Here is a 144,179-nt window from a genome sequence, read left to right as displayed (position 1 = left end):
CCAGAAAAGTTTTATCTACGCAAGAGAAAGGCTGAGTCTGAGATAGTCCCGTGTACCATTCCATAAGAATCCATGTGTTTCTACTGCCAAAAGAAAGGGGCATTGGTTACGAAGTTGCCCTGACTACCTGAGAGATCTAAGAGATGGGAGAGTCAAGATGTATGACTCTGCTTCAGGTAAAATCCACTATCTAACTCTATTAAGTTCCTATTTGGAGATTCTTAATACATGATGTGATAAGATTACATTTCGATGTTTTGAAGGATCAAAGAAAGGAAAGGAAGCTTAGAGGAAGGAGCAAGCTGAGTCTGATCACGAAGAAATGGATTTCGATCGCATGATTCAAGGATCAAATATTTAAGCTACTTCTTTAGAGTTAGGATAAGTTGCTGAGTAATATTTACATAGTTTTCATTTGTAATCGCATTGTAAGGACAATATTTTTCCGCAATAAAATAAATTTTGATTTATCTTATTTATGTTTCCTTGCGATGGATTTTATGAAAATTGGTGTTTGAATGGTTCTATTGTTAGCAATATTGTGAATGGATTTGATTCTTAGTTATGTTATTTGTGGTAATGTCAGAAATTTACCAAATGAGGAAAGATTCTCATCGCCCAAGTTTCAATTGGACAGAAACTTGGAATCATGCAACTGGTATTGTGTGACGAATGAGAACCTTCGCATTTGGAAAATTGAGACTAATTCCTTGTTCACATAAGTATGTGAGTCAAGTGAAGGATAATGAGATCTGGTACACAATGTTGTGCACTAGTCAAGTCCACCACAAAGAACGATAAAATGTTCATCATGATTTGCTAAAATATTACTAAATATGATTATACTTAAAAGATTAAGTATGATTCTGAATCATTGAAAAGTTTCAATGAATGGCAGAACGAATAAGAAGAATCAATTAGGCAAGAAAGATAAAAGTTTCTCCAATCTAACAAGAAGTGAGAGTACTTTTGTATCATGTTTTATGATTCTCTTAAAGATTATAAGAACCATATTACAATTCATCCTCTAAGGACACCTTAGTGCACTAGTATGGATAAGATGAGGAGTCGAGAATTGTTGAAATGGTTAAGTCAATAAGATGAATCGTACTTCGTTCAAAAAATCAAGTCTTAGAGTCATACTCCAAGATTGTGAATTGAGTGACATAATCTTAAGTAGGAATGTTCTTACACTAGCACATTTTGGTAAGTTCTGATGTCTTGGATAAGACAAAGACCAACTAGTACCAAATTGTGTGTAGGTTTGTCTTGATAAAGACACACACTGACTCTTGAATATTTGTTTTGTCAAGAAATGTTTCTTGATAAGAGAATCTTATATGTCAAGAGGTCAGTGGGTGTCTAAAGATCTTGAAAAGTTTCAAGAACAAATAAAGAAGTAAACCTGTTAAACACTAGCACATGATTTGAGGATTGTAACCTGTCGTGCTGACAAAATTTTTATTTCTGTGCCAATCCAGTTGAGTGATTATGCATATGAGTTCTACGAGTTCTCAATTAAATGCATAAGGGCAAACACCTTGATCAATGAAAGTACATTGACTGGCATAGGTGAGCTGCTAAATAACTTGGAAGCAATGGTGGGACCCTTGATGGCAAGAAATTAAGAATGAATAAGTTCTGTCCATAAGAGGTTGAATTTATCACAAACATTATCTTACGATTATGCTTATGACAAATTTGCATGGATAGGAAGACATGCACCATAAAATCTAAGTGTCATAAGGTTTCTCTCCTTCATGAAAATGATTGTGAGGAAGCACTTTCACTAAGAGAGATTTTAAGGAGATAGTGATTATGTAAATTGCATTCTCAAATTCGACTATGATTACGACATCCCTCTTCATAGTTCGAATTGTGAGATTTGGCAATTAGTCTGAACATTTGGGACTTAGTAATATAAGTTCTGAATTAGTTTAGACACACATGTGAGCTATCTAAGGAAAGGTGTGTCAATTTGAGAAGCTTAGATAAAGGCTTATCGATGCACATCGTATTGGAAATACAAACTTTGGAAAGTCAATAAGTATTGTCTTCTAGAAAGTCTAACTATTTTCTAAATACGTTTTAAAGCTAGTGGGAGTATAAATGTTATGCTGGAATGGATATAATCATCATGTTAGTGGGATCATGATTATTATTGCAAGTTAGCAATATTAATTATAGAAAACAAACAGCTTCACTTTGCAAAGTTGCATAGGTTGAAAAGTTGTTTTGCTATAATTAAGGGAGAGAATATTATACTTCGTTTTATATCTAAAGGTTTAGATCGATAAATTTTGATCAAATTTAGTCAAAAAGATATATGAATGTTATGTTGAAAAGATTCAACGTAAGAGAATTCTATATATGGAAATAATTGTTACGCTCTCACACTCGATTATGATTACGACATCCCTCTTCATAGTTCGAATCGTGAGAGCATGGCAAATAGAAATAGAAATATTATAGCAAAAGACTGGTAAAGTATCATGTCGTTATAATATTCGACCGTCCTAAAATTTTCCAAATGCCTAGGGCATTAAGAGGGAAAGAACACTAGAATCAGATTTGGCTGAATTAGTTAAACAACTGTCAAGGATAATCTATGGTTTGTCAAGGATTAGTCACTTGTGGACAGTTAGAAGTATAGTCATGGATGGACCATATTGACATTTTTATGAATAGATAAGATTCTATTTAAAATGAGTTGTCATATGGGAAATATGGAAATGTTTCCATATTGGGAGTTGGACGTTAAGAATCTGTATGTCTAGATTAGAAACTTTTATGCAAGAGGGATGTTCAAAGGAATGTACTTTGAATGTGAGACTTCGTGTCTATGGAATTGTCTTGCAACAATCTCCAATAGAGGACTTTGTAATTTCATTGGCAATAGTCTTTGTGACTTTGGTGCTACGACATTACGAAAGGATCATTGCATAAAATGTCAGAATCTAACATATTCTATAAGTGGCAAGAATTTGGTATTCTTACACTTTGTGGTAAGGATTGGGAATTATGAAATGAGTGTGATTGAAAATGTTATTCGATTATACTATTTCACAAAGTAAGGACCATAGAAAAACATAGTGTGCATGCTAAGAGCATGGGACAATTGTTGTTATAATTCAAGTAAGAAGTTGATTACCCGAAACAACAAATAATGAGTAATCAATATGGTGATTAAATAAAAGTGTTTTATTTATACTCAAAAGTTTGGGGCCATATAAGATTAGTATTATTCTTGTGTTTCAATTTGCATGTTTTGACTTCCTGAATGATAAGATTATTCGAACGTTCCATAGTCGCTCATACTTTGGGAGTAGGTATGAAAGAAGATTGTTATGAATTGGTTGTAGATTGTCTAAAGTGTATTAGACATAGCAAAAGTTTGCTGCAACGTTCATGAGTGCTTATGAATATGATTTTAGCATTGGATTAGACCCACGCTCACTTGGATCGCTTCATGGATTTTATCACGAGTGATTGGTGAGACGATAATATCTTATATTCTTGAAACCGAGATGTGTAAGTTGTATCTTGCGAGTCGGTTGCACATTGATAATATGTAAACGCACCAGTAACTTGGTGTTATAAAACGTATTATTGTGTGTGATTCGGTGAGTGAGTGCAAGCGAGCATTGAGTCGAAGTTTATCTGTTCCTTTTACCCAATGTAGGATAAAAGCAATATCTATGGGCCCCTCGATGATTTAGTGATGACAAAGGAAAGTGCTCGGCCGGGACAGGACTGATTTGATTTGTTCAATTAGTCAGTCGTAATAATTCAGAAATCGGGAAACAACACATAGACTAAGAGAATGATTTCAATCCATGTCTCAAGTCTATAGGATATCTAGAATGGAGGAATATATGATACCTTATCTAAAGGAATCAGAGTTGACAGCGACTTTTGAAAGCTACGATTGCGGATCAGGATCTGAAGTCATATGCAAAATAGATATTAGACTTATCCAAGTGGGAGACTGTTGGATTAGTGTCTAAGTCCATAACTATTTTGGTATGTACTTGACCCGATGGTGCATGGTCCTTTTGGGTTGCCTTCACCAAAGCAACTTGATAGGATGATTTATGGAGAAAGAGATTAATTATGATTTATTAATATATTATGAGAATAATATATTAAAGGAGAAATCATATTAGTCAATAATTAATTAAGAATTAATTTTGTGGCTAAAAGAGATTAATTAAACTTATTGGACTAGAACTATCAATTGTGTGATAGTTGAATATTGGGCTAATGGACTCCATATTAGAGGAGTGGACGAATTATATGGGGAAACCCATTAGAAATCGTCTAAGGCCACTAAGGAGGGAGTCCATGGGCTGCTTAGTTGCCTAAGCAGTCAAATTAGGGTTTCCTTGTTAGATAACCCTAATAGCCTCACTATTTAAAGACCCCTAGGGCACCAAAAACGTGGCTAAGAGTTTCCTTAGGGGTTCTAGACGTTTTTGAGTGCCTCTCCTCTTCTTCTTCTTCATCCTCTTGCTCTTGGTGTTTGTGAGCCATTAGAGGAGTGACATTTGTGAGTCTAAGTTTTTAGAAGCCAATTACAAGAAGGAATACATTGTTATTGCTACATAACATCAATGTAAGATCTAAACCATTATTCATATGTTATTTGATTATCACATGCTAGATCTAGGGTTTATGGCTTTGGATGATTATTGCATGTTTATTAGTCAAACTAGATCCAAATCTTTAGGATTTTCATGTACACCATAGGAATGATGTAGTGCTCATAACCCATCAAGTTGGACCTTGGGCTTGGAACCAAAATATTAATTGGGTATTGTTTGATGTTGACAGTTTAGGAATCTGTCAACCAGCAGCTGGAGTTTTATCCGCGGGACTTCAGCAGTGCCAGGTGAGTTCTCCTCACTATATCAACAGGGTCTACGGCACCAAAGCCGACCCTTTACGATTTACATCCTGGTTTAGGATGGTTGTTATGTTATTGGTCTATTAGAATTCATCCTATTTTTAGGATGGTTGTTGTGCTAGTAATATGTAAGATTGATATCCTGGTTGTAGGATGGTTGCTATATTAGAGATCGGTTAGATCGGTATCCTGGTTATAGGATGGTTGCCATGATAGTGATCTGTTAGATCTGTATGACTATCTGTTATTGCATGCTAGCGTATGATATTTATGTGCACATGTTTATTGGTTTGGGGAAAGGGTTGAGGCATGTCCTATTGTGTGCAATAGGCCAAGACACCCTGGGTGGACCGGGTAGCCTGCAGGCCCCGGCCGGGAAAATCTAGTCAGACCGAAGGCCCAACGAGCGGTCCGGATAGGCTGAAGGCCCCGAGGAGGGCGGTCCAGACGTGCCGAGGGTTCGGAGAGCGGTCTAGATAGACTGAGGACCAGGATTCGGTCCAGTCAGACTGATGGCTCATTATGCATGTTGTAGTGTTTGCTTATATGTTTATATGATATGGTTATATCTGTATGGCGTTTGTATTTTGGGGGTAACTCACTAAGCCTTCGAGCTTACATTTATCGATTATTGTTTCAGGTGTTTTTGATGATCGCAGGAAGGCGAAGGCGTGATCGTGCACCTCCTTATATTTTCATGATTTGATTCTGGGGATACTATGATGTCTAAACTATTTTGAAAACAAATTGTAATAACTTAATGGTTTTAAATGTATTAAAAAGTTTTAAATTGGATTGAATTTTAAGGGTGTTACAATTCTTATTTGGTTGATAGCCTTTGAATTGGAACAAGAGTGAATCCGCCTATTTCATTACATCGTTGTGTGCGACCATGTTTTCATTTGTTTTCACATTGGTTACAACATGTTCTATGAAAGGAAGGGTGTGTTATATAATGGAATGGCTTATGTTGTGTTGAGAGGGATATTGACCGGGTTCCTGCAACTCGGTAGGTTGAGGGTTGAGTACCTTTAGGCCCTTGTGGTGCTGGTCATGATTCTTTGGGATAATGATGGAATGACGACAAGATCGGTGTGGTACATTGAGCTTATCATTCTAGTCGTCAGAGGGTGTAACGATGTATCGTGAACCGGTGGTTGTATGACTCATATGTGTGGATCCCGGTAGTAGTTTTTTGAGACTCTTAGATCTTGGATCATTAGTATTATTGGCATGTTCGGGTGTTAGTTCATTGATTGGGAGTCGGGTGATTCAGTGACCAACCGATTTGGATCATGTGGACAGTAAAGGTTTGTTTTGGTCGATGTTTTGGTTGTTCATCAAAAGTCGCTTGTTGAATGTTTGCAATTGGGAACCCATTTTCTTGGGGGCTATTTATTAGGAGTTTGGTTACCAATGTTGGGTATTGATTCTGAAATCTCGAGTCATGAAATTCGTTGTAAATGTCTCGAATGATTTTTCAAGTGGATGTATACCTGAGTTGTTGAGGGATTTGAATTCAACTTGAGGTTATTGGATTGACCATCATTATGCTCGATCGTGGGAGCAGCGGGTGGGTGATGACTTGTACGTCAGGAAGTCAAGTGTGTATCTAAGGTTTTCGGGCACAATTTTCAGATTTGGGATTGGGTGACATTCTCGATCAGGATCTTTTGAGTATTCTTTCAGCATGCTTTGGTGGAGTTCCTAGTCAAGGAACGAGGGGTAGGTATGACAAATGGATGAACATCAATCTTAGAGTACAATTTCTGAAGTTTAGACTGATAGGTTCCCGGTTTCGGTGAATATGTTGATAGATTTGGTTTGTGGTTATAGTTTTGAGCGTTACCGGTTTGATTGGTTTTAACTGGAAGATGGGTCTTACATTAGGGAGAGAAAGATAGTTATTGTGGTTGAGTATTTCAAGCTATTGGGTTATTTGTTGGCAATTATGGATTCTCGAGTGGTCTCTCGAGTTATCTTTATAAGATTCCTTGTTTACGAAGTGGTTAGAGGAAGGTTATGGAATATGTTGGTTTGGCATCAATTGTTGAGACTTGTGTTAGGAATCTTCCTCGTATTCGAGTGCGAGGTTGCAGGCATCGAAAATTGGTGGAGGGCGAAGAATTTAAGGTACGATTTTCATCAGGATTTGTGATCTATGATAGGTTTGGGGCATTGATAGCAAAAACAGATGTCGACCATCCACACGAGAGGACTTTTCATTCCATATTAGTATCCAAGAAGTTTTAGCAGAGTTGTCGGGTGTGGCAGAGTAAGTTGTAATGAATAATTTCGAGGAATAAATCTAATTTAAGTGACGGGAGAGATGTAGCACCCGTGTTCCATACAGGTTTAGTTTTTCTTTTTTATGTTCAGGGAGAAAAGATGGAGTTTTTGGAAAAACAATGTGCCACGGCGTAGAGTTAGGATGCCGACGACGTGGTGCCGATGGAAAGTACGTGTTTTTTACTGGACCGCCATGGCGTGACATTAGGTCGCCACGGCATGGCAGCTGTTCTGGCCCAATCCCATGATTCTTTTACGGTTTGCTTCGTATTTAAACCCTTGTAAGTTATTTTTAGGGTTCCTTATCAGCATCTATCACCCTCAAGTTTCAGAAACCCTAACCCTAATTCCTCCTTATGAGTTTTAAGTCCATTTCGGTGACTTTGGTTGCTTTGAAGAAAGAAGAGGTATTGGAAATGGAAGGATTCCATTTCGGTGACTTTGTGTGACCTAGTTGGAATGGAAGGAGTCCATAAAGTTAGCAACTTTATGGAACCTAGAGGTCCCTTTGAGATCATAAGTTGTAGATCTGATGTTTCATGGTTATGTTATCCTATGCGTGAGTTTGAAGCCTCTTTATCATTCTTGTTGACCCAAAACGAAGGAGACATGCATTGAGCAAGCATGTACATAAAGCAACCAACTTTATGACTCTTAGGGTAAAGGAAAACCCTTTTGTAAAGTTCGGGATTGTGTCTTTTGAGATTAATGGATTAATGGTTAAGGTTTTGTTATATCTTATCTTGTTTGGACCTAGGGTTTGAGATTTTAATCTCTTTGGGTGTCTTAATGGATAAAGTTAGAAACATTATCCATTTAGACCATAGAATGGACCAGATCTGAAATTCAGATGTAACGTCCGAATCGCCAGGTAAAACTTTTTCAATATATTTCACTATCCTTGGAATAGACCCACGTATGCTGGGCGTACATAACGTATGCACGAAGTACTCCCATGCATGCGTAAGACAGGGCATCCCCTACGTACGCTCGTCGTACCCATGTGTATACCGGGCGTACGCGAGCCAAGTGAAAACCCTAATTTTTAGGGTTTGCACCCTATTTAACCTCATTAAACCCCTCAAGCCTTTCACCATACCAACCCCCATTGCCTTTTTTCTAATCTCGAAATCCTAGCCATCATGAGAGCATTCCTGAGCTTACAAAGAGTTTTGGGTGTTCTTTTTGTGATCTTGAAGAAGAAGGAGGCTTGAGGAGGAGCAAAGGAGAAGAAGGAGCTTATAGATCCAGAGGTTGTTCATCATTTCTAGCTCATTGGAGGTATAAAGCCTGAAACTTGTTCATTCTAATTCTAGATCTAAATTTAGGGAATAACTTAGCATCTTTTGTTCCCATAACTTGGTCTCTTGGAGTATAGACTACTCCAGACCATTTGAGCTGTCCTTTTGGACTCTTAGGGATGCATGAAGTCATAAAAATCATATCTTGGAGGTTGGAACTCTACCATGCATGAGTTGGTGACCACTTAAGGAAGATAGAAGACTTAATCCATGGTTTGAGTCCCATTAAGTCATGCAAAAACATAAATTTTGCAACTTTATGGCTTAATACACTATAATGACCTTAGATCTGATTCTGGATGTCAAAAGCTTAATGGGTTAAGACAAACTCTTGATGGACGGTTGTCGGACCAGTACGTCAGACGTACTTATGAGTACCCTATGCGTTCTAGGCCAACACCCAAATTTCCTGATTAGCAGCGTATGTGGGGCGTACGTGACAGGCATGTCGCACATCTGTCTATCTGTGGGCTTTTAGAGTTTTGGGCTCAAGATTTGTTGGGATTTTGCCTTGATCGATTTTGGGCCTTAGGGCCATTTGTAGTATCAGATCATTTGTGGGCCTTAGGCCATCATGGATTTCTTGTGCCCGTGTTGGGCCTTAGGGTCCTTTTTAGTTGGACTTGGAATGCATTTTGGGCTAGTTTGGATTTGGGCTTTGATAGGGTAGGCTCAATAAGGCAGGGTTTAAGCAGCCTTTTTAACCTTAAGTCTGAATTTAGGGTTTGGACTCTGGGGTTAGATTATTGACATAATTTCTAATTAGGGTTTTATACTTATGATCTAGTGAGTGGATTTCACGAGTCAGCAACTCGAGTGTGATTTGATATCTTCAGTCTGAGTTGAGTTTCCTTCACTGTATTTGTGGGTCGAAGGCACCAATACCGACCCACTCGTTTATGCTTGTAGTATGATGATTGTCTTCGTGACTTGTCCTTTATGCCTTTATTTTCTTTGTTGTATATGTGACTCTTTTTGTTATGATATTATGTGGTAGGGGTAGGGGTGAAATAGACCCGATACCAGTTGAAAAAGACCAAATGGGTTGAAATATACCCAGTACCGGTTAAAAGAGACCGAAGGGGTTGAAATATACCCAGTACCGGTTGAAAGAGACCGAAGGGGTTGGAATATACCCAATACCGGTTGAAAGAGACCAAAGGGATTGGAATATACCCAGTACCTATTGAAAGAGACCGTAGGGGTTGAAATATACCCAATACCGGTTGAAAGAGACCGAAGGGGTTTCAAGCACCCATATATGATTGACTGTTATGTATGTATGGTATGGGGTATTTTGGGGGAACTCACTAAGCTTTGTGCTTACAGTTTCAATTTATGTTTCAGGTACTTCTAGCTCGAAGGGGAAGGGCCCGACCTAATCGCACTGCATCCACCTATGATTTTTCCACATCTCATGATTTTGGGATTTTTTACTCTGATAAAATGTTGTTATAATACTCTCAACTGTTTTAATATGATTATCATGTGATTGAAATGAATTTAAAAATGAAAATTTTATCAGAATTTTTGGGATGTTACATTGGAGCTCTTGGAAGCGAAGAAAACGACTTAATCCATTAAGTTGTTGGAAATCCATTAAGAAAAAGACTTAATCCATTATGATACACTGCATCCACCTTAGGTCACCATGGCATGGAGAATAGGAAATGCTTGACTGTCTCGATATATGAGGGCCACGGTGTGGCCACGGAGGGCCATGACATGGCAGTTGACTAGATTCAAATTTAAACATTGACTTTTGACATGGGTTGACTTTTAGTCAAATTTCTATTTTTATATGGTGGACTTAGGGTCTACCTTGTGTGGATTGTTAGGTGGTGTTTTGCACCCATCTTTTGGCGGTGAAATTCGTTGGTTGTGGTCGACGCCGCAGTGAGCGGGTTTTTAGTCAGCATTATGATTCAGGTGAGTCTTCTCACCATACTTGTGGTTCAAAAGCACCAATGTCGGCCCACTGATTTATGTATGTAGGATGCATGTCTCTATGTGACTATTACTGGCATGATTGTATGTTGTATGCGTGGAGCCGATCTGGGCACGAAGTTATTATGGACTGGAGGTTGATACGAACCTAGGGTTTGATAAGGACTCAACACAGCTACATGTTGTTACATAGAGTCATTATTGACTTGGGGTTGATAAGGACCCGACACACTTACACGATGCTATATATATATATATATATATATATATATATATATATATATATATATATATATGTTGTATGTGATACTTTGGGAAACTCACTAATATTTATGCTTACGGTTTATGTTTAAAATGTTTTTAGGTACTTCTGGTTTCAAAAGGAAGGGCCCGACTTAATCGCACTGCATCCCCTGGAGAATATTCCGTAATGATTGTTTATGATTTTACTCTTATTGTCTTTTGGAATAATGAATGAATGGTTTGACCTAATTAAAATGAAAATTTTACTCGATATTTTTGGGACATTACATCCCAGTTACAAAAGCTCCATTTGATATTGTTCATGTTGATGTTTGGGGTCCTTACAAAAAATCCAACTCATGATGGTTATAAATATTTCATAACCATAGTAGATGATTTTACAAGTCATACTTGGATACAACTACTGAGTCATCAGAGTTATGCATTTTAATTGATTCAAGATTTTGATAAATTGATCAACTCAATTTCACACTACCATTAAATGCATAAGGATTGATAATGCAAAGGAGCTTGGCTCAAGTTCATATGGCATGTCATTTTTTCAAAAGTATGGGATTCTATATCAAAAATCAACCTCATGCACACCTCAACAAAATGGTCTTTTTGAAAGAACACAAACACATCTTGGAAGTTGGTAGAGCTTTTTTTCATTTAAAGGGTTGTCGTCGCCTATTGGGGTGATAGTGTATAAATTTTGTTCATCTCATCAACAAGATTCCTTCAAAAATTCTTAAAAATAAGTCCCCCTTTGAGCCTTCATATCACAAAATGCCAACATTGGGTTCTTTAAAACCCTTTGGTTGCTTTTGTTTTGTTTCATCCTTATCTGTTGGAAGGGACAAATTTACGCTACATGCACATCCATGTGTTTTCATGGGGTATCCTTAAGGACAAAATGTTTTTAAGCTTTTAAACTTGATCACACATAAAATGCTCATTTCCAGAGATATAAAATTCCTTAAGGATTTATACCATTACATTCTTTTCAAAATAATGGTAATTTATTCTCTTCTCCTTCCTATATTCCCACGACACCTCAGTTTAATCGTTTTACCCATGCCACATAGTTCATAAATGATATTGCTACAAGTTTACACAACTCTTTGAACAATTCTCAATCTGCTCAATTTGACAATTTTCCCCTTTCAAGAGGAATCAAGAAAAACTTCAAGATCAGGGCAACCTCCCATTCTTTTCAACATTATTTTTGCAATATGGCTATATTATCTAATGATCTTAATTTATGCCATCATACTATTGCTAATGTATGTATGACTGACAATTCTACTATCATACATCCCATTCTATATCATTTTTCTTTTAATGTTAAACATAATTACTTGGATCCGACCTTTTATCACCAAGCCAAGGGCATCCCTAAATGGGAAGCAGTTATGAAACAAGAACTCAAAGCTTTGCATGATAATGGTACTTGGGATATAGTGAAACCTCATAAAAAGAAAAGACCAATTGCATGTAGATGGGTCTAAAAAATTAAATACAAAGCAGATGGCTCTATTGAAATATGCCAAACAATATTGGTTTCCAAAGGATTTACATAAAGAGAAGGCATTGACTTTCATGAAACCTTTTCTTCTATGGTCAAGTTCAAACTGTCAGAGGCCTAGTTACTTTTGCTGTTAAAAACAATTGGAATATTTATAAATTTGATGTTAACAATGCCTTCTTACATGGAGATTTGCAAAAGGAAGTTTACATGAAACTTCCACATGGACATGATATTACATTTCCTTCTCTTGTATGTAAACTTAAAGAAAATCCTTATATGAATTAAAGCAAGCTTCTAGACAATGGTATGCTACATTGTCTTCAGCATTAAGAGCACAAAGGTACATTTATTTTTAGAATGATCATTCACTTTTCCTCTAAAGAAGTAACTCTTTTGCAGTACTAGTATCTGTCTATGTTCACGACATCTTAGTCACAAGAAATGATACAAAATTAGTTAGTCATTCAAAAACCTTTCTGGATGCTTAATTTCAAATAAAGGACTTGGGCTTCATTCATTTGGCATTGAGTTTGACAAAATTGAGAAAGGCATGGTTCTTCATAAAACTAAATATATGAAAGAGTTACTTTCTACTTGCAACATCATTGAATCTGCTTGCACTCATCTTCCTTCTCAACTTAAACTACTTCCAGTAATGTCTGATCATTTACCAAATGCAACTCTCTATAGACTAGCAGTGAGTATTTAGACCGAACCGGACCAGACCGACTCTTGGATCGGATCGGTTTAAGATAATTTGGTGTACTAGTTAGACCGATACAAGTTTAGGTGCACATGGTACAACTCGTTAAAGCCTAACGAAAGTTAATTTATCTATTAAGACTGTAGGGTGAGTATTTGGACTGAATCGTACCGGAACCGAAACCACACAGTACTAACTCTTGGACCAGACTTGTTTTGTAGAAATTGGTGGACATTGGACCAAACCTATTGAGGCTAAATTTTTTGGTCCGGTCCTGGCTACAAGTCTAAGTGTTCATCCTTACTCCCAACAACTTGTTGGGAAGCTAAATTTTTTGGTCCACACCATGCCAGATTTGGCTTTTTCAGTTCAACATTTAAGCCAATTTAACAAAACACCTTCTCAATCTCATTACACAATTGCTCTACATGTTTTGAAGTATATTAAAGGCACCTTATCATAGGCTTTATACTTCAAACATGGATCCTCTTTCAAATTAGAAGTGTATTGTGATTCTGGGGGGGCTTCATGCCCAATCACCAAAAAATCAATTAGTGTGTATTTTATAACTTTCGGTGACACTCTTATTTGATGGAAATCAAATAAGCAGGTCACAATTTATTTATCCTCATCGAAGCTGAGTGTAGATCCATGTGATGAGTGTGTGCAAATCTTGCATGGCTAAGCATATTGTTTCATGAATTGGGTATCTCCGATATCATTCCTATTCCTTTACATTGTGATAACATGGAAACAATCTACATAACATCTAATCCAATGTTTCATGAACGTATAAAGCACATTGAACTAGATTGTCATTTTGTAAGAGAGAAATTCATAAGTGGTCTCATTCGATTAGCTCATGTTTCTAGTTTTGATCAAAAAGATGATATATTGACTAAACAACTCGATATAGTTCAACATTCTATGGCAAGATCCAAGCTTGGTGTTGGTAATTGCTCTAAATCTTGAGGTGGGGGGTGGAAGGGGTGCTAGTCAAGCTAAATGAAGGTGTTTATGTCGTCGATTTCCTACGCATATATCTCTATAGCTTCTTCATGTTGAATAGCAGAGAATTCATTTGAATCGTTACATTTCCTCTCTCTTTATTTCTTTCATTATAACAGTATCTCATCATAGAAGACCAAAACATATTTTCTCGGGAATGGTTGAAGATATCATTCATAAGGCTTTGGAACAATGTCATTAACACTGTAGAATTTCAAACTAAATTTTCATTTAAAAATCACATTAGTCTCATTAACATAAGTCACAAAATCTCCAAAATCTCAATTTATCAAAACACATGTCCATAATAATAAAATCCAGGATCCTCAAAACATAACGCAGTCTCGTGTGTACAATCAAGCTGGCGCCTTCCCGTGATCCTGAGAAGTACCTGAAACATGTAACACATAACACAATAAGCACGAAGCTTAGTGAGTTCCTGAAAATACCATACACATCCCATTATCCTCTCATGGCTATATCTCGAATAAGACCCTCTGGTCAATGTGTCTCAGTGGAACCCTCCGGTCCCACACTCAGTAAAACTCAGAATAATACACAACATAAATCGCAAAGACATAATGCAGGATATCATAATACTCGATAAAGCATACAAGATCCTATGCTAACACAAAATTACCACTCTAGGTAAGTATAGTGAGAAGACTCACCTCGTAAGTAAGTAAATAAGCCTCAAACACGAATCACCGGTCTAGCCTCCGCCTAACGCATACGGTAATTAGCTCTAATTAATAAACGACCCTATAAGAATCTAGGCTAAACCCTCCACTAACCCACAGAAGGATAAAATACTATTTTTCCATTCCATGGCCTATAGAGTCCATAAGTTGACTAAACCCTAAAAGTCAACAAAAGTCAACTACAGCGCGTACGTTGGGCGTACTACCTCGCCATGCACGCATCGGGGATTCTCAACCCTAAGCTGCACATACTGGGATTACGCTCGGCGTACGTCCCAGACTTGTTCTTTCCACTCTCTTGGTCTTAATCCGTTAAGACCATAGCTCTATTCTCAGATCTGGACTCCATAGGGGCTCATACTCCATAAAGTTCGTGACTTTAAGCCTTTGCATGGCTGATAAAGTCCCAAACACCAAAACTTTCACTCTCTACTCCCAAAAATGCTCATATCTCATGCATGGGGTGGTTTTAACGTCCAAGACTCCATTTTTATGAACCCACTCCATTAAGGACACTCAAAGGGAAAGATATTAGACTCTAGAGTTCAACAACTCATAAAGCTTCAAGCTATGGGATCAAAAACCATAAAATGGACCATATTATGCACAAATCGAAAAGGATGAGAAAGCTTTGAGCTTTATACCTCCAACTGGTGCTCCAATCACAAAAAAGCTCAGATCTAAAGCCTAGACTCCAACTTTATCCTCTTCAATGCTCCTTCTTCACTCCAAGGATACCACAAGAACACTTAGAAGCTCAGAAATGGACACTCAAGCTCAAGGAACGAAAATTAGGGTTTTGAGAGGGTTGAGGACGGGAAATGGTGGCCAAAAATGAGGCCATCGTGTTCCTTAAATACGGACACATCCCTCAATTAGGGTTTTCACCCTGTGCCTAGTACACCCAGCGTACTAGGTGGCTCCGCGTCCAAATCATGCACATGATTACGCTGAGCGTACACACGCGTATGGCCTGCATGCTCATTTACCACTTTTTCTCAAATGAAGGGCCAAACTTGACAATTACAATAAAACAAGGGTTAATGAGGCATAATTGGTCTTGGGATGTTATAATTCTCCCCCACTAGAATCAGACTTCGCCCTCAAAGTCATCATCTGGAAATAACTCTAGGTACTGCTCGCGCATCTCGGACTCCGACTCCCAAGTCCACTCGGACCCCTTCCGATGTTGCCACTGGACCTGAACCAAGGGCACCTCTTTATTCCTCAATACCTTCACCTTCCAATCTAAGATCGCTATCGGCGTCTCGATGTAATTCAGGCTCGCATCAAACTGAATGTCCTCTAACGGTACCACTACCGTCTCATCGGCTACACAATTCCTCAACTGAGACACATGGAAGGTGTTATGAATCTGGCTCAACTCTGAAGGCATCTCCAGTTGGTAAGCTACCCTTCCCACTCGGGCGATCACTCTAAAAGGGCTGATATATCTAGGACCAAACTTTCCCCGCTTCCTGAATTGGATCACCCCTTTCCATGGGGATACCTTCAGGAGGAAAAAATCTCCAACCTGGAACGCTTGCTCGGATCGTCGCCGGTCTACGTATTCTGGCGACTCTGGGCTGTCAATAACCTCTGTCTGACCTGTTGGATCTGCTTAGTCGTCTTGAGCACTATCTCAGTGCCACCCATCACTCTCTGCCATACCTCACCCCAACATATGGGAGTCAGACACCTCCTCCCATATAAGAGCTCAAAGAGAGGCATACCAATACTGGAATGATGGCTGTTGTTTTAAGAAAACTCAGCCAACGGCGAATAAGTATCCCAACTTCCTCCCAAGTCCATAACTCTGCCCGTCTGTCTGCGGGTGGTATGCGGTACTGAAGGGCAATATGGTACCCAACTCCTCATGAAACTTCTTCCAGAACATGGAAGTAAAAGGCACATCTCGATCTGACACTATCGATGCCGGCACTCCATGTCGTGCCACCACCTCTTGTACGTAGATCTCAGCCAATTTCTCTGCAGAAGAGCTCTCACTGATAGTGAGGAAGTGAGCACTATTCGTCAACCGGTCTACAATCACCCATATTTAGTCGTCCCCAAGTGCAGTCCTCGGTAATTTGATGATAAAATCCATAGAAATCTATTCCAACCTCCACCGAGGAATCTCTAGAGGCTGTAACGGACCATGCGGACGCTAGTGCTCTGCCTTAACCCGACGACAGGTCAAACACCTCTCAACTACCCATGCCACATCCCTCTTCATACAGGGCCACCAGCAATCCTTCGCTCCCAAGCGAAGCTGGTTCAGTGAAAACCAAACTCTCAAGTGATCTGGGCATGAACATGTGTAAAAACATCCCTCTATGTCAGAGATCCATCTCATGGCAGCAATCGGATCCTGTGTCCCATCAAACTCTGGTGGCTTCGTGTTGCTGAACTCCCAGAGCAACAACAAGTCACATCCCTGTGGCCTGGCAGTGGCGATAGCTGCGGTGGCTGCAACAGCAGCATCAGCCTCAGTAACAGCAACATACCGCTCGTCAAATGTCTCAATCAGGGTGGTGAAAATAGATCCAAACATCTCTGGTATCACATCTCAAATGGATGCGGCCACCTCCTCATGAATCATCATGTGGATATCCTCGTCACTGGTCCCACTACTCCCGGGGTTGTGGCGTGTACCCACCATAATGTCTCTGAAACACAACACAAAAATCATCAGAGACTAGCTTGAGTATACTCACACTCGATTACCCATCCCTACTTGCTCCTTAGCATCCTAAGGATAGTTACTTGGGTTGCATACAGATCCGGTGCTTTCAGTAGTACGGGCCCAATACTACCTTCCACATCAACCTGTAGTCACCCCAAGTCCTCCTCCTAGGATTCCAATTCACAAGTACTATATCTCTCACGTATACCAGACTACTCTCTCCGTAAACTCCTCATATACTCATCTAGATATCCCTCCTAGATTATCCCTCGACTCAGAACTCTTTCTAAATGATTCTTGCTAGATACTCCTACTCAGCACCTACTCAAGGCAATCAACAGATAACAACAACTCCTAGGCTAAGGCATCACAAATCAGGAAGCTCTAGTCCTAAAATATGAAATACCTAGCCTATCCTCTAGCATGCATTCCTAACATCTCACAAATAACTCATAATACAAATAAGTAAGGGTATTTTCGAAAATCACCGTTCGGGCTCTAGCTGATTGTACACACTGCTCCAACTCGTTTTTCTCTTAAAAACTTTTACTCATTTTTAGAAAAATCATTTCTTTTGAAAAATTTTCTCAAATCCTCAGTTTGCGTCCAGACACACCCGAAGGTACATCCGAATCCCTCAAACCAAGGCTCTGATACCAACTTGTAACACTGTAGATTTTCAAACAAAATTTTTATATAAAAATGACATTAATCTCATTAAGATAAGTCACAAAATCTCCAAAATCTCAATTCATCAAAACACATGTCCATAATAATAAAATCCAGGATCCTCAAAACATAACACAGTCTCGTGTGTACAATCAAGCCGGCGCCTTCCCGTGATCCTGAGAAGTACCTAAAACACATAACACATAACACGGTAAGCACGAAGCTTAGTGAGTTCCCCAAAATACCACACACATCCCATTAGCCTCTCATGGCTTTATCTCGAATAAGACCCTCCGGTCATAGTGTCTCAGAGGAACCCTCCGGTCCCACACTCGGATGAACCTTCCGGTCCCACACTAAGTAAAAATACGAATAATACACAACATAAATCAAAAAGACATAATGTAGGATATCACAATACTCGATAAAGCATACAAGACCCTCCGGTCACACAAAGTTACCACTCTAGGTAAGTATAGTGAGAAGACTCACCTCGTAAGCAAGCAAATAAGCCTCGAACACGAATCACCGGTCTAGCCTCCGCCTAATACATACGATAATTATCTCTAACTAATAAATGACCCTCTAAGAAGCTAGGTTATACCCTCCACTAACCCACAGAAGGATAAAAGACTATTTTACCCTTCCATGGTCTCTAGTGTCCATAAGTTGACCAAACCCTAAAAGTCAACAAAAGTCAACTACATCGCGTACGCTGGGCGTACAACCCATTTACACTAGGCGTACTGCCTCGCCATGCATGCATCAGGAATTCTCGACCCTACGATGCGCGTATTGGGATTACGCTCGACGTACGTCCCAGACTTGTTCTTTCCATTCTCTTGGCCTTAATCCGTTAAGACCATAACTCTATTCTCAGATCTGGACTCCATAGGGGCTCATGCTCCATAAAGTTCATGACTTTAAGCCTTTGCATGGCTGATAAAGTCCCAAACACCAAAACTTTCACTCTCTACTCCCAAAAATGCTCATATCTCCTGCATGGGGTGGTTTTAACGTCCAAGACTCCATTTTTATGAACCCACTCCATTAAGGACACTCAAAGGGAAAGATATTAGACTCTGGAGTTCAACCCACTCCATTTTTATGAACCCACTCCATTTGGGATAAAAAACCCTAAAATGGACTATATTATGCACAAATCAAAAAGGATGAGAAAGCTTTGAGCTTTATACCTCCAACTGGTGCTCCAATCACAGAAAAGCTCAGATCCAAAGCCTGGTCTCCAACTCTATCCTCTTCAATGCTCCTTCTTCACTCCAAGGATACCACAAGAACACTTAGAAGATCACAAATGGACACTAAAGCTCAAGGAACGAAAATTAGGGTTTTGAGAGGGTTGAGGACTGGAAATGGTGGCCAGAAATGAGGCCATCATGTTTCTTAAATACGAACACATCCCTCAATTAGGGTTTTCACCCTGGGCCTAGTACGCCTAGTGTACCCTCTGGTACGCCCAACTTACTAGGTGGCTCCGTATCCAAATCATACACATGAGTATGCTGAGCGTACACACGTACGCCCTGCGTACTCATTTACCACTTTTTCTCAAATGAAGGGCCAAACTTGACAATTACAACAGAACAAGGGTTAATAAGGCATACTTGGTCTTGGGGTGTTACAATTCTCCCCCGCTAGAATCAGACTTCGCCCTCGAAGTCGTCTTCTGGAAATAACTTTGGGTACTGCTCGTGCATCTCGGACTCCGGCTCCCAAGTCCACTCGGACCCCTTCCGATGTTGCCACTGGACCTGAACCAAGGGCACCTCTTTATTCCTCAATACCTTCACCCTCCTATAAAAGATCGTTATCGGCATCTCGATGTAATTCAGGCTCGCATCAACCTGAATGTCCTCTAACGGTACCACTGCCGTCTCATCGGTTACACACTTCCTCAACTGAGACATGTGGAAGGTGTTATGAATCTGGCTCAACTCTGCTGGTAGCTCCAATCGGTAAGCTGCCCTTCCCACTTGGGCGATCACTCTGAAAGGGTCGATATATTGAGGACCCAACTTTCCCCGCTTCCTGAATTGGATCACACCTTTCCACGGGGATACCTTCAGGAGGACAAAATCTCCAACCTAGAACTCTAGCTCGGATCGTCACCGGTCTGCGTTACTCTTCTGGAGACTACGGGCTGTCAATAACCTCTGTTTGACCTGCTAAATCTGCTCAGTTGTCTTGAGCACTATCTCAGTGCCACCTATCACTCTCTGTCCTACCTCTCCCCAACATATGGATGTTGTTGTAAGAAAACTCATCAAAGGGCAAATAAGTATCAAAACTTCCTCCGAAGTCCATAACACATGCATGCAGCATGTTCTCAAGCGTCTGAATCGTCCGCTCACTCTGCCTGTCTATCTGCGGGTGGTATGCGGTACTGAAGTGCAATTTGGTACCCAACTCCTCATGAAACTTCTTCCAGAACCAGGAAGTAAAACGCACATCCCGATCTGAAACTATCGATGTCGGCACTCCATGCCGCGCCACCACCTCTCGTACATAGATCTCGGCCAACTTCTTTGCAGAAGAGCTCTCACTGATAGCGAGAAAGTGAGCACTCTTCGTCAACCAGTCTACAATCACCCATATCGCGTCAACCCCACGCGTAGTCCTCAGTAATTTGGTGATGAAATCCATAGAAATATGTTCCCACTTCCACTGGGGAATCTCTAGAGGCTGTAACGGACCATGCGGACGCTGGTGCTCCGCCTTAACCCGACGACAGGTCAAGCAGCTCTCAACTACCCATGCCAAATCCCTCTTCATACAGGGCCACCAGTAATCTCTCTTCAGATCCAAGTACATCGTAGTGGCCCCCGGGTGGATCGAGAATCTTGATCTATGTGCCTCCTCCATCAGTATGCACCGCGCTCCACCTATATAGGGCACCCAAATCCGCCCACAGAAAGTCATAAGCCCCCGACTATCCGTCTCAAACTCGGAAACCTGTCCGATCACCCGCTCCCTCTTGCGGTTCTCCGGTCTCACGGCCTCCACCTGGGCCTCTCGGATGGTATCTAAGACTGGAGTCATCACCATCATCCTCATACACACATCTCAGATCGGAGCACTCGTTGCTTTACGACTCAAGGCATCGGCTACCATATTAGCCTTGCCCGGATGATACCAGGTCTCGCAGTCATAGTCTTTCACAAAATCCAACCACCTCCTCTGTCTCATATTCAGGTTGGGCTGATCCATGAGGTACTTTAGGCTCTTTGGATCCGATTCTTCACCCAACGTCGTCGCTTCAATGGTCTCCCATATGCCATATGCATCCATAATGGACTTTACTTTGACTGCCCATACCGGATAATTCGTTGGGGTCAAAACCAGAATCTGATATGACACTGAACCACCATCTTTTACTGCCAACACCCATTTTCCTTCCTTGTGACAGCCGCAACCTTTTCCGATCCAACTTGTTCTAAAATGACTTTTCTACCGGTCAAGAAAACCAAGCTCCTACCTTTACTGTTTTCTTTTACTTGCAAACAAACCAAACCAAAACCACTTATTCTGATTTGTCTAGCTTGCTTTCTATGCGTCTGGTTATGCTCTCTCTAATATGGAACAAATTGATTAAGGATGGAGGCTGCACTTTTTCATCTTATTACAAGAAACGATTTACACCCATTTCAACAAACCTGAGTTCTCTGATACCAAGTGTTAGATATAAAACCCAAAAGAAATAGACTTTGTTTGCTTAGTACTCAAACACGATAGAAAGAAGAAGATAAGAGAAGGACTTTTCTAACTATGGTTTGAAAGTAAAGAAATGAGAAAAAGAAACTCTGATCATGTTATTCATTTGGAAAAGAGGCCTATATATAGCCTTAGTACATCATGTGGAAACAAAGAAAGAAAACAATAAAATACTAGCTAACCTAAAGAGCCGGTAAAGGTATAACTATTCCCAACGTGCCCCTTGCAATTCTCCAACGTACACAATTTTATGAACTAGTCAAACCCCTCTACCCATTCTTATTTATTCAGTCTCTAAAATCTCTAAATTAAGGAAAATTAAATACTTATTAATTCCAGACATGCATGTGACTACCAAACAGATTAAACCAACACAGGTCACATTACCTGAGTTTCCTCGTACACAAAACACACATCTAAACGAAAAAACACGTATAATTGAAACCAGTTGCTTGAAGTTCTAATTAAGGAGTTCAACATAGATCTGACGAAGAGTCTAAACTAGAAATCTAAACACAGATTTGTCCGATTACTAGCTTCTAGACTACATGTTCAACGAAATGCTCCAGAGAAGCAGCACTAACTTGTAACTATAAAGTTACCTGAGACCTGTGTGATCGAAGAAGAAAATGAACAAGCTGAAATGTATGGTAATGTCGAGGAACGGACAGAGGGGTGTTAGGAAGCTGAGGTAACCCAACGGCGGTGGCCGCCGAGGAAGTTGTTGCCACAAAAGCGGTCGCCATTTTTAAAAAATCTTGCTATTCAGCCGACCACAACTTTATCTACTATCCAGATTCCATATTCTTCTTTCTCCTGAGAGAGAGGAATCCGAAATGGTGATTATATTAATGAAGTTTTCTTTCTTGTAAACAAAGAAGACACAACATTTTAAATAAGGCATACATAAACTTTAAAAAATTATATATTTAAAAATGTTTGTTTATGATTGGTTAAAACATGTTCATTTGGATCACTAGTAACAATATAATCCTCACCATTAAAAAAAATCAAAGGTCAACAAATATATATATATATATATATATATATATATATATATATATATATATATGGTTAAGTTCAAATGAGAACACTACTTTATGTTACTATTCTACTATGAATTTTGTATATACAACGATATGACATTATTCATCAACAAATATACGAACAATCACACATTAATATTCACATTAAAATTTTGTATGTACAACTTTATGACATTATTCATCACTGAATATATGAACAATCACATATTTAACATTCACATTAGAATTTACTAAATTACTTCATATACATATATAAATTTTATAGTAGAATAGCAATATAAAATTGAATATATTCATATTATAATTACTACAATACTATACATATTACTATATACTATACATATTAAACTCATTTGAACTTAACCATATATATATATATATATATATATATATATATATATATATATATATATATATATAGTATATATATATATATATATATATATATATATATATATATATATATATATATATGGGAAAAGTGAATATACCCTTAAAGATATATAAACTTAGGTACCCAAATTCACCATACAATGTCATTTTGTACCATATAATACATTCTAATTGTCCAATGTTCCTTTAATTTAACTTCTAACTTGATTTACTTCTATGATTTTTATAAATTACACATTTATCTTCCTCTTATACAATTTTCATTTTCAACTACAATATATATAGCCTAGTAGGTGGTCGGAAAAAAGATGTGATGTAAGAGGATGATAATAGTGAAATTTCAAAAAAATCTTGAAAGTAAATCAATTAGGGGTTGAATTTTAAGAACATTATAATGAATATATCAAACAAAACGACACATTATGGTGTGTTTGGGTACCTAAGCTTATATACCCTTAAGGGTATATTCACTTTTCCCTATATATATATATATATATATATATATATATATATATATATATATATATATATATATATATATATATATATATTGTCATTTAATATTATAACAATTTGTACTTTACTTGTCTCGTATAGAAGAATAGTACATTGTAATGTTTCGAACATTGAAATAGGATAATAAAAGTTTTCTCCCTTCTTGTGTTCTCCTTATTCTTTTGCTAGAATGTGTCTAACTTTTACCGCTTCTGTCTTACATGATACGTGGAGGTTGTCAAAACCTATCATGTATCATTATTCCAGTATGTATTTATCCATGTTTTACTTGATGACCTTTGCCCCTCTTCTCATGCAAGTTTTTTAAAGTTTATCAGCCTCTTTATTCGGGCACATCACTTAATTATCCGTTGCGGGTTAATGTTTTATATGCAGGTAGCTTATGTTGGGACCTTTCAGTGTAGACGTCGTTATAGAAACTTGTATTTTATATATTTATTTATGTTTGTCTTTTTATTTTCTTTTTCATTTTTATCGGAAAGTCATTTATGACAGTAGCGACCCATCGTTCATTACGTATTGCCAACCATCCTATACCTCCCCTGATCCAATTTATATGGAACAGGGTAATTGTTGTCTAAAATTGCATATGGGTTTCTTAAAATGGGTCTTCCAGTGATAAGTCGAAGGTCATATCTAAATATTTCAACTGTAAGGTAGTATGTTATCAAAGAAGACCAAAACAAATTTTCTAGGGATGGTTAAAGATATAATTCATAAGGCTTTGGAACAATCTTATGGGCATACATGGCTATTTACACAAATTTTATAGAATAATTAACAATCATATAGTTTACTTGGTCCTTGCAAACGTCTTCTTAATCTACTCAATACCTATTGCTAACTCTTTTTTGCTAGACTAAAATATATAAAATATAAAATTCCCAAAACATTAGTACGCCTTTTCAAATAAAATGTGGCTAAACCCTACATTCTTTTTATATTCAAGTTGCAAGAAATCTACCTTGAAAAGAAGATACCAATAGACAAACCATCCGGTATATCCAAGTCCTACCAACTCCAAAATATTTGGAAGTTGTGACAATATAATATAAACTATATTAGAAAACAAGATTTCAAGACCACAATATACAAATAACGTATATAAAGCATACCAATAGCATTGAGTTGAAAACACCAACAAGGATTGAACGAGAGAGAAAATTGCAGCCAAAAAGAGTGAAACTCCAAAATAGGTCACATTACCTGAGTTTCATCGTATACAAAACACACATGTAAACGAAACAAAAATCATAATTGAAACCAGTTACTTGAAGTTCTAATTAAGGAGCTCAAGATAGATCTGACGAAGAGTCGAAACTAGAAATCTAAACATAGATTTGGCCGATTACTAGCTTCTAGACTACATGTTCAATGAAATGCTCTAGAGAAGTAGTACTAACTTCTAACTATAAAGTTACCGGACACATGTTTGATCGAAGACGAAAACGAACGAGATGGAAGGTATGGAAACACCGAGCAACGAAAAGAGGGGATGGTAGGAAGCTGCGGCAACCCAACATCGGTGGCCGCCGAGGAAGTTGCTGCCGCAAAAGCCGTCGCCATTTTCAATAAATCTTGTTATTCAGCCGACCACAACTGTATTTTCTATCGAGACTCGTCTTTCTCCTTTTCTTTTTAGCATTTGTTGGTGAAAAAAAATTGATTCTTTATGTGACATGTGGAAAAAAGGCGGGTTTTGATTGGTTAACTTTCTATCTTCGTAATCCACGTTTGATCTGTTCCTCTGTATTGGGCTTGTACTAAATTAGAAATGTCACGTGTACGCCAACATGTATATTTGTACTACTGAATTGTGGTAGGTTGTGTAACTTGTGTTTGATTAAAAAGAACTCCAAATATTTTGATAATCAATCATTGTAAAAAAAATAATTAATATTCTACTATTATAAAAAAAATTAGACTACAAGAAGAACTCCGCACTTGGGGCGAACCGCACTAGTGAACAAGGTGTTGTTTGTTTTTTGAAACAAAAATTTAAGAAGTCTGCGGACCATCTCTGCAACCCTCTGTTGTAGAAGAGGTGGACCAAACGGCTGCAGACTGTAATAAGTAGCGTGTTTGTTTTTTTTAACATCTGCATGTTGCTGCAGATATTAAAAAATTAAAATAAACTGATTTTATAAAACCAAATAGTTTTTTAATACCGAAAAATTAATAATGTATGCCATTTCAGCAAGAATTTATGATATTTCAAAAAAAAATAATGATATTTCAACAAAAAAATAAAGATATTTTAGCAAAAAATAATGATATTTCATCAAGAAATTATCATTATTCAATATAAAAAAAAAGAATTCAATAAGAATAAATAAAAAAACAATAAAAAAGGTAAAATAAGATTTCAGCAACATACAATCAAGAATTCAACAAGAAAAAGAAGAAGAAAAGGTTGGAAGAGGCAATACAAGTGTTGCGCCAAACAGAACACGCGCAGAGGTTTTTTTACGATGAAGACTTCTAAAAAACAAACAACTGCAAGATCAAAAGTGTTGCGTGTGTACTACGCCGCGCATCAATAAGATGTATGAAGAGGTTTTCTACAAAAAACAAACAACACCTAAGTGTATTATTATTTTTTCCTTCATTTTCATTTTCTCTCTTTTCCTTCCTTTCTTGCAATAATTTTTTACCATAAACCATTCCCATTGAATGGAAAGAGTAACCGGACAGTGACGGACGCAAGACAAAATCTTAGTAGTGGCACGTCGGAAAATTTATATTATATCGGAAATTTTCCAAAAAAATAAAATTGTGCTTTAAAATTTGAGAGGTTTCACCGGCCATCCCAAGAACCCCTTATATCTACTAGTGGAGGCGGAGGCGCTTTGCCATGCTATTACTGTGCACCACTTCCTCCGATCTTAGTTTTCTTAAGTATGGGCTTAAGTTCATGGGTTTTTTGGGCTTAGTGCTAAGCTACTACGCAAAGTTCCTAGGAGAAGCTGCAAAGTTGCAGGCTACTAACATCACGGGTTTTCGACGCTTGGCCATGTTTAGTTGTTCAGTTCTACAACTATTGATCTTTTTGGTAATAACCTCAAAATCATATCACAAATACATAACTTCATTAATTCGTTCATTTTCAAGTTTGGGCACTACTTGCACTCATCATCCTTCTAAACTTAAACTACTTCTAGTAATGTCTGATCATTTACCAAATGCAACTCTCTATAGACTAGCAGTGAGCATTTAGACCGAACCTGACCAGACCAACTCTTGGATCAGATCGATTTAAGAGAAATTGGTGTACTCGTTGGACCGATACAACTTTAGGTGCACATGGTACAACTCGTTAAAGCCTACCGAAACTTAGTTTACCTATTAAGACTGTAGGGTGAGTATTTGGACTGAATCGTACCTGAACCGAAACTAGACCAGACTGACTCTTGGACAAGACTTGTTTTGTAGAAATTAGTGGACATTGGACCAAACCTATTGAGGCTAAATTTTTTGGTCCGGTCCTATCTAGAAGTCTAAATGTTCACCCTTACTACCAACAACTTGTTGGGAAGCTAAATTTTTTGGTCCACACCATGCCAGATTTGCCTTTTTCAGTTCAACATTTAAGCCAATTTAACAAAACACCTTCTCAAGCTCATTACACAACTACTCTACATGTTTTGAAGTATCTTAATGGAACCTTATCATAGGCTTTATACTTCAATAATTGATCATCTTTCAAATTAGAGGCGTATTGTTATTCTGACGGGGCTTCATGCCCAATCACCAAAAAATCAATTAGTGGGCATTTTATAACTTTTGGTGACACTTTTATTTGATGGAAATCAATCAGCAGGTCACAATTTCTTTATGATCAGCGAAGCTGAGTATAGATCCATGCAATGAGTGTGTGCAAATCTTGCATGGCTAAGCATATTGTTTCATGAATTGGGTGTCTCCAATATCATTCCTATTCCTTTACATTGTGATAACATGGCAACAATATACATAACATCTAATCCAATGTTTCATGAACTTATAAAGCACATTGAACTAGATTGTCATTTTATAAGAGAGTAAGTCATAAGTGGTCTCATTCGATTAGCTCATGTTTCTACTTTTGATCAAAAAGATGATACATTGACTAAACAACTCAATAGAGTTCAACATTCTATGGCAAGATCCAAGCTTGGTGTTGGTAATTCCTCTAAATCTTGAGGGTGCTAGTCAAGCTAAATGATGAGTTAGTTAGAAGGTGTTATGGTCGTCGATTTCCTATGCATATATCTTTTTAGCTTCTTCATGTTGAATAACAGAAAATTCATTTGAATCGTTACATTTCCTCTCTCTTTCTCTCTTTCATTACAACAATATCTCATCAAAGAAGACCAAAACATATTTTCTCAGGAACGGTTGAATATATCATTCATAAGGCTTTAGAACAATCTTATTGGCATACATGCATGACTACTTACACAAATTTTATATGAAAAATTAACAGTCATATAGTTTCCTCGGTCCCTGCAATCTTCTTCTTTACCCACTCAATATCCGTTACTAACTCTTTTCTGCTAGACTGAAATAAAAAAAATCTCATAATGTCCATTTTACAAATAAAGTTCCAAACTTGGTACACATGCAAGGGGTCTTTGGCCCAAAAAGCCATAAAAGATGGCCTCCAAAGTGCATGGGGTGTTCATGGCAACAAAATGGGCACCTTTGTGCCATAAAACCCCCCAATAGACCTGGATCTAAAGCATACACTGACTTCTAACACTAAATCCCAAATACAACCTCTCTAGGGCTTAGAAAGATGAAGGAAAAGGCCCAAAAATCAAGATCTATAGACAAAGGTTCAGCTTCATACCTCCAATAAGTTGGAAATAAGCTTCAAACTCTGGATCTTCTTGTTTCCTCTTGGTCTCACAAGTTCCTTCCCTCTTCTCAAGCTTCACAACCCACCAAAAAGCACCAAAGTGGCCTTAGAACATACAAAAACGGCCAGAGTTTCGATATGATGTCTTCTGGGAGTACAAGGGACGATGGAGGCTGAGATAAGGTGTTTAAATAGGGTGCAAACCCTCAAATTTAGGGTTTCACTCAAACGGCGCCTACTTGCCGAGTCGGTCTCCCGACTCGTTGAGTAGGTCACTTAAACTCCTGCGGATCACGACTCTACTCGACGAGTTGGGCCACCAACTCGTCGAGTCCCAGAGAAAACACATGAATTTCTTTAATTAAATACATACCAGGAATCGGGTGCTACAAATCTACCCCACTTATTTTAGACTTCGTCCTTGAAGTCTGCTGCTGAATCTGGAAAGAGCTCGGGGTAGTGCTCCCTCATCTCTTCCTCCGGCTCCCAAGTCTATTCCGACCCCTTGTGGTGCTGCCATTGCACCTTTACTAGCTCCACTCTCTTGTTCCTCAGATCCTTCGACTTCCTGTCAAGGATCGTCACTGGCCGCTCGATGTAATACAGGCTGTCATCCACCTGAATATCTTCCAAGGGTACAACTGCTGAGTCGTCCACCAGGCACTTCCGTAACTGGGAGACGTGAAACGTACTGTGAATCTGACTGAGTTCGGCTGGCAGGTCCAGCCTATACGCCACCTTGCCCACTCGGGCGACAACCTTGAAAGGTCCAATATACCGGGGGCCCAACTTGCCCCGCTTCCTGAATCGGATGACGCCTTTCCAAGGAGACACCTTCAGGAGGACCATGTCCCCGACCTGGAATTCCAAGTCCGAATGGCGCTTGTCAGCATAACTTTTTTGCCGACTCTGCGCAGTCTGAAGCCTACTCCTAACCTGTTGAATCCTTTCTGTCATCTTGAGCACCACTTCGGTGCTCCCCATGACCCTCTGTCCGACTTCACCCCAACATATCGGTGTCCTGCACTTCCTCCCGTACAACATCTCAAAGGGAGGGCGATCGATACTCGCGTGATAGCTGTTATTATAGGAAAACTCAGCCAAAGGAAGGTAAGTATCCCAATTACCTCCGAAATCTAAAACACACGCCTGCAACATATCCTCCAGATTCTGGATGGTCCGCTCACTCTGGCCATCCGTCTGCGGGTGGAAAGCAGTGCTGAAGTGCAGACAGGTAACTAACTCGTTGTGAAACTTCTTCCAGAATCTGGAAGTAAACCGCACGTCCCGTTCCGAAATCACCGAAACTGGCACCCCGTGCCGAGCCACCACCTCTCGGATGTAGATATCGGCCAACTTACCGTGCAGTCCTAGGAATTTTGGTGATGAATAATATCTTCCCATTTCCACATGGGAATGTCTAGTGGCTGCATCTTGTCGTGTGGCCTCTGGTGCTCGGCCTTGACCTTCCTGCAGGTCAAGCATCACTCTACGTACCAGGCGACGTCCCGCTTCATGCAGGACCTTCCTGTAGATGGTACAACGGACCCCATAGAGGTAGTGTCTCCAAATATTGAGGGCGAAGACTGTTGGATTAGGTGTCTAAGTTCATAACTATTTCTGGGATGTACTTGACCCGGTTGGCATGATACATTTGGGTTGCATGGCATCATGTATTTGGATAGACTAAAATGAGAGAAATAACACTTAAGGTTTATTAATATATTATAAGTTCTAATATATTAATAATATTATTTAATTAGTATTGATCAAGAATAATTTAGAATTAATTAAGTGATGAAAAGAATACTAATTAAATATATGGGTTGATTGTGTAAATCACCCATTTTTGTAAAGTGGGCTAATGCTCCACGGATTATCAAGTTGGGATAAAACCCATAGGATGCTCCATGGTGTCTTTTAACCCATGGATCATGGAAATGAAGAGCCATGTCAAGTTAGGGTTTACATGGTGTAACCCTAATTATGACACACTATATAAGCAACATGTTGTAAGACCAAAATTGGCACTATAAGAAGAGATGGCAAGTCGATTTCTAAGTGTGACATTTTTCTCTCAAAGTTTATTCCAAAAGCATTTGGTGTTGTGTGAAACATTTGAGGCATCACACGTGGGGTGCTAGGCTCTCAAGGTTTTCAAGGAATCAAATCAACTACAAGGTATGTAATTGTAGCTAATTTTTATGTTCAAAGTTCCCCATGTATGCTAGATAGGATTAAGAACCTTGGAAATCGTATTTTGCATGTATTTTAGACAAACATAGATCCAAGGTTTCTAGGGTTGCATGTACACCTTAGGAGTGTTAGAATGCTCAAAACCCAATAGGGGTATCAGAGCCTAGGCTTGTTTGTTTGATACTTGATGCAAAATTGTGAAAAAAAAACTCAGTTTTTCTGCACTCTGAAGCATGAACTCGCCGAGTCCATGGGGGGACTCGACGAGTCCATGAGTAAACTCATCCTACTCGTCGAGTAGGTGTGATATCCCCTAATTTCTCGGCCAGAAAATACTGATTTAATTTATGCTTTTTAAAACAAAGTCATAGAAATCTTTTTAAAAGATGTTGCGGAATTGGTCCCCAAAACAAACATGATAAAAGTTTATCAAAACATTTCTTTAAGAAAGTATATTGTAACATACACGTTTTGAAATCGTGTTTTAAGTAAATAATATTAAGAAATATTATGTGATATTGAGTATTGAGTTCTAACAGATAGTTTTTACTAGAAATAAGGTAAAACTATGTTTAGAATCACTCATCAATTATTGGAAGTCTTATGAGATTCCAATTAAAAGCTAAATAGTGAAATTTAGCGAAAATGTAAAATATAAAATAAGTAAAATTTTATTATTTGTAGTGGTAGATAATCTCGTTAGAAACATATAGGCGAAAACCTCGTTGAAATCCGAGTTATAACGAAGAAGTTATGACCAATCGAAGATCCGCGATAAAACCGGCACGGTGCCGAATGACGTAAAAAGTGAGTTTTTGATAAACTACTTTTTAGCCTTAGTGATCTAAATGAAAGTCGTAGTATTCGTTAAACCGAGAATTTTGATAAAAAGAACGCCAAAATCTGACTTCGTATGAGGAAGTTATGATTTTTCTAAGTTTCAGCTTAGCAATAGACAGCTAAAAACTCGAATTTTAGATCGAGTGATTTTTAGCCGACACAACCTAAACGAGAATCGAAGGTCTCGTCATTAGCAGTACAACAGTAAAAAGTCTGACGAAAACGGACATCGGATGAAAAAGTTATGAATTTTTAACGGATTTACCAGTCCCGGTCTGTTAAAAATAATAATATAAAAATAAAGTTAAAATTTTCCGACGAAGTCTAAACGAAAGTTGTAGAGCATAATTTTCTCTACGCATGCATATAAAGAACGTCAAAAACGGAGCACGTATGAGAAAGTTATGGATTTTACAAGATTGGGCACAATTTTCGAGAAAAAATCGCATGAATAGTGCCTGCCACGTCACCCTGCTCTGGGCTGGCCACGTGTCCGAAGCTGCTGCGTGGCATGTCTGAGAAGTGACGCGTGTCACACAGGTGTCCGAAGTCACGTGATCTCGCATGCGCCCCTCGTGTCCGACCCACGTGTAGTCTTCTGATTCGACCGAGGCAGCTGACCCGATCCGAAGCAAGAAGCCGCGTCATCCGACCAATCCGAAGCGCGCACCTATCCGTCTGAGCCTCGTCCTGCTGCCACCTGGTCCGAGCCTCGCAGCCACCTGCCCTCTTCCCTTCGCTTCGGATCCGGACCTTCGCACTATAAATAGTGCTTGCGAGACCTCCCGAGTAAATTTTCTTATTTTCTTTGCCTTTTTTCACCCTTTTTCCATATCTTCTTACATTTCGACTTCCCCCGAAGCCCCGGTACTAATTACAAAGCCCAAAACATGCCCCGAAATTTCCGAGAAGCCCGAAAAATTTATCTTTTCGGTTTCGAAGCCCAACCCTCGCAGGACCCGGTTTTCAAGAAAACTCCCGATTTTCAACGAAGAAAGTCATATTTAGAGCCGAAGTGCTGCCCGGATTACTATTTTAACCCCCGGTTATTTCACGGTGGGTTTAATATATAGGAACAATTGTATGTTACGTGTTATATGTGCTATGTGCTTTTTTCCATGTTATCATCTCGAGTTATTATTTCTGCTATTTTTATAGCAAGGCTGTACCTCTGACCACGAAGTGTATGATATAGGCATCACTTGGGTATTGGTATGAACCGTTGACCATGAAGTGTATGACATAGGCATCACTTTGGCTTCGGTAGTATGCTAAGATAAGGCTGAAAGCCTAAATATTCTAGCAAAATGATATTCCTGAGTATTTTCTGTGCCCTTTGTGCTGAAACTTTATTGATTTCATATCAAGTATGGAAATTGTTATGTCTCGTTGATTGATATGGAAAGCTTTTCGCATTATGCCTTTGTTGTTCCTTGTTCCTCTTTGCTTCTGGCATATTGAAGTAAATATATGGCATAACGTTATATTCTATCTATTACTGAACTCACTAAGCGTCACCGCTTACCCCTCTCAATGTTTAACTAATTTGCAGGAGATAAGCATCCAGTATAGTTATATACTGGTAGCAGATTTTTGAATAGTTTGAAACTACTGTATTGATAGAAGATTTTCGAAAAGTTTGAAACTATTGTATTTTGCACTCCCATATGTATAAAACTATAGAATCTTGGGGAGTTATGTAATATATAACACTTTGAAATAGTTGGTTTGTATCCAGTAGTTTGTAACCGATTTATCAATATAAAATATTGTTTTATGAATATGCATGTAGCATGTTTCGAAGTAACAATTGTTATATATGAAAGTGTGGGTCTTTCATATATATTTTCCATATATATCAAAACCTCGGGATGTCATGTTCCGATACAGATCAAAAGCATAAACAAGACATTATAAGCCTTTCAACAGTTATATACAACTACTGGCCTATAATCCAAAAATCTCTCATCATCCTCCGACTATGCTCGGGGTCCACTACCTGTAATCATAAAAAGCTGAGTGGGTCAGGCTTGGGAGCCTGGTGAGCATATAGGGTTCTCAACCCACAATAATAATAAACTTATTAAGTTCATCAATCAACAATAACCCTGATTACCCATTCCCGTTATCCTCACTTTACGTCCCTAAACACTTATCACAAGGGACCTAGCCTAAAGAATATCATCGGGATGGACACTACTGCTAGGGGGACTCCTCAGCCATACATGTCTTAAAGGCAACCATGAGGGGGTGGAGTATAGCAAATGAACGCCCAAGTTCATTAACACCTACAGGTTGCGGGCCTGCCAGCGTTCCACTGGACTGTCTAGAAAAGTCTGTGGTCGTCATCCAAACTCCGCTAGATGACTGGATCACAATCACATTGAGGCCTCTCATCATTTTATTTCATCAAACATCAACTATCTACCCATGTTTTACCCAACATATTTGTAGATAAAAATACATATACAGTTTGAAACTTGTATAAAACATCTATTCAACAGTCACCTCAATTAAACAATTAATATAATTACACGTAGCAAGTATTTTATAGAAAATACTTCATATCTAGGTGTAAGATGAAGGTGACTATACACTCACATGATTTGATGATAATCGGGCAGTAATTCGTTTCCTAAAACGATCGTTTCTAATAAAACCGAGAGTTTTATTGAGAAACCGGGCTCTGCGAAGGTCGGGCTTCGAAACCGAAAAGATAAATTTCTCGGGCTTCTCGAGCACTTCGGGGCATATTCCGGGTGTTATAATTGATACCGGGGCTTTGGGGGAAATGGAAATAGTGAAAATATGAGTTTAGGGGTAAAAAGTGGCAAAAATCCAAATCTAACCGGGAGGGTTCGCACGCGTCCTATTTATAGGTGAGGTCCGAAGTCGGCTTAGAAGGGGGAGTCAGCAGCGACGACACGCGGCAGCAGCAAGGCAAAGGTGCGCAGGTGGCTCGCACGTTGGTTGCGCATGTGAGGGGCTCGGTGGCAGCTTCTTAGTGGACCGGAGTCTAGGTCCGAGGCTTCGGACGTGGCACCATATGCGAAGCTCGGACATGTCACAAGAGGGTACGAGGCAGCTCCTGATTGGCCGAGCCTTCGGTCCGAAAAGAATGCGACACGCGTCGACAGGTGGCCTCAGATGACTCAGCAGATCAGACACGTGGCACGATTTGAGCGAGGGTGACGTGGTCGAAGTCCACGTATGCGAAATTTCCCGGTTTTGACAATTTTTCTCGATTTTCGCGCCAAAACTTCTAAAATCCATAACTTTCGCATACGAGCTCCGTTTTTGACGTTCTTTATATGCATGCATAGGTAAAATCACGCTCTACAACTTTCATTTAGACTTCATCGGCTAATTTTGAGTTTAATTTTTATATTATTATTTTTAACAGACCGGGACAGGAAATCTGTTAAAAATTCATAACTTCCTCATCCGATGTCCGTTTTCGTCTGTCTTTTTACCGTTGTGCTACTATTGACGAGACCTTCGATTCTCGTTTAGGTCGTGTCGGCTAAAAATAACTCGATCTAAAATTCAAGTTTTTAGCTGTCTACTACTAAGCTGAAACTTCGAAAAATCATAACTTCCTCATACGAAGTCAGATTTGGGCGTTCTTTTTATACCTACTCTTGGTTTAACGAACACTACGAGTTTCATTTAGATCACTAAGGCTAAAAAGTAGTTTATCAAAAAGTCACTTTTTACGACATTCGGCACCGTGTCGGTTTTGTCGCGAAACTTCGACAGGTCATAACTTCTTCGTTATAACTCGGATTTTGGTATTCTTTATATATCCGTAATCCTTGTCACGCCCACTACAAGTTTCTTAATAGATACCGACTTTATCTAATATTTATTTTCGATGCTCAATTTTATTCTTAATTAATTAAACCCTAATAATTAAGCATAAAACACATAATTCACATAATATTCACATAATTCCTTTTCATTTCTTCAAAATGAGTTACAAAGGTTAACCTAGACTATCACATAAATATTAATGCCTAGGCTAGAAACACGGGCATTACAATTCTCTCCCCCTTAGGATGATTCCGTCCCCGGAATCACACATCAACAAACAAATGTGGGTAGCGACTCATCATGTCACTCTCTGTTTCCCAGGTGAGATTTGGACCATTCGTATGTTACCAACGCACAAGCACTAAATCGACCATCTTGCGTCGCAACTTCTTAGTCTTACGGTCAACGATTGCCTCAGGTTCTTCGATCAACCTCTTGTTTTCATCCAACCTTAACTCAGAAATCGGAATTATGTCGGGCACATCTCCCGTGAACTTTCTCAAATAGCACACATGAAAGGTATTATGAATACCCTCCAGTTCTTCCGGTAATTCTAGCTTGTAAGCTTCATTCCCGATTCTCTGAAGAACTTTAAATGGTCCAATAAACCTTGGACTCAACTTTCCCCTTTTAACAAATCTTATAAGTCCCTTCCACGGCGAGACTTTAAGTAAAACCGAATCTCCAACTTCGAAGGATATCGGTTGTCTTTTCTTGTCAGCATAACTCTTTTGTCGATCTTGAGCTGCTAACATCCTTTCCCTAATCACTTTCCACTTTTCAGCAGTCTGATGGACTATTTCAGGTCCCACAAACTGCTTTTCCCTAGCTTCCAGCCAACATGACGGCGTTCGACACTTTTCCCCATACAAAGCGTGATAAGGTGCCATCTTGATGCTTGAGTGGAAACTATTATTATAGGAAAATTCTACTAGAGGTAAGTGTTCATCCCAGTTACCTTGGAATTCCAGGGTATATGCTCTCAGCATATCCTCCAACGTTTGAATTGTTCGTTCGCTTTGACCATCAGTTTGTGGATGGTAAGCTGTACTCAAACACAACTTGGTACCCAATTCCTCTTGTAGACTCCTCCAAAACCTTGAGGTAAAACGGCTATCACGATCGGATACAATCGTTAACGGAACACCGTGAAGCCTCACAATTTCCTTCACGTAAGAATTCGCAAGTTTATCCATAGACCATTTCTCGTTGGCTGCTATGAAATGCGCACTCTTAGTGAAGCGATCAACGACCACCCAAATGATGTCGTGATCGTTCCTTGTTATGGGCAGTTTAGTCACAAAATCCATGGTAATGTCCTCCCATTTACCCATGGGTACAGGTAAAGGTTCTAAACTCCCATACGGTTTCTGATTTTGTGCCTTAACCCTAGCACAAGTTACACACTCAGCCACATACTTAGCAACATCGAGCTTCATCGTCGGCCACCAGTAATAGGGTTTTAGATCCCTATACATTTTTGTACTGCCGGGATGAATCGAGTACATGGTTTTGTGAGCTTCTTCCATCAGAAGACCTCTTACTCCTCCCGTCCTAGGTACCCAAATCCTATCTTTGAATACCTTCAATCCTTGACCGTTTGTATCAAACACCAACGTTTTTACCAAACGTTCCTCCTTTCGGTCATTTTTCTCTAAAGCTTCCTCCTGAGCTTTCTTTATACTTTCCACAATTGTCGAGACGACTTCAATTTTCAACGCTCTTGGCCTTTTCTTTTCAAGATTTACCTTCCGACTGAGAGCATCAGAAACAACATTTGCTTTACCACGGTGGTAAAGTATCTCACAGTCGTAGTCCTTGAGTAGTTCTACCCAGCGTCGCTGTCTCATGTTCAATTCCTTCTGATTAAAGAGATATTGAAGACTCTTATGATCAGTGAAAAGTTTACATTTAGTACCATAAAGATAGTGCCTCCATATCTTTAAGGCGAATAGTACTGTTTCCAACTCTAGATCATGAGTGGGGTAGTTCTTTTCATGCTCTTTCAATTGCCTCGATGCATATGCTATCACTTTATCCCTTTGGGTCAGAACACATCCTAACCCAACTCCAGAGGCATCACTATAAACTGCGAAGTCATCAACTCCTTCAGGTAACGAAAGAATCGGTGCTTCACACAATCTCTTCTTTAAATTTTCAAAGGCTTCCTTATGCTTTTCATTCCAAGCATAAGTAGCTCCTTTGTGGGTCAAAGCTGTTAATGGAGTAGAAATCGAAGAAAAGCCTTGGAAAAATCGGTGATAATATTCGGCTAATCCTAAAAAGCTTCGAATCTCCGTAGGACTTTTTGGTTGTTCCCACTTCATCACAGCTTCAATCTTTGCTGGGTCAACCATTATTCCTTCTTGGTTAACCACATGACCTAAAAATTGTACTTCTTGAATCCAAAATTCACATTTAGAGAACTTTGCATACAACTTCTCCTTTTTCAGAACTTCTAGCACTTCACGCAGATGCTTATCATGCTCCTACTTGCTTTTCGAATAAATCAAGATATCATATATGAATACTATCACGGATTTATCAAGGTATGGTTTACAAACCCTGTTCATCAAATCCATGAAAGCAGTTAGGGCATTGGTTAGTCGGAACGACATAACCAAAAATTCATAGTGTCCATATCTTGTTCTGAACGCAGTCTTTTCGATATCCTGCTCTCTCACCTTTAGTTGATGGTATCCTGACCTAAGATCGATCTTCGAGAAATAGCTCGAACCTTGCAACTGATCGAACAGGTCATCGATCCTCGGAAACGGATACTTGTTCTTTATTGTCTCTTTATTCAGCTCTCTGTAATCGATGCATATTCTCATACTCCCGTCTTTCTTCTTTACAAATAACACTGGGGCTCCCCAAGGTGATGAACTAGGTCGAATGAAACCTTTGTCCAATAACTCCTGAAGTTGTGTCATAATTTCTTTCATCTCGGTTGGTGCTAATCGATACGGTGCTTTGGCTATCGGTGTCATTCCTGGTAACAAGTCGATACGAAATTCTACTCGTCGATCAGGGGGTAATCCGGGAAGATCTTCGGGAAAGACTTACGAATATTCACACACTACCGGAATATTCTGCACCTCCTTCTTTTCCTTCTTAGCATCGATCACGAACGCTAGATATGATGTACATCCCTTGGCCAAACACTTTCTGGCTTTCATTAAGGAAATGATTCCAGAATTTACTCTGCGTTTGTCTCCATACACCATAAACGACTCTTTCCCTGGCGGGTTTACCTTTACTATCTTCTGCCTACACAATATTTCGGCATCATTGGCGCTAAGCCAATCCATTCCTAAAACTATGTCGAAACCATTTAACTTGATAGGTAATAATTCCTCGTGGAACTTATTCCCATTCAAGTCAATGAGGATGTTTTTCATACGATGGCTAATAGGTACAAACTTGCCACTAGCAATCTCGACTAATAAAGCGTTAACTAGTCTATCAACAGGTAAAGCTAGTTTTCTACCAAATTCATGCGAAATAAAGGAGTAATTGGCTCCAGAATCAAACAAAATTTGGGCAGGCAATTCATTTACGAGAAAGGTACCTGAAGCGACATCGGCTTCCTCTTTTGCAGCTTCAAGTGTCATCTGAAAGGCTCTCGCCTTCGGCTTTGGTGGAAGATTGGGTTTTGCTGCATCCTTCTTCTTCAGACAGTCTTTCGAAACGTGCCCTTCTTCGTTACATGTAAAGCATACCCTCTTGTCAGATGGAAACTCGTTGGCATAATGTCCAGTCTTTCCACATTTGTAGCAAGTCACCCCCTCACTACATTTCCCAGAGTGCTTTTTCTTGCACTTCTTACACCATTTCACTTCGCCTCCTCCTCCAAACTTCTTAAACTTTGAAAATATTCTTTTCTTGTTGGAACCTGAAGTTCCTTCAATCTTTCTCTTTTCGCCAACTTCTGCCCCTCTCCAGACCCTTCTCTCTGATCTGAATCTCAACATTCTTAGCAGCCCATATGGCGGCTTTCAAAGTGGTTGCTTGCTTGACCATCGGACCAAAGTCCGCTGGTAATCCGAGGGCAAACTTGTTGACCTTAGAGAGTTCAGTTGGAACTAGATGAGGAACAAGCTTCGTCTTTTCCGTAAAACTAGCAGCGTATTTAGTAATGCTCATCTTTCCCTTTTTTCAAATTCTGGAACTCATTGTTAATTTCTAGAAGATCCTGCTCAGAGCAGTATTGCAATTTTAGTTGTACCACAAAGTCTTCCCAAGACATCTTGCTAGCTTCTCCCTTGGGCATGGAATCAACTAGTAACTTCCACCAGCTCAATACACCAGATTTTAACAGAGGAATTGCAAGTGCGGTCTTTTGTTTGTTGCTGCACTCACAGCTTTCAAACATCGTCTCCATTTCGGAGATCCAATTCATGACTTCCACCGGTGTCGAACTTCCAGATAGACACGGTGGTTTAGATGCCATGAAATCTTTGTATTTGCACCCACGTCCATCCAGTCCTCCATCCTGGTTGTTTTGTCTAACTATCGGTGGGCTGGCTTGACCAAGAGTCCCATTGTAGTTCCCTCCTACTGATTGCCCTTCATTCAATCCGGGCTGTTCAACAGGTATCATAGTTTCTTCCCTCTTCTGTTGTAGTAATCGCCTTGTCTCCTCCATTTGGCGATCTAACATCATCTGCATCATTGCTTATACCCCAACCCTCGTCATTGGCTCAGGTGCAGCTCCTACAACAGGTACTGGCTCAACTACTTGAGGTTGAGGTTGTTGATTTCTGTTTCCGTTTGTATTTGCAACTCCACTGCGAGTTCTTGCCATTACAATCTATATACCGAATAAGGCGAATTTAGGTCTTTATCCTCGATAGGTATTTAAACTCCCTTATCACTCCGAAACGTTTACATGTTAGTTCTAATCTCATAATCATACGCTTAGAATCCTACACACATAAGGTTTCCAGATCCGGTCGGCAACAGACCATAGATCCGAACAAATAATGGCATATATGGCAAACATATAACATTTAGCACATAAAAGCATTTTAGGCATCTTTCCTAAAATAAACTAGTGCTCGTGTCTAAAATATGGTAGACACTCATCTCACAATCATCACTTAGCATTCTAAGTTTTAGTCTAGAAATCCTACAATTTCTTAGTTCGCTTAAACTAATGCTCTGATACCAACTGTGACATCTGTTGGATTAATGTCTAAGTCCATAACTATATTTGGTATGTACTTGACCCGACCCGGCATGGTCCATTTGGGTTGCACTTCACCGGCACAATTTATATGGATAGTCTTTTGAGAATAGTATATTTATGATTTATATTAATATATTATAAGTTCTAATATATTAATATGGAATCATATTATTTAATTAGTGTTGATTAAGAATTAATTTAGAATTAATTAAGTGATCAATAAGAACTAATTAAATATGGACTCTTATATATATGGAATGGGCCAAGTTCATTTAGGTTGGGCTAAGCTTTCATGGATGGTTCATGGAGCTTTTAACCCATGGATCCTATGTAAATGAAAGGTCATGGGTATTAGGGTTTACATGGATGTAACCCTAATCCTCCATAATATATAAAGGGGTCCTTGGCTCACAAAATTGGCACAAGTGTGTGAAAATAAGAGTGGGCCGATTTTAGTGTGCATAAATATTCTCTCAAGTTCTTCCAAGGTGTTTTGGTGATTTGTGATTCCATTTGAGGCTTCCACACTTTTGGGGCTAAGCTCTTAAAGCTTGAAGAAATCAAGCACCAACAAAGAGGTATGTAATTCTACTAGATTTTATATTACATGTACTTTATATTATGCTAGTTAGAACAATACCTTGGAAAATTGATATTTGCATGTATAATAGAGAAAACATAGATCCAATATATTTAGGGTTGTATGTACACCATATGTGTGTTAGAATGCTCAAAACCCAACAACATCCCCTAATTTCTCGGCCAGAAAAAGACCGATTTAATTTATTCTTTTAAAACAAAGTCAGAGAAATCTTTTTAAACGATGTTGCGGAATTGGTCCTCAAAACAAAACATGATAAAAGTTTATCAAAACCTTTCTTTAAGAAAGTATATATTTTCCATATATATCAAAACCTCGGGATGTCATGTTCCGATACAGATCAAAAGCATAAACAAGACATTATAAGCCTTTCAACAGTTATATACAACTACTGGCCTATAATCCAAAAATCTCTCATCATCCTCCGAATATGCTCGGGGTCCACTACCTGTAATCATAAAAAGCTGAGTGGGCCAGGCTTGGGAGCCTGGTGAGCATATAGGGTTTTCAACCCACAATAATAATAAACTTATTAAGTTCATCAATCAATAATAACCCTGATTACCCATTCCCGTTCTCCTCACTTTACGTCCCTAAACACTTATCACAAGGGACCTAGCCTAAAGAATATCATACGGATGGACACTACTGCTAGGGGACTCCTCAGCCATACATGTCCTAAAGGCAACCATGAGGGGGTGGAGTACAGCAAATGAACGCCCAAGTTCATTAACACCTACAGGTTGCGGGCCTGCCAGCGTTCCACTGGACTGTCTAGAAAAGTCTGTGGTCGTCATCCAAACTCCGCTAGATGACTGGATCACAATCACATCGAGGCCTCTCATCATTTTATTTCATCACACATCAACTATCTACCCATGTTTTATCCAACATATTTGTAGATAAAAATACATATACAGTTTGAAACTTGTATAAAACATCTATTCAACAGTCACCTCAATTAAACAATTAATGTAATTACACGTAGCACGTATTTTATAGAAAATACTTCATATCTAAGTGTAATATGAAGGTGACTATACACTCACATGATTTGATGATAATCGGACAAAAATTCGATTCCTAAAACGATCGTTTCTAATAAAACCGGGAGTTTTATTGAGAAACCGGGCTCTGCGAAGGTCGGGCTTCGAAACCGAAAAGATAAATTTCTCGGGCACTTCGGGGCGTATTCCGGATGTTATAATCGATATCGGGGCTTTGGGGGAAATGGAAATAGTGAAAATATGAGTTTAGGGGTAAAAAGTGGCAAAAATCCAAATCTAACCGGGAGGGTTCGCATGCCTCCTATTTATAGGCGAGGTCTGAAGTCTGCTTAGAAGAGGGAGTCAGCAGCGAGGACACGCGGCAGCAGCAGGGTGGAGGTGAGCAGGTGGCTCGCACGTGGGTTGCGCATGCGAGGGGCTCGGTCGCAGCTTCTTAGTGGACCGGAGTCTAGGTCCAAGGTTTCGGACGTGGCACCATATGCGAAGCCCGAACATGTCACAAGAGGGTACGAGGCTGCTCCTGATTGGCCCAGCCTTCGGTCCGAAGAGAATGCTGTTGGAATAATTTCTAAGTCCATAACTATATTTGGTATGTACTTGACCCGACCCGGCATGATCCATTTGGGTTGCACTTCACCGGCACAATTTATATGGATAGTCTTTTGAGAATAGTATATTTATGATTTATATTAATATATTATAAGTTCTAATATATTAATATGGAACCATATTATTTAATTAGTATTGATTAAGAATTAATTTAGAATTAATTAAGTGATCAATAAGAACTAATTAAATATGGACTCTTATATATATGGAATGGGCCAAGTTCATTTAGGTTGGGCTAAGCTTTCATGGATAGTTCATGGAGCTTTTAACCCATGGATCCTACGTAAATGAAAGGTCATGGGTATTAGGGTTTACATGGATGTAACCCTAATCCTCCATAATATATAAAGGGGTCATTGGCTCACAAAATTGGCACAAGTGTGTGAAAATAAGAGTGGGCCGATTTTAGTGTGCATACATATTCTCTCAAGTTCTTCCAAGGTGTTTTGGTGATTTGTGATTCCATTTGAGGCTTCCACACTTTTGGGGCTAAGCTCTTAAAGCTTGAAGAAATCAAGCACCAACAAAGAGGTATGTAATTCTACTAGATTTTATATTACATGTACTTTATATTATGCTAGTTAGAACAATACCTTGGAAAATTGATATTTGCATGTATAATAGAGAAAACATAGATCCAATATATTTAGGGTTGTATGTACACCATATGTGTGTTAGAATGCTCAAAACCCAACAACATCCCCTAATTTCTCGGCCAGAAAAAGACCGATTTAATTTATTCTTTTAAAACAAAGTCAGAGAAATCTTTTTAAACGATGTTGCGGAATTGGTCCCCAAAACAAAACATGATAAAAGTTTATCAAAACCTTTCTTTAAGAAAGTATATATTTTCCATATATATCAAAACCTCGGGATGTCATGTTCCGATACAGATCAAAAGCATAAACAAGACATTATAAGCCTTTCAACAGTTATATACAACTACTGGCCTATAATCCAAAAATCTCTCATCATCCTCCGAATATGCTCGGGGTCCACTACCTGTAATCATAAAAAGCTGAGTGGGCCAGGCTTGGGAGCCTGGTGAGCATATAGGGTTTTCAACCCACAATAATAATAAACTTATTAAGTTCATCAATCAATAATAACCCTCATTACCCATTCCCGTTATCCTCACTTTACGTCCCTAAACACTTATCACAAGGGACCTAGCCTAAAGAATATCATCGGGATGGACACTACTGCTAGGGGACTCCTCAGCCATACATGTCCTAAAGGCAACCATGAGGGGGTGGAGTACAGCAAATGAACGCCCAAGTTCATTAACACCTACAGGTTGCGGGCCTGCCAGCGTTCCACTGGACTGTCTAGAAAAGTCTGTGGTCGTCATCCAAACTCCGCTAGATGACTGGATCACAATCACATCGAGGCCTCTCATCATTTTATTTCATCACACATCTACTATCTACCCATGTTTTACCCAACATATTTATAGATAAAAATACATATACAGTTTGAAACTTGTATAAAACATCTATTCAACAGTCACCTCAATTAAACAATTAATATAATTACACGTAGCACGTATTTTATAGAAAATACTTCATCTCTAGGTGTAAGATGAAGGTGACTATACACTCACATGATTTGATGATAATCGGACAACAATTCGTTTCCTAAAACGATCGTTTCTAATAAAACCGGGAGTTTTATTGAGAAACCGGGCTCTGCGAAGGTCGGGCTTCGAAACCGAAAAGATAAATTTCTCGGGCACTTCGGGGCGTATTCCGGGTGTTATAATCGATACCGGGGCTTTGGGGGAAATGGAAATAGTGAAAATATGAGTTTAGGGGTAAAAAGTGGCTAAAATCCAAATCTAACCGGGAGGGTTCGCATGCCTCCTATTTATAGGTGAGGTCCGAAGTCTGCATAGAAGAGGGTGTCAGCAGCGAGGACAAGCGGCAGCAGCAGGGTGGAGGTGCGCAGGTGGCTCGCACGTGGGTTGCATATGCGAGGGGCTCGGTGGCAGCTTCTTAGTGGACCGGAGTCTAGGTCCGAGGCTTCGGACGTGCCACCATATGCGAAGCCCGGACATGTCACAAGAGGGTACGAGGCTGCTCCTGATTGGCCGAGCCTTCGGTCCGAAGAGAATGCTGTTAGATTAATGTCTAAGTCCATAACTATATTTGGTATGTACTTGACCCGACCCGACATGGTCCATTTGGGTTGCACTTCACCGGCACAATTTATACGGATAGTCTTTTGAGAATAGTATATTTATGATTTATATTAATATATTATAAGTTCTAATATATTAATATGGAATCATATTATTTAATTAGTATTGATCAAGAATTAATTTAGAATTAATTAAGTGATCAAAAAGAACTAATTAAATATGGACTCTTATATATATGGAATGGGCCAAGTTCATTGAGGTTGGGCTAAGCTTTCATGGATGGTCCATGGAGCTTTTAACCCATGGATCCTATATAAATGAAAGGTCATGGGTATTAGGGTTTACATGGATGTAACCCTAATCTTCCATAATATATAAAGGGGTCCTTGGCTCACAAAATTGGCACAAGTGTGTGAAAATAAGAGTGGGCCGATTTTAGTGTGCATACATATTCTCTCAAGTTCTTCGAAGGTGTTTTGGTGATTTGTGATTCCATTTGAGGCTTCCACACTATTGGGGCTAAGCTCTTAAAGCTTGAAGACATCAAGCTACATCAAAAGGTATGTCATCAAACTAGAACTTTGTAGTATAGGTGCTTCATAATATGCTAGTTAGGATGAAACCTTGGAATAGTTAATATTTGCATGTATAATAGAGAAAACATAGATCCAAGGTTTATAGGGTTGCATGTACACCATAGGAGTGTTAGAATGCTCAAAACCCAACAGTGGTATCAGAGCCACGTTGTTTTCTGTTATATTGATGCAAATGTTTTATTTTCAAGTTGGAAAAAAAAGAAAAAAAAACATGACGTTTGTCAAATTTTAAGATAATTACTTGTTTTGTGAAAAATGAATTATTTGTAAAATTTGAATCATTTGTTATATGAGATGAATTAGGTCAAATTTAGTAAAAGATAAAATGATATGATTATTTTATTAGTTTTAAAAAGTTTGATCTAAATGTTTTAAGGAGTTACAAATTTTGTCATAAAATTTTGGAGCTCAAAAGTTTTTTTTAAAGTTGTGATCTTAAGGGTTTTTGAAACTTCCATAAGTTATGGATATGAAAGTTTTTTTTAAAAAAAAAAAATTTGATTCAAAGTTTTTATGGAGTTACAAAATTTGGTGTTAATGTTTTAAAGAATTCCATAACTTGTTCTTAAGTTATGGAACATGGAAAGTTTCATCATAAAACACCATTAATTCCATAAGTTATGGAATCCAAAGGTTTTCAAGAATTACAAAACTTGCCCTCAAGTTTTGGAATTTGAGAAAAGTTTTTTATGAAAAAAAAAATTGAATTCTAAAACTCTTGGGTTCATAACATAAACAATTAATTAAATGGTTTTAATTTGGAGTTTAATAATTGGAATTATGATGTTTTGTTGAATAGTTCAAATTAACTCTTATGGACTTTATTAATAGTTAATTAAAGCGTTTAATTAAAAGAGTATTATTAAATCCATAAATATATGGTTTGAGTTTAATTAAATTAAAAGTCTAGTTTAATTAATAGATTAAACCACCAAGTATTTTAAATGTCTAAAATACACCCTTATACTATTATAATATTAAAAGTTTAATATATTATATGTATAAGAGCAAGTCGTCTTACCATTAGTAGGCCTCATTCACGAAGCCGGTCTATAAGGGGGTATAAGGTTACTGCCTATAAAATTGCAGTTTAATGGGTGTCCACTCTCACTCACCGCTTCCTTGACCGGTGGAGGGTCGTTAGCCGAACAGGTAGGACAAGGACTATAATTCTCCCTTCATTATAAGTATAATGATAAATACTACGTAACTAAACACTTATAAATTCCCAATCTTAGTTACTTAGGAAAATGTGAATAAGGTGCTAATCCATGAAATTACACTTTGCACTTTGTTTAAGCTGTTAGTAGAGCGTGTGTGGTTAACCGGCACACTAACCTGGACTTAACAAGGTAGGCAAAGGGTAACTTAATGTTTATCATAGTATCGTTGGAGCGTGTGTGGTTAACCGGCACATCGATTGAGGGGTAAATATTAAGGGTACCAAGTATATTTGCATGGTTACTTCACACCTTGTTTTGTGATCCTCGGCATCCAAGTCACAAAACCTGAAGGGCACACTCGAGATTGAAACATGCCATTGAAAAGTTCAATGAATCTCAAAAGAATCTAGGAGTTTCAAAACCAATTAAAACCTAATAATACATTTCGTTTATCTTGGTGGAAATTGGTGAATCGTCATTCACCTACCTTCAAATATTTTATAGCTTGGATTACGGCATCCCTCTTCCAGTTATAAATAGGTTGTTGGATCCTAGCCTTAATATTTCATATTGGGTGTTATATTAAGGACTTTAGATCAACTATCTTGAATATCTCCCAAAAGATGTCGAGTTCAGACATCTATGATCTTCCCAAATCTCTTGGAACTTTACTTCCTCCACCTCCTCCAATTATTCTCCCTAACCCACAAGTTCAAGGTCACTCAAGCCCTAATGGCAAGCAAGGTCTATTTGTGATCACATCTGAGATGAAGTCACATATTGACAAGCCGGGAGAGTTGGGTGTCAAAGTCTTGAGAAAGTTGGATGTTCAATCACTTTCTAAGTCACATAGTGAGTTCCTTTGGGACTACTATGAAACAGACTATGACATGAACCTTAATGATCATATCTATTTGCTTGGTGCTGCTGAATCAGCAATGATTTGGAACGATAGTAAAGCAAATTTGATTAGAAGATCAACTTCCCAAAAACTTTATGGACAGTGACAATGGTGACACTAGAAATCCAGAAAAAGCATTCTCTTCCCAATGGAAAGGGATTGGCCATAGTCAACCCGGTTTCCCAAATGGTAAAGAGAAAGACTAAGTCTGAGATAGTCCCATTACCAAAGGGTCCATATGTTTATTTTACCAAAGGAAGGGGCGTTGATTGCAAAGCTGCCAAATTTACCTAAGGATGTTAAGGTCAATAAGTTTGACTCTACATCAGGTAGAGCCTATTATCTAACTCTGTTAAGTTCTATTCTGAGATCCTCATTACATGATGTGACCGGGTCACATGTTGATGTTTTAAGAATCAAATAATAGAGAGAAATCTTAAAGGAAGTATATGTTGATTCTGATCGCGAAGGTGGATTTAGATCGCATCAGAATTTTGAGCAGTTGCTTAAGAAGTTATGATATATTGCTAAGGAATAGATAACAACAATTTTCCATGTAGATTGTAAGGATAAGTTTTTCCGCAAAGTTTTAAAATAAAAGAAAATTGTTTAATTTTATTTATTTGAAGTATCCTTACAATGGCATTTTTGGAAAATTGTTGCTTATATGATTCCACTGACAGCAATATTGGAAAATGGATTTGATTCTTTCATTTGTGGTAGTGTCTAAATTTACCAAATCAGGAAAGTTCCTCATCACCCAAGTTTCAATTGGACCGAAACTTGGAATCATGCAAGTTGAATAGTATGATGAATGAGAACTTTCAAGCATTGGAAAATCAAGACTAATTACTTGTTCACATGGATGTGTGAGTCAAGTGAAGGACTAAAGGGATCGAGTACACATTCTTGTGCACTGGTCATGTCCACCACAAAGCTCGTTAAGACTATTTGATTTACTAAAGTTTAGTAAATATGGTTATACTTACAAGTTTAAGTATAATTCTAAAACATTGGAAAAGTCTCAATGTATGGCAGAACGAATGGGAAGAATCAAATTAGGCAGAAAGATAAAAGTTTCTCAAATCTGAAAAGATGGGAGAGTACTTTAGTATCATGTTTGTGATCATCTTAATGATTTAGAAATCATATCACAATTAGTCCTCTAAAGGTCATCTTAGTGCATTCTTATGACTAAGAAGAGGAGTCATGAATTGTTGAAATGGTTAGATCAGGAAGATGAGTCATACTTCATTCCAAAACAATTCTTAGAGTCATACTCCAAGATTGTAACTTGAGTGACATATCTTAAAGAAAGGTTTAAAACACTTGTCAAATGTAAGAGTAAAAGTGTCCTACTCTTGTACATTTGAAATTGGTAAGTTGTGATGTTTTGGATAAAACAAAGACCAACTAAGGCCAATTGTGTGAAGTGTTTGTCTTGATAAAGAATCTGCACTATCTCTTGAATATTTGGCGAGATAGTCTTATATGTCAAGAGGATAGTGGGAGTCTTAAAGATCCTAAAAAGAATTTCAAGAACTAATCAAGAATAAAACCTGAGGTTCTTCACTAGCACACGACTTGAGGTTTATAACCTATCGTGTTGACATATTTTGTGCCCATTCCAGTTAAAGTTGGCTTTGCATAGGAGTTCTGAAAGTTCTCAATTGGTTGCATAACAACTTGGAAGCAATGGCAGGCCCTGTACTGCCAGGTGGCAAGAAGTTAAGATTACATAAGTCCAGTCCATATGAGTTTGGATTTGTCATTATCCTTGTCTTGTGACTATGGTTTTGACGATTCACATGGATAAGAACACATACACCATAAAATCTAAGGGTCATAAGGTTTCTCTCCGATTCATGAAAATGATGGTGAGGAAACACTTCCACCAAGTAGATTTGAAGCAGATGGCAAAAGGTCTAAACAATTGAGACTATGATTACGGCATCCCTTTTCATAGTTCTGAAATTGTTTAGACACACATGCATGCTATCTAAGGAAAGGTGTATGATTTTGATAAAGTTTTATCAAAGCATCTCATATCAGAAATCTGAACTTTGGTAAGAAAGTCAATAAAGTATTGATTTCTAGAAGTCCAGCTGATTTCTGAGTACATGTCAAAGCTAGTGGGAGCATAAGTGTTATTCTAATAATCATCATGTTAGTGGGAGCATGATAATTATTGTTAGTGTTGCAAGTTAGCAATGTTAATTATAGAAAACAAAAGTTTCAATTCGAGAGGCTGCAGGGATTGAAAAAGTTGTTTTGCAATAATTAAGGGAGAGGATATACTTCATTTCAGTTCTAAAGGCTTAGATTGAGACCTTAATCATCTTTAGTCAAGAATATATATATGAATTTCATGTTGGATTGATTCAACTTAAGGAAATTCTATATATTGCGTTCTCAAAATTCGATTATGATTACGGCATCCCTCTTCATAGTCAAATTTTGAAAACATGGCAAATAAAAATATTGTAGCAAAAGACTGGTCTAGAATCATGTCTTTATGTGAGACATCATGAATCGTGTACCATTTGCTTTGGGTATAGGATCGATTGCATGTGCTATAATATTTTTCATTTCTAAATTTTTCTAAATGCCCAAAGGCATTAAGAAGGGAAAAGGTCTAGAAGTGGATATGACTAAAATGATTAAGCAATTGTCGAGGACAATCTGAGGTTTACCAAAGATTGGTTGCTCAGGCACAGTTGGAAGTATAGTGCTAATTTTGGAAGGACCATATTGACATATTCTGAAAAGAGGCATCTCTTATTCAGAAGTGATAGTCAAAATGAGAATATGGAGTTGTCTCCATAGGTGGAAGTTATTTGTGTAAGATTAGAAAAACTTAATGCAAGAAGCATGTTCAAAGCTATGTACTTTGAATATGAGACTTAATTTCCATGAAGTTGATCTTCATTGGAATGCCCTGTAATGACTGTTGACAAGTTTTGTGACTTTGTACACATTCATTACAAGAGGGTCAGTGCATATAAGTTTAAAATCTAAACAGTTGTCCCATGCTCCAAGCATGTACACAAATCTTATCCTTTTTGTCGCTCTTGAGCATCATTGAAATTATGTTCAATCGATCTAGTTCACAAAGTAAGGATCATAGACAAACATAGAGTGCATACTTGGTGTATAGCAAAGCTATTGTTTAAGAAAAACATAGTGTACATGCTTGGAGCATGGGACAACTAGTGTTTTTAATTCAAGTATAAAGTTGATACAACCGAAACAATGAATAATGAGTAATCAGTATGGTGATAAATAAAAGTCTTTATTTATATTCGTAGGGTTTGATACCATATTTGATTCATTTATTCTTGTGTTTCACTTTGCATGTTTTGACTTCCAGAATAACTAAGTCGCTCTTCCTGAATGATTAAGTTATTCAAACCATCCATAGTCGGTCATATGTTGGAAGTAGATATGAATGAAGACTGTCATGGGTTGGCTTGTAGAGGTCTAAGATGTTGGACAAAGTGGTGCTACAACACTCATGAGTGCTCATAAGTTCTGAGTATTGGATTCAACCCGCGCTCATTTGAATCACTTTTCATGGATTTTATCACGAGTGATCATGAGACGATAATATCTTATATTCTTCAAACCTAGAGATATGAGTTGTTACTATGAGTTGGTTATACATTGATTGCACGAAAACGCATTTGGTAACTCGATGTTATAAAACGTGCCTTTGTGTTTGATTCAACAAGTAGTAGAACAAGCCATATGAGTCGAAGTTTATCCATTCCATTTACCTTCGGGATAAAAGCGATATCTGTGGGCCCCTCGATGATTTAGCGATGACACATGTGAGTGCTTGGCCAAGCCAGGACTGATTTGATTTGTTTAATCAGTCAGTCATCATAAATCGAAAATCGGGAAACAACAAATGGACAGAGAGAATGATTATAATCCATGTCTCAGTCCATATGATATCTAGAATGGAGGAATATATGATCCCTTATCTACTGGACAAGTCATTCAGAAGGTCAGAGTTCGACAGCGGCTTTAAGAGCTACGATTGCCAGTTAGGTTTTGAAGTCATACTCAATAATAGTTTTAGACTTATCCAAGTGGGAGACTGTTGGATTAATGTCTAAGTCCATAACTATATTTGGTATGTACTTGACCCGACCCGGCATGGTCCATTTGGGTTGCACTTCACGGCACAATTTATGTGGATAGTCTTTTGAGAATAGTATATTTATGATTTATATTAATATATTATAAGTTCTAATATATTAATATGGAATCATATTATTTAATTAGTATTGATCAAGAATTAATTTAGAATTAATTAAGTGATCAAAAAGAACTAATTAAATATGGACTCTTATATATATGGAATGGACCAAGGTCATTGAGGTTGGGCTAAGCTTTCATGGATGGTCCATGGAGCTTTTAACCCATGGATCCTATGTAAATGAAAGGTCATGGGTATTAGGGTTTACATGGATGTAACCCTAATCCTCCATAATATATAAAGGGGTCCTTGGCTCACGAAATTGGCACAAGTGTGTGAAAATAAGAGTGGGCCGATTTTAGTGTGCATACATATTCTCTCAAGTTCTTCCAAGGTATTTTGGTGATTTGTGATTCCATTTGAAGCTTCCACACTATTGGGGCTAAGCTGTTAAAGCTTGAAGACATCAAGCTACATCAAAAGGTATGTCATCTAACTAGAACTTTGTAGTATAGGTGCTTCATAATATGCTAGTTAGGATGAAACCTTGGAATAGTTAATATTTGCATGTATAATAGAGAAAACATAGATCCAAGGTTTATAGGGTTGCATGTACACCATAGGAGTGTTAGAATTCTCAGAACCGAACAAATGCGACACGCATCGACAGGTGGCGTCGGATGACTCAGCAGATCGGACACGTGGCACGATTTGAGTGAGGGTGACGTGGCCGAAGTCCACGTATGCGAAATTTCCCAGTTTTGACAATTTTTCTCGATTTTCACGCCAAAACTTCTAAAATCCATAACTTTCGCATACGAGCTCCGTTTTTGACATTCTTTATATGCACGCATAGGTAAAATCACGATCTACAACTTTCGTTTAGACTTCATCGGCTAATTTTGATTTTAATTTTTATATTATTATTTTTAACAGACCGGGACAGGAAATCCGTTAAAAGTTCATAACTTCTTCATCCGACGTCCGTTTCCGTCTGTCTTTTTACCGTTGTGCTACTATTGACGAGACCTTCGATTCTCGTTTAGGTCGTGTCGGTTAAAAATAACTCGATCTAAAATTCGAGTTTTTAGTTGTCTATTGCTAAGCTGAAACTTCGAAAAATCATAACTTCCTCATACGAAGTCAGATTTGGGCGTTCTTTTTATACCTACTCTCGGTTTAATGAACACTACGAGTTTCTTTTAGATCACTAAGGGTAAAAAGTAGTTTATCAAAAACTCACTTTTTACGACATTCGACACCGTGCCGGTTTTGTCGCGAAACTTCGACAGGTCATAACTTCTTCGTTATAACTCGGATTTTGGTATTCTTTATATATCTGTAATCCTTGTCACGCCCACTACAAGTTTCTTAATAGATATCGGCTTTATCTAATATTTATTTTCGACGCTCATTTTTATTCTTAATTAATTAAACCCTAATAATTAAGCATAAAACACATAATTCATATAATATTCACATAATTCCTTTTCATTTCTTCAAAATGAGTTACAAAGGTTAACCTAGACTATCACATCAATATTAATGCCTAAGCTAGAAACACGGGCATTACAGTAGGTTCATACACTCGACGAGTAGGAGCCCCTGAGTGCAAATTTTCGAGTTTTGCTGCTGGAAATGGACTAGAAACATTACCCCAAAATATTTTGATGTTATAAAACTTGTTTTAGATGGTATAATGGTTATGCTAATCCATTTTCAATGGCTATTATCAAAATTTCAAGTTTTATATGGTTAATTTTATGATTCTTGAAATTGTTGATATGCATGTTCATGAACTTATGAGTTTAGAAGATCATAGAAATTATTTGTGACTTGCTTGTTAGTTTAATTATTGATCATTAGGTGTTTTAATGGAATCCATAATTTGTCCTCAAGTTATGGATTACCAAAAGTCAACATTTTAAAGTCCATTAAAGAAACACATAGGTTACATAAAATGTAAAGTCACTTTAAAAAAACTTTAGTTCCAACCCTTAGATTTTTAAAAGTTAAAATTCAACCCTTATGCTTTATAATATTATAAGCTTAATAATAATTATATATGTATAAGAACAAGTCATTTTACCGTTAGTAGGCCTCATTGACGAAGCCGGTCTATAAGGAGGGGTATAAGGTTGCTGCCTATAAAATGGCAGCTTAATGGGTGTCCACTCTCACCCACCGCTTCCTTGAACGGTGGAGGGTCGTTAGCCGAACAGGTAAGACAAGGACTTTATATCGTCATTAAAAGTATTAATGATGAATATAAAGTAACTAAATGTTTTATAAATTCCCTATCTTAGTTACTTTAGGAAAAATGTGAATAAGGTGCTAACCCATGAAATTACACTTTGCACTTTGCTTAAGTCGGTTAGTGGAGCGTGTGTGGTTAACCGTCACACTAGCTGGACTTAACAAGGTAGGCAAAGGGTAACTTAATGTTTATCATAGTATCGATGGAGCGCGTGTGGTTAACCGGCACATCGATTGAGGGGTAAACATTAAGGGTACCAAGTAATTTGCATGGTTACTTCACACCTTGTTTTGTGATCCTCGGCATCCCAGTCACAAAACCTGAAGGGCACACTCGAGATTGAAACATGCCATTGAAAGTTCAATGAATCTCAAAAGATCTAGGAGTTTCAAATCCAATTAAAACCTAATAATTTATATTGTTTTTCATGGTGGAAATTGGTGAATCGTCATTCGCCTACCTTCAAATATTCTATAGCTTGGATTACGGCATCCCTCTTCCAAGTTATAAAATATTGTGTTGGGTCCTAGCCTTAATATTTCATATTGGGTGTTATATTAAAGACTTTAAATCAACTAACTTGAATATCTTCCATTGTATATGTCTGGTTTAGACAACTATGATCTTCCCAAATCTCATGGAAATAAAACTTCTCTACCTCCACCTCCTCCATTTATTCTCCCTGACCCATAAGCTCGAAGACTGGAAAATTTCAAGGTCACTCAAGCCCTACTAGCAATGAAACATAAAGATGGAAGACCTGTGTGCACTCATGTCTTAGGAATGAATCCACACTTTGACAGGTTGAGAATGTTGGGTGTCTTTGTCCCAAGGACGTTGGCTATTGATTGGGTTCTTCAATCACTTCCATAGTCATATAGTGAGTTCATTAAGAACTACTATGTGACAGATCACGACATGACCCTAATAGATCTATCTTATTTTCTTGTTGCAGCTGAGCCAGAAATGATGTGGCGCAATGGTCAAGCAAATATGGGTGGAAGTTCTATTTCTCAAACTTCCATGGACATTTGGTAACATTGGAAGTCTATGATAGTCCTGTGTAACATTCCCAAAGAGTTTATATGTTTTCATTGTCAAGAAAAGGGGCATTGGTTGCAAAACTGCCCAAACTACCTGAAAGATCTAAGAGAAAAGGAAAAATCAAAAAGGTTTGACTCTGTTTCAGGTAATTCCACTATCTAACTCTGTTAAGTTCCTTATTGATGATTCTTAATACAAAATGTGACTCGGTTACATTTTGGTGTTTGGCAGGATCAAGCAAAGGGAAGGACACTTAAAGAAAGAGTATGTTGAATCTGATAGCGAAGATGGATTTCAATTGCATGGTTCGAAGATCGGATTCTTGAGCTACTACATAGGAGTTATGATAGATTGCTAGAAGATATGTAATAGCACAGTTTTCATTTAAAGTTGCATTGTAAGGAAAAAGTTTTTTCCGTATTTATAAATAAATAAAACTTTGTTTTATTTTATTATGTCTCCTTGCAATGGCATTTTGTGAAAAAATAATGTTTGTATGGTTCTAGCAATAACTGAAATGTGAATTTGATTCTTTCATTTGTGGTAGTGTCTAAATTTATCAAATAAGGAAAGATTCTCATCACCCAAGGTTTCAATTGGACCGAAACCTGGAATCATACAAGTTGTATAGTATGATGAATGAGAATTTTCCTCTTTGGAAAATTAAGACTAATTCCTTGTTCACATTTATATGTGAGTCAAGTAAAGGACTAAGGGATCGAGTACACATTCTTGTGCACTGGTCAAGTCCACCACAAAAGATTGATAAGACTATTCGTCATGATTTACTAAAGTTTAGTAAATATGGGTATACTTACCAGTTCAAGTATAATTCTGAAACATTGGAAAAGTTTCGATGTTTTGCACGACGAATGAGAAGAATCAAATTAGGCAGAAGGATAAAAGTTTCTCAAATCTGAAAGGATGGGAGAGTACTTTAGTATCATGTTTTTTGATCATCTTAATGATTAAGAAACCATATCACAATTGACCCTCAAAGGACATCTTAGTGCATTCTTATGGCTAAGAAGAGGAATCATGAATTGTTGAAGTGGTTAAATCAAGAAGATGAGTCATACTTCGTTCCAAAACAAATCTTTAAGTCATACTCCAAGATTGTAACTTGAGTGAGATATCTTAAAGAAAGGTTTATAACACTTGTCAAATGTAAGAGTAAAATGTGTCCTACTCTTGTACATTTGAAATTGATAAGTTGTGATGTTTTGGATAAAACAAAGACCAACTAAGGCCAATTGTGTGAAGTGTTTGTCTTGATAAAGAATCCGCACTATCTCTTGAATATTTAGCAAGTGAGTCTTATATGTCAAGAGGACAGTGGGAGTCTTAAAGATCTTGGAAAAGCTTCCAGATCTAATGAAGAATAAAAACATGTAGTTCATCACTAGCACACGACATGAGGTTTATTGTCACACCCCCAGCCATCGGTGGAAACACCGAGTGGTGTAACGTCATTCTTCATATCACAGTTATATAACATACATTGAACAGTACTAAAGAAAATACATACCTTTATTGATAACTGAAAGTTACATAACTGTTTTTCTAGGACCAATTACATAATATCCGACTATGGCATACTTCTTAATGAACAGAAAGGTAATAGTAAAACTTCTTCTGTTAGAATACATACCAACTATTCAAGTTCCTAAAAACACATGCATTTTAAAATACTTCAACATAAAGTTGGTGAGTCCATAGGTTTTGACTCCATAAAGTAATACATTTTCCACGTTCATAAGTATAGTTTTGAAAGTATCATTTTGACTCTCCAACGTTTAGTACATATATCCTAGGTATAATGGTTTACTTACCAAATAAGTATATACCTATAAGTCTCATATATTATAAATATAAATGTTTGTAATTCCATACAAACGAAAGTTGCTACGTATAAATCTTATTTCAATTCTATACGAGTAAAACCGCTACGTATAAATCTTTTTCAATTCTATATGAGTATGTATGTTAGGTATAATTATCTACCTAATATACAAGTAGTACCTAGGGTATAAGTAGGGGGAAACTTATATTTAACATTAATACTTGTATGCGACAAGGTATAATGTTTCTAACAATTTGCTACCATGACCCTGTAACCGCTGCTATGACATAATACCTCTGATAAAACACACTCATGATTTACCATGAGAAACAATACACTCATGATTTACCATGAGAAAAACATCGTACGCTTCATCGACGCCGGAACAATAACAAGTAAAAGGATAGTTCATCACTCGCTTTTGGTTGACTGTAGCTAACAGTCACAAGTGGGGTGGTCAACTCGTATAATAATTATATATGACTTCCTCGTTCACACGGGATTAACGGTTACAGTTCAGAGGATTTCCGCTAAGATCCCTAATCTTAGTTGATGAATAGAATTACTCATGTAGACTTTGACGGCTTCCTATAGCTCTAACAATAAAAGCATTTTCATGTCTAAAACCCTAAGTTACTAGACTATGCTTTTAAACATTTCTCCTAACTTTATAACATTTTGGCAGTATAACAGCTATAGCTTGAAGGAAAACCAGGTTTTATCTTGACATAAAACCAATAACAACAACAACATATAACATACCAAGTTTTATCTTGTCATAAAACTAACAATAACAACATACTTTATAAACTAACATATAGAACTTCCGAATATAACTCCGGAACTATATCGCACACAACATATATATAGAATCCTAAGTATAACTCTAGATCTACATTAGTATACTACTATAACAATAACATGCTAACAATTTTACGATAGTTGTATACTTTCAAATACGAAATAATTATATCCCGGTTATTATAACTATCTATGTTGATACTAATATACTATCATATAGATATAATAATAACGTATATATAATATTTAGCATGCGTTTTCCCCCGAAATATTAGAAAGTGGGGCCGTGAAGCTCACCCTAGTAGCGTGATTTTATGTAATCTAAGCAGAAACGGTCAGCGTACAAGGTCGTCGGGGCTCGGGATGCAAGATGGCTTCAGCAAAGGAGAGAGGAGAAAGAAGTTTAGGTGTAATAATGGTTGAAGTCGGACCTGCTATTTATAGTAAGGATTTTGGACCCTCACGTCGTGAGTTTTATAAGGCTCACGTCGTGAGTTTGGATCTTATCCCCGTAGACTTGCCATTTGCGTCCCTAGCTTCGGAAGGTGGCCATGTGACTCACCACGTCGTGAGATATCCTTGCTCACGTCATGAGTTTGGATCTTATCCCCTCGCAGCCTCGTCACACACCTTCTAGATTCCGAGATGTGGATAAATGACTCCTCACGTCGTGAGTTCTGTGCTCACGTCGTGAAATCAGTCAGATTTAGGGTTTCTGACAGCTGAATCTTCGGAAATTCGTAACTTTCACATACGAACTCTGTTTCTGACGTTCTTTATATGAACGCGTAGGTATTTACAAGTACTACAACTCTCTTTTAGACTCCATTAGCTAATTCTAAGTCTATTTTAAATTCCTCTTATTATAGAGATTTATAGTGTTCGGTTTATCATAACTTCTTCATATGAAGTCAGATTCAGACATTCTCTATATTTTTGGAATCGTATGGACATATACTTTGAGTTGTATTTTAAAGAAAGTTCATATTTGTATTAGAATTTATCATGAACTACATAGCACTCTTATCACATTACTAGTTTAACAAAATCACATTACATAATTAGCATAATCACATGTGATTGTCTATTGACCTATTTTGACTAGTGTTACATTCTCCCCCCGTTAGAATAATTTCGTCCCGAAATTTGTCTTATGGATGGGGTTTTGTCAAACAGTTGGGGGTATTTTTATTTAATATGATCTTCACGTTCCCAAGTAAATTCAGGTCCTCGTAAAGAGTTCTATCGAACTTTCACTATGGGATTACGACTTTGCTTTAATCGTTTGACTTCTCGATCCATGATCTCAATAGGTTCTTGTACAAAGTTGAGTTCCGTATTGAATTGTATCTCTTCGAGAGGTATAACAAGAGTGTCATCGGAAAGACATCTTTTGAGATTTGATACATGAAAAACATCGTGCACATTAATTAGTTCTTGAGGCAACTTGAGTTGGTATGCGACAGAACCAATTCTTGCCATAATTTCAAAAGGTCCTATATACTGTGGGTTTAGTTTTCCTCGTTTCCCGAATCGAATTACGCCTTTCCAAGGAGAGACCTTCAACATTACTTTATCTCCAACTTGGAATTCTAAAGTCTTACGTCTTACGTCAGCATAACTCTTTTGACGATCACGTGCAACCTTTAATCGATCCTTAATTTGCACGATCTTTTCAATTGTCTCGTGGATTATTTCTGCTCCAGTACGTAAGGTATCACTCGTACATTCTCTGGCCATCTGCGTATCTCTAACTTCTACCCAACACACTGGGGAACGACATTTTCGTCTATAAATAGCCTCAAACGGTGCAGTCTTGATGCTGGTGTGATTACTATTGTTGTAGGAAAACTCAATTAATGGTAAATGAGTATCCCACATATTTCCAAAGTCTATTACACAGGCTCGGAGCATATCTTCTAAAGTCTGAATGGTTCTCTCACTCTGACCATCAGTCTGTGGATGGTAAGCTGTACTCATATCTAGACGTGTTCCTAAGGATTTTTGTAGAGATTACCAAAACCACGAAGTGAATCTACTATCTTGGTCATAAATAATAGAATTTGGAACTCCATGCAATCTGACAATTTCCTTAAGATAAACCCTAGTTAGCTTCTCCATCTTGTCGTGTAAGAAATGGGCGGACTTAGTCAATCTATCGACTATTACCCTAATAGTGTCGAACCCATTAGGAGTTTTAGGTAACTTAGTGATGAAGTCCATTGATATCTGCTCCCATTTCCATTCAGGTATTTCCGGTTGTTGAAGTAAACCTGAAGGCTTTTGATGTTCTGCCTTTACTCTAGAACAAGTCAAACATTTTCTCACATAAGTAGCAATTTCTGCCTTCATGTTTGGCCACCAATAATGTACTTTTAAATCCAAGTACATTTTGTCAGAACCTGGATGCATGGAATATCTGGACTTGTGGGCTTCTTCTAAGACCAAGTCCCTGACTCCACCGAACTTAGGCGTCCAAGTTCGGTTCATAAAGTGTCGCATTCTGTCATCTTTTTGTATAAGTTGCTTTTCCATTCCTCGCAAAGCTTCGTTGTTGATGTTTTCTTCTTTTAGAGCCTCAATTTGAGCTTCTCTAATTTGTGTAGTAAAGTTAGAATGGATAGTTATAGTTAATGCTCGTACCAGTCGGGGTTTAATATATTCTTTCCGGCTCAAGGCATCTTCTACCACGTTTGCCTTTCTGGGATGATAACAAATCTCACATTCGTAATCATTTAACAATTCGACCCATCTTCGTTGTCTCATAATAAGATCTTTTTGGTTGAAGATGTGCTGGAGACTCTTGTGGTCGGTAAAAATAGTACACTTAGTACCGTATAAGTAATGTCTCCAAATTTTTAGTGCAAAAACTACAGCTCCCAATTCAAGATCATGGGTAGTGTAATTATTCTCATGCACCTTAAGTTTTCGTGATGCATAGGCGATAACTTTTCCTCTTTGCATCAACACACATCCCAATCCTTGATTTGATGCATCGCAGTATACAACGAAAACTTATGTCCCATCTGGAAGGGATAGGATTGGTACACTACACAACATTTGCTTCAGTTTCTGAAAAGCAGCTTCTTGTTTGTCTTCCGAGTTGAACTTCGTATCCTTTTGGGTTAGTGTTGTAAGCGGCTTGGCTATTTTGGAGAAATTCTCTATGAATCTACGGTAATAGCCAACAAGTCCTAGGAATTGACGCACTTCTGTTGGTGTCTTTGGTGCTTCCCAATTCCTGATTGCTTCAACTTTGGATGGGTCAACATGAATTCCTTCGTTGCTAACTACATGACCTAAAAATTGTACTTCTCTAATCCAAAACTCACATTTGGAGAATTTAGCGTACAACTTTTCTTTTCTTAGTAGTTCCAAGATTATTTGCAGGTGTTGACCATGTTCTTGTTGGATTAGTGTCTAAGTCCATAACAATAATTGGTATGTACTTGACCCGACTCGGCATGGTCCATTTGGGTTGCATGGCATCGGAACATTTGGATAGACCGTTTATGAGGAAAAGACATTTTGTGACATATTAATATATTATAAGTTCTAATATATTAATATGAAATCATGTTATTTAATTAGTATTGATCAAGAATTAATTTGGACTTAATTTAGTGATCAAAAGAGACTAATTAAATACACGGTGATTGATTGTGTAAATCATTCATTCTTATATATGTGGGCTTATGATCCAAGATTCCTTTATGTTGGGTTTAACCCATGTGGTGATCCATGGATAGTCCATGGAGGTTAAAACCCATGGAGCATAAGGAATGGGTAAAGTCATGAGTTACATGGTATAACCCTAATAGCCACACTATATAAGAAACCCTTTAGTTCAAGAAATTGGCACTAGTGATACATATGTAAGAGGGCTAGCCAATTTGAACATGTATGTCTTCTTCTCATGGTTATTCCAAGAGTTCATGATGTTGTGTGAACCATTTGAGGTGTCACACTTGGAGCACTGGGCTCTCAAGCTTCATGGAGTCAAGCAACAACAACAATGTATGTATTCTATCTATTTTATTATCCTAGTATCAATGTTTTGGTATGCTAGTTAGGATAATACCTTGGATAATCATATTTGCATGTATAATAGAAAAAACATAGATCCAAGGTATTTAGGGTTGCATGTACACTTAGGAGTGTTATAATGCTCAAAACCCAACAGTGGTATCAGAGACTAGGCTTGTTTTCAATTATACTTGATGCAAATTGCTGAAAAATGCTGAAAAAGTCAAATTTCGGGCATTCTGGGCACTGTACTCGCCGAGTCCACTGATGAACTCGCCGAGTACATGAAGAAAATCATCCTACTCGGTGAGTAGGTTGATACACTCGACGAGTAGGAGCCCCAGACAACATATTTTCGAGGTTTTTGGCTAGAAATGGACTAGGAACATTACCCTAAGCTGTTTTTGGACTTATAAACTTGTTTTTGATGTGGTAATGTTCATGCTAATCCAATTTCAAAGATAATTGTCAATAGATTCATGTTTTGTATTAGTTTAGTGATTAGGCTAATTACATGAAAAAGTTTGATTTGAATTATCTTGTTCTTATGAGTTGCTTAGATTAATAGAAAAGTTAATTGATTATGTGTTTTCAATCCATTTTAATCTAAGAGTTGATTCTAAAATGTGTTTTTGTAACTTGTCCTCAAGTTATATGAAAAGTCACATTTAAGTTTCATAAAACTCATAAAAGTTGCCAATGGTTACAAAAAATGAAGAGTCTTGTCCTCAAGTTATGGAGGTTCAAGAGACACTTCATTAAGTAATAAAATGTGTAACCTTAATTAATTCCATAAGTTATAAAATAAAGAAAAGTTACATTCTTTTATTAGTTTAAAGTCTTCCATAACTTGTCCTCAAGTTATGGAACTTGAAGAGTTTTTTAATTAAAACTAATTTAAACACATAATTTATGGAATTAATTAGTTTTAAATAGTTTCAAAACTTGCCCTCAAGTTTTGGAATTTGAAAAGTTTCACTTATGAATACTTTAATTCCAAGTTAGCCCTTAGAATTTTAAAAGTTAAAATTCAAACCCTTATACTATTATTATAATTTTAATTATATAGATATGTATAAGATAAAGTCAATCTTACCGTTAGTAGGCCTCATTCACGAAGCCGGTCTATAAGGGGGGTATAAGGTTACTGCCTATAAAATGGCAGTTTAATGGGTGTCCACTCTCACCCACCGCTTCCTTGACTGGTGGAGGGTCGTTAGCCGAACGGGTAGGACAAAGACTATAATTCTCCCTTCATTAAAAGTATTAATGATAAGTACTAAGTAACTAAACATTTATAAATTCATAATCTTAGTTACTTAGGAAAATGTGAATTTGGTGCTAGCCCATAAAATTACACTTTGTACCTTACCAAGTCGTTAGTGGAGCGTGTGTGGTTAACCGGCACACTAACATGGACTAGTAAGAGTGGCAAAGGGTAACTTAACTTTATTATAGATCGGTGGAGCGTGTGTGGTTAACCGGCACATCGATTAGGTAATATTGTTGAGGGTACCAAGTCAATTTGTATGGTTATTCACACCTTGTTTGTGATCCTCGGCATCCCAGTCACAAACTTGAGAGGGCACAATCGAGATTCAAACATGCCATTGAAAGTTCAATGTATCTCAAAAGATCTAGGAGTTTCAAATCCAATTAAAACTTAATTATATTTCGTTTTTCTATGCTGGAAATTGGTAAATCGTCATTTACCTACCTTTAACTATTTTATAACTTGGATTACGGCATCCCTCTTCCAGTTATAAATAGGTTATTGGGTCCTAGCCTTAATATTTCATATTGGGTGTTATATTAAGGACTCTAAATCAACTAACTTGAATATCTCCCTAAAGATGTCTAAGTTCAGACATCTATGATCTTCCCAAATCTCTTGAAACAAGCTTTCCTAAATGAAGATGATGTCCCATGGAAATCATACTTCTTTCACCTCCTCCAATTATTCTCCCTAACCCACAAGTTCCTGAAAAGTTTAAGGTCACTCAAGCCCTATTGGCAAGCAAAGGTCTATGTGTGATCACATCTTAGAGATGTAGTCACATATTGACAAGTCGGGAGAGTTGGGTGTCAAAGTCTAGAGGAAGTTGATGATCAATCAATTTCTAAGTCACATAGTGAGTTCCTTTGGGACTCCTATGAAACAGACTATGACAAGACCCTTAATGATCTTATCTATTTGCTAAGATCAACTTCCTAAAACTTTATGGACATTGACAATGATGACGTTGGATATCCAGTAAAGCTCTCTCTTCCCAATGGAAAGGGATCGCCCATAGTCAACTCGGTGACCAAATGGTAAAGACAGAGGCTAAGTCTGAGATAGTCCCATTATCAATGGTCCATTGCCAAAGAAAGGGGCATTGGTTGTGAAGCTGCCAAATTTACCTAAGGATGTTAAAGTCAATAAGTTTGATTCTACTTCAGGTAAAGTCCACTATCTAACTCTACTAAGTTTCTATTCTGAGATTCTTGATACATGATGTGACTGGGTCACATGTTGATGTTTTAAGAATCAAAGAAAAAGTGAAGAAACTTAAAGAAAGAATATGCTGAATCTGATGACATAGATGGATTTCTATCGCATAGTTTGAAGATCGGATTCTTGAGCTACTTCTTAAGAGTTATGATATATTGCTTAGGAATAAATAACAACAAAGTTTTCATGTGCTTTTGCATTGTAAGGATAGTTTTTCCGCAAGTTTTTTTTTTAAATAAAAGGAAAAATGATGATTTTATTTATTTATTTTAAAATATCCTTACAAATGGCATTTGAGGAAAAAATTGTTGCTTATAAGATTCCATTAAGAGCAAGAGTGGAAATATGAATTTGATTCTTTCATTTGTGGTAGTGTCTAAATTTACCAAATAAGGAAAGATTCTCATCACCTAAGTTTCAATTGGACCGAAACTTGGAATCATGCAAGTTGTATAGCATGATGAATAAGAACTTTCAAGCATTAGAAAAATTAAGACTAACTACTTGTTCACATGGATGTGTGAGTCAAGTAACGGACTAAGGGATCGAGTACACATTCTTGTGCACTGATTAAGTCCACCACAAATAATCGTTAAGACTATTCGTCATTATTTACTAAAGTTTAGTAAATATGGTTATACTTACAGGCTTAAGTATAATTCTGAAGCATTGAAATTTTTTTTTAGTGTATGGCGGAACGAATGAGAAGAATCAAATTAGGCAGAAAGATAAAAGTTTCTCAAATCTGAAAAGATGGGAGAGTACTTTAGTATCAGTTTTTGTGATCATCTTAATGATTAAGAAACCATGGCACAATTAGTTCTCTAAGGAAATCTTAGTGCATTCTTATGACTAAGAAGAGGAATCTTGAATTGTTGAAATGGTTAAATCAAGAATATGAGTCATACTTCGTTCCAAAAACAATTCTTAGAGTTATACTCTAAGATTGTAACTTGAGTGACATGTCTTAAAGAAGGTTTAAAACACTTGTCAAATGTAAGAGTAAAAGTTTTCTACTCTTATACATTTGGAATTAGTAAGTTGTGATGTTTTGGATAAAACAAAGACCAACTAAGGCCAATTGTGTGAAGTGTTTGTCTTGATTAGAATCCACACTATCTCTTGAATATTTGACAAGAGAGTCTTATATGTCAAGAGGACAGTGGGAGTCTTAAAAGGTCTTGAAAGTCTCAAGAACTAATCAAGAATAACACCTGAAGTTCTTCACTAGCACACGACTTGAGGTTTATAACCTATCGTGTCGACATGTCTGTGCCTATTCAAGTTGGCTTTGCATAGGAGTTATGAGAGTTCTCAATTGGTTGCACAGCTACTTGGAAGCAATGGCAGGCCCTTGAGCTGCCAAATGGCAAGGATTTAAGATTGCACAAGTTTAATCCATATAAGTGTGGATTTGTCAGTAACCTTGTCTTGTGATTATGGTTTTGACAAAATTCATATGGATAGGAACTCATACACCATAAAATCTAAGCGTCATAATGTTTCTCTCCGATTCATGAAAATGATGGTGAGGAAACACTTTCACTAATTAGATTTTAGCTAGATAGCAATTGTGATATTTGCAGTTCTCAAAGTCGTTAGTGGGGCGTGCGTGGTTAACCGGCACACTAACATGGACTTGTGAGAAGTGGCAAAGGTCTAAACAATTGAGGCTATGATTACGGCATCCCTTTTCATAGTTCTTAAAATTGTTTAGACACACCTGTGAGCTATCTAAGATAAGGTGTATGATATTGATAAAGTTTTATCAAAGCAATCTAGTATCAGAAATCTGAACTTTGGTAAGAAAGTCAATAAAGTATTGATTTCTAGAAGTCCAACTGATTTCTGATTACATGTCAAAGCTAGTGGGAGCATAAGTGTTATGCTAATAATCATCATGTTAGTGGGAGCATGATAATTATGATAAAGGTTGCAAGTTAGCAATGTTAATTATAGAAAACAAAAGTTTCAATTCGTGAGGCTGCAGGGGTTGAAAAAGTTGTTTTGCTATAATTAAGGGAGAGAAAATTATACTTCATTTCAATTCTAAAAGCTTAGATTGAGGTTTTAAGTCGTATTTAGTCAAGGATATATATATGAATTTCATGTTGGAATGACTCAACATAAGGAAATTCTATATATGGGTCCATTATTTGCGTTCTAAAATTCGATTATGATTACGACATCCCTTTTCATAATCTGAATTATGAGAACTTGGCAAATAGAAATGGAAATATTATAGCAAAAGACTGGTTTAGTCTTTATGTGATACATCATGACTCGTGTCCCATATGCTTCGGATATAGGATCGATTTCATGTGCTATATTCATCCTTTCTAAATTTTCCAAATGCCTGGGGCATTAAGAAGGGAAAAGGTCTAGAACTGGATATGACTAAAAGGATTAAGCAATTGTCGAGGACAATCTAAGGTTTACCAAAGATTGGTTGCTCAAGGACAGTTGGAAGTATAGTGATAATTCTGGAAGGACCATGTTGACATATTCTGAAAAGAGGCAACTCTTGTTCAAAGTGATGGTCAAAATGGGAATATGGAATTGTTTCCATGGGTGGAAGTTATTATTTGAATAAGTGTAAGATTAAAGAACTTAATGCAAGAAGGATGTTCAAAGGAATGTACTTTGAATTTGAGACTTCACTTCCATGGAATTGCTTTCCATTGGAACACCTTGTAATGTCTGTTGCCAAGTCTTTGTGACTTGTGTGCATATTCATTACAAGAGGATCATTGCATATAAGTTTAGAATCTAACAAGATTATGGTAAATGACAAGAATTTGGTGTTCTTACATTTACAAAAAGGATTTGGGACAATGAAAGAGGATCATTGGAGTTATGTTCAATTGATCTAATTCACAAAGTGAAGATCATAGACAAACATAGTATGCATACTTGGTGTATGGCATGACTAGTGTTTAGAAAACATAGTGTGCATGCTTGGAGCATGGCATGACTATTGTTTCAATTCAAGTATTAAGTTGATTAATCGAAACATGAATAATGAGTAATCAATATGGTGCTTAGATAAAAGATGTTTTATTTACACTCAAAGTGTTGGGGCCATATAGGATTAGTATTATATTGTGTTTCACTTTGCATGTTTTGACTTCCAGAATAACTAGGTCGTTCTTCCTGATTGACTAAGTTATTCAAACCATCCACAGTCAGTCATATGTTGGAAGTAGATATGAATCAAGACTGTCATGAATTTGGCTTGTATGATTTGTCTAATGTGCATTAGACATAGCAAGAGTTGCTACAACATTCATGAGTGCTCATAAGTTCTGAGTATTGGATTCAACCCGCGCTCATTGGAATCACTTCATGGATTTTATCACGAGTGATCATGAGACGATAATATCTTATATTCTTCAAACCTAGAGATATGAGTTGTTACTATGAGTTGGTTGTACATTGATTGCACGAAAACGCATTCGGTAACTTGGTGTTATAAAACGTGCCTTTGTGTATGATTCAACAAGTAGTAGAACAAGCCATATGATTCGAAGTTTATCCATTCCTTTTACCTTCGGGATAAAAGTGATATCTGTGGGCCCCTCGATGATTTGGTGATGACAAATGTAAGTGTTCGGCCGGGCCTGGACTGATTTGATTTGTTCAATTAGTCAATCGTCATAAATCGGAAATCGGGAAACAACAAATGGACAGAGAGAATGATTATAATCCATGTCTCAGTCCATATGATATCTAGAATGGAGGAATATATGATCCCTTATCTAATGGACAAGTCATTGACAAAGGTTAGAGTTCATCTACAAGGTCAGAGTTCGACAGCGGCTTTTGAGAGCTACGATTGCCAGTTGGTTCCTGAAGTCATACGCAATAATAGTTTTAGACTTATCCAAATGGGAGACTGTTGGATTAGTGTCTAAGTCCATAACTATAATTGGTATGTACTTGACCCGACTCGGCATGGTCCATTTGGGTTGCATGGCATCGGAACATTTGGATAGACCGTTTATGAGGAAAAGACATTTTGTGACATATTAATATATTATAAGTTCTAATATATTAATATGAAATCATGTTATTTAATTAGTATTGATCAAGAATTAATTTGGACTTAATTTAGTGATCAAAAGAGACTAATTAAATACACGGGGATTGATTGTGTAAATCATTCATTCTTATATATGTGGGCTTATGATCCAAGATTCCTTTATGTTGGGTTTAACCCATGTGGTGATCCATGGATAGTCCATGGAGGTTAAAACCCATGGAGCATAAGGAATGGGTAAAGTCATGAGTTACATGGTGTAACCCTAATAGCCACACTATATAAGAAACCCTTTAGTTCAAGAAATTGGCACTAGTGATACATATGTAAGAGGGCTAGCCAATTTGAACATGTATGTCTTCTTCTCATGGTTATTCCAAGAGTTCATGATGTTTTGTGAACCATTTGAGGTGTCACACTTGGGGCACTAGGCTCTCAAGCTTCATGGAGTCAAGCAACAACAACAAGGTATTTATTCTATCTATTTTATTATCCTAGTATCAATGTTTTGGTATGCTAGTTAGGATAATACCTTGGATAATCATATTTGCATGTATAATAGAGAAAACATAGATCCAAGGTATTTAGGGTTGCATGTACACTTAGGAGTGTTAGAATGCTCAAAACCCAACAGTTCTTCCTTGGTTCGTGAATATATCAATATATCATCGATAAATACGATCACGAATTTATCCAAGTATGGTTTGCAAACACGATTCATGAGATCCATAAACACTTTTGGGGAATTGGTCAATCGAAAAGACATAACTAAGAACTCATAATGACCATAACGAGTTCTAAATGTTGTTTTTGGAATTTCGTCTTCTTGTACTCTGAGTTGATGGTATCCTGATCTGAGATATATCTTTGAGTAGTAGCTGGATCCTTGCAGTTGATCGAATAGATCATCAATTCTTGGAAGCGGATAACGATTCTTGATCGTTAGCTTGTTCAGCTCCCGATAATCAATACACATTCGAAAGGATCCGTCCTTCTTCTTGACAAACAAGATTGGTGCTCCCCAAGGTGAAAAACTCGGTCGGATAAAGCCTTTGTCAAGAACTTCTTGTAGTTGGCTAGACAATTCTTGCATTTCAGATGGAGCCAGCCGATAAGGATATTTCTCTACTGGTGCTGCTCCTGGAATTAAGTCGATTCGAAACTCGACTTGTCGGACGGGAGGTATTCCAGGTAGATCTTCAGGAAACACATCAGGGAAATCACATACTTGAGGTATGTCCTTGATTTCTTTTATCTTTCTCTTCTTATCTACAATGTGGGCGAAGAATGCGCTACATTTCTTATGTAGATATTTCTGGGTCTTAGTACAAGAGATGACTTTGAGGTTCTTCCCAGATTTATCACCATAGATAATCAGGGCTTCGCCGTTTGGTAAGGGTAGTCGTATGGCTTTCTCATGACATAGAATTCCGGCGCGGTGTGAAGATAACCAATCCATGCCAATTATGACATCAAAACTACCGATAGGCATTGGCATAAGGTCGACGTGAAAAAGGTAGTTATTAAGAGTTAACAGACAGTCTAGGATTTCATGTGTTCTCTCGGTTTGACCATTAGCGATTTGTACTTCATAGATTTCTTTTAATTTTCTAGACTTATGACTTAACAATTTTCTAAATGTCAGAGTTATAAAACTTCTATCTGCTCCAGAGTTGAAGAGTATAGTAGCATATAAATTATCTATGAGAAACGTACCAGATACGACCAAAGGGTCCAGGATAGCCTCTCTGCTTCTGATCACAAACGCCCTGCCACGTCCTATGCCTCCTTGACTCCTTAACTTTGGACATTTTTTCTTAATGTGTCCAACCTTCCCATACTCGTAACACTTTCTTCCTTCACCATGGCCTGCTCTAGTATTTGTTCCCTGATTCACTGTTGCAGGTGATGCGCTTCTGTACTAACTAGCAGTATGTCCCTTCTTCTTGCACTTCGTGTAGACAAAACAGTCACCTGGATGATGACGGTTGCACTGATTGCACCATGAAGATTTTGGTTGCGTAGGTACTGCTGTCGTGGCTGCATAATTGGTTGCCACTTCTTGTCTTTTCTCAGATGATTGTTTGGGATTCTTCCTATTAAACTTGCGCTTGTTTGTTCTAGATTTGGGAGACTCAGCCTTTGAGACCACTTATGTTCCTTGGATCTCTGTAAGGATTAGCTGATGAGTTATTCTCTTGGTACTGTCATAGGTTGTAGGTTTTGATGCGATCACCATGCCTTTGATTTGCGATGCTAAACCCTAAATATATCACTCAATCTTCTTATATTCAGGGGTTACAAGTGTTGGACACATTACTGCAAGATCATTAAATCTAGCGGTATAAGCTTTTATCTCTGAACCCTTCATGGTTAGGGTCCATAATTCTTGTTCCAGTTTATGTATCTCCTCCCTAGGACAATACTCCTCCACTAGCCTTATCTTTAGCTCTTCCCATTTCATGGAATTTTCAGTATCAATTCCCATTGTATTCACATGGCTGTTCCACCATGTAAGTGTTGCATCAGCGAAAGTACATGCTGCAAATCGCACTTTACAATCATCTGGACAGACGCTTATTTGAAAGACGGACTCTGTCTTTTCTATCCACCTCGTCAAATTAACTACCCCTTCATTTCCATGAAAGCTTTTTGGCCTACAATTCATAAAATCTTTGTAGGTACACGTTCTAGCGGTCCCTACATGGCCTTCATTTCTAACTCCATCTCTTGTGACATTAGATAGAGTCGTAGCAATTCTTTGAGCTATGATTTCTTCAAGTTGTACTGTACTTATTGGGGGGTTTGGTTCTGGTGGTTGTTGTTGTGGCGCTGATGGTCGGTTAGGGTTTAGCCGAGCACTACTTCTTCTAGGCATTTTGTTTTAGTTCCTATTATAAATAATAAGAATTTTATAAGTTTCATGAAGAATTAGTCATTACTATACAAGTACCTTAATTATTCTTCAAAGTGTAGAACATAATGGACAACACAATGATTACTGTAATATATGCTTCATATTATTGCCAGTGGTTACATCAGTTTATTTAGGCTTATAAAAGAAAAGTTTCTATAAACATTGCAAAATTTGCAAGGTTTTCTACATCCTTTCTATAAACTTTACTCTTCTCGCCTTAACTAGTCTGATTTCTCTATTTACACAACCACTAGTTTTAGCTTATCTACCAGAAACCTAAGTGATGACCTAGCACATCAGTGACATTAACCACTTGCTCCTCAAATGCTTGAGTTCTCTGCTCAAGCCTTCCCGTGCATTCTTCATTTCTTGAGTTTGATTGTAGAGCTCTAACTCTGCAATCCTTGCATCATGAGTAATCATGTCGTTATAAGTGAAAGTTATACGATGATGGACATCCATCACCGATTCCTGATCTCGCATCCTTTGTCCTTCTAGCCTTCGTACTCTTCCGGAGAGATGAGTAACCCTTCCTTCGACAATTTCCATCTTATCTTCAATTTTCACACTTTTCTCAAACAATTGAGATAAAGTGTTAACTTCGGAAGAATGTGGGAGATGTGGTCGAGATGATTGACCAGTCTCATAGATCTTCGCAGCTCTTTCTTCCGCCACCCACCTATCAACGGTTTGTGCGATCCGTGCAGGTTCATCTTGAACTCTGTGACTTCCTGAAGATGTCGCCTTCTGATTTTTCTTAATCTTTTGCCATATCGGTGTGGATTTACGTGCCGTGCGTTTCATTTTTGCTCCTCCTGGAACTTTACGGTAAAGAGTGTTCAGTGGTGGTAAAGATGATGCCACCGATTCTGTCTTCTCCATTGATTCGCTTTCTTCCATTGGTTCACTCTCTTCCCATTCGTTGAAGGGTAAAGGTGCTCCATCGTCAGAAGGTATTAGATGAAAGGTTGTTGGATTTATAGGGTAGTAAGGATCGCCTACCATCATAGGGAATGAAACTTCCTCTTCTTCATCCGTATCCTCGATGATTATCCATTCTCGTGAATGTTCCATGTCAAATTCCTATATATTTTGGATCACTAAGAGTTTAGTCTATCAAATATTACTCCTAAATTATATAGTTCGTATAATCTGATCATAATAAAATGTAGTTGCGCACCTACACCTAATTGTGATAGGATATACGTACATATAAACTTTAGTTGGAATATATGATCTAAATCCTTGAGATCAAAAACATTCCGGGTATTAAGGTGTATTCTAATCGCGGGTCTGAGTCTTTATATATGACTCTATATTCTTATTTATTGTATTCACGCTTTAACTATTGTTTGTTACTTTAGGTCTATCTGATAAGCTCCGGCCAGTCAGGACATTCGAAAGGGCAGGATCATTTTAGCATATAGCCGTTCTGAAATCTAGCAACCCAAATCGACATGTCTATCCTTGTCACCACTCCCATAAGTAGTCCTTCAGTAGAATAATTAATAATACTTTTTATTTGTAGTCTAAGGGATATACCTAAACCTAATAGAGTAAGACCTAAACTATAGACGTGCTTTCCTAAGAAAGTACTAGTTCACTATAGTTAATAGCTCTGATACCAATTTCTGTCACACCCCCAGCCATCGGCGGAAACACCGGGTGGTGTAACGTCATTCTTCGTATCACAGTTATATAACATACATTGAACAGTACTAAAGAAAATACATACATTTATTGATAACTGAAAGTTACATAACTGTTTTTCTAGGACCTATTACATAATATCCGACTATCGCATACTTCTTAATGAACAGAAAGGTAATAGTAAAACTTCTTCTGTTCTAATACATACCAGCTTTTCAAGTTCCTAAAAACACATGCATTTTAAAATACGTCAACATAAAGTTGGTGAGTCCACAGGTTTTGACTCCATAAAATAATACATTTTCCACGTTCAAAAGTATAGTTTTGAAAGTATCATTTTGACTCTCCAACGTTTAGTATATATATCCTAGGTATAATGGTTTACTTACAAAATAATTATATACCTATAAGTCACATATATTATAAATATAAATGTTTGTAATTCCATACAAACGAAAGTTGCTACGTATAAATCTTATTTCAATTATATACGAGTAAAACCGCTACGTATAAATATATTTCAATTCTATACGAGTATGTGTGTTAGGTATAATTATCTACTTAATATACAAGTAGTACCTAGGGTATAAGTAGGGGGAAACTTATACTTAACATTAATACTTCTATGCGACAAAGTATAGTGTTTCTAACAATTTGCTACCATGAGCCTATAACCGCTGCTATGACATAATACCTCTGATAAAACAAACTCATGATTTACCATGAGAAACAATACACTCATGATTTGATTTACCATGAGAAACAATACACTCATGATTTACCATGAGAACAACACCGTACGCTTCATCGACACCTGAACAATAACAACTAAAAGGATAGTTCATCACTAGCTTTTGGTTGACTGTAGCTAACAGTCACAAGTGGGGTGGTCAACCCGTATATTAATTATACACGACTTCCTCGCTCACACGGGATTAACGGTTACAGTTCAGAGGATTTCCGCTAAGATCCCCCATCTTAGTTGATGAATACAATTACTCATGTAGACTTTGACGACTTCCTATAGCTCTAACAACAAAAGCATTTTCATGTCTAAAACCCTAAGTTACTAGACTATGCTTTTTAACATTACTCCTAACTTTATAACATTTAGGCAGTATAACAGCTATATCTTGAAGTAAAACCAAGTTTTATCTTGACATAAAACCAATAACAACAACAACATATAACATACCAAGTTTTATCTTGTCATAAAACTAACAATAACAACATACTTTATAAATTAACATATAGAACTTCCGAATATAACTTCGGAACTATATCGCACACAACATATATATAGAATCCTAAGTATAACTCTAGATCTACATTAGTATACTACTATAACAATAACATGCTAACAATTTTACGATAGTTGTACACTTTCAAATACAAAATAATTATATCCTGGTTATTATAACTCTCTACGTTTATACTAATATACTATCATATAGATATAATAATAATGTATATATAATGTTTAGCATGCGTTTTCCCCCGAAATATTAGAAAGTGGGGCCATGAAACTCACCCTAGTAGCGTGATTTTATGTAATCTAAGCAGAAACGGTCAGCATACAAGGTCGTTGGGGCTCGGGATGCAAGATGGCTTCAGCAAAGGAGAGAGGAGAAAGAAGTTTAGGTGTAATAATGGTTGAAGTCGGACCTGCTATTTATAGTAACGTTTTTGGACCCTCACGTCGTGAGTTTTATAAGGCTCACGTCGTGAGTTTGGATCTTATCCCCGTAGACTTGCCATTTGTGTCCCTAGCTTCGGAAGGTGGCCATGTGACTCATCACGTCGTGAGATATCCTTGCTCACGTCATGAGTTTGGATCTTATCCCCTCGCAGCCTCGTCACACACCTTCTAGATTCCGAGATGTGGATAAATGACTCCTCACGTCGTGAGTTCTGTGCTCACGTCGTGAAATCAGTCAGATTTAGGGTTTCTGACAGCTGAATCTTCGAAAAGTCGTAACTTTCACATACGAACTCCGTTTCTGACGTTATTTATATGAACGCGTAGGTATTTACAAGTACTACAACTCTCTTTTAGACTCCATTAGCTAATTCTAAGTCTATTTTAAATTCCTCTTATTATAGAGATTTATAGTGTTCGGTTTATCATAACTTCTTCATACGAAGTCAGATTCAGACATTCTCTATATTTTTGGAATCGTATGGACATATACTTTGAGTTGTATTTTAAAGAAAGTTCATATTTGTATTAGAATTTATCATGAACTACATAGCACTCTTATCACATTACTAGTTTAACAAAATCACATTACATGATTAGCATAATCACATGTGATTGTCTATTGACCTATTTTGACTAGTGTTACATTTATAACCTATCGTGTTGACATATTCCTATTTTCGTGCCTATTCCAGTTAAAGTTGGCTTTGCATATGAGTTCTGAGAGTTCTCAATTGGTTGCATAACAACTTGGAAGCAATGGCAGGCCCTTGTCCTGCCAGGTGGCAAGAAGTTGAGACTGCACAACTTCAATCCATATGAGTTTGGATTTGTCACTAACCTTGTCTGGTGATTATGGTTTTGACAAATTCACATGGATAGGAAAACATACACCATAAAATCTAAGTTTCATAAGGCTTCTCTCCGATTCATGAAAATGATGGTGTGGAAACGCTTTCACTAAGTAGATTTTAAGTAGACAGCAACTGTGATATTTGCATTCTCAAAGTCGTTAGTGGAGCGTGTGTGGTTAACCGGCACACTAACATGGACTTGTGAGAAATGGCAAAGGTCTAAACAAGTGAGACTATGATTACGGCATCCCTTTTCATAGATCTGAAATTATTTAGACACACGTGTGTGCTATCTAAGGAAAGGTGTATGGTTTTGATAAAGTTTTATCAAAGCATCTCGTATAAGAAATATGAACTTTGGTAAGAAGATCAATAAAGTATTGATTTCTAGAAGTCCAGCAGATTTCTGAGTACATGTCAAAGCTAGTGGGAGCATAAGTGTTATGCTAATAATCATCATGCAAGTGGGAGCATGATAATTATAATAAGTGTTGCAAGTTAGCAATGTTAATTATAGAAAACAAAAGGTTTCAATTGGGAAAAAGTTGTTTTGCTATAATTAAGGGAGAGGAAACTATACTTCCTTTTCAATTCTAAAAGCTTAGATTGAGGTTTTAATCATCTTTAGTCAAGGATATATATATATATATATATATATATATATATATATATATATATATATATATGAATTTTATGTTGGAATGGCTCAACATTAGGAAATTCTGTATATGGGTCCATTATTTGCGTTCTAAAATTCGATTATGATTACGGCATCCCTCTTCATAATCTGTATTATGAGAACTTGGCAAATAGAAATAGAAATATTATAGCAAAAGACTGGTCTAGTATCATGTCTTTATGAATCGTGTCCCATATGCTTCGGATATAGGATCGATTGCATGTTCTATAATATTCATCTGTTCTAAATTTTTCCAAAATGCCTAGAGCATTAAGAGGGGAAAGTAGTAGAACTGGATATGACTAATTTGATTAAGCAATTGTCGAGGACAATTTAAGGTTTACCAAAGATTGGTTGCTCAGGGACAGTTGGAAGTATAGTGTTAATTTTGGAAGGACCATATTGACATATTCTGAAAAGAGGCAACTCTTGTGCATAAGTGATAGTCAAAATGAGAATATATGTAAATATTCCTATAGATGGAAGTTATTCATTAAATCTGTTTAAGATTAGGAAACTTAATGCAAGAAGAATGTTCAAAGCAATGAACTTTGAATATGAGACTTTGTTTCCATGGAGTTGGTCTCTATTGGAGTACTCTGTAATGTCTGTTGACAAGTCTTTGTGACTTTGTGCATAATCATTATAAGAGTCAATGCATATAAGTTTAGAATCTAACAGATTTCAGTAAATGGTAGGAATTTGGAATTCTTACATTTACAATAAGGATTTGGGATTGTGAAATGAGAATCATTGGAATTATGTTCAATCGATCTATTTCATAAAGTAAAGATCATAGACAAACTTAGTGTGAATACTTGGTGTATGGCATAACTAATGTTTGGAAAAACATAGTATGCATACTTGGTGTATGGCATGACTAGTGTTTAGAAAAAAACGATAGTGTACATGCTCAGAGCATGAGACAACTATTGTTTTTAATTCAAGTATAAAGTTGATAGTTTGAAACAGTATACAATGAATAATGTGTAATCAATATGGTGATAAATAAAAGATGTTTTATTTATATTCATAAGTTCTGAGACCATAGTTGATTCGATTATTCTTTTGTTTCACTTTGCATGTTTTGACTTCCAGAATAACTAAGTCGCTCTTCCTGAATGACTAAGTTATTCAAATCATCCACAGTCGGTCATATGTTGGAAGTAGATATGAATCAAGACTGTCATGGGTTGGCTTGTAGAGGTCTAAGATGTTGGACAAAGTGGTGCTACATCACTCATGAGTGCTCATAAGTTCCGAGTATTGGATTCAACCCATGCTCACTGGTATCACTTCATGGAATTTATCTCAAGTGATCTTGAGATGGTAATATCATATAAGTCTTCAAACCTAGAGATATGACTTGTTTCCTATGAGTTGGTTATGCATTGATCGTACAAAAACGCATTGGTAACTCGATGTTATAAAATGTGCTTTTGTGTGTGATTCAACAAGTAGTAGAACAAGCATATGAGTCGAAGTTTATATGTTCCTTCTTGGATTAGAAGCAATATCTGGGCCCCTCGATGATTTTGTGTTGACCCATGTACCGGGCCCGGTCAGAACTAAGTTGATTTGTTCACTTAAGTTCTATGTCAAACAAATCGGAAATCGGGAAACAAACTGTTGGACAACAAGTAATACATTGTTCCATGTATTTGTCCGGCTGACATCTAGAACATAGGATTATATGATCACTTATCTTAAATGGCGTATCATCATCATCTCAGTTCCGAGAGACCTTGAAAGAGCTACGATTGCTGATCGGTTCCTGAAGTTATTCTTGCAGATATAGTTATTAGACTTATCCAAGTGGGAGACTGTTGGATTAGGTGTCTAAGTTCATAACTATTTTTGGGATTTACTTGACTCGGTTGGCATGGTCCATTTGGGTTGCATGGCATCATGTGTTTGGATAGACCAAAATGAGAGAAATAACACTTAAGGTTTATTAATATATTATAAGTTCTAATATATTAATAATATTATTTAATTAGTATTGATCAAGAATTAATTTGGAATTAATTAAGTGATCAAAAGAAGACTAATTAAATATATGGGTTGATTATGTAAATCACCCATACTTGTATAGTGGGATAATGCTCCATGGATTATCAAGTTGGACTAAAACCCATAGGATGCTCCATGGTGTCTTTGAACCCATGGATCATGGAGATGAAGAGCCATGTCAAGTTAGGGTTTACATGGTGTAACCCTAATTATGACACACTATATAAGCAACATGTTGTAGACCAAAATCGGCACTAGAAGAAGAGAGGACAAGCCGATTTCTAAGTGTGACATTTTTCTATCAAAGTTTATTCCAAAAACATTTGTTGTTGTGTGAAATATTTGAGGCATCACACTTGGGGTGCTCGGCTCTCAAGGTTTTCAAGGAATCAAATCAACTACAAGGTATGTAATTCTAGCTAACTTTTATGTTCAAAGTTCCCCATGTATGCTAGATAGGATTAAGAACCTTGGAAATCATATTTTGCATGTATTTTAGACAAACATAGATCCAAGGTTTCTAGGGTTGCATGTACACCTTAGGAGTGTTAGAATGCTCAAAACCCAACAACGACGACTGCTCCCAACTCCAAATCATGCGTCGGGTAGTTCGCCTCGTGAGGCTTCAGCTGTCTCGAAGCGTAAGTGATGACATGCCCTCTCTGCATCAATATTGCGCCCAAACCCGAGATGGACGCATCACGATATACTACAAAATCCTCCATGCCCTCCGGCAGGGCTAAGATTGGCGCCTCGCACAATCTTCGTCTCAACGTCTCAAATGCGGCCTAGTGCTCAGGCCCCCAACAAAAGACCACGGCTTTCCTTGTCAACTGTGACATCCGCCTAAAATGGATTCGGGTCAACCCAACCCAATTGGAAATTTAATAAACCCTACTCAAGATTACTTGACGCTAATAGGATCAAAACCCATGCAATACGATATAACTTGACGTTAATAGCAACATAGTATTGTACAACGTTATAACTATAATCAAAGTAAATTATGATATCATATTAAAATAAAATCAAAGTATAATGCTCTAATTAAATTAAAAGAATCAAACTTGAATTCTCTAATTAAACTTCAAATCAAAGTAGATTGTTATAATCAAATAATAACCTATCTTTTATAAAATTCCATTTTTATAAACTTTACATTAAATTTTATAAAACTATATTTTTTATAAACTTTACTTTAAATTTTATAAAACTCATATATTAATTATGTAAAAGATGCTTGTGTTAGTGGGAAATTATGAAGACCACCAAAAGCAAAAAGATTATTCTCATGGTCTCCCACTCACACCTCCCATCCACTTTCCTTTCCTTTTTCTCCCAACACATTATTCTCTTCACCACTTAAATCTTCTCTATTCTTTCTCTCACTCTCAATCTCGAAATTTCCTCCAAGAATACTCATATTCCATCCAAGAACAATCTATTATACTCAAATCTTCATCCCTCTTGAAGCATTCATCAAGGTATGTTGTTAAAAGTTTCAAATTCATACAAGAAACAAATTAAATCCACCAAAATATCTAAAACTCATTTTTTTCATAAACCTGATTTTTCTCAGAATACCATCAATAAAATAAGAAGTTCTGGAAATTTTCAGAAAATAACTTATTTTTATTGAATTATCATAATTATTTCAATAAAGTAGGGCAATAATTCACATAAAATACTTGTTGCATTCAATAAATTCTGAGAAAATTCTGGGATGACCTGTATACTGATTAAACATGATATATGAAGTTTCATGCATTTATATTACTGTTTACTATTATTTATGATTTTATTGATTAATTAATAATGAAATATATAAAAAATACTTCCCATAGTAACAAATATCTGAAACTTATACACTGGGCTCTACATCATGTTATAAAACTATGGTTAATTTTACAGATTTTTTGAGAATCATTTACTATTTTTCCCGAATTTTGTGTTGTTTAATCATTAAAATATTAAATAAATACTAAAACAGTTCAGAAAAATATACAAATTTTACAGTAATTCATACTGTATGAAATAATGATTTCCTAATAATTTCATAATTTTTCAATACTGTTTACTATTTAAAACTATTTTCCTAAGTATTTAAGCATGTAAAAATGCATTTTAATGATTATTTCATATAAATAATTGTTAAAATCTATAAATAATTATAATTAGGCAAGTTATTATTTTAATAAGAAATTATTAAAATCTAGCCTAAATTGAAAATATAAATTAATTATGCAAAGTAAGTAATTCAATTTAAAATTCATTTAACAAATAAATACCTTAATATTATAATCAAAATGAATTATTGTTAATTCATCTAATATAAGAATACGTGTCTAATTATTTGTATTAATACTTCATTCTTGTTTAGCAGTTCCTAAACCAAAAACTATTAATTATATTAGGTTCTACGCCATTTTGACCTGAATCGTCTATCGTACGACACACGCATTTCGTTTTGGGACTAAAGTGAGTAATCTACCCCATACTTTATAATTTTCAATACTTTTGGGGTGTATCATGTGGTTCTAATATATTTCAACTTCATTTTATTGTTTTATCACAATTGAGACATTGTTGGGACATTTATACGTGAGTCATTAATTGTATAACTATTGTTTGTTTACGCTACATGTACTTGTAGTGCATTACCATTTTTAGTCTAATCTCCATGACTATGCCCGTATTCTTGAGGTACGTCATGGACATTAATAGCGCTATTGGGTTGACCACCCCGCCTTGGGACGCTAAGGTGATTGATCACACGTGGTTGAGTGTGTATGATGATTAGATGCTCCATCCTATATATATTATATATATATATATATATATATATATATATATATATATATATATATATATATATATATATAGGGTGAGGACTTATTGTTGTTGTTATCAATTGTTAATCAATTTTTGATTTATAAACATTTATCTCAAATACAATTGTTTGGCGACTTCAAAAGAAAACAAATTTCAAATTATAAATGTTTCAACTTCACAATTTTCTCTACTAAAATTTGATTACTCACCAACTCTCGTAGTTGACCTGTTTTTACCCATGGTGCAGATTTGAAGAATGAAGAATGATGAAAAATAGGTTGCGCCTTAGAAATCCACAAGACAATTTAAATTTGATGTAATAAATGTTGTTCGTATTTGGATATGTATTTGTATGTTGTGATTCTTGTTTGCATACTTAGTACTTAATTGAATCTAATCATATTATAACATAGTTGTCATGAGACTTTGAACAATATATCACGCCTTGATCGATTCCGACAAGGATCGGGGTGTGACAGATTGGTATCAGAGCCCTTGACTATAGGGAATTAGGTTAATTGCCTTGACCTAGTCTATAGCCTCTAGGGTCCTCTCGTATGCTAGTTTATAAAATGCACACACAACTGTATGCAATTCGCACTTAGAAAATCCTAGGAATACCTTTGTGTGTTAATTGCTCCCTTATGTGCATACGTATTACTCCTGACACTTATATGTGTGCATACACTTGTGAATATTCTCCACTTTCTTTGAAAATCACACATATACTCAAGTTGTTTAACAAAATGTATATACATATATGTATTCCTTAGAGCTCATAGGAAATTCAAAGTCATCCACTCTAGTTGGGTAGGATCATAGTAATGGACGCGTAGTAACTGGAAGGGGGAGGTGCCGGTAGCCCGAAAGTCCTGACTAGGTAAGCATTCGTATACATCCCAATCAACCGAGGGACCAGTTTGCTTATCTGGGGACCAAAGGCGAGAGTTCCCAAACCTATAGGCCAAAGCGCGTCCTTCACATTACTTTTGAGCCATCAAAATACCCGACCTTATCAAACGTATCCGAAAGGATACACTCCAAAATGGCCAACTCATTGGACTATTAAGTTCCCTAATGGGCCTAGAAGTGGGAAAGAAATGTGAAAACTTAGTTTTGTGGGGGCCCACGCAAGTGCTACATGTTTCACATTTAGTAACCATGGAAAGCCCAAAAGGTGCCCAACACTCCTAACCATGGCCCAACAAGTGTTTTACAATTATTTTACCCAACAATGTCTAAAAACTTTATTTCCATAATCAATTTACAAATAACTCACAAGTCCATATGCGTGTTTCTCGTAAATGGCATTACGACCCCCATACGCTGCTCGCAACAACAGAAGGCTAGCTGCCCTGGTCGCCAAGGAGGTAGCAAACGTCATCCCAACAATTGCAACCCAACTTCATTCTCTTCAGCCACAAGCTCCAGCAACAACTCCTCGTTGCTCGTTCAAGCACTTTCGTAACTGCAATCCGCCTTACTTCAAAGGCACCGATGGTACCAACGCACTCCTCACATGGATTGAAGAAATGGAGAGTACTTTCATCCATAGCGAGTGTCCTGAGGACCTGATGGTCCGTCATGCTACAGGGTGCCTCCTAGGTCATGCTCTCACATGGTGGAACCTAGAAAAACGGGCAAAGGGAGAGGTTGTTGCCTTGGGAATGACCTGGTCAAAACTAAAAGAACGCATGATGGAGAAGTTCTGCCCTGACAGCGAATTGCAAACTCTCGAGGATGAATTTTGGAATCTGAAACAGGAGGGAGGCGACAACGCAACCTACACCAATAGATTCCATGATCTCTCGAGACTCCTACCTCACATGGTTCAACCTATGAAAACTGCAATACGCCGCTACATCAAAGGGTTACCACGCCAGATCCGTGATTCGGTGACCAGCAGCAGGCCATCTACCCTAGAATCTGCCATTGAAATAGCAGGTCAACTCAACGAGGACAATGTGAACGATGGTGTCCTCCCACGCAAGGGTTCAAAGGTGTCAACTGAAAAGTCGACCCCTGAGACCCCCCAAATTGTCAAGTCCGAGTCCTCCCACCGACATGACAAAAAGAAGCGGAAAAGTCATCACCACAACCATGCTGTTATTACCCCTGCTACTCCTATCACCCAAGTCACCCCACCAGCCCAACCAAATAAAAAGTCGTATACCGGACCTCACCCCCTCTGTAACCACTGTAACTATCACCATATGACCACTAGCCTATGTCGCCTATGTACGAATTGTGGTCGCTATGGCCACTTGGCGGACACATGTCGTGCACCAAAAACTCAGCGACCACTCTATCTACCCTCAAATCAGCAAACACAAACCCGATATCCAACTGGAACATGCTTCAACTGTGGTGACCCCACCCATTTCAAAAACGCGTGTCCTAGGCTAGTCAATATCATCAACACCCAAGCCCAGGCAAATCCAACAATGCAGGTTCCAGCTCCCAAAGGCCGAGCCTTTGTCATTACCGCAACCCAAGCAAAGACCGATAACAAGGTCGTAAATGGTACGTTTCTCATAAATAACTGCTACGCGTCAGTACTTTTTGATTCAGGTGCCGATAAAAGTTTTGTGTCTTTGGAATTTGAGCCCATACTTCACACACCTCGCACGATTCTTAATGAGTACTTTACCGTAGAAGTCGCCGATGGAAAATACGTTTCACTCAATGCAGTCATCCAAGATTGCACTTTCGATTTTTCCGGTCATAAATTTTCTGTCAATTTAGTTCCTATGGAACTTGGTAGCTTCGACATCATCGTAGGAATGGATTGGCTATCCCAAAACCATGCTGAAATAGTATGTTATGATAAGTTCATTCGTATTCCTCTCGCCGACGGTTATAGTCTTCGTATTTATGGCGAGACTCATTCGAAAAAGCTTAGTCTTATGTCATCTACTCAAGCTCGATCATATCTACGAAAAGAATATATGGCTTTCTTAGCCCATGTGGTGGAAACAAAGGTCAAAGAAAAGAAGATCGAAGATATTCCGATAGTACGAGACTTTCCCGACGTCTTTCCTGATGATGTATCTGGACTCCCTCCAGTACGTGAGCTAGAGTTCCGCATCGAACTTGTTCCTGAGGCTACTCCCATAGCCAAGTCTCCATATCGGTTGGCTCCAACCGAGATGCAAGAATTGGCAAGTCAGCTCCAAGAACTAACCGATAAGGGATTTATCCGCCCTAGTACTTCACCCTGGGGAGCCCCGGTTCTCTTCATCAAAAAGAAAGATGGTTCGTTTCGTATGTGTATCGATTATCGGGAGTTAAATAAATTAACCATCAAGAACCGATATCCGTTACCTCGGATCGACGACCTTTTTGATCAGCTTCAAGGAGCTTCATGCTTCTCAAAAATTGACCTTCGCTCAGGTTATCACCAACTTCGAGTACGGGAAGAAGACATCCCCAAAACCGCTTTCCGAACCCGCTATGGTCATTACGAGTTCACCGTTATGCCTTTCGGCCTAACAAATGCCCCTGCCGTATTCATGGACTTGATGAATCGGGTATTTAAACCTTATCTCGACCATTTTGTTATCGTCTTTATTGATGACATCCTCATTTACTCCAAGACAAGGGCAGAGCATGAAAGACACCTTCGCCTAACTCTCCAAACGTTGCAAGGAAATCGGCTCTACGCCAAATTTTCGAAATGTGAGTTTTGGTTAAATGAGGTACAATTCCTTGGTCATATTGTAAGTGACAAGGGTATTTTAGTCGATCCCGCAAAAGTTGAAGCAGTCCAGAATTGGAAAGCCCCCCGTACCCCCAAGGAAATTCGGTCCTTCCTTGGTTTAGCCGGCTATTACCGGCGTTTCATTTCAAATTTCTCAAAGATTGCTTTACCGCTTACTTCTCTCACTTGCAAGGGTACACCATTTGATTGGGGACCCAAGCAGGAATACGCTTTCCAAACCCTTAAACAAAGTTTGTGTGACGCTCCGATTCTTACACTCCCTGAAGGATCCGAAGATTTCGTGGTATTCTGCGATGCCTCCAATCTCGGTCTAGGTTGTGTTTTGATGCAAAGGGGAAAGGTTATAGCTTATGCATCACGACAACTCAAAATCCACGAAAGGAATTATACGACTCATGATTTGGAGCTCGGTGCCGTGATTTTCGCTCTTAAAATTTGGAGGCATTACCTTTACGGCACTAAATGCGTAATTTTCACCGACCACAAGAGCTTGCAACATATTCTTAATCAAAAGGAACTCAATATGAGGCAAAGACGATGGGTCGAACTCCTAAATGATTACGAGTGTGAAATACGCTATCATCCGGGCAAGGCAAACGTCGTAGCCGACGCGTTAAGCCGAAAAGAACATGCCCATGCATTTCATCTAATATGTTCTCCTATCTTGTCCAATCTCAGCGACCGAATTCGAGGAGCCCAACACTCGGCAATTACCGAAAATGACATGCCCACGGGAATTGATGGGGAGTTGGAAACCAAATCTGATGGTATTTTCTATTATCAAGATCACATCTGGATCCCAGATCGTGACAATCTTCGCATATTCCTGATGGAAGAAATCCATAAAACCCGATATTCCATTCATCCGGGCACTGACAAGATGTATCATGGCCTGAGAACCAATTATTGGTGGTCGGGAATGAAAAAGGATATTGCTTTATTCGTGGGCAAATGTCTTACATGTTCCAGGGTCAAAGTAGAACATCAACGACCCTCTGGACTATTGGTCCAACCAGAAATCCCCAGGTGGAAATGGGAAGCGATCGCCATGGATTTCGTAACCAAACTTCACCGTACCACAAAAGGACACGACAGCATTTGGATAATCATTGACCGTTTGACCAAATCCGCTCATTTCCTTCCCATCCGGGAAAATTTCAAAGTCGAAAAACTTGCTTGGATTTACATCAACGAGATAGTTAGTCGGCATGGCATTCCTCTCAGCATCATTTCAGATCGTGATGGGAGATTTATCTCTCGGTTTTGGCAATCACTTCAAACAGCCATGGGAACCCGCCTCGATCTCAGTACCGCCTATCATCCTCAGACCGATGGTCAATCTGAGAGGACAATTCAAACACTCGAAGATATGTTGAGGGCGTGTGTCTTGGATTTCGGAGGAAACTGGGACTCTCATTTACCGTTGGTGGAATTCTCCTATAATAACAGTTATCATTCTAGCATCAAGATGCCACCATTTGAGGCATTGTATGGCCGTAAATGGCGATCTCCTATTTGCTAGCATGAAATCGGTGAGTCCCACGTGATTCGCGCAACAGTGGATTCTCCAATCGTTGGTCCTGAGCTTATCCAGGAAACAACCGACAAAATCACTCAGATTCGCGATAACCTTCTCGCATCTCGTAGCCGACAAAAGAGTTATGCCGACAAGCGACGCAAACCGCTTGAATTTACCGTAGGTGACATGGTCATGTTAAAAGTGTCCCCATGGAAAGGTGTGGTTCGATTTGGACGCAAGGGTAAATTGGCACCACGCTACGTAGGCCCGTTTAAGATCATAAAAAGGATCGGACCAGTAGCCTACAAGTTGGATCTACCAACAGAGCTTAAGAAAGTTCACCCAGTATTTCATATAGCCAACCTCAAGAAGTGTTTAGCAGACGAGAACCTTCATGTTCCTCTCGAGGATATCCAAATCGACGAGACAATGCATTTTACCGAGAAACCCTTGGAAATTGCCGACCGAAAGGAAAAGCAACTCAAAAGAAGTCGCATTCCCCTGGTTAAGGTCAGGTGGTAGTCGGCACGTGGACCTTAGTACACATGGGAGCGTGAGGATCATATGCGTACCAAATACCCACAACTTTTCTCTTAAGGTACTGTCTTCTTAAATTTCGGGACGAAATTTCCTAAAGTAGGGGAGACTGTGACATCCGCCTAAAATGGATTCGGGTCAACCCAACCCAATTGGAAATTTAATAAACCCTACTCAAGATTACTTGACGCTAATAGGATCAAAACCCATGCAATACGATATAACTTGACGTTAATAGCAACATAGTATTGTACAACGTTATAACTATAATCAAAGTAAATTATGATACCATATTAAAATAAAATCAAAGTATAATGCTCTAATTAAATTAAAAGAATCAAACTTGAATTCTCTAATTAAACTTCAAATCAAAGTAGATTGTTATAATCAAATAATAACCTATCTTTTATAAAACTCGATTTTTATAAACTTTACATTAAATTTTATAAAACTCTATTTTTTATAAACTTTACTTTAAATTTTATAAAACTCATATATTAATTATGTAAAAGATGCTTGTGTTAGTGGGAAATTATGAAGACCACCAAAAGCAAAAAGATTATTCCCATGGTCTCCCACTCACACCTCCCATCCACTTTCCTTTCCTTTTTCTCCCAACACATTATTCTCTTCACCACTTAAATCTTCTCTATTCTTTCTCTCACTCTCAATCTCGAAATTTCCTCCAAGAATACTCATATTCCATCCAAGAACAATCTATTATACTCAAATCTTCATCCCTCTTGAAGCATTCATCAAGGTATGTTGTTAAAAGTTTCAAATTCATACAAGAAACAAATTAAATCCACCAAAATATCTAAAACTCATTTTTTTCATAAACCTGATTTTTCTCAGAATACCATCAATAAAATAAGAAGTTCTGGAAATTTTCAGAAAATAACTTATTTTTATTGAATTATCATAATTATTTCAATAAAGTAGGGCAATAATTCACATAAAATACTTGTTGCATTTAAAAAATTCTGAGAAAATTCAGGGATGACCTGTATACTGATTAAACATGATATATGAAGTTTCATGCATTTATATTACTGTTTACTATTATTTATGATTTTATTGATTAATTAATAATGAAATATATAAAAAATACTTCCCATAGTAACAAATATCTGAAACTTATACACTGGGCTCTACATCATGTTATAAAACTATGGTTAATTTTACAGATTTTTTGAGAATCATTTACTATTTTTCCCGAATTTTGTGTTGTTTAATCATTAAAATATTAAATAAATACTAAAACAGTTCAGAAAAATATACAAATTTTACAGTAATTCATACTGTATGAAATAATGATTTCCTAATAATTTCATAATTTTTCAATACTGTTTACTATTTAAAACTATTTTCCTAAGTATTTAAGCATGTAAAAATGCATTTTAATGATTATTTCATATAAATAATTGTTAAAATCTATAAATAATTATAATTAGGCAAGTTATTATTTTAATAAGAAATTATTAAAATCTAGCCTAAATTGAAAATATAAATTAATTATGCAAAATAAGTAATTCAATTTAAAATTCATTTAACAAATAAATACCTTAATATTATAATCAAAATGAATTATTGTTAATTCATCTAATATAAGAATACGTGTCTAATTATTTGTATTAATACTTCATTCTTGTTTAGCAGTTCCTAAACCAAAAACTATTAATTATATTAGGTTCTACGCCATTTTGACCTGAATCGTCTATCGTACGACACACACATTTCGTTTTGGGACTAAAGTGAGTAATCTACCACATACTTTATAATTTTCAATACTTTTGGGGTGTATCATGTGGTTCTAATATATTTCAACTTCATTTTATTGTTTTATCACAATTGAGACATTGTTGGGACATTTATACGTGAGTCATTATTTGTATAACTATTGTTTGTTTACGCTACATGTACTTGTAGTGCATTACCATTTTTAGTCTAATCTCCATGACTATGCCCGTATTCTTGAGGTACGTCATGGACAATAATAGCGCTATTGGGTTGACCACCCCGCCTTGGGACGCTAAGGTGATTGATCACACGTGGTTGAGTATGTATGATGATTAGATGCTCCATCCTATATATATTTATATATATACATATATATATATATATATATATATATATATATATATATCTATATATATATATATATATATATATATATATATATATATATAGGGTGAGGACTTATTGTTGTTGTTATCAATTGTTAATCAATTTTTGATTTATAAACATTTATCTCAAATACAATTGTTTGGCGACTTCAAAAGAAAACAAATTTCAAATTATAAATGTTTCAACTTCACAATTTTCTCTACTAAAATTTGATTACTCACCAACTCTCGTAGTTGACCTGTTTTTACCCATAGTGCAGATTTGAAGAATGAAGAATGATGAAAAATAGGTTGCGCCTTAGAAATCCACAAGACAATTTAAATTTGATGTAATAAATGTTGTTCGTATTTGGATATGTATTTGTATGTTGTGATTCTTGTTTGCATACTTAGTACTTAATTGAATCTAATCATATTATAACATAGTTGTCATGAGACTTTGAACAATATATCACGCCTTGATCGATTCCGACAAGGATCGGGGTGTGACATCAACCGGGTCAGGGGCACAACTATCTTGGAGAAGTCCTGAATGAATCTCCGATAATAGCCTGCTAGTCCCAAAAAGCTTTGAATCTCAGATGGAGACCTCGGAACCTCCCATCTCATCATGGCCTCCACCTTGGCCAGGTCGACCGAAATCCCATTCTGGTTGACAAGGTGCCCAAGAAACTGCACCTCGCGCAACCAGAACTCACACTTGGGGAACTTAGCATACAAGCTCTCCCTCCTCAAAGTGTCCAGAACCTCTCGTAAGTGCTCCTCATGCTGCTCTCGCGTATTGGAATAAACCAAGATGTCATCAATGAAGACTATCACTGACCGATCCAACATCGGTCTGCACACGCGGTTCATGAGATCCATGAACGTGGCAGGAGCATTGGTGAGCCTGAAGGGCATCACCACAAACTCATTGTGACCATAACGCGTCCAAAAGGCAGTCTTCTGCACATCCTCCTCTATTACCCTCATCTGATGATAACCTGAATGCAAATCAATCTTGAAGAACCAAGATGCTCCCTGTAGCTGGTCAAAAGAGGTCATCAATCCCCGGGAGTGGGTAACGGTTCTTTACCGTTACCTTATTCAGCTCCTGGTAATCTATACACATCCGATGCGACCCATCCTTCTCCTTCACAAACAGAATTGGGGCTCCCCAGGGTGAACTGCTCGGTCTAATGAATCCCTTGTCTAACAGCTCCTTCAGTTGTGTAGACAACTCTTGCATATCAGGAGGAGCCAACTGATACGGTCCATTGGCTATCGGAGCCGCAACAGGGACTAGGTCGATCCTGAACTCCACTTGCCTCTCCGGGGGTATCCCAGGCAGCTCCTCTGGGAATACATCTGCGAACTCTCGTACTACTGGCACATCCCCCACCGTCGCCTTACCCGCCTCCCGGGTGTCCATAAGATAAGCATCATATCCTGCGCAACCCTGCTGAAGGTAGCGCCTAGCCCTCACCGCTGAACATAAAGCTGGCCCTCGATGTGGCCTCTCGCCCTGAATCACCAGCTCTCCCCCATTTGGGGTTCTAATCCGCACCAACTGCTGCGCGCAGTCGATCAACGCCCCATTGGGGCTCAACCAATCCATGCCAATAATCACCTTGTTCCCACGGAACGGAATGGGAACCAAGTCTACCAAATAACGCTCCTCGAACAACCTCAGAACACAGTCCCTGAAAACCTCTGACGCTCGCACTGATCGATCGTCCGCAATCTCGACCTCTAGAGGGCAATCCAACATGCCTGGGGACTTAGAAAACTTCTTGCTAAGCGGAAGAGAGACAATGATCGGGTAGCACCCGAATCAAACAACACCTGAACTGGAATACCGTTCACATGGAACGATCCTAAACAGAGCATAAACATAACATATCAAAATCATAGCAACATAAAATAAGAGCATAAGGAAGAAATTATACCCGTCACCCCATCGGGCGCGGCGCGTGCCTCCTCGGCTGTCAACTGAAATGCTCGGCTCATCACCATTGGAGCCTTTGCCTTGACCTTCTGGCCATCCGCAACTCGTGCTGGAGTCGGCGCCACCACTGGCGCTGCTGCTGACAATCTAGGGAAGTTGGCCTTTTTATGGCCCCTTTGATTGCAATGAAAGCAAATCAGGTCTGATGTCTGAACTGTGGGGGCAGGGGCAGTACAATCCCTGCCAAAGTGTCCCGCCTTGCCGCACTTGTAGCAGCCTGACGATCCTGCTCTACAAGCTCCCTCATGCGGCCTGCCGCATTTCCTATAGTGGCTCTGGCCCGGCTGGCCCTTCGACCTAACGTCGGATCCCTTGGGCTTCTTCCCCTAAGCCCCAGTAACTTGTCCCTCCTCCGCCTTCCTCTTCCTGATGTGCTCCAACTCTATATCTCTCTCCCTTGCCCTGGCAATCATGGAATCCAGGGTCGGACATGCTGAGAAGCTGACATGCTCCCGAATATCAGCTCTCAACATGTCGTGATAGCGGGTCCTCCGCATATCCTCATCTCCCGCATACCGGGGCACCAACAACGCCCTCTCCCAGAACTTGACGGTAATCTCCGCCACCGTCTCTGTCGTCTGCCTCATATCAAGGAAATCCCTGGCCAACTGCTGAAGCTCCACAGCTGGCGCAAACTCGGCCTGGAACCTGGTCACAAAGTCTGACCAAGTCATAGCCACGTGTAATCGCCATACCAAAAATAAATACATAAATGTCAGGATCATACATATCCTCGAGAGGTCTCACACACTCTCCAAGTTTCCGGGTTCTGCCTCAACCTTCCTTGATTCGAGTACGGATCCTCTGCTTCCAGTAGTACGGGCCCATACTACCTTCCACATGTATCCGTACTTTCCTCAAGAACTGCCTTGACTTCATCAAGTCCATTTATACTAATACAACTTCCTAACTAAGCTCATCCTAGGCCTTCCTAGGGCACTCTCCTACCTACTCTCCGCCGTCAGCTGCACTAGGAGTCCCTACCACCTCTCCCTAACTAGCTTGTGAATACTGCTACATATCCGCTCACTAGTTAGTTAGAGTTAGCCAGAACCCCTATAGCACAAAGCAAGCAGCATTCGTGCATCGAGTAACCACAGCAAGCATAACCTAATCAGGATATCCTACTACTGACTAAACAGTCCTAGCATACAGCTCATATAACAGGCATTTCAAGGCATCCTTCTTAGATCCTTAGCCCTATTCTAGCATGCCGTTCTCAGAATCATAAATCATATGACATAACATAACAAGTATGGGAATCTTGGGGAAAACTAACTTGAGCTCGGCCGGTTGCATGCATCACACACCTTGTTCTTTCTCAAAATCTTTTAACTAAAATTTTAGAAAAATGTTTTCTTTGTGAAAAATCTTTTAATCCCTCGGTTTGAGTCCAAACACCCCCCCCCCCCCGAGGGTGTGTCCGAATCCCTCAAACCAAGGCTCTGATACCAACTTGTTGTTGGGTTTTGAGCATACTAACACTCCTATGGTGTACATGCAACCCTAGAAACCTTGGATCTATGTTTTCTCTAAAATACATGCAAATTTGATTTCCAAGGTTTACAACCTAACTAGCATGTTATGGGGAACTTGTAATACAAAACTTTAAGTAGAATAACATACCTTACTTTTGTGGTTGATTGCTTGGAGTTTTTGAGCCTAGCACCAATAGTGTGGATGCCTCAAGTGGTGTCACAAATCACCCAAAACAACTTGGAAATACTTGAGAGAATATGATGCTAGCTAAAATCGGCCCACCCTTGTTTCTCACACACTCTAGTGCCAATTCTAGAACCAATGACCTCTTTATATACTATGGAGGATTAGGGTTACACCCTAATACCCATGACTCTTCATTTACCTAGATGAAGTGCAACCCAAATGGACCATGCCGGGTCGAGTCAAGTCCTACCAAATATAGTTTACGGATTTAGACACCTTATCCAACACTTGTAACATCCCAATTTTCAAGGCCAAAAATTTCATTTTTAAATTAAGTACCTCATGAAATATTATGCCGAAACATTGTCAAGTTACATCAACTTATAAAAAAACATAACGTCATGTTTCAAAATCAAAATATCAAGTGTTATGAAAATCAGAGTACAATCCCAGAAACTCCATGCGGAAATCATGTGTGTGTGATGCGCTGCTACACCGTCGGCTCCTTCCCCTTGGACGAAGAGGTACCTGAAACCAAAAATGAAACTGTAAGCACAAATCTTAGTGAGTTCCCCCATCATACCACATATCAAAACCACATACATATTGCCGGCCAATTCTGGGGTGCCCGACCTACCCATGTCAGGCCATTCTGGGGTGCTGACCTACCCATGTCAAGCCATTCTGGGGTGCTGACCTACCTGTGTCAGGCTATTCTTGGGTGCCGACCTACCCTCTGGTCTATCTCAACCGAATACGGGGACTATTTCACCCCTTACCGCTAACATATAATATCATATCATATTCGTGATGTCATACATATCTGGGGTGTCCGACCTACCCATTGGTCCTAGCGACCGAATCGGGGACTAGTCTCCTCCTACTGATACTATCTCACATAACATAGCATACTAGCATACACATATATAACCCAGATGATTATCACAAAGACAATCACCACAACTAAAGAATTACTAGTGGGTCGGCCTTGGTGCCTTAGACCCACTACAACTGGAAGGTAACTCACCTTGATGTCGTGCAGTGTCTGAAATGTCCTCGGCGTGAAAGTCGACTCCCTTCTATTCCTCAATCCCTACATGGCAACTGACGAGCGGTCGTTGTCGCGTCAAAAATAAACCTTATTTCCACTAATCTAGCGAGTGGTAAGTAAGGGTCGGATCCAGAGGAGCTTATGGTTAATAGTTTAGTTACTATTTTGATTTAACGATAAAGAAATAATGATTAATTTGAGATTTATAAATATGATGACAAACAAAAAATATATGATTTTAATTCAATTAAAAACAATGATCGCTTCCGGTTTCAGAATTAATAATTATAAGAATTAGAAATGAGTGTTATTAATTTTTCATAGTCGATTCAATTAAAGTCTAAGTCCAAAATAGAAAATAAGTGTAACCGCACCCTCCGTCCTACACACCGCTATTGGATGATTTGGCACGGTGGGGAGATCACTTAAAATTATTTTAAACTTGGAATAATTAATTGATAAATGAATAAAATAAGTGTAACGATTTTATAATGTTAAAAACATAAACAAAATCCACAAATAATATTCAACAAATTCAAATGTTCACACCCAAAAATAATACAATAAGTAAGAATTAAAACCTACTCCCGGTTGCGATCACGAGAGGATTTAGCCGCGCATTGTAGACTTATACAAACTCATATTTGTATTCTTGAATTCTTGATGTCTTGATCTTGAATCTTGAAAAGTCTTGAATCTTTGATGGCTTGAATTCTTTGAAAAAGAAAGGAATTTGGAAGACTAAAATGCTTCCAAAAAAATATAGAAATTTCCTAAAGAAGGTGGTGGTATGAAAGTAGATTGGTATAAGAGGTATAAGAGGTATAAGAGGTGTCTTAGAGATAAGAGGTGTGTAAGAATGTAAGAGGGTGTGTTGAAATGGTGATTTTGAGGTGGTATTTATAGTGAATTTTTGGAAAATTAAATACCAAAAAGAATGAAATAAAGCTAGGAATATTAAGCTTTTAGATTGGATCTAAGATCCAATCTAAATCTCATGAAAAAGAATTCAAAAGAATTAAAAAGATGGAATTATTTGGTTTTGTTGGGAAGAATTTGGGTTTAAAATAGGAAAAGTGGTGAAAAAGTGGTTAAAATTGGTTGGAAAGTGTTTAAAAGATAGGAAAACCCGTAGGTTCAGCACATGGCACAAGTACTTGGAGCTGGCATCAAAACGGCGTCGTTTAGGGCCATTTTTCGCGGGTCCAGATCGGGTCGGAATCCGGGTCGACATCGGGTCGAGGCGCGGATCTTCTGTGAGGTGATACGAATCGGAATCGCGGGTCGGAGCGGATCGGATCCGGTGCGGGTCGGATGCGACGACGTCACGGATGACGTCATATGCGGATAAAAGCGCAGATCCAACCCGGGTCGGAGCCGGGTATGGATCGGTAATATCGGATCAGCTTGTGAGGTAAAATGGATCACGGGGCGGGGCGGATCGGGTCTCGGATCTTCGGATCTGGGTCGCGAGTTTTTGGGCTTCTGGGTTTGGGCTCCGGGTTTGGGCTGATTCCGAGATTTAGATTTTATTTTATATTTTTTTTTTCTTTTTTTTTGTGAATTAAATTAAATTAAATTAATTTAATTAATATAAATTATTTTTTTAGAAATTAAATAATTAATTCCCAATAATCTATTTTAATTAAACCTCATTAATTAATTTAAATTCTTTTTATTTATATAAAAAAAAACATGATTTTTATATATTATTTTTATTTTGATTTTATTAAAAATACATTTAATTAAATTAAATTATTTAGAAAATAATAAAATTATTATTTCCTAAATAAATCATTTTAATTAAATTATAATTATTTTAAAAATACAATTTTTCATTTTTTTTATTTTGTTTTCTCGTCTTTCCAAACCCGAACATCTTCAATTCTTTTGTTTTCAATCTTGATTTCTCTTCGTGTAATTCCTTGAACTTCTTTTTGCATCTTTTTGTACCATTTTCATCATATTTACCACCTACAAACATAATTCAAATACATGTCAAAGTAGCACCATTCTTAGATAAAATCGGTTATTTTACATAAATTATAGTATATATTAAGCGTGATGTAAAATATACCGATCAAACCTCCCCAACTTATCTCTTTCGCGTCCCGAGAAAGATCCAAATGTAATTGATTAGTGTGCTAGAAAACTTCTTTGATGTTTTTGAAAACTAAAGATATGAATTATAAACTAGTTTTCACATGGAACCATAACAGAATTAAATAGCACCAATCAATACCACCTGATCAAGATATAGCAACAAATGAGGTCACATTTCTTTCTTTGAAGTGGAGACGTGTTTCAAGGTCGATTTAAAGATATCGTTTTACCATAGGCTTGATCTACCTCTACTTAGTGACTACTTAAATAGCAATCAAAAGGACTTTCATCTTGTAATGTTCGGCTAAGGGTAAGGTAGGGATGTTTTTGGATTGGTGACTTGGGTCTTTTAGACTTTAAGAGCACAACAAAGATAATTATTATAACTCGATAAATACAATACAACTATATACAAACATTAATAACATCTACAACTTATATAAAATGACTCAAAACGTTTAGATAAGACAAAAATCTTTTTGGATTATGTTCAATTTAAAAATCATGACATTATTTGAATATGTCAATTCAAATTAAAATTTTTTTATTATTAACAAAAACACAAAAGTTATTCAAACTAAAATGCTTGGTTCTGGTTTTTTTTTTTTTTTTTTTTTTTAATTTTTTTTTTTTGAACACAACAGATATATATCAAAATATGGAAGCTCAAACTTTAGATTTGTTTCTAAACTTTGAAAAAATAACAAATAACACATAAAAAATCTCACATCATACAACTTTAAACTTAGGCTTAGATTTTCTAAAAATGTCGAAAATTTGTGTAAAATGTTTCGAACAACGTTAATTTCTTGATATCTAACCTTAAGTTTATAAAACTATAAATACTTACACAAACAAAAAGAGAACATTCAAATAAAGGGGTAGCTGTCTTCTTTTTCAATTTATATATATATTAAACCAATTTTTTAGAACCAAGCAAGAGAAATTTTCTGAAATTTCACAATTTATTTGACTCGCTAAAATATGAACAATATATATAACAAATACATACACGGAAATGATAAAACTTTGCTTTATAAAGTCGAAAGACATGGTAGGAAAGTGTTTGGGATATGGCTTAAATCTGCTTAAGAAACGAACAGGCTAAGGCTCAAAGTGGTTAACAACATGGATTTTAAATACAAATGGGTAGGCTTAAGGGTTAATTGGCTAAAAATAAAAATAAATGAATTGCCTTTATCATTTTGATATTCAGTATTCTTAAAATAGAGTTAAAACAAGTTCTAGAAAGCTGATCTACTGCATGAAATGTATCAGTCTGTTACGGTCCACTATTATGCATCCTATTGTTTGTTTCTATATCCATACAAGTAATACTAATTGGTGCTTCAAAATGTTTTTTTTTTTTTTTTTTTTTTTTTTTTTATGTTTCCTGCTATAATTTGGTAAAAGCACACTAACATACTAACACAATTACATTCTTTCCTTTTGGGGATAATTTCTTATTTATATTAAAAAAAATCACACAAAACAAACAAAAAATCGAGATCACCTGATAGTTCTTGGTAGAGGAGGCTTTTATATCTTCAAAAATAGGAGAAAAATGTTGAATTTTTTTTTCTTGTTGAGCTCCATCAAAACCAAAAATTGCAGCATATTTGGTTTGTCGCCTTTTTCTCATTTAAGTATACCTCCCCAACTTTAAACTTTGCATCGTCATCGATGTAAAACACAAAAGAAAACCATAAAACAATAAAATGAAATAAACCACAAACACACCAAATAAAATAAATCCATCATTTTCGCTGAGGATCGCGATTGCACTTGGCATGTGCAACAAGCCTTTTAAACCCCTAGGTTACCCTAGTGGACGAGTGAAGTCTCGTGAGGGTTTGCAGTGAACATACCCACAAAGTTCTCGGGTTGCCTCCCGAAGTAGCTCTAAGTTTAACGTCTTCAGCCAGACGTGTTACCTCGAAGTAAAAACTAGATGACGTAAGTGGGTTGTTCTTGTAAAAAGTCAACCCGTTCTACTTGTACCTCATGTCGTGTGGCGGATGAAATATAGGGCTTGAGACGATGCCCGTTTACTTTGAATGACTCACCGCCTTTTTCATCTTTGATCTCAATCGCTCCGTGAGGTGTGATATCAACTACTTCATATGGTCCTGACCATTTGCTTTTCAATTTCCCGGGAAAAAGCTTTAACCGTGAATTAAATAGCCACACTTTTTGTCCTTTTTCAAAAGTTTTGATCTTTAATTTTGCATCGTGGAATGCTTTCATCTTGGACTTATATGTGACAGCATTATTGTATGCCTCATCCCGGAGTTCTTCCAGTTCACTCAATTGTAGTTTTCGTTCTTTTCCTGCTTGATCATACTCCAAATTTACTTCTTTGATGGCCCACAATGCTCGATGTGCTAACTCAACCGGTAAGTGACATCCTTTTCCATAAACAAGTCTATAAGGGGTTGTGCCAATCGGTGTTTTGAAAGCAGTCCGATAGGCCCAAAGCGCATCGTCTAGTCGAAGTGACCAGTCTTTGCGGTCAGGTCTAACGGTTTTTTGTAAAATTTCTTTGATCTGTCGATTAGACACTTCCACTTGACCACTTGTTTGAGGGTGGTAAGGTGTGGCAATTCTATGATTCACACCATATTGTTTGAGTAGTTTGCCAAATTTAAAGTTTTTAAAATGTGACCCCCCATCACTGATGATCACACGAGGGATACCATGTCTCACAAAAATATTTTTCTTGACAAACTTACAAACAACATGGTGATCATTTGTTTTGGTGGCCTCGACTTCAATCCACTTTGAGACATAATCGACAGCCACCAAAATATAAATATTGCCGAAAGAAGTTGGAAAAGGACCCATAAAGTCAATTCCCCACACATCAAATATTTCAACAACCAAGATGGGGTTTAATGGCATTTGGTCTCTTTTTGAGATCCCCCCAACTTGTTGGCATTTCAAACAGGATTTAACAAATACATGCGCATCACGAAAAATTGTTGGCTAGAAGAAACCCGTGTCTAGAACTCTGTGACCCGTCTTTTGAGCACTGAAATGTCCTCCACATGCGTATGAGTGACAATGAGCCAATAAATCTTGAATTTCATGGTCAGGGACACATCTCCGAATTATTTGATCTGGTCCAATCTTGAATAAGTCTGGATTGTCCCAAATAAACCGTTTTGCTTGTGTCATGAAATGTTTCATCTTTTGCTTTGTCCAATACTCTGGTATTTTTCCTGTAGCCAAATAATTCACAATATTAGCAAACCAAGGTAATCCATTGATGTTCAATAATTGTTCATCGGGAAAGGTATCCCGAATTTCATCCTTGAAAGTGCTTGATACATCAATGGGGAGTCTGGACAAGTGATCAGCTACTACATTATCACTTCCTTTCTTATCCTGAATTTCTAAGTTAAATTCTTGTAGTAGCAATATCCATCTAATAAGCCTCGGTTTTGAATCTTTCTTTTGCATGAGATGACGCAAAGCACTATGGTCCGTAAAAACAACAACTTTTGACCCCCAAACATATGAGCGAAATTTGTCTAAAGCAAAGACAACTGCTAACAACTCTTTTTCCGTTGTTGTGTAATTCAATTGTATATCGGAAAAAGTTTTGCTAGCATAAGAGATTACAACGGGTTTTTTATTCACCCGTTGCCCCAATACAGCACCAACTGCATAATCACTTGCGTCACACATGATTTCAAAAGGTTGTGACCAATCAGGTGATCGCAATATTGGTGCTTGGGAAAGTTGTCCCTTTAGATTTTGAAAGGATTTCATACACGATTCATCAAAAGAAAATGGTGCGTCTTTAGAGAGCAAATTGCATAAAGGTTTTGAAATCGCACTAAAATTTTTGATGAATCGTCTATAAAAACCTGCATGTCCAAGAAAAGATCTCACGCCTTTGACATTTGTGGGAGGTGGTAGTAAGGAAATGAGTTGTACTTTGGCATGGTCAACTTCAAATCCTCTTTCAGAAACAACATGCCCAAGTACAACTCCTTCTTTAACCATGAAATGACTTTTCTCCCAACTTAAAACCAAGTTTGTCTCCGTGCAACGTTTCAAAACTTTTACCAATTGTTGGAGACATGTGTCAAATGTTGATCCAAAAATAGAGAAATCATCCATAAAAATTTCCAAGGACTCCCCGACCATGTCTGAAAAAATACTAGTCATTAATCTTTGAAAAGTGGCAGGGGCATTACATAATCCGAATGGCATTCGTCGGAAAGCGAAAGTACCATAGGGACATGTAAAAGTAGTCTTGGCTTGGTCTTCAGGATGTATAGGTATTTGATTGTATCCAGAATACCCATCCAGAAAACAATAAAACTTTTGACCTGATAATTTCTCTATTATTTGGTCAATGAAAGGTAAAGGAAAATGGTCTTTTAAAGTGGCAGTATTTAATTTGCGATAATCAATACAAACCCGCCACCCGGTTACCGGCCGAGTGGTTATCTTTTCACCACTTGAAGTTTCTACGATCGTGATGCCAGCTTTCTTTGGAACGGTTTGCGTTGGGCTAACCCATACACTGTCAGAGATTGGGTAGATGATTCCGGCATCTAACCACTTTAACACTTCTTTCTTCACGACTTCCCTCATATTAGGGTTCGATCTTCTTTGCGTCTCTCTTGATGGTTTTGTCGACGGTTCGGTAATGATTCTATGCATGCAAACTGCTGGGCTTATTCCCTTAAGATCGGCAATTGTCCATCCAACTGCGGCTTTGTATGTGTTAAGCACCTTCAGTAATGCTTGTTCTTGTTCCTCTGTCAAATCTGATGCAATGATCACCGGAAGCGTTTGATTTTCTCCTAAAAAGGCATATTTCAAATGCTTCGGTAATAACTTCAATTCCAATGCTGGTGGTTCTTCCAATGATGGCTTTATCTTTAAATCAATTGAATCTGGGAGATCATCAAAATTATTTGACCAAGTTGACGTGCGACCATGGATAGCATTCAGAAACTCTTTTTGATCTTCAATTGATTGAGATCTGTCACTGTCACAAAAAACATCCTCCAAATCATTGGTTATGTCCAGGAGCATATTTGTGGTATGCTCGTGAACACAATCCCCGATGGTGTCTATCATAAAGCAATCATTATGATCTGGAGAGTTAGCGTTCGGTTCAAAGGCTTGTAGTCTCAACTTGCGGTTGCCAAAAGTCACGTCAATTGCACCATCTCGACAACTAATTTGAGCATTTATAGTTGCTAAAAAGGGACGACCGAGAATGACATTTTGTTGTTTGTCCTTGAAGTGTTTTTCAGAGTCCATAACTATGAAGTCAACTGGGTAATAAAAATCTTCCACCTTGACTATGACATCAGGCAACATCCCCCGTGGTAATTTAAGTGACAAATCGGTCATGGACACAGTAATGTTAGTTGGTTGCAATGGGCCAAGGTCATATTTATCATATAAACTACCAGGAAGGACATTGATACTTGCTCCAAGATCAAGAAGTGCCTTTTTGATTTTTATGTTTCCAATTTCAATTGTAATTAAAGGTGCTCCAGGATCTTTTAATTTGGGTGGAAGTATTCCTGTCAAAGCGGCACTAACATGTGCTGTACCGTTTGATTTTGTTGGAATTCGGTGACGTCTCTTTTGAGTACATAAATCTTTGAGGAATTTAGCATAAGCCGGAATTTGCTTAATGGCATCGATAAGTGGGATGTTAATTTTGACTTGTCGAAAAGTTTCCCAAATATCATCATTTTTTTTAAAAACTTGTTTTTCTGGGTTTTTCAAAGCTGTTGGGTAAGGGGTGGTATTTGTCTCCACATGTCCTTCCTCAACTTTAGACTGTTCCGACTCATGCAATTTTCCTTTCAATTTATGTTCTCGTTCAATTGGTGTTTTAAGAGTCTTTTCACTTTCATTATCAGAAGATACATAATCCTCCACTAAAACCTCATCAGGATTTTTTAACGAGTTTGGTGTAGGCTTATGCACTTGATTATCATATGATTTACCACTACGCATAATACTTACCTCATTTACATGTGCGTTGTTGTTGGTGTTGGTGGTGGTGGTGTTGCTAGTTGAAGCTCTTGAGTGTTGAGGATTTACTTGCGTGGTGCCCGGAAGGTTGCCAGGTGGTCGCCGATTTATTTGCTCTGCTATTGGTCCCAATTGCTTCTCAAGTATTGAAATTGATTTGGAGTTAATTTCATTTTGCTTGAGACTTTCCTTCATCATGTTCATCAATTGTTCCATTTGCTTATCATGGTATGGTTCACTTGTCTTTCCATGATTTGCTTGAGAAGAAACTGGCCCATGATGTTGATTTTGACTGGATTGGCCCGAATTGTTGTTGCTGACCTTGTTGCCTTGCCAGTTTGGGTTGAAGTTGTTGTTGTTGTTCCGCCAATTTGAACTTGAATTGTTGTTGTTCCTCCATCGGTCATTGTTGCTTTGGTTGTTGAATTGATTGTGTTGTTGTTGTGGTCTATAGAAATTTCGCCTTTCTTCATTCAAGTCAGCCTGATCACCGGAAGAATAAAAGACTTCTTCAACTTTATCATTGTTTTGAGCGAACATGTTCCCTTTTCTGCAGTCTTTAGCCTTGTGTGGTCCTTCACATAAACTGCAAACAGTTTGAACATTAGATTGAGGGTTTTGTTTAAGTTGACTGATTTCAGTTGTCAGTTTCCGCATTTGGGAAAGGACTTCAGTCAGCACTTCATCGGTTTGATGTACACTCTCAAATTTAAGTTGTTTGTTTTTGTTGCCACGATATTGGACCGAATGAGCGGGACTGCCATTCATTGCCATTTCATCTATGAGTTCATAAGTTTCTTCTGGTGTTTTGTTCCTTATGGAACCTCCGACAGCTGCATGGAGTGATTGTTGTGTATGAATGTCCAAACTATTGAAGAATGTTTGAACCTACCTCCACATAGGTAGCTCATGATGTGGGCATCTTTGGAGTAGCTCTCGGTATCTTTCCCATGCTTCGTATAGCGATTCGCCATCTTCAGCTTGAAATGAAAGGATTTCATTGATCATCATGTTTGTCTTTGATGGTGGAAAGTACTTGGTTAGGAATTTGTCAGCCAAGTCTTCCCAAGTGGTGATGGATTCAGCGGGTAATGTTGAGAACCACCTCTTGGCACGGCCTCGTAAAGAGAAAGGAAAGAGGCGTAGTCGGATTGCATCTTCAGTTACTCCATCCATCTTGAACATGTCACAAATGTCCAAGAAACTAGTGATGTGTGTATTGGGGTCACTATCGGGTGAGCCATCGAATTGCGCACTATTTTGCACCATTTGGATCACATGCATCTTGATCTCAAAAGTTGTAGCTCCTACTTCAGGTCATTTAATGCATGATTTGGTCCCGTCAAGTGAGGGTCGTGCAAAATCTCCCATGGTTTTTCGGTCTGTCATCTTGTCGTCGGCTTTGTTGGCTTCTTCAAAAATTAAGGCGCGGTGAGTAACACGATTTCTTTTTTCCGCTCTTTCGATTTCTGAGTTAAAAAACAATGGAGAGGATCGTCTCGAATAACGAGTATGCATGCACAACAAAAAAAAAATACAAACGCGTAAAAGGAATTTAACAATTATAAATAAAGACTATAAGAATCAAATAAATTTTTTTTATATGTATTTTTTATATTTTTTTTTTATATTTTCGAAGTTATAAAAAAATCAAATAAACAAAAAAAGAAAAAAAAATTATATTTTTTTTATATATATTTTCGAAATTATACTTAAAAATCAAAAAAAAAAAAAAAAAAGAATTGTGATTTTTTTTTATATATGTATTAGAAAATTATACTAAAATATATATATATATATATATATATATATATATATATATATATATATATATATATATATATATATATATATATATATATCAAATAAACAACTAGAAAGAAAATGTGAAATTTTTTTATCAAAAATTTTGTTTTTAATTTTTTAAAAAATTTTTTTTTTTTAATTTAAAATAAAAATCAAAATAAATAACTAAATATTAAGCGCAATAGCTCCCCGGCAACGGCGCCAAAATTTGACGAGCGGTCGTTGTCGCGTCAAAAATAAACCTTATTTCCACTAATCTAGCGAGTGGTAAGTAAGGGTCGGATCCAGAGGAGCTTATGGTTAATAGTTTAGTTACTATTTTGATTTAACGATAAAGAAATAATGATTAATTTGAGATTTATAAATATGATGACAAACAAAAAATATATGATTTTAATTCAATTAAAAACAATGATCGCTTCCGGTTTCAGAATTAATAATTATAAGAATTAGAAATGAGTGTTATTAATTTTTCATAGTCGATTCAATTAAAGTCTAAGTCCAAAATAGAAAATAAGTGTAACCGCACCCTCCGTCCTACACACCGCTATTGGATGATTTGGCACGGTGGGGAGATCACTTAAAATTATTTTAAACTTGGAATAATTAATTGATAAATGAATAAAATAAGTGTAACGATTTTATAATGTTAAAAACATAAACAAAATCCACAAATAATATTCAATAAATTCAAATGTTCACACCCAAAAATAATACAATAAGTAAGAATTAAAACCTACTCCCGGTTGCGATCACGAGAGGATTTAGCCGCGCATTGTAGACTTATACAAACTCATATTTGTATTCTTGAATTCTTGATGTCTTGATCTTGAATCTTGAAAAGTCTTGAATCTTTGATGGCTTGAATTCTTTGAAAAAGAAAGGAATTTGGAAGACTAAAATGCTTCCAAAAAAATATAGAAATTTCCTAAAGAAGGTGGTGGTATGAAAGTAGGTTGGTATAAGAGGTATAAGATGTATAAGAGGTGTCTTAGAGATAAGAGGTGTGTAAGAATGTAAGAGGGTGTGTTGAAATGGTGATTTTGAGGTGGTATTTATAGTGAATTTTTGGAAAATTAAATACCAAAAAAAATGAAATAAAGCTAGGAATATTAAGCTTTTAGATTGGATCTAAGATCCAATCTAAATCTCATGAAAAAGAATTCAAAAGAATTAAAAAGATGGAATTATTTGGTTTTGTTGGGAAGAATTTGGGTTTAAAATAGGAAAAGTGGTGAAAAAGTGGTTAAAATTAGTTGGAAAGTGTTTAAAAGATAGGAAAACCCGTAGGTTCAGCACATGGCACAAGTACTTGGAGCTGGCATCAAAACGACGTCGTTTAGGGCCATTTTTCGCGGGTCCAGATCGGGTCGGAATCCGGGTCGAGGCGCGGATCTTCTGTGAGGTGATACGAATCGGAATCGCGGGTCGGAGCGGATCGGATCCGGTGCGGGTCGGATGCGACGACGTCACGGATGACGTCATATGCGGATAAAAGCGCAGATCCAACCCGGGTCGGAGCCGGGTATGGATCGGTAATATCGGATCAGCTTGTGAGGTAAAATGGATCACGGGGCGGGGCGGATCGGGTCTCGGATCTTCGGATCTGGGTCGCGAGTTTTTGGGCTTCTGGGTTTGGGCTCCGGGTTTGGGCTGATTCCGAGATTTAGATTTTATTTTATATTTTTTTTTTCTTTTTTTTTTGTGAATTAAATTAAATTAAATTAATTTAATTAATATAAATTATTTTTTTAGAAATTAAATAATTAATTCCCAATAATCTATTTTAATTAAACCTCATTAATTAATTTAAATTCTTTTTATTTATATAAAAAAAACATGATTTTTATATATTATTTTTATTTTGATTTTATTAAAAATACATTTAATTAAATTAAATTATTTAGAAAATAATAAAATTATTATTTCCTAAATAAATCATTTTAATTAAATTATAATTATTTTAAAAATACAATTTTTCATTTTTTTTATTTTGTTTTCTCGTCTTTCCAAACCCGAACATCTTCAATTCTTTTGTTTTCAATCTTGATTTCTCTTCGTGTAATTCCTTGAACTTCTTTTTGCATCTTTTTGTACCATTTTCATCATATTTACCACCTACAAACATAATTCAAATACATGTCAAAGTAGCACCATTCTTAGATAAAATCGGTTATTTTACATAAATTATAGTATATTAAGCGTGATGTAAAATATACCGATCAGCAACCCTTCTAAATCGTCAATTCGAACATACAACCCAAACCAGGGTCAACTCAATCCAGTCAAAGTCAACATCCAGTTGACTTGACTCGCCGAGTTGGTCAACCAACTCGTCAAGTCCATATCCCTCTAACTCGAACCAATCCCCGACTCAACTCATCGAGTCTAGCAAGAACTCGACAGGTTCTTCTTCAATCATACCATCGGGGCCATCTTCATCCGACTCGCCGAGTTAGACCTTGAACTCGTCGAGTTCATCTCCCTCATAAGAATGTGTCCAGCCTATTACTCGCCGAGTTGTATGAACAACTCGACGAGTCCATCTTCAAATATTGGGAGATTGCCTTGGACTCGCCGAGTCTGTTCATACACTCACCGAGTCCTATGATTCCCAGGTCCCTTTACGCGTCTAAACAACTAGGGGACTTCCTCCCTAACAACTGGTCCATCCACAGAAAGGATTTGGTGGTCAATACACCGCGACTCGCCGAGTTCCAAGAACAACTCGTCGAGTCCATCCTTGGCCAACACTCTACAGTCGATTTAAATGGGTCTTAACACACCAAAACCATAGATTTAGCCTCCTAATGTCCATTTTACACGTAAACTTCCAAACTTGGTACACATGCAAGAGGTCTTTGGCCCAAAAAGCCATAAAATATGGCCTCCAAAGTGTATGGGGTGTTCATGGCAACAAAATGGGCACCTTTGTGCCATAAAACCCCCAATAGACCTGGATCTAAAGCATACACTGACTTCCAACACTAAATCCCAAATACAACCTCTCTAGGGCTTAGAAAGATGAAGGAAAAGGCCCAAAAATCAAGATCAATAGACAAAGGTTCAGCTTCATACCTCCAATAGGCTGAAAATGAGCTTCAAACTCTGGATCTTCTTGTTTCCCCTTGGTCTCACAAGTTCCTTCCCTCTTCTCAAGCTTCACAACCCACCAAAAAGCACCAAAGTGGCCTTAGAACATACAAAAATGGCCAGGGTTTCGATATGATGTCTTCTGGGAGTACAAGGGACGATGGAGGCTGAGATAAGGTGTTTAAATAGGGTGCAAACCCTCAAATTTAGGGTTTCACTCAAACAGCGCCTACTTGCCGAGTCGGTCTCCCGACTCGTCGAGTAGGTCACTTAAATTCCCACGGATCACGACTCTACTCGACGAGTTGGGCCACCAACTCGTCGAGTCCCAGAGAAAACACATGAATTTCTTTAATTAAATACGTACCAGGAATCGGGTGCTACAAAATATGGATAAACCCTACATTCTTCTACTATTCAATTTGCAAGAAAATTACCTTGAAGAGAAGATATCGGTAAACAAACCATTCGGTATATCCAAGGCTTACCAACTCCAAGATCTTTGGAATTTGTGACAACATAATAGAAACTATATTATAAAACAAGATTTCAATACCACAATATACAAACAAGATATCGAAAGCATACCAATGGCACTGAGTTGACAACACCAACAACGATTGAAGATATCCATACTGCAACAACTGCTCCTCCTCCATACACTACAACTGTCGACTTGTTTTCAAGTGCATCCCACTTTTCCTTCAAGTCTTTGAAAAATTCATTAGCATCTGGAGCAGATGACGCATCTTCTGAGGACTTGATCTGGAACATAAATGGTATTCTCGACCTTGGTAACACGAGGAAAGTGCTATGAACTTTCATGGGGTATTGATAAATGTATTAGTTTTTATAAATTTAATGACAAATGTCACAACATTGAGGATGAACGAGAGAGAAAAATTCAGCCAAAAGGAGTGAATATCCAAAATTAGGTTGTTATATATAAAACCCAAAAGAAATAAATTGTGTTTTCTTAGTACTCAAACACGACAGAAAGAAGAAGATAAGAAAATGACTTTTCTAACTATGCATTGAAAGGAAAGCAATGTGAAAAGATACTCTGATCATGTTATTCATTTGGAAAAGAGGCCTATATATAGCCTTAGTACATCACGTGGAAACAAAGAAAGAAAACAATAAAATACTAGCTAACCTAAAGAACCAGTATAGGTATAACTATTCCCAACGTGCCCCTTGCAATTCTCCAACGTACACAATTTTATGAACCAGTCAAACCCCTCTACCCATTCTTAATCTCTAAAATCTCTAAATAAAGGAAAATTAAATACTTATTAATTCCAACCATGCATGTGACTACCAAACCGATTAAACCAACAATCACCCCTTAATCAATTTGCTTTGCCCATTATATCATAGCAATGCCTGCTCCTCATCAATTAGATTTACCTCTTGTTTTCCCACTTAAGACATTCATTGTTGTAGTGACCAAATTCACCATATTTTTAATATCTAACGTGACTTTTATCCCGTAGGAAACGTTCACTGCCATCCCGACTTTTTCTGGACCCACGACCTCTTCCCCGGCCACGTCCAAAGCCATACCGATTGGAACCTCCATTGCCACAATGCCTACAAACTTGTGATCTTTCTTCACTAGTAACCAATAAACCACCTTGAACGTCCTCTGTTTTCTCAGTTCCTTTTAAACGCTCCTCATACGCCTTCAATCTTCCCACGACTTCATCGAATAACATTAAATCCAACTCGAAAGCAAGAGCTTGTTTCTTTTTATTTAGATGTGATTCTTCACCCAACGTTCTTGCTTCAATGGTCTCCCATATGCCATGTGTATCCATAATGGACTTTACTTTGACTGCCCATACCGGATAATTCGTTGGGGTCAAAACCGGAATCTGATATGACATTGAACCACCATTTTTTACTGCCAACGCCATTTTTCCTTCCTTGTGACAACCCCAACCTTTTCCGATCCAACTTGTTCCAAGATTCCTTTTCCACCTGTCAAGAAAACCAAGCTCCTGCCTTTAGTGTTTTCTTTTACTTCCAAACAAACCAAACCAAAACCACTTGTTCTGATTTTTCTAGCTTGTCTTCTATGCTTCTGGTTAGGCTCTCTCTAACAAGGAACAAATTGATCAAGGATGGAGGTTGTACTTTTTCATCTTGATACAAGAAATGATTTACACCCATTTCAACAAACCTGGGTGCTCCGATACCAAGTGTTAGACATAAAACCCAAAAGAAATAGACTTTGTTTGCTTAGTACTCAAACACGAAAGAAAGAATAATATAAGAAAAGGACTTTTCAAACTTTGCATTGCAAGGAAAGCAAAGAGAAAAGAAACTTTGATCATGTTATTCGTTTGGAAAAGAGGCCTATATATAGCCTTATTACATCACGTGGAAACAAAGAAAGAAAACAATAAAATACTAGCTAACCTAAAGAACCGGTAAAGCTATAACTATTCCCAACGTGCCCCTTACAATTCTCCAACGTACACAATTTTATGAACCAGTCAAACCCCTCTACGCATTCTTATTTATTCAATCTCTAAAATCTCTAAATAAAGGAAAATTAAATACTTATTAATTCCAGCCATGCATGTGACTACCAAACCGATTAAACCAACACTGGTCACATTACCTGAGTTTCCTCGTACAAAAAACACACATCTAAACGAAAAAACACGTATAACTGAAACCAGTTACTTGAAGTTCTAATTAAGGAGTTCAATATAGATCTGACGAAGAGTCTAAACTAGAAATCTAAACATAGATTTGCCCGATTACTAGCTTCTAGACTACATGTTCAACGAAATGCTCCAGAGAAGTAGCACTAACTTGTAACTATATAGTTACCTAACACATGTTTGATCGAAGAAGAAAACGAACAAGCTGGAAGGTATGGTAATGTCGAGCAACGGACAGAGGGGGTGGTAGGAAGATGAGGTAATCCAATGGCGGTGGCCGTCGAGGAAGTTGTTGCCGCAAAAGCGGTCGCCAGTTTCAAAAAATCTTGCTATTCAGCCGACCACAACTTTATCTGCTATCCGGATTCCAGATTCTTCATTCTCCTGAGAGAGAGGAATCCGAAAAGGTGATTATATTAATGGAGTTTTCTCTCTTGTAAACAAAGAAGACCCAACATTTTAAATAAGGAAGACCTAAAATTTAAAGAATTATAAATTTAAAAATGTTTGTTTATGATTGGTTAAAACATGTTCATTTGGATCACCAATAACAATATAATCCTCACCTTAAAAAAATCAAAGGTATATATATATATATATATATATATATATATATATATATATATATATATATATATATATATATATATATATATATATATATATATATATATATATATATATATATGAAGGTTACTTTACTGGACTTAATTAATATATCAGATATAAATATTGTCATTTAATATTATAACAATTTGTACATTACTTGTCTCGTACAGAAGAATAGTACATTGTAATGTTTGGGACATTGAAATATGATAATAAAAGTTTTCTCCCTTCTTGTGTTCTCCTTATTCGTTTGCTAGAATTTGTCTAACTTTTACCGCTTCTGTCTTTCATGATACGTGGAGGTTGTCAAAACCTATAATGTATCATTATTCCACTATGTATTTATCCATGTTTTACTTGATGACCTTTGCCATCTTCTCATGCAAGTTTTTTAAAGTTTATCAGCCTCTTTATTCGGGCACATCACTTAATTATCTGTTGCGGGTTAATGTTTTATATGCAGGTAGCTTATGTTGAGACCTTTCAGTGTAGACATGGTCATAGAAAATTTTATTTTATATATTTATTTCTATTTGTCTTTTTATTTTCTTTTTCATTTTTACCGGAAAGTAATTTATGACAGTAGCGACCCATCGTTCATTATGTATTGCCAACCATCCTATACCTCCCCTTATCCAATTTATATGGAACTGGGTAAGTGTTGTCTAAAATTGCATATGGGTTTCTTAAAAAGGGTCTTCTAGTGATAAGTCGAAGGACATATCCAAATATTTCAATTGTAAAGTAGTATGTCATCAAAGAAGACCAAAACAAATTTTCTAGGGATAAGTCGAAGGACATATCCAAATATTTCAATTGTAAAGTAGTATGTCAGCAAAGAAGACCAAAACAAATTTTCTAGGGATGGTTAAAGATATAATTCATAAGGCTTTGGAACAATCTTATGGGCATACATGACTACTTAGACAAAATTTATAGAATAATTAACAATCATATAGTTTACTCGGTCCTTGCAATCGTCTTCTTAATCCACTCAATACATGTTGCTAACTCATTTTTGCCAGACTGAAATATATAAAATATAAAATTCCCAAACATTAGCACGCCTTTTCAAATAAGATGTGGCAAAACCCTACATTCTTCTTATATTCAAGTTGCAAGAAATTTACCTTGAAAAGAAGATACCGGTAGACAAACCATCCGGTATATCCAAGTCCTACCAACTCCAAAAATCTTTGGGGGTTGTGACAATATAATAAAAACTATATTAGAAAACAAGATTTCAAGACCACAATATACAAACAACGTCTAGAAAGCATACCAATGACACTGAGTTGAAAACACCAACAAGGATTGAAGATATCCATATGGCAACAACTGCTCCTCCTCCATAAACAACAACTGTCGACTTGTTTTCAAGTGCATTCCACTTTTCCTTCAAGTCATTGAACAATTCATTAGCATCTGGAGCAAATGACGCATCTTCTGAGGCCTTGATCTGGAACATAAATGATCTTCTCGACCATGGTAACACGAAGAAAGTGCTGTGAATTTTCATTGGGTATTGATAAATGTGTCAGTTTTTACAAATTCAATGACAAATGTCACAACATTGAGGATGAAAGAGCGAGAAAATTGCCGCCAAAAGGAGTGAAACTCCAAAATAGGTCACATTACCTGAGTTTCATCGTATACAAAACACACATGTAAACGAAACAACACTCATAATTGAAACCAGTTACTTGAAGTTCTAATTGAGGAGCTCAATATAGATCTGACGAAGAGTCTAAAATAGAAATCTAAACATAGATTTGGCCGATTGCTAACTTCTAGACTACATGTCAACGAAATGCTCCAGAGAAGTAGTACTGACTTCTAACTATAAAGTTACCTGACACATGTTTGATCAAAGACGAAAACGAACGAGTTGGAAGGTATGGTAACACCGAGCAAGGAACATAGAGGGTGGTAGGAAGCTGAGGTAACCCAACGGCGGTGGCCGGCGAGGAAGTTGTTGCCGCAAAAGCCGTCGCCATTTTCAAAAAATCTTGCTATTCAGCCGACCACAACTTTATCTGCTATCGAGACTCATCTTTTTCCTTTTCTTTTTAGCATTTGTTGGTGAAAAAAACAATTGATTCTTGATGTGACACGTGGAAAAAAGGCAACTTTTGATTGGTTAACTTTGTATCTTCGTAATCCACGTTTGATATGTTCCTCAGTATTGGGCTTGTACTAAATTAGAAAGGTCAGGTGTGCGCCAACATGTACTTTTGTACTACTGAATTGTGGTAGGTTCTGTAACTTGTGTTTGATTAAAAAGAACTCCAAATATTTTGATAATCAATCATTGTAAAAAAAATAATAATTAATATTCTACTATTATAATAAAAATTAGACTACAAGAAGAACTCCGCACTTGGGGTGCACCGCCCTAGTGAACAAGGTGTTGTTTGTTTTTTTTAAACAAAAATTTATGAAGTGTGCGGACCATCTCTGCAACCCTCTGCGGTAGAAGAGGTGGACCAAACGGCTGCAGACTGTAATAAGAAGCGTGTTTGTTTTTCTAACATTTGCATGCTGCTGCAGATATTAAAAAATTAAAATAAACTGATTTTATAAACCGAAATAGTTTTTTAATACCGAAAAATTAATAATGTATGACATTTCAGCAAGAATTTATGATATTTCCACAAAAAATAATGATATTTAAACAAAAAAAATAAAGATATTTTAGCAAAAAATAATTATATTTCATCAAGAAATTATCATTATTCAATATAAAAATCGAAAAAAAAAAATTCAGCAAGAATAAATAAAGAAAACCGAAAAAAAAGGGTAAAATAAGATTTCAGCAACATACAATCAAGATTTCAGCAAGAAAGAAGAAGAAGAAGAGGTTGGAAGAGGCTGGAAGAGGCAATCAAGATTTACCATAAACCATTCCCATTGAATGGCAAGAGTAACCGGACAGTGACGAACGCAAGACAAAACCTTAGTAGTGGCACGTCGGAAAATTTATATTACATAGGAAATTTTCCAAAAAAAATTAAACCGTGCTTTAAAATTTGAGGGATTGCACCGACCATCCCGAGAACCCCTTATATCTGCCAGTGGAGGCGGAGGCGCTTTGCCATGCTATTACTATGCACCACTTCCTCCGATCTTAGTTTTTTTTAAGTATGGGCTTAAGTTCATGGGTTTTTTGGGCTTAGTGCTAAGCTACTACACAAAGTTGCTAGGAGAAGCTGCAAAATTGCAGGCTACTAACATCACGGGTTTTCCATTCTTGGCCATGTTCAGTTGTTTAGTTCTACAACTATTGATCTTTTTGTTAATAACCTCAAAATCATATCACAAGTATATAACTTCATCAAAAAGGCCTAGTGCTAAGCTACTACGCAAAGTTGCTAGGAGAAGCTGCAAAGTTGCAGGCTACTAACGTCACGAGTTTTCCATGCTTATCCATGTTCAGTTCTACAACTATTGATCTTTTTGATAATAACCTCAAAATCATATCACAAATATATAACTTCATCAATTCGTTCATTTTAAAGTTTGGTGCACTACTTGCACTCATCTTCCTTCTCAACATAAACTACTTCCAGCAATGTCTGATCATTTACCAAATGCAACTCTCTGTAGATTAGCAGTGAGCATTTAGACTGAACCGGACCAGACCGAATCTTGGATCGGATCGGTTTAAGAGAAATTGGTGTACTTGTTAGACCGATACAACTTTAGGTGAACATGGTACAACTCGTTAAATCCTACCGAAATTTAGTTTATCTATTAAGACTGTAGGGTGAGTATTTGGACTGAAACGTACTGGTACCGAAACTAGACCAAACTAAATCTTGGACCAGACTTGTTTTGTAGAAATTGGTGGACATTGGACCAGACCTATTGAGGCTAAATTTTTTGGTTCGGTCTCGTCTAGAAGTCTAAATGTTCACCCTTACTGTAACACCCATAAAAATTGAGCCAAATTAAAACATTTTAATTCATTCAAAAACCATTAAGTTCATACATCTCGTTTTCAAAATAGTTTAAACATCAGAGTATCCCCCAGAACCATATCACATAAATCATAAAACATGAGGAGCGGTACGATCACGCCTTCGCCTTGCCACGATCTCCTGAAGTACCTGAAACAATACACTGAAACTGTAAGCCCGAAAGCTTAGTGAGTTACCCCCAAAATACCAACCACACATAAACATACTCATAACATATCACAAATAGAACAGCCATGCACATCGGGTCTACTGTGTGACTGGTCCGCCCGCACCGGGCCTTCAGTCCACCTGGTCCACCCTCCGAATCTAGCCATGTACATCGAGTCTACAGTGTGATTGGTCCGCCCGCACCGGGCCTTCAATCCACCTGGTCCACTCTCTGAGTCTACAGTATGACTGGTCCACCCACACCGGGCCTTCAGTCGGCCTGGTCCACTCTCCGAGCCTCGGCACGTCTGGTCCGCCCTCTTGGGGCCTTCAGCCTATCCGGACCGCTTGCTGGGCCTTCGGAATATCCGGTCCGCCCTGGGTATGTTGGCCTACATCACAAAGCAGGACCCGCCTCAACCCAACCCCCGTCAAACAACCATGTGCACATAAACAATCAATCTCATAACAAATCCTTACCTAGACAAACAGTCTAACAGATCACATAGCATATCAACATCCTAACCAGGATTCCGACCTAACCGGTCACTAGCATAACATTACCCTATATACCGGGTACCGACCTTAACCAGGTCACTAACATAACACCATCCTAAATACCAGGATGCAGATCTAGCAAAGCAATAACATAACAACAATACCCGGATTTCCATCCGATAAAGGGCCGGCCTTGGTGTCGTAGACCCTGTCAATATAGTGAGGATAACTCACCTGCAATTGCCGACTGAAGAGATACGACCAAGCTGCTCCGACCACCGACATGAACTTCACCACAGCACACTACCAAAGAACCAATACCATAATTACCAAAATACCCATGGAAGTCAAACTGACCAACTCTTGGTCAAAGTTAAAGTCCTCAGTCAAAGTCAACCTTCCTGGTTGACTCTACTCGCCGAGTCAACCTGTCGACTCGTCGAGTCCTTATACTCAGAAAGACTCCCATAACACGACTCAACTCGCCGAGTCAACCCGTCGACTCGTCGAGTTCAACGATCTCGGAATCCCATCCTGCCCAACTCACTGAGTCGCCAACCGACTCACTGATTCGAGGCTTAACCAGAAGAGGTTAGGGTTTCGCGACCAGACTCGCCGAGTCCAAGAACAGACTCGCCGAGTCCCAGGCAATCTTCAACAGACTCGCCGAGTTGTTCTTCCAACTCGTCGAGTCCAAGGCAATCTTCATACAACTCGTCAAGTACACCCATGTGACTCGCCGAGTCTCTCGAGTTCTCAATCCATACAGTGGCTTTTCGAGCCATGCAGGGGCTCCAATCCCTATATCCACTCTTCTACAGTCTAACCCTCACATAAAGTTGCAAACTTTACGTGAGACCAAGGAGATATAGGCCCAAAACACATTAGGGCTAGGGTTAAGGACTAGGGGGCTTCACCAACAACTCTTAGACAGATACTTTATGACATTCTGGACCAGCTCAAGTCTAGATCTGAGGTAGCAACCTCAGATCTACCCTCCAAACCCGAAATAACCTTCAATCATACCAAAAATGCCCCAAATCTCAAACAATAATAGATCTAGACGCAAAAGAGCCCAAGCAACAGATTATTACCTCCAATATAAGCTCTAACTGAAGTAGATCCCGGATCTACACCACTCCTTTGCAGAAAGCCTCTTGCTCTTCAAGCCTCTTTTCAAGATTTCCTCCTCCAAAGCTCTATTCTCTCTAATAATGGAGGCTCACTTGATTTCTAGGTTTTACCGGCTCTCAAGAGTGGTAAGGAGGCTGAGGAAGGGATATAACATTCTTTATATAGGGCACAACCCCCGGGATTAGGGTTTTCTCCCTTCAGTACTAACTCGTCGAGTCCCAGCCTCCGACTCGGCGAGTTGGCCACTTATTCCGCGACCCAAAACCCGCTCCGACTCGGCGAGTAAGCGGACCTACTCGTCGAGTCCCTTTCCTAAATTTACACTTTTGGCCCTTCATTGAACAATTGAAATTTGGGGTGTTAGAACTCTCCCCTACTTAAATTAGGCTTCGTCCTCGAAGCCTACTGCAGTATACGCCTCAGAACGAACCCTTTGCATTGCAGACTCCGACTTCTCAATCAACTCATGCTCTTACAAACCCTACTTCTGCATCTATCTTAAAATGGCTTATTCTCACGTGGCACCCGTGCCACTATTCCAAGCCGACCATCGGCCTTTCAACTCAATAGTACCACGTATCACCCGATGATACTATCCCTTCATATCAGGGACACACTTCTGCGCCCTGCAACGCTAGATTCTACAAACACCCACTAAGCTCTGCTAAGAAACTAATCCGTCTTCCTTTGCCCAAAATTGGCGATAACCCTGATAACTTACATCCTAGAACAAATCCTCATGATGGAATACCCCATATTGGAATACCTCGACATACATAACTCAAGCCTACAACCATACTCAGAACTAAGGACTTGTCCTTACGTCACCCTCGGACCCTTCGGTTCGACACAACGGAGTGCAACCCACTCACACCTCCCTATCACGATCTCTAGGTCCTTGACCTCCGACTGTAATATCCTTATACAGTCCTCCGCACCAGTCCAGACTACTCCCGAGTCTGTTAACCTGTTGTCTCACCTTCCTCTGTCCCAATCTCCAATCTGGAACCACTTTCCTCCTCCTCTTCCAAGGAGACTGAAAACATGCCTGCGCATCATCCAACATTGCCACAACCTCAACGGGCATCCAACCCGTATGTGCTTCCATATATCTGGTACAATTCCAATGCTCACTACCAAGCACTTTCGATCATCGATTTACTCCATTGCCTTCATTTCAGAGGACCCAAACTCCTTCCGGAGCTACATACCTTCCCTTTCCAGGAAGTCTACTCAACAACCCTTACCACACCTATAAGTGCCACAGAGCTAAACTCCACTCTACACTATCCATGTAGAGCAACTGCTATTTTCGAACTCCCACATACTCCGAATCTGATCACGTAACTAACAAGGCCCACACACGGCCTCCAGCCAACTTCATCATCATGATCAATACTTGGGGCCAGACCATATCAATTACTATTGCATGGCGACACATTCACTCATTCTCCGCATACAGATCCACTAACACATACAGAGTCTTCAGCATGACTGGACCGCCTTTCCAGGCCTTCAGCCTATCTGGACCACTCTCAGAACCTTTAGCATGTCTGGACCGCCCTTTTGGGCCTTCCGCCTGTCTGGACCGTTCCCCGAGCCTTCGGTCTGACTGATACACCGTCTGGCCTTCAGTCTATCCGGACCGCTCAAAACTGTCGTACTTCACCCTGAACCATCCCTTCCGGGAATCTCTCTCATGCAGTCTGTTCTAACCCTCTTGGGGTTCCGAACTCCAGTTCCGTTCCCGGAATCCTTTCCATGGCCTAAACCCAGGCCTTACAACAATCAGTCACCTTTTTTCGAAAACCATGGTCTGTGCTCCGCCCCACTTGTCTACCACTTGCTCTCACCGATCCACACCCTCAGCTAAACACTGCTGAAATCTAAACAACTAACCATCCTTGGATGCATGTCGTTTCACCGGAGAATTTTCCAATTCTCCCCCACTTAGTGCACCGACTACTAACCACCGATGCCCAAAACCGGCATAGCTCAATCACCCTTACTCCATATATTCCCTCTTAACCACGAACTGGCTCCCTCGGGAGTGAGTAACCTTCATCGAATAACCCTTCCGCCATCATACACCCGAACTCCAGGAAAGTTGAATCTCAGTTGAACACTTCTCACATCGTAGGTGCCATACTCAACAAAGATATCATATACCCGACCTTCCGATCATCTATCCTCTTGGATGCTAACCATCTACAACTCCTAACTACTAAGATCCTCAATCATACTACGAAACATGCGGAACAAAGCAGACAGATTACAATACCACATAATCAACAAGATAACAAGATATCATAATGGAAACATACCCGCAGTTGCATCTGGCTCTGCCTTGACCTCCTCTGCTGTAAGCTGGAATGCGCGTCCCTGAGTCCTCGGAGGCTCCGCTCCACCCTGACCCCCGCCAGTAATCCTCAAAGTGGCCGGTGCTGGAGCCTGCACCGATCCTGCAGCAAACTGTGGGCAGTTGGCTCTCAAGTGTCCAACCTGATGGCAGTGATAATAAATCCTCATATCCTGTACCGGGGAGTAAGCGGACCTACTCGTCGAGTCCCTTTCCTAAATTTACACTTTTAGCCCTTCATTGAACAATTGAAATTTGGGGTGTTACACTTACTACCAACAACTTGTTGGGAAGATAAAGTTTTTGGTCCACACCATGCCAGATTTGGCTTTTTTCAGTTCAACATTTAAGCCAGTTTAACAAAACACCTTCTCAAGCTCATTTCACAACTGCTCTATATGTTTTGAAGTATCTTAACGGCACCTTATCATAGGCTTTATACTTCAACAATTAATCATCTTTCAAATTAGAAGCGTATTGTGATTCTGACGGGGCTTCATGCCCAATCACCAAAAAATCAATTAGTGGGCATTTTATAACTTTTGGTGACACTCTTATTTGATGGAAATCAAATAAGCAGGTCACAATTTCTTTATCCTCGACGAAGCTGAGTATCAATCCATGCGATGAGTGTGTGCAAATCTTGCATGGCTAAGTAGATTGTTTCATGAATTGGGTATCTTCGATATCATTCCTATTGCTTTACATTGTGATAACATGGAAACAATCTACATAACATCTAATTCAATGTCTCATGAACGTATAAAGCACATTGAACTAGATTGTCATTTTGTAAGAGAGAAAGTCATAGGTGGTCTAATTCGATTAGCTCATGTTTCTAGTTTTGATCAAAAAGATGATATATTCGATTAGCTCATGTTTCTACTTTTGATAAAAAAAAAGATGATATATTGACTAAACAACTCAATAGAGTTCAACATTCTATGGCAAGATCCAAGCTTGGTGTTGGTAATTGCTCTAAAGCTTGAGAGAGAGGGGGGGTGTTAGTCAAGCTAAATGACGAGTTATTTACAAGGTGTTTTGATCGTCGATTTCCTATGCATATATCTTTATAGCTTCTTCATGTTGAATAATAGAGAATTCATTTGAATCGTTACATTTCCTCTATTTTTCTTTCTTTCATTACAATAGTATCTCATCAAGGAAGACCAAAACATATTTTCTCAGGAATGGTTGAAGATATCATTCATAAGGCTTTGGAATAATCTTATTGGCATACATGCATGACTACTTACACAAATTTTATAAGAAAATTTAACAATCATATAGTTTCCTCGGTCCCTGCAATCTTCTTCTTTATCCACTCAATATCCGTTGCTAACTCATTTATGCTAAACTGAAATTAAAAAAAAATCTAATAATATCATAATGCCTTTTCAAGATAAAATGTGGTTAAACCCTACATTCTTCTTCTATTCAAGTTGCAAGAAAATTACCTTGAAGAGAAGATATCGGTAAACAAACCATTTGGTATATCCAAGTCTTACCGACTCAAAAATATTTGGAATCTGTGACAATATAATAGAAACTATATTAGAAAACAAGATTTCAAGACCACAATATACAAACAAGATATCGAAAGCATACCAATGACACTGAGTTGAAAACACCAACAAGGATTGAAGATATCCAGATTGCAACAACTGCTCCTCCTCCATACACAACAACTGTCGACTTGTTTTCAAGTGCATTCCACTTTTCCTTCAAGTCATTCAACAATTCATTAGTATCTAGAGCAGATGACGCATCTTCTGAGGCCTTGATATGGAACATAGATGATCTTCTCGACCTTGGTAACACGAAGAAAGTGCTGTGAATTTTCATGGGGTATTGATAAATGTGTCAGTTTTTATAAATTCAATGACAAATGTCATAAGATTGATGATGAACGAGAGAGAAAAATGCAGCCAAAAGGAGTGAATCTCTAAAATCAGGTTGTTATATATAAAACCCAAAAGAAATAAATTGTGTTTTCTTAGTACTCAAACACGACAGAAACAAGAAGATAAGAAAATGACTTTTCTAACTATGCATTGAAGGAAAGCAATGAGAAAAGATACTCTGATCATGTTATTCATTTGGAAAAGAGGCCTATATATAGCCTTAGTACATCACGTGGAAACAAAGAAAGAAAACAATAAAATACTAGCTAACCTAAAGAACCAGTAAAGGTATAACTATTCCCAACGTGCCCCTTGCAATTCTCCAACATACACAATTTTATGAACCGGTCAAACCCCTCTACCCATTCTTATTTATTCAATCTCTAAAATCTCTTTATAAAGGAACATTCAATACTTATGAATTCTAGCCATGCATGTGACTACCAAACCGATTAAACCAACAATCACCCCTTAATCGATTTGTGTTTCCCACTAGATAACAGCAATGCCTGCTCCTCCTCAATTATATTTACCTCTTGTTTTTCCCACTTAGGACATTCATTGTTGTAGTGACCAAATACACCACATTTGTAACATCTCACGTGACTTTTATCCCGTAGGAAACGTTCACTGTCATCCCGATTTTTTCCAGACCTACACCTATTCCCCGACCACGTCCAAAGCCATACCGATTGGAACCTCCATTGCCACAATGCCTACAAACTTGTGATCTTTCTTCACTAGTCAACAATAAACCACCTTGAACGTCCTCTGTTGTGCCAAACAGAACACGCGCATAAGTTTTTTACTCTGAAGAATTCTAAAAAACAAACAACTGCGAGATCAAAAGTGTTGCGCATGTACTGCGCCGCGCAACAATTAGATGTCTGAAGAAGTTTTTTACAAAAAAACAAACAACACCTAAGTGTGGCAAGAGAACATGGTTCCCATTCCAAACCTTTTTTTGCTTATTAATATTTTTTTCCTTCTTTGTTGTTTTCTCTCTTTTCCTTCCTTTCTTGCTATATTTTTTTTTACCATAAACCATTCCCATTGAATGATAAGAGTAACCGGACTGTGACGAACGCAAGACAAAACCTTAGTAGTGGCACGTCGGAAAATTTATATTACATAGGAAATTTTCCAAAAAAAATTAAACTGTGCTTTAAAATTTGAGGGATTGCACCGACCATCCCGAGAACCCCTTATATCTGCCAGTGGAGGCGGAGGCGCTTTGCCATGCTATTACTATGCACCACTTCCTCCGATCTTAGTTTTTTTTTAAGTATGGGCTTAAGTTCATGGATTTTTTGGGCTTAGTGCTAAGCTACTACGCAAAGTTGCTAGGAGAAGCTGCAAAATTGCAGGCTACTAACATCACGGGTTTTCCATGCTTGGCCATGTTCAGTTCTACAACTATTGATCTTTTTGGTAATAACCTCAAAATCATATCACAAATAGATAACTTCATAAATTCTTTCATTTTAAAGTTTGGGGCTTTATTGATTTCTTAATAACGACCATTGGTTTGGTTATTCCATGGAGTTATGGCACTACTTGATGGATACTCCGTTCTTGTAACAAGAAGTTGAAATCAAAAAACACTTTTCGGTTTTCGTTTCCCACTCGAACCACAAGGATGAGATGGTTTGCAAGGAGGAAGACTCACAATCCAATTGCAATGACCCATACGCGCGGTAGATCCAAAGCCCATCAATGTGAGGCATAAGCATGTGATTTAGGCCCTAGTCCACATTAATGAGTAATCGGCCGGAAGGAAGAATGAATGGAGCATATTTAGTTTATATACTCCATTGGTGCACTGTTCCATGTTTCTATTACTCCTTTCATTTTTGCTTATGTTTAGGACCTAATTGCAGTTTTAAAATCAATCTAGAAAATTGCTCCAAATTCTCTTATCTTCTTTAATTCTTGAGAGATTAGTCATCTCGAATTCAGATCAATCTTATTACTATCCTGACAATGAAGACAAATACCTATAAGAAGCTATATATGAACTTAAATCTTGTATTCTCTCGGCTCCAATGCACACACAATCATATTGCCAAACACACTACTTAGTACTTACACAAATGTTATATGAAAAATTGAAGAAAGCATATCATATATATTACATGTAGAAACCTATACACCTAATTTACTCGGTCCCTGCAATCTTCTTCTTTATCGACTCAATATCTGTTGCCAACTCTTTTCTGCTAGACTGAAATATATAAAATATAAAATTCCCAAAACATCAGTATGTAAGCCTTTTCAAGATAAAATGTGGCTAAACCCTACCTTCATTCTTCTAATATTCAAATTGCAAGAAATTTAATTACCTTGAACAGAAGGTATCGGTACACAAACCATCCGGTATATCCAAGTCCTACCAACTCAAAGATCTTTGGAAGCTATAGAAAACATTAGAAACCAGATTTAGAAAAACAACAACTCAAAAACACCATGCCAACAAGATATGTAACACCTACCAATGGCACTGAGTTGACTGCACCAATAAGGATTGAAGATATCCAAATTGCAACAACTGCTCCTCCTCCATAGACTATAACTGTTGACTTGTTTTCAAGTGCATCCCACTGTAAAAAATTTCATAAAGGAAACCAATATTGTATCAGAAACAGACAGTGATAAGTAGATAATTACAAAATAATTGAGCATATATGTGTTTCTTGAATCTTCACCTTTTCCTTCAAGTCATTGAACAATTCATTAGCATCTGGAGGAGATGATGCATCTTCTGAGGCCTTGATCTTCGACAGAGATGACCTTCTTGATACTAGCAATTTACAACTTACATATCAAATGCTATCGAGCTTTATAGTACAGAAAACACACATATCTAAAAGAAACAACACGTGTAATGGCTGGAACCCCAAAGTTCCGGATTAAACTGAATACTAGTTTCAACATTGATATGAATTTGCTTCAGATTGAACACCAAAGGTTTCTAATTTAGTGACCTTTTACGAGGTTTAGTGAAGTACACTGTCAAATGTATCTAGAAACGTAAAACAACCCATGTTGGTTTTGAAGTTGAAAGATTTATTGTGTTCACTAATTGCATAACAGCTTACGACAAATTCAAATCTACGAGGAAGTAGTTTACGTGAAGTTGTCATTGAGAACCTCAAAATCGATCGAAAATCCAGCTCACATACTAACTTGTAAACAATATGCTCGATGAAATGCCTCAGAGAACAACAATAGTAGCACTGACAATAAAGTTACCTGAAACCTGTTTGATCGAAGTGGAAAACGAACGAGCTGGAAGGTGTGGTAACGATGAGCAACGGGCAGCGGTGGTGCTAGGAAGACGAGGTAACACGACGGCGGTGGCCGCCGAGGGAGTTGCTGCCGCAAACGCCGTCGCCATTTTCAAAAAATATTCCTATTCAGCCGACCTCAACTTTTTCTGCTATCCACACTCGTCTCTCTCCTTTTCTCTTTAGCTTTTGTTGGATTCTTGCTTTGCCACGTGGAGAATTGGAGCATTTTGATTGGTTAAGTTTCTATCTTCGTAATCCACGTTTGATCGGTTCCTCTGCATTGGGCTTTTAGTAAAATAGAATAATAGATAGGTCAGGTGTGTGGCAACAGGTACTTTAGTATCGGTGTGTTGGGTTGTGTGTGATTCAAAATGTTATTTTTTTTTCCCAAAACTTTTATTAAATAATTGGGGTTATATTTGATTTATTTTTTATTTAGACTTAAAAAAATTACTTGGAGTTTATTTAATATCCTATTTATTATTATTATTTTGGACTAATCTTGTTGGTGTTTTTTTCCGAATTAAATATCAAATTTATTTTATTGCTTGAAAAAGTACATTGTAATTTTTTTATTATTTTTGAAAAAACCATCAACTTTATATTTTATTCCGAAAAACATCTCAACCTTTTAAATGCTTCCAAATAAATCTTCAACTTTTTTTAGGTTTTCTCGAAAAATTCACATTTTATAATTTCTTTTGGTAAAATATGACTAAACGGGCCTGACCGAAAAAAAAAATAAAAAAATACAATGTAATTTTCAGGCAAAAAAAATTTGAGGTTTAATCTAGAAAAAACACAAAATATAAGGTCTTTTTTAAATTAACCCTTTTATTTTTATTTTTTTTCAAAATAAACTCAATTTTAACCTGTTTCTCGTTATTTTATTAACGAAGTCAGTTACCAACATGTAACATATTATCCACTAACTGACGTGCGTCCTAAGCATTGATCGTCAAAAACAATAATTGATTCTACAACTCTAGATCACATTTATGTTTTGTATTCTTCTACATATACACAACAATGGGTCTCCTAAAATGACTTCTTTTTCAAGCATTATGAACATAAACTTAGTAATCATGTTGAAATTGAATTTTGTTATTGTCAGGATGAAGCTTCTCTATTTACCTTATGTCTTAAGGTTGTTTTCACAAGATTCAGTATGTTTTCAAAGGCTGGCCTAAGGCTATTTTCATAAGGTTTAATAGAATTTTTATTTTAGGAAAAAAGATACATTAGCCCAGCAATATATTTCGAATTTATCCATTCAATCCCTTAACTTATTTGTATGCATTATGAGGGAAGAAAGTTGTTTTTGTTGGGTCTATATGGTCCTTTTTTGAAGAAATGAAGGGGTTAGCTGGTAACTTCCTTGCCACATCATTTAATTGGTCTACGTTGGGTTTTCAATTTCACCGTCGTCGCATCCCCAACATCTATTGTTAAATTTTAGAAGAAAACCCTAACCAGACATCATGTCTTACTCGAATCTGACAATGTGGATATCTTCAAAACCCTCATCACTCGATTCATCTGCCCTCTCCTTCAGATAGTTCATCAGCCCAGTTCAAATCCCAATTCCAATCCATCAATTTCAAATTCTAGACCTTCTTCTTCCTCGATTAATTGCAGTTCGAATAAGTTTGTGGTCATATAGAATCAGTGAAGAACACCCGCAAAATCACTGAAATACTCTTTCATCTACCCATAACATATGTCATTTCGACCAATCAATTGTATCAATGGGTTTATAACAAGCTAATAAGAGGTTGTGTGTAGATCTTGATAAGAAGATCAGACAGATTGTAACACCCGAGTCGCCAGGTTTGAAGTTAATGATTTAATATGTTTTAATTCAATTAAAAGGTGATTGAGGGTTTGTGAGTACGCTGGGCGTACACTAGGTACACACGATGTACTCCTTAGATGCACGTCATCGGGGTGATCCCGGTATACGCTGGGCGTACCCATGCGTACGATGGTCATACTCAAGCCATGGGTAAACCCTAATTTTTAGGGTTTGCTGTGACATCCCCAAATTCATGGTCATTTTAAAAAATTTATTAATGCTTATTTGAAAATCAGAGTATTCACTTTAAAGAATAATAGTGCGGAATTTGTTCCCAGAAAACGTGATAAATATATTATCAAAGCATTTCCGAAGAAATGTATTTTGTTTATATTAAAACTTTAGGATGTCATCGTCAATACAAAAAATAAGCATAAACAGACCTTACATTTATTTACACTAGTGATTTACATCTCCTTTAATCTCTCAGTATAATGTAGCTTGGTATCGATACCTGTGATACTAATAAATTGAGTGGGTCAGATTAGGAAACCAGGTAAGTACATAGGGTTTTCAACCCACAATAATATAGTTAATGTGTTTCTTCACGTAATTCATGTCAAACAATTAACCCGATTACCCATCCCCATTTTCCTCATTTAAATTTCCGTAAAGACTCATCCTAAGGTTCATCTCCTACATCGTATTTACCTCTCATCTCCTTACATCGCATTTTCTTATATATTTTTCCTAAGGATCATCGCCTACATTGCATAGACAGTACTGATTCGGGGGTTACTCCCTCAATACGTGTCTAGTAAGGGTTAGAGTATCATTGCATGAATACGTAGTTACAACATCGCCTAAACTCGTAATTCATAGTAAGGGTTAGAGTATCATTGCATGAATACGTAGTTACAAAAGCGCCCGAACTCGTAATTCATCACCTACAAATTATGAGCCTGTTGGTGTTTCCACATGACTTTCTAGAATAGTCTATGGTCGCCATCTATACTCTGGTAGATGACTACATCGCCATATCGCCACATCGCCGGTCAAGGTTATGGTATCTCCTCTCATCTCACATCACCTATTTATCATCACCTATCTATTATCACCTAATTATCATCACCTTTCTATCATCACCTATCTCTCATCACCCGTTGCTACCCAATATATATTTATAAGTATAAAAATGCGTATACAGTTTAAATCACATAAACAAGTATAAATCGTTCATCTAACATAGATATCAAGAACACATATAATATGCACACATAGCACGTAATTTATATTAAATACTTCATATCTATGTGTAAGATGAAGGTAACTATGCACTCACTTGTTAAAGTGATGATTCCAAACTCGGGCAGCGCTTCGCTTCTAAAGATTATATTTTCCTTCGACGAAACCTAGTATCATTACCGCTAGATTTTATTCTAATATTTGTTGCGACTATGTAACATCCCGACTCCCAGGTACTTCATTTATTTAATTATTTAAGCAGTGACTCGACGAGTTGGGTGTTCGACTCGTCCAGTAGAGTTGGATTGAGCATGTGGGTTTAAAGACCGACTCACTGAGTAGGCGCCGTGAGATGAAAACCCTAATCTCCGGGGTTGGTGCTAGGAAGACGAGGTAACACGACGGCGATGGCTGCCGAGGAAGTTGCTACCGCAAACGCCGTCGCCATTTTCAAAAAATCTTGCTATTCAGCCGACCTCAACTTTTTCTGCTATCGACACTCGTCTCTCTCCTTTTCTGTTTAGCTTTTGTTGGATTCTTGCTTTGACACGTGGAGAATTGGAGCTTTTTGATTGGTTAAGTTTCTATCTTCGTAATCTACGTTTGATCGATTCTTCTGAATTGGGCTTTTAAGTAAAATAGATAATAGATAGGTCAGGTCAGGTGTGTGGCGACAGGTACTTTTGAATCAGTGTGTTGGGTTGTGTTTGATTTAAAATGTTTTTTTTCAAACCGTTTATTAAATAATTGGGGTTATATTTGATTTATTTTTTATTTAGACTTAAAAAATTAAAAAAAAAAGAACCCATTTAAATATACTTGGAGTTTATTTAATATCCTCTCTCTCTGTATGTGTGTGTGTGTATATATATATATATATATATATATATATATATATATATAGAGAGAGAGAGAGAGATAGGTTCAGGTATTCTAACTAAGTATTGTATTATTGTATGCATGATTGTGGACCAATCAAAAATTAATAGAAAAAACAATAATTAAATAAATCAATAAGGGTAACTAGGTAATTTGAGAAATAACTTCCACAAATACTCCCTACAATTTTGCTAGTTACGTTGATTTTAACCTAATTCCCCCCTTTTATATAAGGCCTACGACTGATCTGATCAATCTTCATCACCGGTGTAGGATCAACCTTCATCACCGGTTGAAGACTCCTTCACGCCGACCATCCAATCGGCTACTGACCTAATTTCCCGGTGACGATGAAGAAGATACTGAAGAACCCCACTCCCGCCGTTGAAGATGTCATTACCAAATCGGTAGCAGCAGTAGCAGCGACGGAGTTGTAGATGGGAGTTGTAGGGCGGCAGTGGGTCGTCTAGGGTGCAGATGGGAGTTGTAGGGCGGCAGTGGGTCGTCTAGGGTGGTGGCAGTCGGCATTTCCGTCTGCTCTTTTGAGGTTTGTTTCTGTTTTTTTTTTTTGCTTGTTTTAGATAGAAATCAATGGAGGGAAAAGATGGGTGTCTGGGTTTGTTGTTTTTACAAGGAAGAGAACATGAAAATGGGGCTATTGACCATTAAAACAGAAAGGGGGAGGAGGATTTGCAGTGAAACAGGTGAGCAGGGGGCTGTTTATGCAGCCCCTTCGTTCTTCATCTTTTTTTTGTTTAATTTTTAATGGTAATGGAAGCAAGAAATCAGTGGCTTTTGCTTGTGGAATCGGTGATGAGCAAGGATGACCAAGAGAGGGTTGTTGCTCTCTTGATTTACCCATCTCTAGTGGTGTTCTTTGGCTAAAAAACAAAGGAGAAGAACAGGGAAGGCTTTGGTTGATTCATTTGACAGAAAAGAGAAGGAAGAACAATGGTGATGATCTCTTCTTTGATTGGGTATGTTTCTTTTGATTGGGTTTTACTAGTTAAATAGATAAAAAAAAATCAATTCTCTTGATGATCTTATTGTATAGTTGTGAATTTTGATAGATATGGAGTACATTGTGATCTAAGGTGTTAGAAATATATAACAATCTGATTACCACGAATAAAAGGCTCGGTTACCAGTTACTGGGTGACAGATATATATATTTAATGAGATTAGATGCGGAAAGATAAGAAGTGCGGAATAAATAAATACTGGAAAGCTATAAATGACTGAAAGCTATAAATGAAATAAATGACAGTATTTAAATGACATAAAGCGTTAATAAAATATATAAATATATATATAGTAGGTGGTGTTAGAACGGGACTTGTGGAACGACTGTTTTGTCAAGTTGTTAGTCAAATAAATGACTAACAGGCTTAGGGTTGGACTGGATCTTAATAGACTGTGTCTCTATTTGTTCAAAGTTCAATCCGGTAAGTAACAATAAGTTCTTTTTATGTAACAATGAATTGTTTACAAAACGATACAAAATACACGGGTAATGTTTTTTGTATGTGGGTATGGGTTTTTTTAAGGTGATTTGATGAGGTTGAAGTGGGTATTTGGAGGGTGGTAGAAGGTGTAATAAGGTTGTAGTTTTGGTGGTATAAGGTAACAAAGAGGGTATTTGGAGGAGGTTTAAGGAGGGTATTTGGAGGGTGTTTGGAGAGTATTTTGAGGTTGGCTATGCGTTTATTCTTCTGGAGATGAGAGAGTAATAGGAGATATATTACAAGGAAACACAAAACACACACAAAAACTCATGTAAACATGCATCTATATATATGCAAAGGAATCAAGCAACTCTTGTTTATTTAAGGAAAAGTAATGAAGTGATTGATTGTAAAGGTTGGAAGCACACATGATGTTTGGTACTTTTGCTTTTGTGAAGATTTCTTTCCCATATATATATATATATATATATGCATGATTCATGTATATATATATATATATATATATATATATATATATATACAATATATACAATATACATACATATATATATATATATATATACAATATATACAATATACATACATATATATATACAATATAACATATATACATATATATTTATATAATATATATATATATATATACACACGAACACTTATATATATATATATATATATATATATATATATATATATATATCCAATTGTGAATTGAATTTCCATTTTTGACCCTTGAGGTTTTTAAATTCTTGACAATTTTAGTCTTGATTTGTTTTGTCTTCAAACGACCAAATATTGCGTCTATTTTTCCGTCTTTGCGTATTTCGTCTTTTGCATATTTTTCTATTTCATAATTAAGCACGAATCCACGCAACCTGAAATAACTGATAATATTTGTTAGATAATATAAAACCAATTCGTCTTATTTCAGTGATGATCACATATAAAAACATTTTTCAACAATTTCCCCCTATGTGATCATTGATGAAATAAGGATAGATATAATCACATTAACAGTTTTAATCTTGAAGATTTGGGATAAAAGTTTTGTCAATGAGAAGATATATATAAAACCATTGTAATCGTTTTGAAAGTTTGTGACTTGGTTTAACATATCTTATGTAAAAGATTTTCAGAAATTTGTTTCCGAATCAAAGTCTCGGGTTCGGTTATCAAAGGGTAGTCATATATGTATCTAAAGAAATTTCCTTAGATTTTATAGCATTATTAATGACGACAAGTGGTCTAACAGGTCGATTCAGATGAACGCTCATAGGTATAGCTCACACTTCACTTGGGTGTTTGGTTGTTCTGGCAGCAGAACAAGTTAATGATCACTAAAAATGAGTGATATCTCTCTCTGACGACTCACACTCATATTGGAGGTGTTCAGCTATGTTTTTCCTGTAAAGTCACTTAGTCTCATTATTAGATAATCAATCACATAAGACTGGTTTCGGCATTACTCAGCGGGTTTCTTCATTCATGTCATTAAAGTTCACTCTCTCTCCGTCGGGAAATACATGTAGAGGGGTTTAGCAATTTTCATAGTGCAGTTTGCAACTAAGATTGTTCAGTGATGAAGGCTACAGTATCCCGGGAAATCCATTGTTGTTGCAGCTTCTTCTTTGATAGTATCCTGTTTGTTGATCAATATCGATTTATTGTAAAAAGATATTTTGTTTTAGCATTGAGAATTTGCTACATTTGAGACCTTTTTAAGAGTATTTGACTTGAGTGATTGAGATATCTTCTTTTGTGAAAAATGGTTAAAACAAATCGCGGGATTTTATGATTTTTGTTTTGAAATAACCATTTGGTTGAAAGTTTGTTTGAAAATACCAAATATAGAATATATTTTTTTTGTTTTGTTTGGTATATCTTTATTGAATCTATTTGTTTTCTTGTTGATTTGTCTTTGAGGATTGGATGTTGATAGATATTTGTTTTTCCTTTGGTTTTCTTGTAAGGATATGTCGTTGTTTGCTTGATGGATCATGGGATCGCAAGTCTTCATTTTTGGTTGGCTTTTATCTAGGTAGGGATAGGTGGCATAAAAGACAGTTTGTCTAGTATGTAAGAAATGAATGTATCGTCCCTGGTCATTTTGATATCTAAGCAAAAATGAGACCGTGACAAGATATAATTGGGTATACCTTATAAGCAATAGTGACACACCTAAGCTCACAAGAAATGATTTCCACAATGATTTAGATCGACGAGGCACAAATTCTCACATGGGTTTTTGTTTTCATCTGAACCTCCTAACCTTATGTCCCTTGATTGTTTAAAATCGTCAATAATGAAATAAAATCGAAGGAAATAAAGTTATATACATTATGAAAAGTAGGATATTTGAACCTTCACTCCAATTGAGAATCAATATGACTTAAAATCTTCATCGAGCATAAGCATCTGAAAATTAAGTCAAGAGAAGATTAATCACAAGGTTCTATAAAAGCTTATTATGGCAAGTCTTTTATTAAATTTTTTTTTTGAAGATTTGTTTTTCTGAATGTTTTTGGAAATATTGGTTATTTGAATGTTTTTGGTATTTTTGAAAGGAAAGCAATTTTCAATTGTTTTTGAATTTTCCTTTTGAATGAAAGTAAACACACTTTTGTACAAACAAAAAGTAAAAGTTTAAGGATGGATGTTATCTGGATTTAACATTCCTAGACGGCCTAGGAAGTATTGAAACTTTGTTTCATCGAGAGCCTTAGTGAAGACATCGGCAATTTGATCTTCGGTGTTGATGAAGTGCAATTCGATATGACCCTTTTGAATGTTGTCTTTGATGAAATGATATCGAATGTCGATGTGCTTTGTCATGGAATGGTGAACGGGATTGTGAGAAATGGCAATTGCACTGGTTGAGTCACAAACTATGGGAATTTGTGAAATTTTGAAGCCATAGTTGCGCAGTTGAGTTTGCATCCATATGACTTGCGAACAACAGCTGGCGGCAGCGACGTATTCAGCTTCTGCTGTTGATGTGGATACACAAGTCTGTTTCTTTGAAGTCCAACTCACTAGTCTACCTCCTAGGAATTGACAGCTATCAGATGTACTCTTTCTATCTAACTTGCATCCTCCATAGTCTGAGTCGGTGAAAGCGTTCAGCTGAAAATCGGATTTAGCTGGATACCAAGGGCCAAGTTTGGGAGTGCCTTTTAGGTATTTGAAGATGCGTTTCACAGCAACTACATGGGATTCCATAGGATTTGCTTGGTATCTGGCACAGACACATGTAGAAAACATGATGTCAAGTCTGCTGGCAGTGAGGTATAAGAGTGATCCGATCATTCCACGATATCTTTTCTGATCAACAGGTTTGCCATTTAAGTCTGCATCGATTTTGTATCCAAAAGCCATTGGGGTTTTTGCGGTATTGGATTTGTCCATTGAAAAGCGAGTGAGTAGGTTTTTGACATAATTCTCTTGGTTGATGAAAATGCCATCAGTTGACTGTTTGATTTGAAGTCCGAGAAAAGTAGTCATCTCCCCAATCATGCTCATTTCAAATTTGCTCTTCATTAGATCTGCAAACTTAATACTCAAAGATTCATCAGTAGAACCGAAAATAATGTCATCAACATATATTTGTACGATTAAAAGATGTTTATTATAGATTTTACGAAATAGGGTTTGATCGATTGAACCTCTTTTAAAACCTGATTCTTCGAGAAAGGTTGTCAATGTGGCATACCAGGCTCGGGGTGCTTGTTTTAAGCCATAGAGAGCTTTCTGCAATTTGAAGCTGTGATCAGGAAATTTGGGATCTTCGAAACCTGGTGGTTGTTGGATGTATACATCGCGATCTAACTCTCCATGTAGGAATGCACATTTAACATCCATTTGGAATACTTTGAAGTTCTTATGTGCAGCATATGCAAGAAAGATGCGAATTGCTTCAATTCTAGCAACTGGAGCATATGTTTCATCGTAGTCGATTCCTTCTTGCTTTGAATATCCTTTGACTACGAGACGTGCCTTGTTTCGACAAACGATTCCTTGATCGTCAGTTTTGTTTCTGAATACCCATCTTGAACCTATAACAGAAACATCGGGTGGGGTAGGGACAAGATTCCATACGTCATTTCTTTCAAATTCTTCTAGCTCTTCTTGCATAGCTTTTACCCAGTCTGGATCTTTGAGAGCAGAATGTATGGTTTTGGGTTCAGTCATGGATAAGAAGGCTCCAAATAAACAATCATTAGAAGTTGCGGCTCTAGTTTGGATGCCTGAGTTTGGATCTCCGATGATTTGGTCAGTTGGGTGGTTTCTGGTCCATTTTATTAAGCGATTCTCTTCCGCTATAATAATTGGAATTTCAGTATCCCATTGTTCTTCTCCGGGTGTTTCATCTTGGAATAGGTTTGAAGGTTCCCCCATAAATGATGCATCGGGATGGTTTTGGATATTTGGGTATGGGGTATTTAAAGGAGGATTTGGTGTTTGTTCCAATGAAGAAGTATGTGTAGGTGGTTCCCCCTTGAATTGATCTGCATCATTTCGGTTTGTTTGTGGAGTTCCTTCAGTGGTCGTTCCTGTAGAATCAATAGAAGTAGTTAGAAGTTTAGAATTGTAAGGGGTTTTGGGTTGTTCAAAAAGTAAATCAAGATCGATTTCAATATCTCTGTCAGGAGAAGGTGTTTGTTGAATTGGATTTTGAAAAATATTATCGATCATTTTTGAACCAAAATGTTCACGATCCAATTTCCTGACATAAAATTCATCGAAATGAACATCGGTACTTTCTTCAATTACTCTGGTACGTTTGTTCAGTACTCGATAAGCAGCTGAAGAAAATGAGTAACCAAGGAAAATTCCTTCGTCCGACCTTGATTCAAATTTTGAGAGGTGGTCTTTATTGTTCTTTATGAAGCATCGACAACCAAAAATATGGAAAAATTTGATGTTTGGTTTTCGGTTGTTAATGACTTCATATGGTGTTTTATGAAGATGTTTATGGATTAAGGAACGATTTTGAGTGTAGCAAGCTGTGGCTATTGCTTCTGCCCAGAAGTATTGTGGCAGATCAGCGAAGATAAGCATTGATATTGCAGCTTCACATAGAGTTCTGTTCCTTCTTTCGACAACTCCATTCTGTTGTGGAGTGTATGGGGCTGAGAAGTTATGTTCAATTCCTTTGTCTTTGAGAAATGAATCTAGAGTCTTGTTTTTGAACTCTAAACCATTATCACTTCGGATTCTTCGAACAGGTCGTTTGAGCTTCAGTTCGATTTGTTTTATGAAGTTGATCATCTATACATGTGCTTCTGATTTTAGTCTTAAGAAGAAGACCCAAGTAAAGCGCGAGAAGCCATCAACGACAACAAGAATGTACTTCTTCCCTTGTATGGTTTGGGTTTTGGCAGGGCCACAAAGGTCTATGTGCAGCAATTCTAGTGGTTCGGATACACTAGATTCTGAGATGCTTTTGTGAGTGGATTTGGAAAGTTTTCCCTTTTCACATGCAGCACACAGAGTTTCATTATCAAGCTTCAGAAGTGGCAGTCCTCTAACAAGATCATCGCCGATCAGTTTGTTGATGTACCCAAAGTTTAGATGGGAAAGGCGGCGGTGCCATAACCAACTAATATCTGCTGGGGCTTTTGATAGCAGACATATATCGGGTTTACCATAGATAAGATCCATGTCAAGTGGATACATATTTCCGGCACGGTAAGAATCAACAATGATTTCTTTGGTTTTGGCGTCCATGATCAAGCTTCTTTGTTTGGTGAATAGAACTTCAAGATTGTTATCACACAGTTGAGAAACACTGATGAGGTTGTGTTTCAGGTCATCGACATAGGCAACTTTCTTTATGGTGAAGTTACCATTTGTTATGTTTCCATAACCCTTGATTTTTGCCGTCATGTTGTTGCCGAAGGTAACGTCTTGATTGGTTTGGGTGGGTTTGAAGTCACGAAGGTAGTTTCGGTTTCCTGTCATATGCTTGGAGCAACCACTATCAATATACCATGTATCATCCTTGGGTTCTCCAGCATTAGATACCTGCAATTTAGACAGAAGATTTAGGTACCCAAATCTGAATGGGTCCTGGTTTGTTAGTTGTTTTTATTTTGGGTTTTTTGTTTACCGAACTTCTTGTAGCATTTGACTTCATATTGCTATAAGAGTTTGGTTTATAAGGATGGAATGGTTGAGGTTTGATTTTATTTATCAAAATTTCCCAAAAAGTGATTTGTTTCTGAAAATTTGTTGGTTGATAAAATCTGTGATTTGGTGAATGATATCCTAGATTTGAATTTTTTTTTGAAAAGTTCTCTTCATATCTGGGATGTGATTGGCGGTTATGAAAGGCTTTTTGAAGATGATGTTTTGAAACTTTCTGATTTGGTCGTTTTTGAAAGTTCATTGAATTTTTAAAGGTGATCTCTTGAAAGCGGTTTTCAAAAGGTTTTTGAAAAGGTTTTGGTTTTTGTTTGGAAACCTGTTTTTGAGGTATGACGTATGGTTTAACAGGTTTCTTTGGTTTGTTTTCAAAAGCCTTTGGTTTGTTAAGTGGGGTTATGGTTGCTTCATTGGTATGTTTGATTTGGTTTGTTGAAGAACTAGCAGAGTTTGTTTCAGATTTTACAACTCTTTTGATAGACTTTTTGGAAACAGTGAAAGCAGTGTCATCTGGGCTACAGTTGATAACTGTTTCGTCATCTGAATCTTCCTCATTAGCAGATGTGAAAAGATCTGGAAGAGTGGATTCAGAGTTTTCACAAATTGTCATGTTTTCTTGTTTAGCTAGTTCATTTTCAAAGGATTCTCTTCCAATTCCTGGTCTGTAATTCGTATCAATTTTGCCAGTTCCTAAGGTGTTTGCTTTGGTGAAAACATCATCACTTAGTTTTCTAGCAATTTTGATAGAATTCATATTCCATATCAATCTTTTGTTTTCAGATTCAAGAAAATTGGTTTGGTTTAAAGAATCAGTCAGTTTTTCATTTAAAGTTTTGTATTTTTCAGTTGATTCTTGAAAGTTTTGTTTCAACTGAAGGATTTCCTTTTCTAAAACATCTTTTGTTTCAGAGGAAATGACTGACTGATTTTTTTGTTCCAAATCCTTTTTCTGAATTAGGGTTTGATTTAATTGTTCCAAGACGTGATTATAATCTTCTGATTTTCTTTCAACGTCTCTTTCCAATTTGTTCTTTATCCTTGTTGATTCTCCAAATTTGAGTTGCAAGGTTTGTAACTCAGATTTGCAGATATCGGAATTGATCATTGTGTCATGATATTTTTTGAGATCAGCTTCTAGACTTTTCTCAATCTTGGTTATATGGGACTCAAAAATTGATTTCGAAAGACCAAGTTCAGAGATCATAGACCATACCTGTTCTATGACGTTTGGAGCTCTTGAAGGTCTATCAACACCAACTACGAAACAGAAGTTTGATTGTGTTGGTTCATTGTCAGCTTCGTCTTCAGAAGTTGGCCAGTATTCCACGTTTGGTTCATGGGTTGCCATCAATGCTCTTTGCTTATCTTGATTTTCCTGTTTCTTTAATTCATTGGCTTTTTGAGCATAGTATGCTGAGTCTTTGACTTTGGTTTTGTTTTTGGCTCGGCATTCTCTGGCATAGTGATTAGTTCCTTTGCAGTTGTGACAAATGATCACTTCTTCATCACTGTCATCCTTTTGACTTTTAATCGGAAGTCTTTCAGGAGCTTGAGTTTGGATTTGTTGGGAAGATTGGGAAGGGTTCTGTTGGAATCCAAAATTTTGGTTGTTTTGAAAGCCATTGTTTTGATTAGTGTAACCTTGATTTTGGAATCCTCTGTTTTGGTTTTGAAAACTATTGTTTTGGTTATTGTTTTGATGACTTGAGTTGGGATTGTTTTGAAATCCCTGGTTTTGAAAACCTTGGTTTGAATTGTTTTGGAAGGAAGGTCTTTGAAAATTTTGTCCAAAATAAGGTCTTGGTTGAAAACCTGAGTTGTTTTGAACAGGTTGAGGTCTTGGTTGAAATCCAGAATTATTTTGTCCAAATGATGGTCGGTTTTGAAAATTTGGTTTGAAATTCGATTGACCGTGATTTGGAATAAATATCTGGAGGTTTGTGTTTGCTACCAAAGCACACAGTTGTTGGTAGTCTGCTTCATCATTTAAATCAGATTGATCAAAAGAATTGTTCAAAAAGGGTTGGTTTTGAAAAGATGTCTGATTAAAATGATTGAAGTTTTGTTCATTAAAAGGTGTTTGGTTTTGAGAAGATGTGGAAACGAGAGCAAGTGGTCCTCCAAAAGCTGTAGTGGTTGGTGGGTCAATCGAGGATTCATACGATTGAAGTTCTCCATACAAATTGTATAAAGTTTCAGTATGAATGGCTGGATTTCCCTGAATGATGAGTTTAACCATCTTCCAGCTTTCGTAAAGATTGTTTAGAAACTTGAGATTTATCTCGTGTTGTGTCTTTTTGATGCCCAAATTGTTCATTTTTACCATGATAAAATTGAACCTATCATGAGCATCATGGATGGTTTCTGATGAAAGCATCTTGAAATTATCGAATTCATTTAAAACAGATGTTCTTTTGTTTCCAATAATTCTTTGATTTCCACAAAAATGATTTTTAAAATTTTCCCAGATTTGATTAGCAGTCAACAGTATTATGTCATCCATTTGACTTAGAATACTGTGGGGAATTCCAGACACAAGTTCCTTTTTGGCTTGGAGTTGCAGCCTTTTTTCGGTTTCAGCAAGAGTGGCTTGATTTGTAGCAAGAGTAGCCATATTTTCTGGAGTAACATATGTTCCTTCTACACAATTCCAGACATCTTCACTTATGGTGTTAAGATGAAGATTCATACGGCCAACCCACGAATTATACTCTTCAGGAATAAGTATGGGTGCCCGTGAACCAGATCCCAAGCTGTTAGCAATAGAAACAGAGTTCATGTTGGAATAATTAGCAGAAGACATAATAAAATTTTTGTTTTTGAAAGGATTTTGAACAATTGATATTAAAATGAAATTTTTAAAGAAAATCTTATGGAAGGTTTATAAACGCTAACCAAAAGTTTTCAACAAAAATTTCAAAGTAAATCACACAAGCTCTTAATTTTTTTGTTTAAGATTTTTTTTTAATTTTTTTAATAAATTTTTTTTTAAGGATTTTGAACAAGTGATATTAAAATGAAATTTTTAAAGAAAAGCTTATGGAAGGTTTATAAACGCTAACCAAAAGTTTTCGACAAAAATTTCAAGGTAAATCACACAAGCTCTGATACCAATTGTTAGATAATATAAAACCAATTCGTCTTATTTCATCAATGATCACATAGGGGGAAATTGTTGAAATTTTTTTTTATATGTGATCATCACTGAAATAAGACGAATTGGTTTTATATTATCTAACATAAGGGAAAGAAAACATAAATGTGTGGTACAATTCTTGAGATTAACATGAAGAAGATAAAAGGAATCATGAATTCCAATTCTGTTGGAATGGAATCATGAATTTCAATTCTGTTGGAATGGAGTCATGAATTCCAATTCTATTGGAATGGAGTATGGATATTTTCTCACTGATTTATGCATGTTGTATTTTATTGGTTTTGGTGCAATTCACAAGTCCACATCTTTTTCCAAAGGAATTTAGTTTTTTATTTTTCATTTGCTAATGCATTATTGGAATCTAAACTACAATTTTGTTTTGTTTTCACAAAAGTTGATGCTTGAAGAACGGACCACAAAATTGAAAGTGATTCTAAGCAACATTGTTCTTTTAGAATGTATTAGTGTCGTTGTTAGATTTGATGTTTTCTTTCCCGTTTTGAAAGTTTTTTTAGTTTTATTCTTTAACAATAAATGTAATTCTTAACAATTGTTACCCGTATTCTATAAGAAATAATGTATTTTTTGTTTTTATTCGTCAATTGATTGTTCAAGAATTTGTTATTCTACCAGAACTTTTTAAACTCATGATCAAGGAATAGGTTCAAGAATATTTTTATTATTTATGGTTCAAGAATATTTTTATTTTTGAATATAATCATAAATATATTCTGTCAGATGGTCCGAATTAAAAGAATTATAATTCGTACAATCGGATTTTTAAAATTAATAGAATCTATGATCCCTAAAAAAATGCAATTTTCATTTATTAAATCTATATTAATTGACTAAATTACCCTTGTAATTAATTAATATGATATTTTTCAATTATATTTAATTCAATAATATATATTAATCACTTTCTTAAAATAAGTAAATTTGATTGGCCCACATTTATACATACAATAACACAATAATTATTTTGAATAGATTAACTTAAGCCTATATATATATATATATATATTATTTTTTGTTTTTTTTTTCTGAATTACATCTCAAATTTATTTTTTTGCCTGAAAAATACATTGTAATTTTTTATTTTTTCTGAAAAAACCCTCAACTTCGTATTTTATTCCGAAAAACCCCTCAACCTTCTAAATGCTTCCAAATAAATCATTAACATTTTTAGTTTTTTTTTCGAAAAACCCTCACATTTTATATTTTTTTTTGGTAAAATATGACTAAAAGGGCCAGATCGGAAAAAAAATAAAAAAAAAATACAAGGTAATTTTCAGGCAAAAAAAAATTATAAGTTTAATCCAGATAAAACACAAAATATAATGTCTTTTATGGATTAACCCTTTTATTTTTATTTTTTTCAAAATAAATTCAATTTTAACCTGTTTCTCATTATTTTATTAACGAAGTCAGTTACCAACATGTAGCATATTATCCCCTAACTTATGTGCGTCCTAAGCATTGATCTCCTAAAACACTAATTGATTCTAAAACCTTAGATCACATTTATGCTTTTATTCTTCTACATATACACAACAATGGGTCTCCTAAAATGGCTTCTTCTTTAAGCATTATGAACATAAACTTAGTAATCATGTTGAAATTGAATTTTGTTATTGTCAGGATGAAGCTTCTCTATTTACCTTATGTCTTAAGGTTGTTTTCATGAGATTGAGTATATTTTCAAAGGCTGGCCCAAGGTTATTTTCACAAGGTTTAATGGAATTTTTATTTTTGGAAAATCGACACATTAGCCCAACAATATATTTCAAATTTATTCATTCAATCCCTTAACTTATTTGTATTCATTATGAGGGAAGAAAGTTGTTTTTGTTGGGTCTATATGGTCCTTTTTTTTGAAGAAATGAAGGGGTTAGCTGATAACTTCCTTGCCACCTCACTTAATTGGTCTACGTTGGGTTTTCAATTTCACCTTCGTCGCATCCCCAACATCCATTGTTGAATTTTAGAAGAAAACCCTAATCGGACATTATGTCTTACTCAAATCTGACAATGTGGATATCTTCAAAACCCTCATCACTCGATTCATCCCCCTTCTCCTTCAGATTGTTCATTAGTCGAGTTCAAAACCCAATTTTAATCCATCAATTTCAAATTCTAGACCTTCTTCTTCCTCGATCAATTGCAGTTCGAATGAGCTTTTTGGTCATATAGAATCAATGAAGAACACCCATAAAATCACTGGAATACTCTTTCATCCACCCATAACATATGCCATTTCGACCAATCAATCGCATCAATGGGGTTATAGCAAGCTAATAAGGGGATGTCTGGAGATCTTGATAAGAAGATCAGATGGATTGTAGCACTCGATTCGCCAGGCATGAAGTTAATGATTTAATCTATTTTAATTCAATTAAAAGGTGATGGAGGGTTTATGAGTACGCTAGGTGTAACAACCCAAATTTCCAAATAAAATTTTCATTTTTAAATAATCAAAACATTTCCATAAAACATGAAAACTCAATGACAATTGTTTCCAAAATCCATGACATCAACATTTTATTTCAAATATCAGAGTGTCCCCATATAAAATGTCGGAGAGTGCATGTCGCGCCATTAAACCTTGCCCTTTCCCTTAGGCTCTGAAGTACCTAAAACAATCAACAAACGGTAAGCTAATGCTTAGTGAGTTCCCCAGAGCATACCCCACATAATCCACATAATCATATAAACCATGCATATAAACATATAAGGATGTCGTGGGCTCCTCCCAAGGTCTTACTCCAGGATGTCATGGGCTCCCCCACATGGTCTTACACCTTGGTGCCATGGGTTCCCCCCCTCCCATGGTCTTTACGTGGAAAGCCATGGGCTCCCCTACATGGTCTGACATCCAAGTGCCATGGGTTCCCCCATGGTCTTTACCTAAAAAGACATGAGCTCCCCCCATGGTCTTTCATGCACATATCACATATACAACTAGCATACCACCTAGCATATAACCAACTAACGTACCGCATATCACTACATTAGCTAGTGTACCACATATCACAAAATGGGTCGGCATTGATGCCTTAGACCTATTGGTATGGTGAGGAGACTCACCTCTCAAGAAATGTTGAACTGATAAGATAATTCCTAACGTGTAGCTCCAACTCAACTGCCTACAACCATCATGTGACTAACTTTGTCAAAATCCCAAAATACCAAAAATACCCTTATAGTCAAAATTGGATAACCATGGTCAAAGCCAAGGTCAACAGTCAAGCTCAACAGTCAATGTTGTCACAACTAGAAATTTCAGGTCAAAACCACGTCCAAGAGTCTTGTATATGCAAGTGTTTTAGCTATGATACAACTGTGATATATAATTGAAGTTCATATTACCCCAATCCCTAATCATTATAGAAAATCAAATAAGGATCATGGTGTAGACATAAAGACTTGTGTATATGTTATAATCTTGAACATTTGAATTATAAGGCCAACATAATTAAGTTGCTAAGACCATGAACCTCCTTAGTGGGCCCCTTTGGGGCGTAAACACCCTTAATGGACCAAAGCTAGGCCGTGAACACCTTCCTAGGAAGTGTCTTGGGCGTAAAGTACTCCATGATGGGATGTGTGGGCGTAAACTACTCCATGATGTGATGTATGGGCGTAAACTCCTTAAAGAGACAAGGCTTGGGCGTAAACACCCTTGGTGGACCACACATGGGGCGTAAACTCATGTGTTTACGCCTAGACTTGGAGGATTTGAAGTGTTTACGGATTATGAGTTGTCATTCACCATTTTCCCATGCAAATCACAGTAAAACATGCATTAACCATCAGTAACAAAGCTTTATCCGTCAATAATCCAAACAAATATCAAATCACCACCTTATCCCTTAAGATGAACGTAAACCCCTACTCGTCATTTCACCTAAACTCATTTTCACTTACTGAGAAGTCCGTGAACACTCTCAAGGAATTCAAAGTCAAGTTCCAGGGATCTTATTTCTTCACAAACTCTTCTAAATCCTTGTTAGTATTTTGTGTCTAGCTAAGGATTTTACACAATTCTTTGTTGAAATTCTTCCAAATCACACATAAATTTATATGTTAACAACCTTAGGGTATCAAAGTCTCCAAGAGATTCATCAAACACTCCAAGTGTTCTAGGCTCCAAACTTTCACCTCATCACTTCCACTATATCTTTTCTCTACCTAATGTGAGCTTCATACCCCCTAGTTTTTGAGTTTTACTACATTTTTGTGGGAGAATACAAGCTAGTTTTGTGATTTATATGAGTATTATGCATGTATGTGTTTATTTTTCATGATAGGTTATGATTATGCCATTAAAACATGTTAAACACTCACAAACATATGCAATATCTTCAAAGTCTTGTGATATTTGTAAACTAACTACTTGAAGTAACTTCACATAATGTTGAAAAGATTAAACATGGCAAAGTTGCTATAAAAACAAAGAAAGAATACAAAATGGGCCATATTTGTCAATAACGATAAACAAAAGGGGCTTCTAGTACCAATTTTGATTTTAGTGGACTAACTTGATAACTTATGGTTATTATCGGCCTAAAGTGTAAATTTTCCATAGAAATGGGCTTTATTTGGAAACTCACGGTTTCATGGACCAAAAATGTCATTTTTAACAAAAATGCGCCTTTATTGTAAATTTTCGGCTTAATGGGCCAAAATTGTAATTTTTAACAAAAATGGGCCTTTATTGTAAATTTTCTACTTAATGGGCCAAAAATGTCATTTTTAACAAAAATGGGCCTCAAATACCCATTTACATGCTTATGGGGCCTTTGTAACGCCCCGATTCTCACGTATTGATTTTGTTTATATAAGATTTTTCTTGATTTCAAGGTCGACTCGACGAGTTGGGTGCCCGACTCATCGAGTAGCAGCGGGTTGGTCCGCGTGTTTAGTGACCTACTCGCCGAGTCCAAGTAGGGACTCGACTAGTAGGAGCTGGAGGATGAAACCCTAGTTTTCGGGGTTTTGCACCCTATTTAAAGAATCATAAGCCTCCTTCAGCCTCTTTACAGTCCCTTGAGAGCTCATCAAAACCCTAATACTTGTGTGTGTGTTCCATTGTGTGTTGTAAGCTTTAAAATAAGATTCTTGGTGAGAAGAGTTTGGGGATACAAGTGGATTGAAGCAAGGAACTTGTGGGAATCAAGATCTACTTCAGTTGGCGCCTTTTAGGAAGGTATTAAGCTATTATCTTAACCCATTTTATTCTAGATCTCTTTTGGGTAGATATTAGGGCTTTTCTAGCATAATAAGAAGCCATTCATGGGTATAAGCTAAGATCTGAAGTTGTAACTTCAGATCTGGACTTTCCTTGGACTCTAAGTCCATAAAGTTTCAGCGTTGGCAAGCATGAACCTTCCCTCTAGTGTGAGACTTCTTTGCAAGCTTGGTTTTGCCATTTTAAGGCTTTAGAGCTTTGCATACACGTAAAGTTTGCAACTTTACGTGATAAACAGGCTTTGGGAAGCTGGATCTGTAATATAGAACCTTAGCATGGCTTAAAAAGCATCTGTATGGATGAAGGACTGAAGGAACTCGACGAGTTGTATGCTCAACTCGGCGAGTCCGATGAAGATAGTCGTGGGCTCGGCGAGTCAGTTAAGTGACTCGACGAGTCGGCTAGGGTTTTTCCCCAACCCTTGGACACATTTGAACTTGGCAAGTTGTAAGGGAAGCTTGACGAGTTGGCCAAGGAGTTTATGGGCGCAAACCGTAGGAACTCGACGAGTCACTCTAGTGACTCGGCGAGTTCACAAGTTATGCAAGGAACTCGGCAAGTAGCTAAGGGTACTCGACGAGTTGAGGTCAACATGGATTCTTGACCTTGACCTTTGACTTTGACCAGTTGACTTCTGGGGGCATTTGGGAAATTGGAAATTTATGAACATGGTTTGATGGTAACTATAGGTGGTGGATTTCGTGTTGGTGATCCGAGAGGTTGAGCTTATCTTTCGAGTCGACAGTTGCGAGGTGAGTTATCCTCACTATATCAATAGGGTCTAAGGCACCAAGGCCGACCCTTTATGGATTGTATCTAGATTATGGCATGATATGTTTATTGATTACATCTTGGTCGTTAGGATGGTGATATGCTTATGCTTAGTGACCTGGTTAGGTCGGTGTCCTGGTTATAGGATGATCCTATGTTAGTGACCGGTTAGGTCTGTATCCCGGTTATTGGGATGTTGCTTCGATTAGTGATCTGTTAGATCGGTTTGACTGTTAAATGATATGAGCTAGCGTATGATAGTTACGTGCACATGTTTGTCGATTGGGGGTTGGGTTGAGGCGGTCCTGCTTTGTACTGTAGGCCAACATACC

General features: G+C 37.3%; 4 protein-coding genes across 4 annotated transcripts; all 4 read right to left on the bottom strand.

The window, feature by feature from the left end:
* Positions 1 to 28,136: 28,136 nt before the first annotated feature.
* Positions 28,137 to 110,201, bottom strand: LOC145165086 (protein CURVATURE THYLAKOID 1A, chloroplastic-like). Its single transcript, XM_079083715.1, has 5 exons — positions 110,193 to 110,201; positions 109,382 to 109,547; positions 107,133 to 107,337; positions 106,981 to 107,053; positions 28,137 to 28,211 (listed from the first exon to the last, which is right to left on the bottom strand). Exons 1-5 carry the CDS (start codon positions 110,199 to 110,201, stop codon positions 28,137 to 28,139), a joined length of 528 nt encoding a protein of 175 aa, XP_078939841.1.
* A 586-nt stretch (positions 110,202 to 110,787) lies between these two features.
* LOC145163233 (protein CURVATURE THYLAKOID 1A, chloroplastic-like) lies at positions 110,788 to 111,857 on the bottom strand. The gene is made up of 4 exons (XM_079082088.1): positions 111,658 to 111,857; positions 111,092 to 111,305; positions 110,958 to 111,011; positions 110,788 to 110,853 (listed from the first exon to the last, which is right to left on the bottom strand). The coding sequence occupies exons 1-4, from the start codon at positions 111,822 to 111,824 to the stop codon at positions 110,788 to 110,790; spliced, it is 501 nt and encodes a 166-aa protein (XP_078938214.1). The 5' UTR covers positions 111,825 to 111,857.
* Positions 111,858 to 119,064: 7,207 nt separating this feature from the next.
* On the bottom strand, positions 119,065 to 119,753 carry LOC145163232 (protein CURVATURE THYLAKOID 1A, chloroplastic-like). Its single transcript, XM_079082087.1, has 3 exons — positions 119,554 to 119,753; positions 119,403 to 119,474; positions 119,065 to 119,302 (listed from the first exon to the last, which is right to left on the bottom strand). Exons 1-3 carry the CDS (start codon positions 119,737 to 119,739, stop codon positions 119,228 to 119,230), a joined length of 333 nt encoding a protein of 110 aa, XP_078938213.1. The 5' UTR covers positions 119,740 to 119,753; the 3' UTR covers positions 119,065 to 119,227.
* A 2,108-nt stretch (positions 119,754 to 121,861) lies between these two features.
* Positions 121,862 to 123,314, bottom strand: LOC145167874 (protein CURVATURE THYLAKOID 1A, chloroplastic-like). Its single transcript, XM_079087143.1, has 5 exons — positions 123,102 to 123,314; positions 122,555 to 122,649; positions 122,342 to 122,449; positions 122,192 to 122,263; positions 121,862 to 122,073 (listed from the first exon to the last, which is right to left on the bottom strand). Exons 1-5 carry the CDS (start codon positions 123,244 to 123,246, stop codon positions 122,008 to 122,010), a joined length of 486 nt encoding a protein of 161 aa, XP_078943269.1. The 5' UTR covers positions 123,247 to 123,314; the 3' UTR covers positions 121,862 to 122,007.
* Positions 123,315 to 144,179: the final 20,865 nt, after the last annotated feature.

This window comes from Lactuca virosa, chromosome 3 (genome assembly GCF_052849685.1).
Source record: "Lactuca virosa cultivar CGN04683 chromosome 3, Lactuca_virosa_CGN04683_v6, whole genome shotgun sequence".
NCBI classification, from domain to species: domain Eukaryota; kingdom Viridiplantae; phylum Streptophyta; class Magnoliopsida; order Asterales; family Asteraceae; genus Lactuca; species Lactuca virosa.
Note: the sequence above shows the minus strand (reverse complement) of the source record. Positions and strands in the feature narration are given on the sequence as shown.

Excerpts from the sequence above, each read along its gene's own strand:
- LOC145167874 (XM_079087143.1), bottom strand. The coding sequence starts at position 123,246 with ATGGCGACGGCGTTTGCGGCAGCAACTCCCTCGGCGGCCACCGCCGTC. Across the intron at positions 122,264-122,341 it reads CAGTCAACTCAGTGCCATTG|CTTCCAAAGATCTTTGAGTT; the intron begins GTAGGTGTTACA and ends TGTTTTCTATAG. Across the intron at positions 122,074-122,191 it reads ACCGATACCTTCTGTTCAAG|TCTAGCAGAAAAGAGTTGGC; the intron begins GTAATTAAATTT and ends TATATATTTCAG.
- LOC145163233 (XM_079082088.1), bottom strand. The coding sequence starts at position 111,824 with ATGGCGACGGCTTTTGCGGCAACAACTTCCTCGCCGGCCACCGCCGTT. Across the intron at positions 111,306-111,657 it reads AACTTTATAGTTAGAAGTCA|AAGATCATTTATGTTCCAGA; the intron begins GTACTACTTCTC and ends ACCATGGTCGAG. Across the intron at positions 110,854-110,957 it reads ACCGGTATCTTCTTTTCAAG|TCTGGCAAAAATGAGTTAGC; the intron begins GTAAATTTCTTG and ends TATATATTTCAG.
- LOC145163232 (XM_079082087.1), bottom strand. The coding sequence starts at position 119,739 with ATGTTCCATATCAAGGCCTCAGAAGATGCGTCATCTGCTCTAGATACT. Across the intron at positions 119,475-119,553 it reads TTTTCAACTCAGTGTCATTG|ATTCCAAATATTTTTGAGTC; the intron begins GTATGCTTTCGA and ends ATATTGTCACAG. Across the intron at positions 119,303-119,402 it reads ACCGATATCTTCTCTTCAAG|TTTAGCATAAATGAGTTAGC; the intron begins GTAATTTTCTTG and ends TTTTAATTTCAG.
- LOC145165086 (XM_079083715.1), bottom strand. Across the intron at positions 107,338-109,381 it reads CAAACATGTGTTAGGTAACT|CAAGGTCGAGAATACCATTT; the intron begins ATATAGTTACAA and ends TCCTCGTGTTAC. Across the intron at positions 28,212-106,980 it reads ACCGATATCTTCTCTTCAAG|TCTAGCAGAAAAGAGTTAGT; the intron begins GTAATTTTCTTG and ends TTTTTATTTCAG.